Genomic DNA, 144,179 nt, shown 5'->3' with positions numbered 1-144,179 from the left:
AACAGCAGCATACCAAGGGCAGGGCCCAGGAGCAGTCTGCCCCAGTGGGGAGGAATATTTTATCACTGACATTGTTTAGAATTGCTGGTGTATGGCAAGCAGTCCTTTACATTGGTTTTATTCTTAACTTTTCATTCTCCACAGACAATGTACCCCCTTATTGCCTGCACCAGGGGGGACCGCGCCCACCACCCTGCTCTTTGTACAGCACTGTGACTAAGTCAGTGAGGACCAAACCGGAAGGGTTTTGGAAAATGCTTTTAAAAGCTTTTGTTTCCTTCTGCCTTCCTGACCCTAATTCAAATGTGCTTCTGGAAGGAGCCCCCAGTAAGCTAAGAATTCTCAAGAGGTCTGAAGAAGAAAGTTTTCCCTCTTGCTATCCTGGAGAGGGGCAGAGGACATCTCTGCCTCTGAGAATCAGCCCTGGACATCAGCAGTGCCAGAGCTTGAGTGTGAGGCCTGTCCCCAGCTCCAGTTAAGCACCTCTCCAGAGGCCTCATTAGTCACCAGATTATGGATTTTTTTTTTCTTCAGTCTTTACAGTTTTTGGCAGGGGCTGAGTTTGAACCTGCCACCTCTGGTATAAGAGGCCGCCACCCTACTCTCTTTTGAGCCACAGGCGCCGGCCTATGGAGTTTCGTCAAGGGGGAAATATGGCTGGTGTCATCGCCTCTCTTTCTCTGGGCATTCCCTTTTCTGCTTACTCAGTAGGATCCAGCTCTTAAAAGGAAATGAGGGTCAAAGATGGGAACCCAGAGGCTTGCTGGGGGAATAGAACTTCTAAGACTTCAAAACATAACTCAAGTATTACCTTTTCCAGAAACATTCCAAGAAGGCCGGCCTCATCTCAGGACTGTATGAACCTCCCAATGCTGGGCTGAGATCAAAGCTATCTCAGGGAAGCAACATTGCATAATGGGTAAGAATGCAGTCTCTAGACTCAGGCTGCCTGGATTTGAATTCTGACCTTACCACTCAACAGCCAGTCACTTCAGACAAATTATGCAATCTTTGCTTCAATTTTTAAAAAACAACTTTATCAGGGTATAATTTATGTATCATAAAATTTATTCATTTTAAGTATACAATAATAATTTTTAGTAGATTTACGGAGTTGTGCAACCGTCGCCATAATCCAGCTGAGAACATGTCTAACACCCCAGTAAGATCCCTGGTGCCCATTTACAGTTCATCCTCATTCCCACTCCCAGCCCCTGGCAACCACTAATCTCCTTTCTGTCTCTACAGATCTGCCCTTTCTGGGCATTCCATATAAATGGAATTATACAATAAGTGACCTTTTGTGTCAGGCTTCTTTCACTCAGCACGTTTTTGAGGTTTATCCACAATGTAGTGTATATCTGTACTTCATTATCCCGAGGCGCACAGTGCACGGGAACTGGGAGAGGCAGAGATCCTGCTGGGTGCGGTGGGTAGGGCTGCCCGGAGGAGATGGCTGGGCCTTGCAGGCTGCCTTGCGCAGGGACTCAGATTAATCCGTAACAAGATACTCTTCATACCGCAAGGTAAAGCACCCAACATAGCTCATCAAGGACTAAATCTTGAAGTTTGGCAACAAACTTCTTTTTGGCATCAAAGATGAATGACAGGGTACACTTTCTGCCAGTTTTCTCCACCTGACAAAAAGTTGAAAGTCTTCCAAGAACATCCAGCCTAAGAGCTCTGACCAGCATCAAAGACTTCTACCCCCACCTCACCTTACCCCTGACCTTGCCCTCTAGGGCTAGAAGCAGGAACTGGAGTGCCCTCCCTGGGGCTGGACCACAGGTCTTAAACCTCACTGTTCCCTCTCCTTAGGATAATCCTTCCCCCCTTGCCCTCGCATCCTCCAGGCCCCTGCCTCTGCCCCACTCTTTGTGTTCTGGTGAACTCCCCACCACTTCCACTTGTACACAGGATTCCCACTCCAGGCAGACCTGTGCATGGGACAGACAGCTGGGAGTTGTGCAGTGGTGGCGGCTGGGCAGCTCCCCCCACTTCCTCTTGTGCTGCTCAGGAAAGTGAAGCCTGATTTACAGGCTTTGGTTCCAGTACATGGGGCAGTAGGCACACCTGCAGCACACTTCCACCTCTGACATCTGCCCCCAGACCCACTCCCCACCAGCCCCACCAGCTGAAGAAAGTCTTTTCTGGCTGGAAGGAGGAAAGGGGAGAAATGGAACATTTCCCATCCAGGAGGGCAATTTAAAAATCAATGCCTCCCTCACTGTCCCAACAGCAAACTAACTACTTGTTTAAGGAGATCAGTGGAATGTATGCAATTAATTACAGGACAAATCTCAAGTCAAACTAAATACTGGAAATCAGGAACCAGAGTCCAAGTCCCTTCATGGTCGGAAGGGGAACTTCCCGATTTGATTGCAGAAAGCAATTTACTTCAATTAGCAGTGACATAAACAGAGTGATTGCTTAATAGGAGTACTGAATCTCTACAAAATAAACAGCTTGGATTGCATCCCTTTCCATTATATTGGCGGCGTGGGATTGCTTTTCCCAAGACAGGTTTGATTAACCCTGTAGGAGCCACCCCGGTCCCTGAGCAGACCTCTTCATCCCCCCGCAAGGTCTTCACACCGCGGCCCGGCATTTGTTGTGCACATTGGGCACATATGTTAATCAATTTGCTGGTTGCTTTTGCTGTCAAGTCTTTTAAATTCTCTCAATAATCCTGTGAGATATAGATTATTATGCCCATTTTAACAGATGGGGAAAACGAGGCTCAGAAATGTTAAGGGGATGATCTTCCCAAATACATATCCAATCATGTTATTCCTCTGCTTAAAAACTCTCCAAGCCTTCCGGACCTTTTAGCACGGCTTCCAAAGCCCTGTAGGATCTGCTTCCTGCTGACTTTTCACCGTGGCTCAAACTGCTTTCCCAGTTGCTCACCACATACGATGTTTGAGGCCACTGCCCGTTCCTCAAGCATGTCAAATCCCTTCCATCTCCAGGCTTTCATGCTTGCAGTTACGTCCACCTGGAACAGTCTTCGCCCTTCCTTTCCTTGTCTCAGTTCAAATGCCTGCTCCTCAGATGGGCCTTCTCCATCTGCTCGTCTCCCCCACTTCCCTTTTGGGTTTTGACCTAACATTTAGCATTATCCAAAACTATCTTGTTTGTGTACTGTTGATTTCTTGTTTCCCTCCCTCCTGGAATATCAGCTCCATGAGATCAGAGATCCTGTCTGTCTTGTTCATAGCACAGGGTCAAGCATCTGGTAGGCAGAGAGAAAGTACTTACTTAATAGAGGAGGAATTATTCCTGCTTTTATACAGATAAGAAATAGAGGTTCAGTGAAATTAGGGCACTTCACAAGGTCAACCAGCTGGGAAATGGCAGAGCTGGGATTCCGACCTAGCTTCTCCCTGTGTAGTTACACTACTTTTTTTGAGAAGCTTTTTTGGGGAGGCCTCCCTTCCTCTGTATCCCCCTCTCTTCCTCTGTATTCCCCCTCCTCCCCTACCTTCTCACCCCTACCTTACTACCTTACTCTCCCCCCCCCCCCTCAGACAGCTAGGAGAGCATAAAAATCCCAAACCCAGAGCAAAATCTCCTCTTCCTGCTTAAACTCCCTCCTTTGCTATTACTACTTTTCATTTGGACAGGGTCCTCCTCATTCCAAGAATGCAAATTTTAGAAGTTAAAGACCTTAAGCCCTCTCCCCCTCTGGTCTCCACCTGGAAGGATTTAGGTGTTGAATCAGACCTCCCTTAGGAGAAGCATTCTGGGCCCAGGACTGTGCAGCCGTGGAAAAGCTGTTTGGAGGAGCTTGCATTACCTTGTGACCAAACCCCACTCCACCCCCCAACAAACAAAGCCAAATCCCACCCTTAGCCCAAGCCCAACTCTGCTGAGTGGTTGGAGGCTGCCTGGGCCTCATCCAGGACGGGCTTTAAACTGGAAAAGAAAAGCTGGGCAAGCCTATGGCAGGAGAAGTGTTAGGGGAGGAGACCAGGGAGAGGATGAGAGTTGTGAGAAAAGGGGAGTCGGGCTCCCTTGAGCATTTCCCTGCAGCCAGGAGGCCAGGTGGCCAGGATGGGGCTGACCTGAAAGCAGAGGTCTGCCCGGACACGCTGGCTGCTCTGGGCCTTAGTGTCCTCATCTGGCCCCTTAGGAGTTCAAGTGTGGCTGTCATTGTGGTCCCAGTTTCACTGTGACATTGAGCAGGGCTTTTACCTGAGTCCACTTTCTGGCTGATAAGGAGATCACATTGGCCACCTTGCCTGATATGCAGATTTCAACAGCTTTTAATAAGATCACGAGTGGGAAAATGCCCTAGAAAATATAAAGTACACCGAGGAGGTGTTCTTGTTTCAGCGTAACCAGGAAAGAAACTCTAACATTCATTGAACATCTGTCAGAGGTGGGACTTCCTATGCCCACTGGACAGACAAGGAAACTGAGGCTCGCAGAGCAAACTGCCTCCAGCTACTGAGCACTGAAGCGAGGATTCTAATCACTGTCCATGCTGATTATATCCAGGTGGGACATGACATTTCACTGGACTGGATCCAATGAGACAAAATCCTGGGAAACGTGAAGGGCAATGGGTAAGGGCCGAGGCGTATAAGATGCAGATGGGAAAGGGCCAAGGAAAGGGGTTTTTGTGATATGGTTCTAAGGTACAGTAGGGGTGCACTGAGAGGTCAACATCTTTAAATGTGTCGCTGGCAGCATGTGGATGTGGCTGGTGAGGACAGCAAGCGGTGGGACAGGAAGGACTCAGGAGGTACTTGGGAGGTGGAACTGGCAGGGCTACTGGGTGAGGGTGGGGATGACTGAGATTGAGGACTAGTGGTGGAAAATGCTTTGCAAAGGGGTAAAGTGAAAGTCTAGAGCCGCCTCATTGCAGGGGACACTTAAAAAATTTAAGAAGACCCTAAATCAAGTGGACAAACATGAAAAACTGTTGAAAACAAGACTCATCCATGCCCTGACGGAAGAGGGATGTACAGGGCCCTAACCTGACTGGCCAGAGCCACTCCGCTATTTTCTTTCTTTTCTTTTCATTCTTTTTGTTTGTTTGTTTCAGGTTCATTGAGGGTATGACAAATTAGGTTACATTGCTTGCATTTGTTAAGTAAAGCCCCTCCTATAATTGTGTCCTGCCCCCAAGATGTGTGCCTTGCACCCTAACTCTGCTTCTTTCTTAAATTAGGCTCCTCGATTAAGCCAGTTTACTGTTAATTGTTCCCAGCCTCCTGGCTGGGACAGGACATTTACTCTGGAGATTCCAGCCCAGTGCTGTCTTCAGAAATCCTTCACGTGACTTTACTTAGGTTTTGGCATCAGCCTGGGTCTGAGGGCCCCAATTCTCCTGTGACTATCTGGAGAGAAAATTAAGTCCTACCACATATTTGAGATCCTACAATGTTTCCCAAGGAGCTGAAGCGGCACCTCCTCCGTGAGGCCTGCCCTGACTATCCCAAACCGCAATTCCACTTCTGTGTGGTTCTGGGTGGCCAGGACTTTTTTCATTCACCACAGTTACCACAATTTATAATCACCAACTACTCATCTGCTTACTCATTTGCTGTCTTTTCCCCAACAGACTGGGCACTCCCCAAGGGCAGGGAACCCATCTCTTTTGTTCACTGCTGTGCCTTCAGCCTCTAAGCATACTGCAGGCATCAAGTAGGTGCTTTACAGCTGCCCACTAAATTCAAGGTGCTTGACGGAGGCTTTAGAAATTCTAGTCTAGCCTTTCCTCTTCCTGTGTGTCTCTCTCTCAGGCCCCAGACCTATGACTGCCACTGGCCATCTCAGGCCCAGCACTCACTCCTCCTGTCCCTTCACCTGCCACAGGCCTCTTTCCCCCAGGGGGACATCAGCTCTAGTGGCTGCCACCTGCATTGTGTCACTGAGGTCAAAAAAGTTACTGAGCCTGGGCAAGAGCTAGACATCGTCTGTACTAAAAATAGAAAAAATCAGGGAGGTGTGGTGGTACACGCAGCTACTTGGGAAGCTGAGACAGGAGGCTCACTTAAATCCAGAGGTTTGAGGTTGCTGTGAGATCTGCCGGTGCTGTTGCATTCTAGTTGGAGTCTGGTTACTGATAGCAAAAAGTTACTGATGACAAAAAGTTATTGTTCAAACGATAATGCCCAAAGGGTCACTGCAATTACTATAGCTTGTTCAGTCAAGGACTGGGAACTCCAGGTACCATGCTCAGAGCTGGGACAGTGCTGAGCATGACCAGCATGGTTCCTGACACTTTTGACCTAGTGGGTCCCTCAGTCTTTTCTATGAGTCATTTGTTCCCCAGAGTAGACCTCCATGACCAGGGACTCCAGCTCTTTTCCTTTCCTACCCTTTCATGTGGCAGTTGCCAAGCTCCCCAAGGAACAAATCCCAACTCCAGGCCAACATACTAGGAATAAAGTTTCATATCCCAGGCCAGTGGCTCATTAACTACTTGACCATGAGCATGTGACCTCTCCAAGCCTCACTTCTTGGTTTTTTCTTTTTTTTTCTTTGAGACAGAGTCTCACTATGTCACCCTTGGTAGAGTGCCATGGTGTCATAGCTCACAGCAACCTCAAACTGTTGAGCTTAAGCGATTCTCTTGCCTCAGCCTCCCAAGTAGCTGAGACTACAGGTGCCCGCCACAACATCTGGCTATTTTTTGGTTGTACTTGTCATTGTTGTTTGGTAGGCCTGGGTCAGGTTCAAACCCACCAGCTCCAGTGTATGTGGCTGGCACCCTAGCCGCTGAGCTATAGGCACCGAGCCAGGGTTTTTTTGTTTATTCGTTTGTTTTGAGACAGAGTCTCACTTTGGCACCCTGAGTAGAGTGCTGTAATTTCATAGCTCATACCAACCTCAAACTCTTGGGTTCAAGAGATTTTCTTGCCTCAGTTTTTCTATTTTTAGCAGAGATGGGGGCTCATTCTTGCTCAGGCTGCTCTCACACTCCTGAGCTCAAGTAATCCACCCGCCTCAGCCTCCCAGAGTGCTAGGATTATAGGCATGAACCACTTGCCTGGCCCAAGCTTCATTTCTTTCCCCCTGCAAATGGAGATTAAGCAACCCCCAGAAGGGTTGCTATGAGGCTCCAGTTAGATGTGGATAATGATTGCTAACATTCCGTGAGCTCTTTATTAGTGCCAAATACTATGCTGAAGCTTTGTCGGCATCATCACATTTAATCTAACAGTCCCATAGGAGGGCTGTTATCACCCCTGCTTTTAGAGATGGGGACAGACAGGTTAAATCCTTGCCCAGTGTTATGTGGCCAGCAAGTGATAGAGCTGGAACACAGACCAGGGCTTCTATAAAATAGTGGCCTCCCCCGCTTACCACCTTACACAGCCTCTGCTGTGAATGCAGGCAGAGCGCTCAGCTTGGTGCCTGGAGGCTCCCAGTACAAGACTTCCCCAATTCTGATGGTTCCTCAGGATTGACCTTTGATAGCTCAGCAGTCAGGTCCTCACCAACTCATTCCTGTTCCAAATCCCGAATCTACAGCCTTTCAAAAGCTCAGTCAGAGCAGACAGTGGCTAGAAGGCTGGCCTCAGCCTTTCCCATAATCTCCCAGGCAGCCTAATCGTGGTGGCCACCCAGACCTCAGCTGTGGCTGAAGACCCAGATCTGAGCCTCCTTGGAGAAGCCGAGAGGCCAAGTTAGCACAAGACACTAGTTTAATTCTCCTTGTGCCCTTCACCTTACCCTCCAGTCCTGGTCAGAATCAAAACAGCAGGGGCCTGGGAGGTAGCTCCGGTACCACTGGGACAAGTACAACTTGGTTCCAAAGAAAATGATAGTATGAGATCATTCATTATAATATTTAGCTCCCAGAAGAAACTGCTGCAGGTCCCATCCAAACCACAGACAGCTTTGGCAGCCCCAGTATCCTCTTACGGTTACATAAGCTTTGCAGGGAAAGAAATACCAACTCATCTCGGAGGAATTTTAAGGGCTAATAAACCTTAACCAGTCTGTGTAGAGAGGACTCCCTTCTGAGGGAGGGACTGTGGTTTTAGAGAGGAAAGGCTGAGAGGGCTTGGAGGCAGGGTAGGGAGGGAGACCTTGCGATACTGACTGCCGGATGTTCCTCAGAGAGGATCCAGCCTGCAGCTGCACTTCCAGGGCCAGACATCTCCCAGGCCAGCTATGTCCTCTGCCTTAAAGACCATCAGAATCCAGTTTCTAGTTGCCTCTCATCAGTAGTGAGTTACCCATCACTGGAGGTATTCAAGCATATTGAAACCTAAACTGCAAGGCTTTAAGGGACCTTCCAGTTCTAAGACTTTATTTTACCTTATGGTTTTCAAACACATAATAGGAACATACCCTTGACATGAGCAAAAGGCAGGATAGCACAGTATTCCTCCCTTTTCACAGTTTTACTTTCCAAAGTTTCAATTACTCAAGGTGCAGGACAATGCAATATTTTGAGAGAGGTACAAAGACACCGTATTCACATAACTTTTCTTACATCCTATCATCATATGTATATATATATATATCGCATATCATCTTAATTATTCTATTTTATTATTAGTTATTGTTTTTTTGCGTGTTAGTTTGTTTTTTAGAGACAGTCTCACTTTATCACCCTCGGTAGAGTGCCATGGTGTCACAGCTCACAGCAACCTCCAGCTCTTGGGCTTAGATGATTCTCTTGCCTCAGCCTCCTGAGTAGCTGGGACCACAGGTGCCCACCACAACGCCCAGCTATTTTTTGTTGCAGTTTGGCTGGACAAACCACCCTCAGTATATGGGGTCAGCGCCCTACTCACTGAGCCACAGATGCCACCCTATTATTAGTTATTGTTGTTAATCTCTTACTGTGCCTAATTTATCATAGGTATGCATGCACATATATAAAAGGAAATGCAATTTCAGGTGTCCACTGGGTGTCTTAGAACATATTCCCCCACAGATAAGGGGATGGGGCCTATTATATAGGAGAAAGAATTTGCATTCAGAGCCCGAAGACTTGTTATTTTGTGCTACCTGGGTGACCTTGGCTAGGTTGCTTTACCTTTTTGAGCCTCAGCAAGATAGAGGTGCCTACCCTACCTGATGGCTAGAAGAGGCAGATAATTTCAGGTGAGGAAGAAATGTCCTGCAAATCATAAAACCTTTGCCAATGGTGAGATGCTACAGACATGCCAGGGAGGAAGGCTTTCAGCCTGCAGTGATGGGAAAAGGACCAGGAGCCCAGCCTGACCATCGCTCCATGGTCTGGTCCTTCCACTGCCCTGTGTTTTCTCAGGGAAGCAAATGAAGTGTCTCAAGATTAAGGGTGTAGATTCTGAGGCCAAACTCTCTGGGTCTGAATTCTGGATCAGCCACTCACTAGCTATTTATCCTCAAGCAACTCACTTGACCTCTCTGTGCCTTATTTTCCTCATTTTATATATCAAGTGTTTAGAATTGTGTCTAGCACAAAGGATTTGTGACTACTATTAAGATCTTTTAAAAACTGATTTTTTTTTAGAGATAGGACATTGCTATGTTGCCCAGGCTGGAGGTCTTGAACTCTTGGGCTCAAGCTATTCTCTTATCTCAGACTCCTGAGTCACTGGGATTATAGGTGTGAGCCATGTTATTAATATCTTAAACAGTTAATTGATATTTTACTAGCCACTATCAATGATCAGTTCCAAGGAACAGAACATAAGATCGTAAATTTTGTAAGAAATAACACAAACAATAACTACCACTTAATGAGCACTTACTACGTACCAGAAACCATGCAAACTTCTTACATATATTATCCCTTCTAACCCCCTTTCACAGTCCTTTGAGGAGGTAGTGTTATTGTTTCCATTTTAGATGTGAGAGGAGGTTATGTGACTTATCCAACAGCAGGTAAGTAATGGTGTCAGGGTTTGAACCCAACCAATCTGACTCTAAGGCCAATTCTCTCCAGCTTATTTGAAGCTTAGGGAATCACCTAGGCCTAGGGGATGTCCAGGCAGGGATGGGTCCCTGAAGTGAGGGATGAAAAGAAAATGGGCAGATGATGTGTCATGAACTTGATGAGTTCACAGGCATCCTGGTGCCTTTGGCTTCCAATAAGGAGCAGGGCTTGTTTCCAGTCAGTTAAGACAAGGAGGCATTAGGGAACAAATGTCAAGCGTAAAAACAGACTGACTCCATCCTGGCCAGGGTGGCCATAGACAAAAGTTGGGAAATAAACTCTCAGAGAGGTAAATAGGTGGGCAGACAAAATGCCTGGAGGGGTTGCTGCCTGCCTGTGTCAGGCCAACCTCAGGAGAGGTGGTGAATAACTGGACTCATGGAAATTCAGCCTCTGCACCCAAGGAAATCATAGAGTTAAACCATCCAGAGCCCATGGGGTTAGAATAGGATCCCTGGTCCCAGAGTGGACAGGCCACACTCCCACAGTGCCAGGACCAACGTGCTTGGACTCCACTGTTCTCTCCCCTCCAGCAACACAGACTCTGCCATTTCCTCCAGCAGAGATTTAATTGCCCCAGATGTCAAAAGCAACCACTTTGTCTCTGCCCAAAAGTTCTTACTGGCTAACAGCACCCATTAGAGAAAAAGAGCCTACTTGATTCTCACTCCCCAGACTTCTGCATTTCCCAAAACATATCTAGGCTGAGAGTGTCCTAGGCTGAGGCTTGCCATCAGCTCTCCCAGCTCCCAGGAAGGCACTCATCCCACAGAGAACAGCCCCCCACACACATACACACTCGCAGCAGGCAGGCAGGCAGGCCACTGGCAGCTTGTTTTGTGCTTGTTTTTACACATCCAAAATCCAAGGGGAACCACAAAACCCCACAGAGCTGTAGACAACCACTCACAAAGCAGACCAAGGCTGGGGACACCCACTGCACGCTCCTGCTAGACTGGGCTCCTGCTGGGCCCGCTCTGTCCTGTGCAGAGCAACAGTGAGAATCCACTTTCTGTCCGCCAGGTGCCACTGACTCCCACGTCTCATCCAGCTCTGTGGGCTGGAAGTACTTGCTTTTCCCCCAGGTAGACTAGAGAAGGGAATGGAAGAGGGGGTGTGGTGACGCAGCTCGTGGGTCAGTAACCCATGGAGACTAGTTGGAACCTCCCCAAATATCTGGAGCCTTTTCACTGCCCTTTACTAACTTCCAATGCAGGGGAAGACGTCAGGGGTTTGGGGAACTCTGGTGGTGAAAGGACAGTATGGGGGAGCGGAGGGAGAAAGACCACACCACTTTCTGAAACTGCCTGTTTCATCGGGCATTATGGGTGGATGTTTTTGTGTCAGGGTATAGTTGCACTGCATTCTTTTCCATGATGGTGGCTAAGGTTTCCATGTGTTTTTCTCAGTTATGAGATCTGGGGGGCACAGTGATGAACAGAGTTAGGGCTTCTCCTCATTCCTTTTTCTTTGTCAAGTTCATGGTATGACAGATGGTAAAGTCTTAGATTAGACCTTCTACACGTAGCTCCTTAACCAGTTGGTGGCCTCTCTCCCTGGTATTCTTTATTTTGTGAGGTTTTCATTTCTTTTAGAGTACAGGCAGTCCCTGGGTTACAAACAAGATGGGTTCTGCAAGTCCTTAAGTTGAATTTTTACATAAATTATCTGTTCATAATTGCATCATACATCAGTCAGATATTTGTAACTTGGGGAGCTGCCTGTACTTCATCACAATGTCAAATAGGTATTTTTTGCTTTTTTATTGTTATTATCCTCCCCTAGGTCATGAGCTTTAGGACAATAGATGTATTATAAATGCCTCACATAATTTCTGGTACATAATGAGTATTCAATTAATATTTGTTGAATGAATGAATAAATGGATAAATGAATGCCAAGTTCAGAGGCAAGAGGCATACATTATGGTTCCACTTTTTTTTTTTTTTTTTTGGTAGAGACACTGCTCACTTTGTCGCCCTTGGTAGAGTGCTGTAGTGTCACAGCTCACAGCAACCTCCAACTCCCGGGCATAGGCGATTCTCTTGCCTCAGCCTCCCGAGTAGTTGAAACTACAGGCACACACCACAACACCCGGCTATTTTTTTGTTGCAGTTTTGTGGGGGCCAGGTTTGAACCCGCCACCCTTGGTATACGGGGCCGGCGCCCTACCTACTGAGCCACAGATGCCGCCCTACATTATTTTTAGTCTTAGTATTTAGATAGTGAAAAGATAGGTGTTCAGAAAAGAGTGACCAGTGAAGAAGAGCATTCAACAAATGGTCCTGGAATAATGGTCTAAAGCAGGAGTGCCCAACCCACAGCCTGAGGGTAACATGAAGCCCAGGAGAGCTATGAATGTGGCTCAGCACAAAATCATAAAGTTACTTAAAACATTATGAGTATTCTGTGATTTTTTTGGTGGAACTCAATTGTGAAGTTCTGAAGTGTGAATTTTGCAGAGGACAATATCATGTTACAATGTCACATAAAATACATACATGTATGTTTTTGCTATCGGTACACATGTGTGGTGTCAATTCTACAGCAGTGTGTGGCTGCCATGTTCCAAGTGCAGATAGTTGAATTGACAATGTCAGATGTTGCATGTACATGTGGTGATTTGGCCAGGCAGTGATTATCAATAGTATTATTGATAGAAGTCAGGTAAGCATTCTTTTTTTTTTCTTTTTTGAGGATTCATTGAGGGTACAGAGAACCAGGTTACTTTGATTGCATTTGTTAGGTAAAGTCCCTCTTATAATTGTGTCCCACCTCCAACAGGTGTGTCACACATGGTGATCCCCTCATTCTCCTCCCTCCACCCCCCACCGCGTACTAGGTCATCAATTGTCCTCATATCAGAACTGAGTACATTGGATTCCTGCTTCTCCATTCTTGTGACGGTCACAAGCATTCTTATTTGATTATTGAGGTACTTCCACACCTCTGCAGCGCCTCACACATTGCTCATTGCACTTTATAATAAGCCTTCCACCTCACCTCGTCTTGACACTGAGATATGGAAGGCCCCCAATCTTGCTTTCTATTTTCCTATCAATTAATTTTCATAATAAAAGTAAACATTGGCTGGGCTTGGTGGTTCATGCCTATCATTCCAGCACTCTGCAAGGCTGAGGCGAGTGGTTTGCTTGAGCTCAGGAGTTTGAGACCAGCCTGAACAAGAGCAAGACCCTATCTCTACTAAAAATAGATAAACTAGCCAGGTGCTGTGATGGGCTCCTGTAATCCCAGCTACTCAGAAGGCCGAGGCAAAGGGATCGCTTGAGCCTAAGAGTTTGAGGTTGCTGTGAGCTATGATGCCAAGGCACTCAACTAACGGCGAGAAAGTAAGACTCTATCTCAAAAAAAAAAAGACTATGATTTGAAAAGACATTATGTGCAAAAACGTGCTGCCAAATTTGATGTATATTAAAGATTGTGTTGTAAGGACAAAATAGTAGAAGGGATAGAAAGTCTGTGTCTTCCCAACAAGTTTTTTTTTGCAGTTTTTGGCTGAGACTGGGTTTGAACCCGCCACCTCTGGCATATGGGGCTAGCGCCTTACTCTGTTGAGCCACAGCTGCTGCCTGCAACAAAAGTTTGTTTTTAAAACATTACAACTCAGCCGGGCGTTGTGGCGGGCGCCTGTAGTCCCAGCTGCTCGGGAGGCTGAGGCAAGAGAATCACCTAAGCCCAGGAGTTGGAGGTTGCTGTGAGCTGTGTGATGCCACGGCACTCTACCCAGGGCCATAAAGTGAGACTCTATCTCTACCAAAAAAAAAAAAAAAAAACATTACAACTCAGATGGGTTCCACTGTAAAACCTGGTTATGTTGGTAGCATATTGAATAGCAAAAAAAAAAAAAAAAAAATCAAAACCCTTTACTGATGATGAGTTTATTAAGTAAGCAATGATGTATGGAAAAGCATGACTGATACAATTTTCCCTACAAAAAGGGGAATATTTCTAAAATCAATTTGTCTCACCACACTATAGCTGGGCAAATTAAAGGAAATGGAAAATCTGTCCAAAGAAGTTTGGAGTGTTAATCTGCTAATTTAAAACTTCATGCTTTGGCGATGGATGACAGCACTGAGGCTATAAATATGGCTCAGCTTGCCATTTTTATTAAATGTATTGATGATGACTATAATGCCACTGAAGAAATTTTTTTTTTTTTTTGGAGACACAGTCTCACTTTGTTGCCCTCAGTAGAGTGCTGTAACGTCATAGGTCACAGCAACCTCAAACTCTTGGGCTCAAATTACCTCAGTCTCCTGAGTAGCTGGGATTATAGGCGCCCACCACATGCTCAGCTATTTTTAGAGACAAGGTCTTGCTCTGGCTCAGGCTGGTCTTGAACCTGTGAGCTCAGGCAATCCACCCGCCTCAGACTCCCAAGTGCTGGGATACAGGCATGAGCTACCTCACCCGGCCTCAGAAATGGCTTCTTGAGTGCTATTAAAAGACACAACTAAATCAAGAGATTTATACAAAGCAATAAAATGTATCTTAAAGTGATTTTTTTTGTTCATTGTCAATATACCTGTTATAGGTACTGATGGTGCCCCAGTGATGGTAGGTAAAAGAGAGGGACTTGCAAAATTAATAGAAGACGATGAGGTTGCTGCCCAAAGTTCAAGTTTGATTAAGTATTATTGCATTGTACATCAAGAAAACTTATGTGCAAAAGCTTTAAAAATAGATGTCATGCAAATTATCATCAAGAGTGAATTTCTTTTTTTTTTTTTTTTTTGGTTTTTGGCTGGGGCTAGGTTTGAACCCGCCACCTCCGGCATATGGGACCGGCGCCCTACTCCCTGAGCCACAGGCGCTGCCCAAGAGTGAATTTCATAAGGGCCAAGGGATTGAATCATCTCCAAATCCAGGAATTCCTTAAAAGTATTGATGCTGACTATGGTGACAACATTTGCTTTTCAGAAGATGGCTAAGTTGAGGCCAAATGTTGGAAAGATTTTATGATTTCCAACATGTTATCAAGTCATTTATGGTCTCAAAAACCAAATTTGTGCCAGAACTTGACAATGAAAACTGGCTTACAGATTTAGCATTTTTAGAGGATTTAATCCCTCATTTAAATGAGTCAAACATGCACATGCAGGGTGAAAACCAACTTATGGATACAATTTTCAAACCATAATAGCGGTCCAAATGAAACTGAATTGTGGCCAGCTCAAACTAAGGCAAACAATTTTATGCATTTTGACACATCAGCTAAACACAGTTCTGTGAACGGTGAAAAATACGCAGCCTTGCTTTTTGATTTGATACAAGAATTTGAAAACAGATTTCCAGGAAAATAATCAATATTTTGGTGCATTTGTGCCTCTATTTTCAGTCAACATAAATAGGTTACCTGCCAGTTTTCAAATGGAATGTATAATGCTACATTCCATTTGAAATGGAATATTCAACTTAAAGAAAATTTGACTGCATCTCTTTACTGGGCTTCTATAGGTCCTACCTTCCAGAGACAAATATCCCTCGCTTCTCAATCACACCTATTCATGTCATTGCTGTTTGGCAGCACCTACGTTTATAAGCAACTATTTTTTTTTTTTTTTGTAGAGACAGAGTTTCACTTTATGCCCCTTGGTAGAGTGCCGTGGCCTCACACAGCTCACAGCAACCTCCAGCTCCTGGGCTTAAGCGATTCTCCTGCCTCAGCCTCCCGAGCAGCTGGGACTACAGGCGCCCGCCACAGCACCCGGCTATTTTTTTGTTGCAGTTTGGCTGGGGCTGGGTTTGAACCCACCACCCTCGGCTTATGGGGCCGGTGCCCTACTCACTGAGCCACAGGTGCCGCCCATAAGCAACTATTTTTAAGAACAAAGTACACTATGAGTAAAAAAAAAATTTTTTTTGAGACAGAGTTCACATGGTTGCCCTCTGTACAGTGCTGTGTTGTCATAGCTCCCGACAACTTTAAACTCTTGGGCTCTAGTGATTCTCTTGCTGGGACTACAGGCGCCCGCCACAACACCCAGCTATTTTTTCGAGATGAGGTCTCACATTTGCTCAGGCTGGTCTCAAACCTGTGAGCTCAGGCAATCCACCTGCCTCAGCCTTCCAAAATGCTGAGATTACAGACGTGAGTCACCGCCACCTGGCCTAAGAGTAAAATTAGAACCAAAATATCTGATGAGCACCTTGACAACTTACTGAGAATTGCAACTACTTCCATTAAATCAGAAATGGATGTGTTTGTTTCTCAAATACTACATCCAATATTCCACTAGTTTTATGTTGCCCACTTTTCTTTTACTTTCATAATAAAAATTATCAAAAAAATGAAAGATGTTTTATCACTTAAACATGTACATTTCCTCTATGAGTAATCACAAACTTATGACCTGCTCCATAATTTTAAAAGACTCTCTGAACGGGCTGCTGCATAATTAGGATAATTTTGTGAGAACCTTTTTACTTATCTATTTGGAGGATATCATGAAGATTATATACCAACCTTTGTGTGTGTGTGTGTGTGTGTGTGTATTTAATGTGTGGCCCAAGACAACTCTTCTTTCTCCTATGTGGCCCAGAGAAGACAAAAGGTTGGACACCCTGGTCTAAATCATACATAGGCAGAAAGAACACACCTCAATCTAAACTTTACACTTAACATGAAAATTCACTCCACGTGGATTGTAGATCTAAATGTAAAATATAAAACTTTTGGAAGAGAACACAGCAGAAAGTGTTCATGAACTAGAGTTAGGTGAAGAGATCTTAGACCTGACACCAAAATTACAATCCATAAACTAGAACATTGATAAATTGGACTTTACCAAACTTTAAAATGTTTCATCCTTTTTAGGAGATGAAAAGACAAGCCAGAGGTGCAGAGAAAACATTTGCAAATCATATTTATGACAAAGGACTTGTATCCAGAATATGAAAAGAACTTTTTAAACTCAACAGGAAGAAGATAAATAATCCAATGGACAAAAGACTTCAACAGATTCGTTACGAAAGAAAATATACACAAGAAATATGAACAATAAAAGATGTTCATCATCATGAACCAAATGGGAAATGGTAGTTAAAACCACAAATATTAGAACAGCTAAAATATAACCACTGACTACACCAGGTGCTGAAGAAGATGCGGAGAAACTGGAGCCCTCACTTGTGGTGGTGGAATGGTATAGCCACTCCAGATAACAGCTTAGCAGTTTCTATAAAATTAACCACACTTATCCCATGATCCAGCATTTGCACTCCTGGCATTTATCCTAGAGAAATGAAAACATGTTCACACAAAAATCTGAATGTGAATGTTCAGACTAGCTTTATTTGTAATAGCCAAAAAGGGTCACGACCAAAATGTCCTTTAAGGGCTGACTAGATAAACTGTGGCACATCTACACAATGGAATACTACTCAGCAAGAAAAAGGAACGATGTAAGAATTTAGGTGGATCTCATGGGCTTTATACTGAGTTCAAAAGCTAAGCTCAAAAGATACAAGCTATATAACTTTATGTATGTAACATTCTCAAAATTACAGACATGGAGAACAGAGCAGTGGTTGCCAAGAGAAAGGATGGGGAGAGGATGTGACTACAAAGAGGGCAGAGGAGTCTTTTGTAGTGATGGCGCAATTTTCAATCTTGATGGTAGTGATGCTCACACAAATCTAGACAGGTGATAAAATTTCATAGAACTATACACATACTGGGTTGGGTGCCTGTGGCTTAGTGGTTAGAGTGCTGGCCACATGCTCTGGGGTGGTGGGATCGAACCTGGTCCCGGCCTGCTAAACAAAAAAAAAAACAGCTGGGCGTGTGGTGGGCGCCTGTAATCCCGGTACTAGGGAGGCTGAAGGAAGAGAATCGCTTGAGCCCAAAAGTTGGAGGTTGCTGTGAGCTATGATGCCATAGCACTCTACCGAGGGTAACATTATAAGACTCTGTCTCAATAAAAAATGAAAGAAAGAAAAAAAAGAAAGAAAGAGAAAGAAAGAAAGAACTATACACACACCAAAGTGCATGCAAAAACTGTTGAAATTCAACTAAGATCTGTAATCTAGTTAATAGCAGCATTCCCAGTCAATTTCCTGGCTTGTTAATATACTATAGTGAATTTTTTTTTTTTTTTTTTGCAGTTTTTGGCCAGGGCCAGGTTTGAACCCACCACCTCTGGTATATGGGGCCGGCGCCCTACTCCTTTGAGCCACAAGTGCCACCCTATACTACAGTGATTTTCAACCAATATGCCACAGTACACAGTTGTTCTGGGAGAGGATCTTAGGTGTCCCATGAGAACTTTTAAAGATAATTAATTAAATTATTTTTGAAAGAAGTTCAAAGTAAACATACTCTTTTTTTTTTTTTACTCTAAACAGTAAACATGCTCTTTTTTTTCTTTACTCTTTTTTTAATCAACATAATTTAAGTGTGTTGTGAGCATTTAACTATAGGTTCAAGTGTGCCATGAGATAAAAAAGGTTGAAAAACACTGCTATCGTTATATAAGATGTTACCATTGGAAAAGCTCAGTGAGGGTATGAAGGATGGATAGGACCTCTCTGGGCTACTTTGCAACTTCTTTTTTTTTTTTTTAGTAGAGACAGAGTCTCACTTTAAGGCCCTCGGTAGAGTGCTGTGGACTCACACAGCTCACAGCAACCTCCAACTCCTGGGCTTAAGCGATTCTCTTGCCTCAGCCTCCCAAGTAGCTGGGACTACAGCCGCCCACCACAACGCCCAGCTATTTTTTGGTTGCAGTTCAGCCGGGGCTGGGTTTGAACCCGCCACCCTCGGTATATGGGACTGGCGCCTTACTGACTGAGCCACAGGCGCCGCCCTACTTTGCAACTTCTTACCAGTCCATAATTATTTCAAAATAAGAATTGAAAAGAAAAATAAGTAAGGGCAGTATGTGTTAAAGCTCCAAATATGCAAAATAAATGTTAGAAACTATAAGCATCCAGGGGGAGGTATGGCTCACATCCAGTTGGGAACAGTCAAGAAAAGCTTCAGTTCAACTGGTATTAAGTGCCCACTCCATGCTGCATGCCAGGCATTGTGCCACCCACACACTCAAGGGAATTCAAAGATACTACTCCTATTCCCAAGAAACTTCCGGTAAGAGAGCATAGGGAGGTGGGGTGCGGATGGGGTGAAGTGCCCACTGATTGGGTCTGGGACACAGCTGATCACTCTAAGCTGGATTTTGTCAGGACTCCATTTATTACCTGAACTCCCACACCCCCACCTAACAGGGGAGCTATGGTGACACTTTAGGTCTTTGGGTAACAATGTCAACTCAGACCTTGTCCAATAGTCCTCAAACGTCTCGGTATTCTCAGTGCCCCAGTGCAGAGATGGGTTCCTTTGGGGGAAGCACAGAGGTGTTACAGGCCAAGAGTGGGGGTTCTACATGTCACAGTAATACAGGGTTCTTCCTTCTGGAGACCCAGCCACCTCGTTAGTCAGTGGCCTCAATCCTTTGTTTATCTCTCCTTGATTTCTCCTGCTGGCACAAGCTCAGCAACTGCCTTACTAACCATCTCTTGGTCCCTATATTAACCACCTCCAGAACTTTCCATGGGGCACCCTCAGCTACCACTTCCGTTATGGTCATTGTGGCCTCTGGCTTCTGGAGGTTAAAGAGCTGCCCCTTGACCTCTGTTATTTGGGGGTCCTAACCTCACCATTGCTATCAAGAAGCCAGATTCTGTAACAGCAGCTTCACATTCAGCCCTGGCCACAGTGGCAAAGCACCACTGAGCTCTTGAGGTCACTCCGAGCCTTTCTGTGGAATGTATCGTTAGAGGTGCTCTGGCAGGCCATAGGAAATCCGTTTTGCCATATTTACCTCCCCGAGCCTCTTGACCCCTTCCTTCACCATCTGCTATGGCATTCTGGCATTTCTACTTTGCTCAGCACGGGTCATCATTTTCTTCATGCCCCTGGGAACATCCGAGTTAATACCACCTCCCAGGATCCCGCATCTCAGGAACATCCACCAGAGTTGAACTCTGCCTACCCAGTGCTGTGATCTGGTCCTCAGATCCCAGCCCTGCATACTCCCCTGGCCCCAGTGGGTACTGCCTAGCTTGCGCCTACAGCCCCTGTTGAATCCCTTTCCCCCCATATCAGGCTCATCACATCCCCATCTGGATTATGCTGTGACTTAACCTTAATTTTAGGCCTAGTGGCCAAAGGTACTTCAGTAGAGAGGCCTTCACACTGTCCCCCAGCACAGGAGAATGTGGGCTCTCACTAGGGAGAGTGGTCACTTCTGCATGCCCAGAAGGGTCAGGCAAGTCTGGGAACTCACAGTCCTATGGGATATCCACAAAGTCTCCATCCCATATGTCAGAGTTCCAGGTTTTACCCACCAGTTCTTGACATAACAGAACTGCTTAGATAGGCATTTCACTGCTCAAGGAGGTCAGAACTTATTTGTATGCAAAGAAGAGGCCCTCTAGCTTCTGTGCACCTGCCGTGCCTGTTAGTAACTGGGCCCTTCTTCCCTCTATTGGGACTCTGATACCCTAGGCCAGGCTTCTTCTCCCCATGGACATTCTCCTGCCCACACAGGTTCTGTCTTTCCATAGGAGGGAGCTCCCCTGACCACTTGGACACCTTCCTCACCTTCAAAGGCTCTGACACCCCTCTCCTTGGACACCTTCTTCTCCCTTTGGGTTCTGTTCCACATGCCAAGCAGTCCGTCTGCATGGACACCCTCCTAACCCCATTCGGGCTCCAATACCTCATTCTGGACCACAAATGCTCCACCCCAGGGGTGCCAAGTGCCTACCTTGGTTTGCCCTCATGGTTTTAGAACCAATCTGTTCAGAAAGGGATGGGGAAACACAGGAAAAGAAGGAGGGAGTCGACAGAGACCTGGCAGCAGCGGGTGCTTAGAAGTGGCCTTATCCCACAGACAAAGTCAGTAAGACATGCTGATGAAATTCAACCCGGGGATGATTTATTTTTCACCTTGCTTAGTCAACTCTCTGCTTACAACTACAAACCCACTCAAACTAACTTAATCAAAGAAGATGAATGTATAAGGATACAGGTGTGTCTCTCAGAACCAAAGTAGAAAGGGTAGCCAGGCCTCAGGAGGAGAACCAGGACCTGGAGAGCCACCAGGAGCCGGGGCAGGCCTCCGTCTGATCACCCGGCCACTTGACAGTGCTGCTCCTGCACGTCCGCTACATTTTCCTCCCCTGGCGGATCTCCTGCCCTGTTCTCCACACACTGGCAGAAAGTAAACACTGTCACCCATAGCTCCTGTTTTATATATTCCCATTCGAGAGACAGGTAGGAACCAGCTTGCATCTGATTCCCAGGTCCCAGGAGAGAAAATCTCAGTGGCCAGGAGAGAAAATCTCAGTGGCCCAGTGTGGTCACTGGAGCACATCCTATAAGCCATAAAGTGGCATTACATAGTACAATCCTGGCTGCTGGGCCCATTCTTTATTTTTTTATTTAGACATAATATTTTACATATACATGGGTTATGTATGGTGTTTTGTTATCTGCATAAAATATGTAAAGATCAAGTGAGGGTATTTGGGGTATATATCACCTTGAATATTTATCATTTCTTTTTTTTTTTTCTTTGAAACAGAGTCTCACTATGTCACTCTCGGTAGAGTGCTGTGGTGTCACAGCAACTTCAAATTCTTGAGCTTAAGCAATTCTCTTGCCTCAGCCTCCCGAGTAGCTGGGACTACAGGCGCCTGCTACAACACCAGGCCATTTTTTGGTTGAAGTTATCATTGAGGTTTGGCAGGCCCAGGCTGGGTTCGAACCCACCAGCTTTGGTATATGGTGGCTGGCACTCTAGCCCCCAAGCTACAAGTGCCGAGCCTATTTATCATTTCTCTGTTAAGGACATTTGAAGTTCTCTCTTCTAGCTACTTTGAAATACACAACACATTGTTATTAGCAATGTGTTGATAAGATATACATTGCTATATTCCCCTGCATAGCTGTCTAACTGTAGATAGAGGTATAAGTTCTAATGTTGACTACCCTCCCATTTCTGGGCTCATTCCTAATCGGAGGGGGACACTCCTTAGGAACAAGGGATCAATAGCATGTCAGGCACACTGACTCCAAACACATCACCTATTAAATGCAAAGGATTTCATAGCCGCCATGAAGTCCACAGAAACAGACATCTAACAATCTCTGAAGGGAACTAAGCTATGAAACAGTAAGAAAAGGATTCAAGACGGCAAGGATTGTGTGGCAGGAGCTCCGAGAAGTGCTGGTGGCCTTCGGAAAAGGAATGAACTTCACCTATCACCAGGCTCTAATCAGCACATTTCAGTTCACAAGAGACAAGTTGGGGGTGGGCACGAGGGGAGAACGCTGGCTATTTTGCAGTGGAAAAGGCAGGCCCAGCACAGGCCCCATGAGCAACCCTGTCCTCTTATCCTGCAGGCAGTGGGCCTCTACAGGGCCTTAGATTCTCTCACCACTGATTTATGGCTTATGCAGTCAGGAAATGTATACCTTCTGTGGCTTTATTTTTATAGTATTCCTTCTCCAAGAGCTGGCTTTATACCTCAGACATATAAATCTGTTAGAGGGTGGTATATAGCCCAAGAAGTCTTTCCTAGGTAGGCAAGATTTAGTTCTCATCTATAGATTCTTTCAGAGTCCTCCCACCTTATGCATTCAGTCAGTCCTAATTCACTTGAAAAACTAACCCAACCTACATCTCCAGTGGCACTGGGAGACGGGGCCTTCCTGAAGCCCTGAAATAGTCACTGAGCCACCCAGTTCCCTACAGGCTGGGAGGGTCGATCTTGACCATCTGAAAGGCATTTTGCTCATGCTTACCTGCTCTAGTTAATTCTACCATCTCAAACACCTTGACCAAAGGAACTACGTAACAAGAAAACAGATGTGGAATCCTGTTACAACTAATCCCAGTTGTCATTTATATCTTACAGGGTTAGAATCATATTTGCAGTCAAAAGCAATATGGTGCTAGGACAAAGAAGGAAAGGTCATTCTTGAAATTCCTGGTCATTTCCCCCTCTCCCTTTCTGAGGAAAGCTGTGGTGTTTGATGTGGGGTGATGCAATGAAGGATATTTACTTCTTCTTGCTGAATAAGCAGAGCTTTGCATAGACATCTCCCATCTCCAAGCCAAGCAGCACAGCCTGACACCTTCCTGCAGGGGCAGGAGGGACCTGGGCTGGGCTGGCTGTGCGTGGAGAGGTTTTGATGGAGGAGAGCAATGGAGCACTGGCACCCTGGGCTCACCACAGACCACGGAAACTGTTCTGTCTCGCGGCCCCTTCTTTGATTCAGGGATTTCAGATTTTGGTCACAAGAAGATACTAAGATAATATGAATTCCTCTTTTTCCCCTACATGGTTCACTCCAAATCAGAGCTTCCCAGAGTGGGTTCCATACAACATTAGCCATGTGAAATGCTCATTGAAAAATAAGTTTGGGCAACACTATCTACAATAATTCTGCCCTGAGATTCACCTAACAGTTCGCCCTATGAAAGGCTTGAGAAGTCCAGCAGTTAACAAGCCTGGTTAACTTTGTTTAACCTGTTTCCCAAACCTATTGAGATAAGGAACACACAGCTCTGGCTGCTGCCTTTGCTCCAGTATTAAGTGGTTCTTTCTCCCTGGAACTACGTTCTAAGGGACTGTCGCGCCTGACTTGTCTAGGTGGTCCTGAATTTGGGATCACCACATGGGGCATCATACAATTTAACTCCAACCATGAACCAGGAATATTTTGCTCCTAAAAAATACAGCTGTCACATATATGTGTGGCCACTGCTTCTTAAAAAAGATAACTATATGAATATTTAAAGGAATTAAATAGAGAAATTTTCAATCAACATAAGCTTACCTAGGTAAGGAGAAGTTGAACTTGACAAGCAAACACTATCAAACAGGTATGTAATAAGCCTGTGAAAGAAAAAAAAAATTTTAATTGGAAGAATTCTCATTCAGCAATGTTGTCTACCATTAATTTTTTCTATTAGCCCAGCTCATTTTGATCTACTCAATAACTTAAGCTCTTTAAGCTTCAGTGTCTCTGTCCACTCTATAGGCGACTTATCAGAGGCTCAAAATGGTCTATGTATACACACACACACGTTTACATACACATACACACTCTTATATGTTTAGTGCACTGCAATAGTCACCAGATGCTAAAGATGACTCTTTATATGAGAGAAAAGGAGAGAGAGAGAATATGAGAATAAACGATGTTAAAGCCACACACACACACACAGAGAAAAAAGATGACTCTTTATGTCTTAATTTCTGCTGAGGTTCCAATGGCCAAGAACAAAACCATTGATGCCAAATAGAATTGTACACCAAGGCACCAGTGTGAGACTTGAAGAGGAAGCTGTCAAAAATGATTTCACAACTCTTGGCAAACATCTACTTTAAGGGCATAAAAGGTTAAGGTTGAAGAATTTAGAGATGATCATTTCTCCAAAGAAAATTATTCATACATATGCCATCTCTCACTGCTGTTGATGCCTAAGACTTAGCAATGGAGTTGGAGTTGGGGAAAAAGGAAACAAACAAACAAACAGGGTGTAGAGAAAAGAGAGGAGAAGCCCAGCCTTCCTGTCCAAGGACTGTGGGAAGAATCTAGAGGCAGACATGCAGGAGGGTAAGGCCCGACCTTCCCTCAGAGAGGGCTGGGGATAGCGCAGGTGAGAACTCAGCGAGATCCTCTCAACAGGGGATTCCTGGCCCAATTCTGGTGGCCTATGGAAGGTTGCTAACACAGCACAAGGTCAAGGAGGACAGCAGGCTGAGCAGTATCATCAGGTGGACAGGAACTGCTTGCCTTACCCAGTTTCCATGTGGTAGGCAAGCTGAATTAAGGTCGAAGTGGGACTTCTGCCCAGGCTCCACTTGTGACACCAGAACACTCACATCAAGGGCCTTTCCTCCAGACCATGAGTTCTCGCAAGACCCTCCCTGACACACCCACCCAGGCTGGGGAGAAGAGATGGACCTCCATAGACTGTGTAAAAGGGCAGACTCTGTTTTAAGTTGCACTGGGCTGTGTTAGCTTTTCTTCAACCCAGTAGAGTGGGGTGGGGGTTTCTACCAATTATAGCTTTAAATAAAGAATCTGTACTATCCAAGAGTGGTGTGGGCAAAACTTATGTCTCTATTGTGCATGAATGGAGGTGCTCCTTTTAAATTATGATGTTACCTGCTGATGGAACACGGTCAGCTAATCCAGGTAGGGCTCAGTCTGTTTACCTGTCTACTGGGAGTCAAGGACTTCTTGTCTAAATAGTTAACTGCTCACTTTAATAGAATACTCTAAATTCTGAACAAGTTACCAAAGGGTGGATTGGTGCTGGTGGCAGTGGCATTACATAGGGCTTATGGTGTGGGCACTGGAGTCAGAAGGCTCTGGATGTGAATCCCCACATAAATCCTCCAACTATTGACTTCTGTCCTCAGGCCAAGTGCTAACCTGTAAACAGGACAACACTCAGCCCAGCTCCCCTGGCTCTTAGGGGTCTCAGCCAGGCAAAGCTTAGGCAACACTGGGTACAGGGCTGGCACCTGTGCATGGTAAAAAGCATTTTTGCTTGTCAAGAAATGAGGATCATTCCTGCTCCTATTTCCAGATCCCTCTGTTGGCCACATTGTAAAACATGTGATTATTTTTTTTAAACAAACAGGACTCTCACTTCTATCAAAGTTAATATGGTTCACTCACAGCCATCGCCATGGGATTGAGCCCATATGTAAGAGTCAGTGAGTTGCTGCAGCAGTATCCCAGGGACCCGCACTCAGCTGGATGAGGAGGGGCGCAACGCACTCCCAATCACCTCATCCCCAGGGCCCAGCATGGGGCCTGAACACAGTGGTGGGTTGACATTAATGTCTTCCCAGTGGCACCTCGCCCTTGTTGGCAATGTTTGTTGGTCTCTTCTTTCAGAAGGGCCTTCATGTTCCGAGCCATTAGCTCCGGCCCAACCCAGTAGTGACAAGTCTTCAACTTTATTTTTGGAAACTGTAGGCCATTTGGAGCCCAGATGACAAATGAGGCGAGGAGGAGCTTGTCAGAGGATGCTGAGGGAGACCATTTTTGGTCAAAAGTGCTAGGAAGCCATTCAGTGTGCAGGCCCTGTGAATGGGGGAGCCCCTGGGGAAGGGACGTGCAAGTGTAATGTAACTTCTAGAACAAGTGAGAGCTCATCAGAGGGCAGCAGAGCAGCTGACTGCAGGCAAGGCCTGATTGGTTTAACTCAGAGGCTTTTAAGTCACTATGTGGAAAATTCTAATTGTTTTCTTTTAAAGGACAAAAGAATAAGTTATTACTAAGTGATGCGTACATGGTACAATTTTCTTTTTTTTTTCTTTGAGACAGAGTCTCACTCTGTTGCCTCTAGAGTGCTGTGGCGTCACAGCTCACAGCAACCTCAAACTTTTGAGCTCAAGAGATCCTCTTGCCTCAGCCTCTGGAGTAGCTGGGACTACAGGTACCTACCACTACACCTGGCAAACAAGTTTCTTTTTTTTTTTTTTTTTTTTTTTTAATTTGGCCGGGGCTGGGTTTGAACCTGCTACCTCCGGCATATGGGACCGGCGCTCTACCCGCTGAGCCACAGGCACCGCCCCAAACAAGTTTCTATTAAAAAATTTTCTATTAAAAATAAACACTATCTCAGGAAGGGTACAATCGGAACTGGTAATAGGGACTGCTCTGGGTTGGGGGTGGGGATGAAGGTTCTAGGGGTGGGTGACAGAGTTTCCCTCTGCAGCATTTTGCACGTTTCAGATTTTATGCTATTTGCATGCCATTACCTATTAAACAATTAATGCAACAAAGCAGGGGAAGCAGGAGGAAGCAGCAGCATTCCTTTCCTGTATAATAATATTTAACCTGAGTCTTTTCTTAAAGAAAAAAAAAAGCAAACTATAGAAGGATTAACAGGAAGCTAAGGATCCCACTGGGCCTATTAACACATCCTAGGGTTGTTCACCTAGCCTGGCAGAGAAGTACATTTCACTTCCCCAAACCATATGGGTCTGTTGCTGAACAAAATATATGCCCTTAACCTAACCCCCTGTGGATAATTTGCAATAATCAATTTTACTAAATAATAATCCTGTAGGTAGGTTAAATTTTGAAAGAAAGTGATTGCTCTTCACCTGCTCTTGGACTTTTCTTCCCTCCCTCCCTCCCTGATTCCCTACACAGATGCCTTCCCCTAAAGGGTAAGAGGGACAAAGCAGGGTTAGAATCTGGCCTTTCCTCACCTCTCAGGGGAAGGCTGATAAACCATGACCTGTGATCATAAGGAGGCTTTGGAATCATTTGTAATTGTTCTTGGGCTATCTGCAGTCTTTTGTTTGGTCATGTGGGTCCTGGATGAAATGAATAAGCTTTAACTAAGGATGGGTTAGATCCCCAAATTTCTCCCACTGCAAAATCCCTTCTAAATGAGTGACCATGTCAGTGACTTTTGCCCACAACAGCCCAGTGTCTTTTCCTCTGCCTTCAGGAAACTGCCCCTAGGGGTGGTTTGGGGTCCACCCTACCTCTACCCTCGGAGATGAGGCTCCAAAACAGCCCTGGGGTAGAACACGTGTCCCAGCCTAGGCCAACACTGTTACAGATTCCCAGGCCACAGGCCCTTGATCAGAGAAGGAAAAACGGTCCCAGGGAGTCAGTGGCCATGAGGCCTTTTGCTAGAAAAGCAGAGCCAGAGGCAGGCATCTTCTCTGGCTGGACTTGGCCCTGAGAACAAGGGGCTGCTGTCGCCATCATTGCCACCTTGCTTCCCAAGAAGTCTAAGGAGAGAGAAGGTCCAGGAGACAGAGGGTAGGATTGTTGAGTATCCTCTTTGAGCCCTGAGTCCATTCCATTCTCATCTCTACCCGTCTAGTGTATGATTTAATAAATTCTCTTTTTTTCCTACTTAAGCCATAGTGCATGCTGGATTTTCTGTGTCTTATAAACAAAATGGTCCCATCTAGGTAGGGCATGGTGACTCATTCCTATAATCCCTGCACTGTGGGAGGCTGAGGCAGGTGGATCACTCGAGTCTGGCAGTTCAAGGGCACCTTGGGAAATATAACAAGACCCATTCCCTACAAAAAATGTTTTTAAATTAGCCCAGTGTGGGGATGCATGCCTATAGTCCCAGCCACTCCAGAGGCTGAGGTAGGAGGATCACTTGAGCCCAGGAGTTGAAGGCTGTAGTGAGCTATAATCATACCACTGTACTCCAGCCTACGAGACAGAGTGAGACCCTGTCTGGCCAGTTAGTGTGCAAATCTCTTTTTTATTTTTATTTTTTGGCCAGGGCTGGGTTTGAACCTGCTACCTCCGGCATATGTGGCCAGCACCCCACCCCTTTGAGCCACAGGCACCACGCCCATTAGCGTGCAAATCTCTAGGAAACTGGAGCTTGGATCTAAAGCTGGAAAAACAGTGGGGCAGACCTTAACCAGTGAGTATCTTTGCATTAAACCCTGGACTATCACATCAAACCCATCATGGCCTATATTCTCTTCTCTTTCTTCTCTTGGAAAAGTGGAGGGAAAATCTTGAAAAGTATATTAATAGCAGGGTATTGAATGAAGATTTTACTCCTCTAATCTTACTACCAGTAGCCTAAATGGGCCTTTTGTTGTGTGTGTGTGTGTGTATGTTTTTCAGCCCAGCCACTAAGGGGCTCCGAGTTCAGAGCTTTCTCACAATTCCCCAGAAGGGAAGAACATTCTCTTATTGGAAATTACAGAGCCCTCTGGAAGCCCAGGCCTGTAATTAGTAATAAGACTGAAGGATAGCAAAGGGTTAATAATTTGTTCAACAACACTTTGAAACCCTCTCTCTGAGAGCAGGTCACAGGCAGCAGAGCTGTCTGAAGAGGCCCTCTGATGGGGTATTTGCTTCCCTCCAATCCCCCAAACCATCATCCTGTTCCTTTGAAATCTCTATATAACAAACAATGAAACACAAAAAGATGCTCGACACCTCTACTAGTGGAAACAAATTATAATTTTTCATCCACCAGACTGACAAAGATGAAAACAATTGGAGGGTGTGGAGAAATGAGAAGTCTTAGATCTTGTTAAGCAAAGTATGTATTGGTACAGTTTTGTAGAAGGCAACTTTGCAATAGCTACCCAGATCTAAATCGTGCCCATGACTCCCTCTCTAGGAATTAACCTACAAAAACACTTCCACCTACTCACAAAGATGTGAAGAACAAACACACACACACACACACACACACACACACTTATATGATAGCTAGTCTCAAAATGTTCCTCCCCACTTCCTGTGAGTGTTGCTCCTTATATCAAGAAGTAGAGGGCGGTGTCTGTGGCTCAAAGGAGTAGGGCACCGGCCCCATATACCGGAGGTGGGGTTCAAACCCGGCCCTGACCAAAAACTGCAAAAAAAAAAAAAAAAAAAGAAAGAAAAAGAAAAAAGAAATAGAGCTTGAGCCAGCATGCTGGCTCATGCCTGTAATCCTAGCACTCTGGGAGGCTAAGGAGGGTGAATTGCTTGAGCTCAGGAGTTCAAGGCTATCTGAGTAAGAGCAAGACTCTGTCACTACTAAAAGTAGAAAAATTAGCTGGGCACCATGACAGGCACCTGTAGTCCCAGCTACTTGAGAAAATGAGGCAAGAGGATCACTTGAGCAAAAGAGTTTAAGGTTGCTGTGAGCTGTGATGCTACAGCACTCTACCAAGGGAGACAAAAGTGAAACTCCATGTCAAAAAAAAGAAGAAGAAGAAGTGGAGCTTGTCTCCCACTGCCCTTGAATCTGGGCTTGCCTGTGACTAATTTGATCAATAAAATAAGGCAGAAGTGACCTTCTGGAACCTGGCCCCATGCTGTGAGAAACCCAAGCCACATGGAGAAACCACTGTGAGGAGAGCCCAGGTGCTCCTGAGGACAGCCCCGGCTGACAGCCACATGGGTGAGAGCATTTGGGACCCTCTGTCTACACCACTCAGTCAATCCACAAAAACATAAAGAATAAGAAATTACTGATTAAAGTAAATCAGTTTTGAGGGATTTGTTACTCAGGTATAGATAATAGAAACTATTCATGGTCATCTTTTATGCAATAGAGAAAAAAATAGAAACAATTAAAAAAGCAATCAATGGGAAGATGGTTGCATAAATTATAATCCAGCCATTGAATTGTATGGAGTACCTCCTCTGTGATAGCGCACAGCTCTGCAGCGCTTGGCATATAGTGCAGCCATTAAGAAGATAGAAGTAAATCTGAGTGTAGGGAATGCCCTCAAGTTAACGGAAAAAGCAAATTTCACAACAGTATGCCTAGTATGATTTTTTTTTATATAAAAACATATTATTTGGGTAAATGCATTTAAAATTTCCTGAAACATACACACCAAACTGTTAATAGTGTTTACTTCAGAGAAGAAAAATGAGATTTGGGGCAAAGAAGGATGTAAAAACTTCTACTTTTTGATTTCTTTCTTTCGCCATGAGCATGTACAAATCTTAGTTTGATGATCTCATAAAAGCAGATAAATGGATTTTAAGGCTTTTTATCCCAGTTTACTGACTGAGAAGCTAGAACGAGCCAGTTTCACAGAAGCAGTCCTATCCCTGAGCACCTGTCATAAACCAGGAACGCCATGAATTACTTTCAGTTCTCACAACCACCCAGGCAGGTGGGCATTGTTTTTTCTGTTTCAGAAATGTGGACATTCAGGTTTCGAATAGGTAGGTAGCTTTCCAAGGTCATCCAACTGGGTGATAGAGGCAGTGTCTGAGCCCAGGTGGGCGCTACTCCAAAGCCCGTGTGCCCTTTGAGGTGAGACTTGGGCCTGCCCAAAGGAGCTGATTGAGGAAAAGAAATTGAACATATGAGAAGGCTTGCAGGATGAAACTGCTACATGCAGCGGTTTGGGTCAAATCCCAGCTGCACTGCTGAGCAGGTGTGAGTCGTAGACCAGCGACAGCACGTGTGTCTTAGTGAACCCCTGAATGAACATCTGAGTACTTGGGAGGTGGCGGGGTATTGCTCATGCTAGGTCCTCAACAACTCAGGAGAGAAATCTCTGCCGTCATGCAGCTCATGATATAATACAGGAACCAGATGTGAAACATGTAAGCAAATAAACATATCAAGTGACCACAGGGGGCAATAAAAGTTTAAGAAAAAGAAACATAGAAATACCTTAATTTTCTTTTCTGTAAAACGGGATACCAATGGTGTCAACTTCACAGGACTCTTGCACTGAGTCAATAAAATATTTTATGTACTATGCCAACTCTGATGCACAGTGAATAAATGGGAATTCTCCAATGTATAACGAATAGGTGGGAATTATGATAATGTGCTAAACTGTGTATATACAGGCTGTGATAAAGAATTTTTTTTTAAGGTACATGACAAATACGTGTTAAATAAATGCAAGAGAGAGGTAAGCATCTGGGCTACAGATGTCACAAAAGACATTCCAGAGGAGGGCCCTAGAAGCCTGTGCTCAAAGGCTGGTGGTGCAGTGGCTCATGCCTGTAACCCTAGCACTCTGGGAGGCCGAGGCAGGAGGATTGCTTGAGTTTCAGACTAGCCTGAGCAAGAGCAAGACCCTATCTCTCCAAAAACTGGAAAAATTAGCCGGGCAGGTTAGCAGGCATCTGTAGTCTGAGCTACATGGGAGCTGAGGCAGGAGGACTGCTTCTGTCCAGGAGTTAGAGGTTGTTGTATGATGATGCCACTGTGCCCTAACCAGCATGAGAGAGCCAGACCCTGTCTCCAAGAAGAAAAAAAACAAACTAGAACATATATTGTTGGCAGGGCAAAAGTCTCCACCCTGCCCAGGAGGCTCTGGAGCATCCAAACACAAGACAGGGACAAGGCAAACCTGCCAAGCACTGTGCTAATGTGGTTAGTGGGAGCCTTATCTCAGAAAGGAGCTAGGTCTCAGACGTTTGTCGGCTGACTGCAGGGCCTGCCGAGAAATCAGACTGGGAACAGGCCTGCTGCTGCCCCCACTGAGGCGGTGGGGGTGGTGGTGCAGGAAGGCCTGGGGGAGCTCAGGTTATTTGTTATGGGGTGAAGAGGAAGCTATAAGTGGTCCTCTGTCCTCCATTAACAGCAGGATGGAGTCAGGCTGGAGCCGCTGGCTTCAGAGTCAGCCTTGTTTTTTAAACACACAAGGCTGGCCCAGGCCTTTTAACCCCCAAACACCCCAGGGTTCCTGCGGGAAGAAAACAGTAGCCTTTGGTCTAGAAATTCCACAGCTTGGGTGTAGCTTAGGGCATTTCTTTTCAGCTCAGAAACAAACAGAAGATAAGAATATTATGATAAAAAGAACTGTACTTTTATAATGGATTATTCAAAATCTGGGGGGTCTGGGCTGGCTATAATTCTTTATACTTGAGACTCCTTACCGTATATCCACAAAGTTAAGGGCAAATAATTAAGATGGATTACTCTTGTCTGCAAAGAAATACAAACTATTTCTATCCAATCCTCCCACACCTACTCTCATCACCAAAAGTTACCTGTAAGCCCAGGAGTCCTCCACCCCCTCTGAACATCCCACCGCTTCCATTGGGACCTTTTCTATGGCACCCTTCGGTGTGGGAGGGAGGAAGTGATTGCACCAGTGATTCTTAACTTTGCGGGAAAACTCCCACAACTTTTAAGAAGCTTGTGAAGGCGGGTGGCACCTGTGGCTCAAAGGAGTAGGGACCCAGCTCCATATGCCAGAAGCGGCGGGTTCAAACCCAGCCCCGGCCAAAAAGTGCAAAAAAAAAAAAAAAAAAGAAGCCGGTGAAGGCATGGGCCCTCTCCCCAGGAAGATTCACAGCACACAGAATTGTGCGCTATTTCAGGGCCTCCAAGACTTCAGGGGCTGTAACTCCCAGATGAAGCCAACTGGGGAGTTCCCTCCAGCTCTCATTCTACAACTGCCTTTATCCCATTCCTTACATGAAATAATCCTTAGCAATCAGTATCTGTTTACAATTCCAGTGGCTCAGAAATACCCAGGAAAGTGCTGAGGCTCAGCAGTTGGTAGGATAACTGTTGCTGCTGTGGGCACTCGGGCAGGTACCTGGAGAAGAGCTCTGAATCCCCACTCTGATCTGTGACATGAGCAGCGGGTCTCTAAGACCCTTAAGGTCTACAAGAATCCACCTACCTTATCATACCCACTGATAGCCTGAGAAGGTGCAGCTTCTCCAAACCCCAGCACCCTCCTTTTCTCACAGGGCCTTAGTTGGAGGCTGCACTCAGCCCCTGGGCTCTGCAAGACTGTGCTGCCAAGACTACCCAGCCCAGATGGGCTAGGTCCCCAGACTGCAGAGAAAGGCAGAAGTGAACATTTATTTACCATGTCCTCATCCAGCCTTGATGAAGATGACCCAAAGGCCCAGAGCTATACTTCACCCCAACCCAACCAACTGCTGATGGAGATGGGGGTAGGGACTGTCTCTTCCTGAGCCTTCAGTTCTCTGTCAACCAAATCAGAGTTCTGTGCACTGCCCCCCATACGAGAACCACCGCAGACCTTCCAGAAAGCAACATGCAAGACAAGATTGCTGTCCCAAGGCAGTCCCTTCAGAAACAAGGACTATTCAGACAAAGTAACTTATGTGAGGCAGGAAGGTTAGAATCCACAGCCTTTTGTCAGGCTCAGTGGGATCAAGCAAGCCCCCCAATGCAGGGATGATTACTAACAGACGATGGTCCCAACCTTACACGTGTTCCACATCCACAAACTGGAAAAAATGTCAAATTAACGATGAAGCAGGAAATAGAGATAAAGAGCCACGCACACACTGAACACAAACTCACACACGCTCTTCTAGTTAGCCGGATGAAAGCCAGTGGTGCTGTGGCCATTCTTAATTAGAAGGAAGAACTAATAGCTACCTCCCAAGGCCAAGGGAGGCCATCAGGCCAGCGTTAACCCTTGGAGCTCCAGAGGGAGTCCCTTGCTGGACATGGCTCCACTGCTAGGGAAAGCTCACCAGTGTTTCCTAAGCCTTCTTTGGTTAACTGAAGAATTGTTAGGAAATGGGGGTGTGGGAGTAGGGGTTGAGGGAGGGTAGGAACAAGAGGAAGAGAAGAAAAAAGAAAAGCTCAAGGGGACAAAAGATTCATGGCAGAATCGACCCCTGTACCAGGAGCTCCCCATGAAGCCTGAGAGATGAGTTCAACTCTAGCTCTTCCATCTACTTGCTGTGTGATTGTGGACTTGCTCTCTTGGTCTCTTGGTCTCAACTCTCTGTGTCTGTGAAATGGGGATAATATGAACTTGACAGAGTTGTCATTAGGATTAAAGGAGATGATGTATGAAAAGCTACCTGTTTGCTTGGAACATTACAAATTCTCAAAAATGTTGGCTACTAGCTGAGACCACTATATCAGTTTCTTCTTCTTCATTATCATCATTATCATCATCATTATTATCAAGACAGAATCTCTCTCTGTTGCCTTGGCTAGAGTGCAGTGGCATCATCACAGCTGTCTGCAGCCTCCAACTCCTGAGCTCAAGTAATCCTCCTGCCTCAGCCTGTCCAGTAGCTGGGACCATACGCCTATGCCCCATGGGTGGCTGAATTTTTTTTTTTTTTTGTAGAGACAGAGTCTCACTGTACCGCCCTCGGTAGAGTGTCGTGGCATCACACGGCTCACAGCAAACTCCAACTCCTGGGCTTACACGATTCTCTTGCCTCAGCCTCCCGGGCAGCTGGGACTACAGGCGCCCGCCACAACGCCCGGCTATTTTTTTGTTGCGGTTTGGCCGGGGCTGGGTTCGAACCCGCCACCCTCGGCATATGGGACCAGTGCCCTACTCACTGAGCCATAGGCGCCGCCCCAGGGTGGCTGAATTTTTAAAAATGTTTTTGGTAGAGGCTCGGTGCCTATAGCTTAGTGAATAAGGGCACCAGTCATGTACACTGAGGCTGGCAGGTTTAAACCCGGCCCGGGCTAGCTAAACAGCAATGACAACTGCAACAACAACAACAACAAATAGCCAGGCGTTGTGGCAGGCGCCTACAGTCCCAGCTACTTGGGAGGCTGAAGCAAGAGAATCGCTTAAGCTCAAGACTTTGAGGTTATGACGCCACGGCACTCTACTGAGGGCAACAAAAAGTGAGACTCTGTCTCAAAATAAAAAAAAAAGTTTGTGGTAGAGACAGGGTCTTGCTATAGCCCAGGCTGGTCTTGAACTCCTGGGCTCAAGTGATCCTTCTATCTTGGGCTCCTAAAATACTGGGATTATAGGCATGCACCGCCATGCCCAGCCTAGTTTCCTTATGAATCTTCAGTCTCCTCTTTAATATGTGTAAGGTAGCCCTTTCCTCTAATTAAACATAGCAGGATAAACTGCCTCCTGTAACGCCAATTTCAAAGTATGAGGGTGGAGTAAGTAGTTGTCCTTGCCTTAAAAAGATTGAAAATCCCTCATCACCATGTCAGCTGAGAGTGAGGTGAGCAGCTGTCCACTAGGGAAACGAGAGAGAGAGAGAGAGAGAGAGAGAGAGACACACACACACACACACCAGACACAGCCCCTCCCTGGCCTGGCCTCTTCCTGCACATCTCTCCTCCAAAAGTAGCAGCAACTCCACCTGAAGTCACTGCTTGGACAGTAATTTTCTGATCACAGCACAGGTACATGCATCCCACCCCCCCAACTTCCCACCCCCACCTTTCTCTTTCCCAGTTTATGTGAGAAGGAACAGGCAGGAAAAAGTGGGCTTGATTCTTTCTTTAAAAGAAAACAATCATTTTAAAGGTAATGGTTATAATCCTGGAAGAGCTCTGGATATCTCAGCTGCCACTTCAATAGCCTGTGAGGGATGGTGCTGAGCACACAGTAGGTGCACAGTAAACATCTGCTGAGCATCTGTATGGACAAATGTGATCTGGGCCCCCCTCCCTGTGGCTCCTCCTAGAGTATTCACACCCCAATGAAAGAAACATAGGTTGAATAATAATGATAATTAATTAAATAAAAATAGTAGGAAGAAATCATCCCCCACCCCCACCTCTACCAACATTCCAGGTACACGGTCACAAAATGCAGCTAAATTACGGTCCCCAGATACATTTCTGATTTATAAAATTTGTTTTGGAAAGGTTTGGGTGTTTTTTCCCTCTCCTCACCATCATCTTTACCCACATATTCTTTTTTTTGTTTGTTTTTTAGAGACAGAGTCTCACTTTATTGCCCTCAGTAGAGTGCCGTGGCATCACACAGCTCATAGCAACCTCCAACTCCTGGGCTTAGGCGATTCTCTTGCCTCAGCCTCCTAAGTAGCTGGGACTATAGGCGCCCGCCACAACACCTGGCTATTTTTTTGTTGTTTTTGTTGCGATTTGGCCAGGGCTGGGTTTGAACCCGCCACCCTCGGTATATGGGGCCGGGGCCCTACCCACGTATTCTTTTTTTTTGGCTGGGGCTGGGTTTGAACCCGCCACCTCCGGCATATGGGACCAGTGCCCCACTCCTTGAGCCACAGGTGCCGCCCTTACCCACATATTCTAACTAAGACATTAGACCCAGTACCTGACACAGTGGGTTTATAATAAATAGCTTTGGAATAAAAAGTAATTAATAAATGCATTTACTGATGCCAAGAGCCATACTGATGGCCTGATGTAATTGTCAGAAAAATACAACAGCAGACAGCAGAGCCTGGAGCAAGCCAGGCTGCTGCATATTCTTCCATTAGCAGCCTGTACCAGATCGTATCTTCCTAAATGGAATCACACGACCAGAGCTGGTTTACTGCAGTGTTGCTGGCTCACTCCAGTGACTCCAGCCATATGCTTTATGAAAGAATAGCCCAGCTTTCTGAGAAACAGTGTCAGCAATTTGCATTTTGTGAGCATTTACGTGCCCAATACCATCTGGCTGATTTATATCTGATAAGTCCCTTAATTCTCACAACCACTTTTTGAAGTAGGTTATATCAGATGAATAAGCTGGCCAGAAGAAATGAAATGACTTGACTAAGGCTGCACACTAGTCTATGTGACTCCAGGAGGTTTTCCTTTCTTCCTTCTGAGCTGACTCTCCAGCTTTATCCGGCTTTCCAGTCCCACCCAACTGCATCCATCTCTTCCTCCAACACCTCCAGAACTCTGCTTGAGCATTTCTTTGTCCAGAAAGTCCTTCCTACTTTTGCTTGCCATGGAGAGGCCCCCTCACCCTTCTCTGCTCAATGCTGGTCCTTCTCGAAGCCTTCCCCAGCTCTCTTCACAGCCCAAGGCAGAGCCCTCTTGTGCGTAGCCCAGAGCATCATGCATCAAACCACTGCATTTGCAGGGAAGGGTCAGAATCCAGTCCATCTTCGGACATCCAGCACCTAGCACGGTCACCTACCTGCCACTCAGCAGGAACTCAATAAATATCCTACAATTAAGTGAAATTAAGCATAACCAGAATAATAACATAGAGAAATAAAACTCCCAATCCAGGGACATGCCTATTCTGGTCCCATCTGTTCCTTACAAAGTAGCTGATCACTAGGGAGGGGACAGGAGCAGGAAGAAGATGAGAATGAGGCATAGAATCTCCCAAGCAGCCCTAGGCAGGAGTCCAGGGTCCTCTTCACAGCAGGCCTTGTGCTGGCAAGGCACTAGTCAACCTCAGGTGCTTCAAGGCCATTTGGCTCTGGGAAATCATGGCCTTCACCTCAAAGACCGGCCCTCAGCTCTAGCCCTGCACACCCTGCCATCCCTTTGGGCCACTCACATTCACGGTCCTTCTCACCAGTTCTCATGATTTCACCTCAGAGAGTTGTAACTAGGAGAATAAGCTTCTTCAAGCCCAAGGGCCTCCTCTGTTGGACAGGAGGCATTTCCCCAGCAGTCCTGGTGTTTCCTGTTGGCTCATCTCTCATTTCTCTCATCAGAGGAGTCCAAGCAGAGGGGCAAAGAGGTGGATGAGAACCACCACCACTGTGACACCTACAAAGGGCTGGACCTAGGGTCAGCCAGGGCAGGCAGGGGGATGGATCTTCTGGACAGCAGAGGTGGGGTTCTGTGTGTTGCCTTCCAGCCATAGAATGGATTGAAGACCTCTGGAAATCCCTTCCCCCACCCCAATTTCTATGATCTTTCTGGAAACTGGTCACGTGTCCCTGCAGGTAGACATAATATATTGTTCTAAGATACTTGTAAGCCACAGACACAAATGGGGCCTGCCCTAGGAAAATGGGGAAGTGTGGCCTTTCTGACTGTGGTGTAGTGTAGGATAGGGAAGCTTCCCCAAAGGTCAAGTTTTCATAGATCCACAATTCAAACCCGGAAAAGTTCAAACTTTTCTAAAAGAAATGGCCACTTCTCAAAGGGAGTGAACCTGCTTCTCTGAGTAACATAACAAGACAGACAGTGAATCATAGTGGCAGACATCCTGGGCCTAATGGCCTCTGGTTTCTCCCGTAGATGCTCTGCACAGAGGTGCATGCCCCAGGGCATTGCTGGGAGCAGCAGACACTCCCAAAGGAGAGACTGCAGATAACACTAAATGGCCTGTTGGACTGAGTGATTCCTGGCAGTGCCACTCCTGATGGGAAGGTGCTTTAAACAACTTTTCCCAGGTGGGAAAGGAGAGAGTCTGGCCACTGATGTCTGGGCAGAGTCCTCTAGGCTGACCCCACACACTCCCAGGGAGGCTGGAGTGGGGAGGAACTGGGCTTCTCCCAGACCAGAATGTGGGCACAGGGCTCCTGGCTCCCCTTTCTTCTTTCCCTCAGCCATGGGAGAGTATGTCAGCCCAGGGGTTGGTGTCAGGGCTCCGCTTCAGGGCTTTGCTTCTAGCTCCCTATGTGAGGTGAAGGAGTGGGTGGGGTGAGGCCTCAGGGATCTTCAGTTGCATTTCTACGTCCTACAGATAACTTGGGACATCAGGGACAAGAAGCCATTGGTGACCAAGAATCCTTGGCCTCCCAGGATAGAGAGAGGGGCAGGGAGAGAGAGGGAGGGGAGAGGGGAAGGACAGAGGAGGGAAGAGGGAGGAGGGAGAGGGGATGTGTGTGTATGTGTGTAAGCCTCATCAAAGCATCAGATGTGGGGAGTCTGTAGAGAGCACCGACTCTCCAACTCCACTTAGTTGTGCCAGACGTACATGCCATAGTCCATCACATTGTCCATTTTTTTTTTTTTTTTTTTTTGTAGAGATAGAGTTTCACTTTATGGCCCTCGGTAGAGTGCCATGGCCTCACACAGCTCACAGCAACCTCCAACTCCTGGGCTTAAGCGATTCTCTTGCCTCAGCCTCCCGAGCAGCTGGGACTACAGGCGCCCGCCACAACGCCCGGCTAGTTTTTGGTTGCAGTTCAGCCGGGGCTGGGTTTGAACCCGCCACCCTCAGTATATGAGGCCGGCGCCTTACCGACTGAGCCACAGGCGCCGCCCCAAATTGTCCATTTTTAACTTAAATACATAGTTCAGCCTTATGCCAAAAGTAAACACTTGTAAAATAATAGACTTTATATTTTATTACATAAAGAAGATAGAAACATTTAATATATTGGTGTGAGTATTTTAATATATGAATATTAACCTTGCAAAGTCTTTATCTGTTGGGGCCTACTCTTCCTGGCTCTTTCCACAGTCATCTAGGGCTGGCTGTGACCCTCTCTGAGAGCCCAGCCCTGCCAGGGACCCTCCCATGTCCCTTTGAGGGCCTGGCAGCTGCTCCCTTCTTGCTTCCTAAGGTGTCAGAGTGGTTGGGACAGCTGTTGCTATCCCAGAGGGCTGCTCTCCCTTGTTGCTTCCCTGAACGCTGCCCACACCTTTGTAAAGCATTCCTTTATTAAACTCTCTTTGAACTAGTATGGCATATACACAATTATCTCATATAAAACATAAAATGATAAGACTCCAAGAAATGAATGGACAAAACTTAGGAAAGACAAATCTTTTGTGATTTTTTTTTTTTTTTTTAGTCTCATCCAAGAGGTGTGCCATATACCCTTATGTTGGGTCCATTAGTTGGGAGTGCACCACGTTCTGCTCTTTGAAGCAGGTAACCAACCAACTCTAAAAAAATAATTCAGGGCAGCATCCATAGTTCAGTGGGTAGGGTGCCAGCCACATACACTGAGGCTGGTGGGTTCGAACCCAGCCCGGGCCAGCTAAACAACAATGACAACTGCAACAAAAAATAGCCAGGCTTTGTAGCGGGCGCCTGTAGTCCCAGCTACTTGGGAGGCTGAGGCAAGAGAATTGCTTAAGCTCAAGAGTTTGAGGTTGCTGTGAGCCATGACGCCATAGCACTCTACCAAGGGCGACAAAATAAGATTTTGTCTAAAAAAAAAAAAAAAAAAGAAAAAGAAAAAAAGAAAAGAATAATTCACAAGAGGATAAAAAGAAAATTGCATATAGAATTTCTCTTTCTTCCTTTCCTTTCCTTCCTCCCTTCTCTCCTCCTTTCCCACTTCCTTCCCTTCCTTCCTCTCCTTTTTTGAGACAGAGTCTCACTCTATCACCCTGGGTAGAGTGCCATCACAGCAACTTCTAACACCTGGGCTCAAGACAGCCTCTTGCCTCAGCCTCCCAATTAGCTGGGACTACAGGTGCCCATGACAATGCCTGGCTAGTTTTTCTATTTTTGGTAGAAACGTGTCTCAGTCTGGCTCAGGCTGGTTTCAAACTCCTGATTCACCATCCTCAGCTTCCCAGAGTGCTAGGATGATAGGCATGAGTCACTGCACTGGGCCTGCTTTCTTTTTATAGATAACAAAAACTAAAAACTGTTTAGAAAAAAAAAACAAAAGAGTAGACTGGTTAAGCAAAAAATTTTTTTCTACTCAATAGCATATTTTTCAGCCTTTGTAATTCCAAATATAAAGACGTTGTAAAAATATTTATAATGTATATAAAGTCAAACAAGAAACATGAAATAGCATATGTGCTGTTATTAACACTATGTAGGAATACCAATGCCCCTGGGCAAAGATTGGATGGAGATATTTAAAAATAAAAGCATTTATTAAATTAAGGTTATTGAGGGCCAGGCACAGCGCCTGTAATGCTAGGACTCAGGGAGACCAAAGAGCGTGGATTGTTTGAGCTCACGAGTTCCAGACCAAACTGAGCAAGAGTGAGACCCTGTCTCTACTAAAAATAGAGAAAAACTAGCTGTGCATGGTGGTGCATGCCTGTAGTCCTGGGTACTAGGGAGGCTGAGGCAAGAAGATTGCTTGACCCCAGCAGTTTGAGGTTGCTGTGAGCTATGACTCCATAGCACTCCACCCAGGGTAACAGGGTAAGACTTGGTCTCAAAAATGAAAAACAAATAAACAAAAAATGGTATTGGGGTTATAGCACATTTTTTTCTCGTGAAGATTTTTTTTTTTTTTTTGCAGTTTTTGGCCAGGGCTGGGTTTGAACCCACCACCTCTGGCGTGTGGGGCCGGCACCCTATTCCTTTGAGCCACAGACGCCACCCCTTGTGAAGATTTTATTTTTATTGCAGCAATATATTTAATACATTGCTCCCACAACACTATTTTGACAGTTACCTATAAAATGAGAAAATTTAAATTTCCAAAGACAGATACCCTGTAGATATTAACTATACTAGTCTCCCTCCTATTCTAAACCCCTGTTTCTTTTAACACGTGGTAACAGAACATCATGCTGTGAATGGAAAATAGACGTTGATACAAGCAGAGCCCAGTTTCTGAATTTAAGAGCTGTGTGGCCTTGGGTAAACTGCGTAACCTCTCGGAGCTTTAGTTTCCTCATCTGAAATACTTAAAGTGCCTGACATGTAATAAGTGACAGATAAAAAGATTGCTATCAGGCCAGACAATATATTGGCACTTATTGCCACAAGCCTCCTTACACTGATGTGGTTCTGCCTAGTGAGCAGTTCGGGTTCACCCGCTCTGGAGTTACCTGAGGATGCAGCCCACAGAGAATGCCCCACTGATATTAGGCGAGTGGTGCACTGATACCCATTTGGCCCATTATTAACCATGTGAAGGACTAAAAGAAATAAAAGACTAGAAACATTTGGCCATTCAGGGAGAAGCTGGTAAAACCAATGACATTCCCACAAGCGGAGTGCCAGGGCAAAATTCTGACAGACAATGACACCATCCCCTCCAAAGACCCTCCAAGTTCATTCCCAAACTGGAAAACAAGACAGGATCTGGGGATGAAGCTCACTTCTCCCCCTTCCCCTCCTCACTCCCCCCATCCGTGGCACCAGCCTGAAACACTCCAAGTAGAGGCTCCATTGCTGAGGGAGTGTGGCTGACTCCACGCAAGGCCTTCCGACCTGTTGCTAAAGAGTTTAGAGATCTCAGGAGAAAGTGGAGGAAGCAAAAGAAGAAAAAACGTTAACCTTTCAATCACATTTACTTTTCAGCCTCCTGAAGACCAAACACACTTCCCTGACTCCATACTCTGAAAGTTAGTAATTAAACAAATTGAGCATTAATCCCATCTTTGCAGGAGGAACTGTATTTTAGGGTAACCTAGGCAAAGAGGAAGAATTCTTCATTACAGAGTAATTCTAAATATAAAAATTAGTAAAGCCACATTTTAGCAACCCCAAGAAAATAACTGATTCAGGCAGTGATCACGCATGGATGCTAAAAGCTCTCGGGTAAATGGGGTCTTTGGGCATTACTCCCAAATTGCTTGCTGGTTGCAAGGTGGAGACTAGGAATGTAACTTGCCTGGAGGGATCAGGTGGGACCCCCTTACCCTAGACCAGCCTCTGCTGGGGCCCAGCAGGACCCACGTGGGACCACCAGCCACGAGGTCTCTCCTGATAAAGGCAATGGGAAAGGGCCACACCTGAATCTCATCAAGCCACTACCTCTAACTTCCAGCATTTAATTTTTATTTTTTAAAGTAAACCTCAAGGTCTAAACTCTCTCCTGGACCTCCAGTGCCTGGTTCAGAATAGAATGGAGAAAGCTGATTCAAGAAACAGCCAGAATCTGATGAAATAAGATAAAGGGGCTCAGACCACTCAGTCTCAAGTAGCCACACCTTACTCTGAGTGGCTTCCACAGCCAAGCCCAACGCGAGCTCTCAGCATCCACCTACTCTGACAGCTGGGAAACAGACCCCAAGAGAGCTTGAGTAACTTGCCCCTAAGTGACAGCTGAGGTGGAATAGATTTCAAACATGACCCTCTGAAAGCAGAGCCTGAGCTAATCAGCCCTCGTTTGCTGCTTTCTGTCTTAAAAATATTTGGGGGCTGTAACCTCCAACCAAACATAATCAGCCTGGCAATGGGGTTCGGGGCTGGTTGATCAATTGAAAAGCTCTGGCTACCACTTACCCTAAACTCTGAACAGGGTGAGGCTTGTGTGGGAATCAGGGGCAAAAGCCTGGTCTCTGGCCTAAAAGTGTGATTGTCCATTGATGAAGACCACACTAAGAAACATGGGATTAGGAGGAGGACTAACACGCGGATGCTGCGGCACCTCCCCAGGCTGTCTGCACTGGCTCCTCCTGCAGCTACTGAACTCGGCACGCCGCACCGCAATCACCTGTTTACAGAGGGCGCTCAGCCTCTGCAGCTTAGTGACAGTGGGCACCCGAAATTCAGGATCTTGTCTTGTATTTATCCACCCAACACCTACCACGCTGACAGGTACATAGAGGGGAATGGGGGGAGAGGGAGTTGGAAAAACACGTCACTAGGTGAGCAGAGGAGATCACCCTAATTCTCCACCTCCTCTGCTTGAGTGCTGGGACCAATCACGTTACCACCCTGCTCCCTTCTCTGCCCTCCCACAGCCCAGTCATTTCTGACCCCTCCAGGAGGCCTGGGCTCCCCTCACTTCCTCCCCAGCTGTTATTTCTGACAAAGCTAGGGGCTTTGCTTCAATATGCCCCAGCCAAAGGCCACCATCAGGTGGCTGGCCCTACCTGGCTGTTCTGTCCTTAGGCAGGTACCTTGTCAGGGCTATGTCCTGTCTTCCCATCCACTTTTCTCCAAGGGCTATGAGGAGTTGCTAGGCAGATGGGATCCACTGCCTCTGGGATCCTGCCCCAAAACCCAGACAAGGGGCAGAGGTAGCAGGAGAAACCAAAGCAGGAGAAAGTCTCGTTTGCACGCACGGCAGTGCTGCCAAGTCTATTTCTTGGGTCAAACCAGCTCCCTCCGCAAATCCTCTGGACTCCGGCATGACAAAAGTGTGACACGCAGCTAGGTTTCTTGGCACACACATCCCAAGGACAGGGGTTTTCCCTCAGTATCCTTAGCAGCCAAGTAACCCCTTACAGCCCTGGTGCAACTGTTATCCTGATAGCAGTGGGCGGATGGGCTAATTGAAGTTTTAGAGGCAGCACCTGTTCCCGAGGACATATTGCTCCCTAGTCAGTACTTCTGTGGGCCAGCACTTCATTTTCATGGAGGGCACATTTTCCTCCCTCCTTCCCAGGGATGGTGGCAAAAACACAGGATTTGCAGGCTCCCATGAGGCTGCGGTGATTCCATGTCTTTTTTCCCTGCACAGTCCTCATTGACATTACAGACGGTACCTAAAAATTTAAAGCTGGAAAAAAAAATTGAAAAGCATAAAACTTGAGTTCTATCCGTGTTTGTTTTTAAAACTGTACTCCAACTCTCTGGAATGTATACTTGGATTTTAGTTCGAACAATTCTGAGGTTACACATTTATACTGATGGGGTGCCGAAAATGCTACCCCTAAATAGGACACTTTGGCATTCTGAGTATTTTAAGCTGAAAGAAATTCAGAAAAATCTCAAAAGCAGAAAATTCTTTGTAACCTTCTTTCTTGAAGACATTGGTGGGACAAGTGTCCTTCCCTGTGTCCAGAGGAAAGGAATATTACACAAAGGGGCCGAGAAGAAGCTGAACAAACATGCCCTGCTAAGTTTCCCCCAGGACCCTTTCATCCTCCAATAATACTCCTGCATGACTCTTCATAAGAACACACAATTTGCCCTGGGCCACTGGGTCTTCATTTCTGAAGGCTCTTGTGTCACATAAAACTTTGGTTAAATACATTTGTTATGTTTTTCTCTTGTTGATCTGTCTTTTGTGATAGGGGTGTCAGCCATGAATTTTGAGATGGATGAGGAAAAAATATTCCTTTTCTTCCACGACAATATTCATTTAAGATATTCAAACTGAGAAAGTCAGTTCAAAATAATAAACACTGAAGCTGTGTCTTACCCCCAGACACAAACACAGAAGGCACCCCATTTGTCCTACTTCCTATTGTGAAAAGTCATACAAAACCACTCTGGATGACAAAGGTGCAAAACCAAGGATGCTTCTAGGACCTGCCCTCACACCCCATCCGCACACCCCCACCCTAGGTTTTTGCAAAGAAAGCTTTTATTTATTTTAGAGACAGGGTCTCACTCTGTCACCCAGGCTGGAGTGCAGTGATCACAGCTCACTGTAGCCTCAAGCTCCTGGGCTCAAGAAATCCTCCTGCCTCGGCTTCCTAAAACTCTGGGATTACAGGCAGGAGCCACTGCACCCAGCCTAGAAGACCTCCATAAATATTTCCTAGTGAGGGAGGCAGTGTTGTACAATGGTTTGGGGCAGACTCTGAAGTGAAACCTGAGATGAAATCCCCAGCTCTACTTTCTCAGCCATGTGGTCTTGGGCAAGTGACTCAACATTTCTATGCATGGGGGACCACCCCTGGAAAAGGCAGATGGTAACAGGTCCCAGCCTGACACAGAGGAGGTCCTCACCTCTTGCTCGCTGCTAGGTTTGTTCTGCTTATCCTGACTTTGTAGTTTTTTCTCTCCACAATTCTCTGCTTCAAGTGTCACAGAAGGAAGACACGAAGGGAACAAACGTGTAGGTGGCCTGCTTAGTCTTGGGGGGCCAAGTTTACCTATGATCCAACTAGCTGTCAGGATCACCCCTCCTAGTCTGGTATGCTCCACCTCTAGAGCCCAGGGAACCTCAGACACCCAGGAAGGGGAGGAAGCCTTCTGTTCCCTAAAGCTCTCCTTGACTGCCCTCAGCAAACCACTCCACAAGCCATCTCATCCTAGATTAATCATCTCGGCTTCCGCAGCCAACATCTCCTCAGCACCCAGGTTGTTTTCCATGTTGCCCTCGAGGTGACTAGGGCTGGATCCAACTGTCACCAAGAAATTCAAAGTCTTCTCCCCCTCAAAAGTGGTTGTAGGTGTTGCTAAGCTCACCTGAGCAGGCGCACACCTGCTTTCTCAACTAAAAATCCATTTGCCCCAATAATCAGGGTGTTCCCACAACATAACTTAATTAGGGGGGATGGGAATTGGGATGTAGCCTAGATATACAATAATAGATTATTAACGTAAATTATGGGACAGAGAGGTGATGGACTACCACTTAGCCACTTAAAATGTGACACAAGACTATGAAAAAAAGTTTGAGACAAACTGAGTGAAATAGCAAGTTAACACTGGTTTGCACAGCTGCTTGGGACTGAATTGTACTCCCTATCACCACCCCAAAATTCAGATGTTGAAGCCCAAAGCCCCCAATATGGCTGTAATTGGAAATAGGGCCTGTGGGGAGGTGATATAGGGTAAGTGAGGTCATGGTGGTGGTGGGGAGATCCTTTATAATAAAAGGGAAAGACAAGAGAATTCTCCCTTTGCCATGTAAGGACACAGTGAGAAGGTGGCCAGCTGCAAGCCAACAAAAGAGTCCCCCCCAGGAACCAGATCAGCCAGCACCTTGATCCTGGACATCCCACCCTCCAGAACTATTAGAAAATAACCTTCTGTTGTTCACGCCTGTTTTTTCTGTAATGGCAGCCCAAACTGAGGAAGAAAGCCACGTAACGCAGTTTGAAAGCTTTGAAAAAGCTTTCCCTTGCATATGAGGGTATATAGTTTATACCTAGGCATGTGCTAAAAAAAGCCTGGAAGCAGACAGCCCCCAAATGTTTGTAGGGAAGTCACTGCATGGTGGAATTAGGGGTGATTATTTAATTTTTCACTTTGTTTATTATTATTTTCAATAATGGTGACACGCTACTTTTGGCAAGAGTGGGGATTAACTCTAGAAGAGTGTTAAGCATCACCTCACTGTCAGCGTCCTCTCTGGCTTGAGTCACATCTCACAGAGGGAAAGGCAGACCTCGCGGTATCGATCAGCTCCCCAAAGCCCTTCTCCCCCTTCCATACCTGCTGGCAGGCATTTCTTCTCCAAGGTAGAGGAGGAGTTTCTTAGCAGCAGAGCTGAGACGGTCCTGGCAGGAGTCGCTTTCTAACACGTCCCAACATGTGTTTCCAGTAACGCTGTTTGTGGCCGCCGCTTTCTTCTCTTATCGCGCCTCCTGTGACCTTTGCTGGTTACAGACTTACTGACTGGAGCCAGGTGGATTTGTTTGATTTTTGTTGATGGTTATTAGGAAGAGGAAGTGCCAGAAGGGATTACCTCAAGTTTAAACCTATTTCCAGCAGAGTCCTGGGGCCTTTAATTACACATCTTGGGTCTGTTTGGTAAAGAAGTGGTCAAAGATGTGCTTTTTATCTCCCTAGGAATCTCCTGCGACTGGCAGCATTCCATCTGTGCCTGGTGTTCCTGTGAAGGCGAGCTCCTGCGGGAGGAGGGGCAGCTGTGGAGAACGGGGTATGATGTTGAAAGCTGGTGAGAGACATTTTTTAAAGCACTGAATCTGGAAGTCCTTTGCCAGCCGGTGTCATTTTGGGGTACAGAAATGGAGAAAGACTAAGAACTGCACCCACAGAAAGGTGGAATTTTGTTTTCAGGACCAGCACTGTCACAGTCTCCAGAAGAGTATCACAGGTCAGCTACTGCTGAACCACAAGGATGAGGACAGTCAGAACACTAAATGTCCAGCCCAGCAAGCCCCACCCAAAAACAGACTTTCCTTCCTTCCTTCCTTCCTTTTCTTCCTTCCTTCCCTTCCCTTCCTCCCTCCCTCCCTTCCTTCCTTTCCTTTCTTTCTTTCTTCTTTTTTTTGGCAAAATTTCCCCCCCATCTTAGTAGTGAAAGACTGACTGACAGTCTAATCACCTCACTATGGGCAGGTGGGCAGGTGGGCAGGTGATCTCTCAGGGATTATTGAGAGATTTTTCAGCTGTGCAGCAGAAAAATATTAATTTTCTGCTACAGGTGGGCCTAATCAGGGATTCAACTATAACTGGTCCTCAAAGTAACCTTTCCCACTTTTGATTTCTCTAAGCAGGTGAAGAAGACAGACTCCAGGAATCCATTCCTCGGAACAGGAGTATGTTGCTATCCCTTATCTAACTGGCTAATTAGAGGGATTGTCAAATTATAAAGTTGCTTAAGGTTGTGACTGGAACACTTAATATGTAAATGCTACTTTATTGGAAGGAAATGAAGGTGTTTGGTTACTGAGGGTCTTAGCATATTTTGGAATAAGAGTGAAATCAGGAAATTAGGAACTATTCTTTAGCTGCTATATTCAAAACACAGCAATGTAGGTCAAGTGCACACACAGTTGAGATAATAAGACTCCAAATTTTCCTTTAATTTTTGCCCCACATAGTATGGGATTAGGGAGGAATATTTTGTTAAAATGAAAATGGGAACCAATACAGTTCAGTTAGAGGCCTCTTTCCTCCTAGGCTGGGACCCTTTACTGCACAAATCCTTCCCCTGGCAAGGCTATTCCTTCCACACTGAAGCCCTCCCCCATTCCTCCCATATCCCAACTTTATCTCTTCAGCAAGAGCACACAGCTATAGAACACAGATTCTTACCCCAGTCACTGAGATCCTTCAACCCCCTCAAGGGAAGCGAAGTAATATTCTTTTTCTTGGCACTGCTGCCTCATTAGAGCAATTAAAACCGGTCCTGGAAGATACAGGGAGGGGTCTCCACCAGAAGAGCACCTTCCCTAGAGTCAACCCAGCCTCTTCTCCGAGGCAGTTAGTACCATTGCCAGAAAGGCTGCCTGGGGTGGGTGGTAGGAGGGTTATTTGAATTTACCCACAATTCTGGTGTAATATAGACACACAGCCTTTAAATCTTACATCAGTGTTTCTAAAAAACATCATTCCAAAAGACCGATGGCATGTTAAATGGTGTTAGGTGGTATATGCCATTTTTCATTTTAATGGTTATGTATTTTAGTGTGAACTTGAGAAAAATGAAATTAGCACTCCAATGGTTATTTCAAAAATATACTAAGTAATAACATTAATTAAACATTTTAAATAGTAGTGATAGTATAGGTGAGTCCTATACTATTCGGTATAGGTGAGGTATGGGTGAGCTGTAGGTGTGTCCCTAATAGTACAGGTGACACAAAAATTGGGCAAAATTCATGAAACCGGTTTTTAAATGGCTCAAAGTTCAGGAAAAAGAGACATCTATCCTACTGTGCACCAGTTAGACAAATTAACCAATGTACATGAAACGCTTAAACAGTATATTAAAATATTAGAGGTAGCCTAGCCTTCCATAGTGCTAGGAGCTATGGAATCAGAAAGCCCAAGTACAGATCCTAGCTTTATCATTGACTTAGCTCTATGATCTTGGACAAATCTTTATCTGTGAAATAGAAATAAAAATTTCTATCTCATAAGATTGTTCTAGAATTAAATGTGATGCTTTGAGACTATTTAGCATAGTACCTAACATATAGCACGTGCTTAGAAACTAAGAGTAATTATAAATGTCAAGGACTCATTTCTACCTGTCCTGAAGATTACCTTCCACGAAGATATAGTCTAAATAGTACATTTAGCTCTAGGTTGTAAATCTTAAATCTGCACCCAGAGAAATATGCATGCAGACACAAATCCAAACACCAAAAATTACATACAATATATTTTATTTTGAGACAAAGTCTCCTTCTGTCACCCTGGGTAGAGTGCTATGGCATCATAGCTCATAGCAACCTCCAAGTCTTGGACTAAAGAGAGCCTCTTGCCTCAGCCTCCTGAGTAGCTGGGCCTACAGGCAACTGCCACCACACCTGGCTAGTTTTTCTATTTTTAGTAGAGACAGAGGTCTTGCTCTTGCTCAGGCTAGTTTCGATCTCCTGAGCTCATGGCCTCCCAGAGTGGGAGGATTACAGGCATGAGCCCCCGCTTAAGATTTTTAAGGTATTCACAGGCGTGGAGGTGATGTCCCCTTTAAACACATCCTACACTCCCCATAAATCTGGTAAACTAAAATGGAGAACGGAGATATCGCCATCTACTTCCACCATGGGGAGGCCCAGAGGCGCCCACCTTCTGGGTACATTCCTAAACCAGACGGATTCTCTCTGGGTGCCTCTTAATACACAGGCCATCACAACTTCATTCTCTATGTGGGCAGAAAGCAAATAAGGTCTTAAGGGCCCACCCACACCCCCATACTGAGTGACTGGCTTGTTCTCCCTGCCCTATCTCTGCACCGGACAGGCTGGCCTTGCAATTTTAACCCAGTGCTGATGGAGCTAGGTAAACTCAAGTGCCTAGCAAATGTACATGGAAAACCGGGGGCCCCCGAGAAGCTGCTGATACTGTGTGCCTGCACTGCCGCCAGTTCTATTTAAACACCCATAGACCCGGGGCAAACAAGAAACCCTTTGTGCTCTCAGCATCCACAACTGCCATCTGCAGTCCAATCTGGACATGGCCAAGCCTCACGGTGGGTGGAAGGGAAGGTGAGGGAGAGGGGAACTTTTCCTGCTTCATCAGGTAAACGCACACAGAATCAAGGCTCATCTTCAAGCCTGGGGCTCTGAACCCTCCCCCCCCAACACACATACACACACCACTTCCCAGGGATCTCTTAACAATTGAGATTTAGAAAAAAATTTCTAGAAGTTTCACTGCAGATCATTCAAGCAGGACACGTGGGCTAGCTCAAACCATGACACAAACATATCATACTGTAAGAGATAAATGACTCACGTAGAAGAAGGGGAAAGCTAGTGAGTTTAAGTGGGTGCACTCTCATAATCCAGAAGAAAGTCAAGATCAAGTCCAAAGAAACTCCAAGAAAATCAGATTGCTTTGGGCCTGAGGACAGGGTTGTTTTGTTTGTTTGTTTTTCATTATCATTTGAGTTTGGCATATTTATTAAATAGCTTTTATAAAGTTATACTTTTGAATTCGAACTTTTTTCTTTAATAGGTGGATTAGAGCCTTGCTCATCAAAAGCTGGTTATCTTGGCCAGGCAGTTTGGGCATCACCTGGGTGCTTGTTATAAGCCCCAGCCTAGACTTCCTAAACCAGAATTTGCATTTGAACAAGATCCTAGGTAATTCCTATGCATGTTAAAAGTTGAGAAGCCCTGGATCGAAGCATTTATTTATAAAGCTACTGAAAAGGCATATTAAAGGACAGTAAAAGATTATAAATATTTTTCTTTTGGGTTTGCAATAGATATCTTGACTAAACATTTAATATGAAAAAGTTCAATTTAAAGGATGAGACTAATAACAATATTCATAAATTCTCAAATCTAAACAAAGAAATATTTCCTTCAGATAATGCAGTATATTTGTCATCAAATGGGCAACCTCAACTCTCTTCTCTGACATGAAGACATGCTTGTCCCATGAAGTCTTGCATCGCTACATATTAGAAGGCTGGCATTTTAAGAGGTTAAAAAAAAGTACTCCATTTAGCACTATTTTTTTTTTTTTTTTTTTTTTTTTTCATTTAGCACTATTGACAGAAAGCAGATTTTTTTTTTTTTTTTGCAGTTTTTGGCCAGGCCTGGGTTTGAACCCACCACCTCTGGCATATGGGGCCCGTGCCTACTCCTTCAAGCCACAGGCACTGCCACAGAAGGCAGATTTTTAAAAATCAGAGTTAAAATGTCTCTATAGTGAACATGGATTTTTAAATTTAAAAATCCAGGGGCTGGGGAAGTGTTGGTTAGTGGTTAAGAGTGCCCAGGTTTGTCTGGGCATGGTGGGCCCATGCCTGTAATCCTAGCACTCTGGAGTAATCCTTGAGCTCAGCAGTTTGAGTCTAGCCTGAGCAAGAGCGAGACCCCATCTCTAAAAATATCTAGGCGTTGTGGTGGGAGCCTGTAGTCCCAGCTACTCGGGAGGCTGAGGCAAGAGGATTGCTTGAGCCCAAGAGTTTGAGGTTGCTGTGAGCTATGATGTCTCGGCACTCTACCGAGGGTGATAAAATGAGACTCTGTCTCAAAAAACAAACAAAAAAAAAATAGTGCCTGGGTTTGGATTCCTGGTCTATATACTGTGTGACATTACCTAACTTGCTATACCTCTCTGGAAGCCAGCTTCCTTAGTGTAAAATGGGGATAATTAGCACTGCTGCTGTTAGAATTTTAGAGGATTAAGAAATTCTGTATGAAAAGCACTTTAGCAGCATTTGAACACATAAATGCTGAATAAATGTAAGCTATTAATAGAAAGTTAGAATTGTGATCCCGTCTCAAGATGTCGCTTTCCTTAACTGAGAGAGTAAAGACACCGCACCTTGTCCTATCTCTGTCCAGCACTAACTCAAAGAGCCTTCCGAGTCACTTCATCTGTGCCTCATTGAGCCTTTGCTGGAAACAGAATTCAGATTATCAACTGTGCCTGCCTCATGGGCTTGGAGGGAGGATAAAACCCAAAAAACCCAGTGGTACAAGCTTTGAGGGGAGCATGGAACTGAAGTCAAGCTGTAGGTGAGATGGCCGAGGCACACTAATGAAGGAGAACACGCCTCATGTCTGTCTTGTGCCTGCAGACCAGAATCCCCCCATTTCTACTCTCAATAAAGGGGGAAGAGAAAGGAATAAGTGTTAAAGATGGGCGGGAGAGTAAAAGAAGGGGCGGGAGAGTAAAAAGAAGAAACAAAAGGTGTTCTCACTGGAAATCTGAGTGCTGCGTTGTTCAGTATACCTCTCTGAACCTATGTTTTTGAAATTATAAAATAAAGGTAATAGTAGTACTTACCTCAAAGGGTTAGGAAGATGATTGAATGAGGTAATGCCTGCAAAGAATGAAGCAGAAAGGCTGGGTGCAGTGGCTCAAGCCTGTAATCCCAGCACTTTGGGAAGCTGAGGCGGGAGGTTGACTTGAGGCCAGGAGATGAAGACCAGCCTGGGCAACATAGCAAGACCCTGTCTCTATAAGAAAAAGTTGAAAAAGTTAGCTGAGTGTGTTGGCACATGCCTATAGTCCTAGTACTTGGGAGGCTAAGGTGGAAGGATCCCTTGAGCCCAGGAGTTTGAGGTTACGGTGAGCTATGATTGTGCAACTACACTCCAGCCCAGGTGATGAAGTGAGAACTTGTCTCTTTAAAAAAAAAGAAAAAACCAGGCTGGGCATAGCAGCTCATGCCTGTAATCCTAGCATTCTGGGAGGCCAAGGCAGGAGGATCACTTGAGCTCAGGAGTTCAACACCAGCCTGAGCAAGAGTGAGACCCCATCTTTCTAAAAACAGAAAAATTAGCCAGGTCTTGTTGTAGGTGCCTGTAGTCCCAGCTACTCAGGAAGCTGAGGCAGAATGATGCTTGAGCCCAAGGGTTTGAGGTTGCTGTGAGCTAGGCTGATGCCACAGCATTCTAGCCTGGGGCAAGAGTGAGGCTCTGTTTCTAATAAATAAATAAATTAATTAATAAAAAGGAAGGTACTTAGTACATGGTAAATGCTCAAATTACTATCTATGATAATCATCTGTATCATAACAATATATTTACTGTAGGTTTAATCCCTGGGGTCAAGGAATTTTTTTTTTTTTTTGAGACAGCATCTCACTGTGTCACCCTCAGTAGAGTTCCTTGGCATTATAGCTCACGGCAACCTCAAACTCTTGGGCTCAAAGCGATTCTCTTGCCTCAGCCTTCTAAGCAACTGGGACTACAGGTGCTTGGCTATTTTTAGAGACGGGGTCCCATTCTTGCTCAGGCTGGTCTCAAACTCGTGAGCTCAGGTGATCCACCTGCCTTGGCTTCCCAGAGTGTTAGGATTACAGGCATGAGCCACCACGCCCAGCTGGTTGGGGTCAAGAAATTTGATGTGCATTTTCCTTTTTTTTTTTTTTCTTTGTTATTTTCTTTTCTTTTTATTTATTTATTTATTTATATTAAATCATAGCTGTGTACATTAATGTGATCATGGAGCACCATACATCAAACAGTCTATGATGTGTGTTTTCTTTTTTTTTTTTTTTTGTGGTTTTTGGCCGGGGCTGGGTTTGAACCCGCCACCTCCAGCATATGGGGCCGGCGCCCTACTACTTGAGCCACAGGCGCCGCCCATGGTGTGCGTTTTCAATCAGAGAAACCAGGTCTCTTTTGGACGCTCTATGGATGAAAGAAGACTAAAGATACAGGAAGCCTTTGTCATAGTTCTTAGAAAAGTCTAATCATTCTTCTAGACTAAAGAATAATAATAAATAAATAAAATAAATTTTATTTTCTGTTTTTTTTTGGTTTTTGACGGGGGCGGGGTTTGAACCTGCCACCTCTGGCATATGGGACCAGCGCCCTACCCCTTTGAGCCACAGGCGCCGCCCTATTTTCTGTTTTCTAATAAAACAGTAGAAAAAAGAGGTATGCCTAAAAAACACCATCACTTAGCATTCATCAGAGCTAGTTGAAAAGTGGTAAAAAATCTTCCATTACAGTAAAAAGAGTATAAAAAAATTTAATGTCTTATGCCAACAACAGCCAAGATGAGAGATTAAGGACTCAACTCCCTTCATCATAGCCCCAAAGAAAATAAAATACTTAGGAATATACCTAACAAAAGAGGTGAAGGACCTCTATAAAGAAAATTATGAAACCCTAAGAAAGGAAATAGCAGAGGACATTAACAAATGGAAGAATATACCAGGCTCATGGCTGGGAAGAACCAACATTGTCTTTTTTTTTTTTTTTTTGGCTGGGGCCGGGTTTGAACCCGCCACCTCCGGCATATGGGACTGGCGCCCTACTCCTTGAGCCACAAGCACCGCCCAGAACCAACATTGTTAAACGTCTATACTTCCCAGAGCAATTTACCGGTTCAACGCCATCTCTATTAAAATACCAACATCCTACTTTTAAGTCTTGGAAAAATGATTCTGCATTTTGTATGGAACCATAAAAAACCCCATATAGCTAAGGCAGCTCTTAGTAATAAAAACAAAGCCGGGGGTATCACCATACCAGATTTTAGGCTGTATTACAAGGCCATAGTGGTCAAGACAGCATGGTACTGGCACAAAAATAGAGACATAGACATTTGGAATCAAATAGAAAACCAGGAAATGAAACCAACAAGTTACAGTCACCTAATCGTGGATAAACCAAACAAGAGCGTCCACTGGGGGAAAAACTCCCTATTCAATAAATGGTGCTGGGAGAACTGGATATCCACATGTAAAAGACTGAAACTGGACCTGTACCTTTCTCCACTCACAAAAATTGACTCAAGATGGATAAAGGACTTAAATTTAAGGCACGAAATGATAAAAATCCTCAAAGAAAGAATAGAAAAAACACTGGAAGATATCGGCCTGAGGAAAGACTTTATGAGGAAGACTGCCATGGCAATAGCAACAACAGCAATAATAAACAAATGGGATTTAATTAAACTGAAAAGCTTCTGTACAGCTAAGGAGACAATCAAAGCAAAGAGACAACCTACCCAATGGGAAAGGATATTTGTATATTTTGAATCAGACAAATACTTAATAACCAGATCTATACAGAACTTCAATTAATTCACAAGAAAAAAACCAACAATCCCATACATCAATGGGGAAGACACATGAATAGGATCTTTTCTAAAGACGACAGACGAATGGCTAGAAAACATATGAAAAAATGCTCATCATTCTTAATTATTAGAGAAATGCAAATTAAAACCATCCTGAGATACCACCTAACCCCAGTGAGAATGGCCTATATCACAAAATCTCAAAACTGCAGATGCTGGCGCTAATGTGGAGAGAAAGGAACACTTTTACGCTGCTGGTGGGACTGCAAACTAATCAACCTTTTTTTTCTTTTTTTTTTTGAGACAGAGCCTCAAGCTGTCGCCCTGGGTAGGGTGCCCGGGCATCACAGCTCACAGCAACCCCCAACTCCTGGGCTTAAGTGAGTCTCTTGCCTCAGCCTCCCAAGAAGCTGGGACTACCGGTGCCCGCCACAACACCCAGCCATTTTTTGGTTGTAGTTGTCATGGCTGTTTGGCAGGCCCAGGCTGGATTCGAACCTGCCAGCTCTGGTGTATGTGGTCAGAGCCTTAGCCGCTTGAGCTACAGGCACCACGCCTACTCAACCTTTTTATTTGAAGGAAGTATGGAGAAACCTCAAAGAACTCAACCTAGAGCTCCCGTTTGATCCTGCAATCCCATTACTGGGGATCTATCCAGAAGGGATAAAAGCCCTTTTATTATAAGGACACTTGTACTAGGCTGTTTATTGCAGCCCAATTTACAATTGCCAAAATGTGGAAACAACCTAAATGTCCTTCAACCCAGGAATGGATTGGTAAGCTGTGGTATATGTATACCATGGAATATTATTCAGGAGATTTTGCAGCATTTGTACTAACCTGGATGGAGGTAGAACACATTATTCTTAGTGAAGCATCACAGGAATGGAGAAGCATGAATCCTATGTATTCAATTTTGATATGAAGACAATTAATGACAATTAATGACATGGTGGGGCATGGGGGAAGGGGAGACCAGACAGAGAAGGAGGAAGGGAGTGAGGGAAAGGAAAAGAAAAAAAAAGAAAATAGTGACTAATTCTCACATAAATTGGATTTAATTTTGACCAAAGTATATTACTTAAACATTAATTTTTAATTGAACTTGTTAATATGTTGTTTAGGATATTGCATCCTCATTTATAAGTGACATATGTTTGTAATTTCCCCTTTATAATAATATATTTTCTCCAATTTTAATATCAGGTGTACCCAGATCAAGTAGAATGATTTTGAAGTATTTCTTCTTTTTCTATTGTCTATAAGATTTGGTATGATCTGTTTTTTGAAATTATCTTTTACTTTTACTTATAAATACCAGTTGTCTATTTTTGGAGACTTAAAAAGAAATAATAAGAAGTTAACTGATGACTCCATACTGAATCTCAGAGTCAAAGCATTCTATAATAGACATGCTCTTATTTGACAACGTGAATGTTACTTTCTTTGTATTATTATTATTATTACTGCTTAATAGTTTGATGCAGCAATCATCTGATTTCTTTTCTGAATGTATTTATGTTTGTTCATTCTTTTTTTTTGTTTGTTTTTTGGCCAGGGCTAGGTTTGAACCTGCCACCTCCGGCATATGGGACTGGCACCCTACTCCTTGAGCCACAGGTGCCGCCCTGTTTGTTCATTCTTTACAAGGTTTTTGTTTCTAGTCCTTATCTTAAACATTGTTATTAAATTTTAAGCCTTTTTAATTTAGTGAAGGCAAAAAATGGAAACCAAATAAAGACATGTATATGTAAAAATTAAAAAAAAAAAGAAAAAGGAAAATCAAGCTGGGGAGGGGGAAGAGGGAGACGGGCAAATTCACACACGCAGACATTAATGTCTGACAGAATCAGATTGACTTAATAGAGAATTCATCTCACTCTACTGTACTACTATTTATACCAGTACCACACTATATAAAAACAATAAATTCGCCGGGCGTGGTGGCTCACGCCTGTAATCCCAGCACTGTGGGAGGCTGAGGAGGGAGGATCGCTTGAGCTCAGGAGTTCGAGACTCGCCTGAGCGACAGTGAGACCCCGACTCGTGAAAAAAATGGAAAAACCCAGCCGGGCACCGTGGCGAGCGCCTATAATCCCAGCGGCTTCCGGAGACTGAGGCAGCGGGGTGCCCGCAGCCAGAGTCTGAGGTTGTGGTGAGCTACCACGCCCACTGCACTCTGCTCAGGGGCATAGGGTGGGACCCTGTCTCAACAACAAAAAACAAAAAACAATAAATTCATACAAACAAGACTGACATAAGAATAAATAGTTGATATTTGGAGGTAGTGGGATCGGAAGTGACTTTTTGGGTTTATTGGTATTTTTTGCAAAACAGGGTATTTTTGAAGCCTATGTAAGATCGGGGCGGGGAAAGATGTAATGATCTAACAGGTTTAGGCAAAGGCAGACATGAGTTGGAGTGTCACTGAAGGTGATGATTTTCAAACCAGTTTTTTAGCTGCAGGACCTCTTTTATAAACAAAATCTTACTACAACCACAATATAGTAACTTAAAGCAATAAATACTTTTTTTTTTTTAGAAATAGAGTCTCACTTTATCGTCCTTGGTAGAGTACTGTGGCGTCACAGTTCACAGCAACCTCCAACTCCTGGGCTTGGGCGATTCTCTTGCCTCAGCCTCCCAAGTAGCTGGGACTACAGGCGCCCGCCACAACGCCTGGCTATTTTTTTGTTGCAGTTTGGCCGGGGCCGGGTTCAAACCAGCCATCTTCCATATATGGGGCCGGCACCCTACCCACTGAGCCACAGACGCCGCCTGCAAATAAATACTTTCAACAAGTAAATCAACATGTATGTTCCAGTTTAGTATTTTTTCTTCTTGGATCTGTGAATGAGAGAACAAATTACCACACAGGTCGAATATACGTTTTTTTTTTTTTACATAAATGGTTCGAGATGCACTTAAAAGATAAAATTCCAGTTAAAACTTTACAGAATCTTAGTGTTTGGTGGAAGATAGTTCAACACCACCAAGGGAATTATAAAACTCAGGCCTAGCCCCTGTCTGGTGCATTTTCATACAGGCCGGAGGGTGGCCGCACATCCTCACACAAGCCCTTTGAGGTCAGCTACGGTGAGGAGGAACAGTGTGTAGAGGACACCGCACTGTCTTCTGTTCAGTGACCCAGTGACAGTAACACAGAAAGAGCATGAAGGGATGAGTCTATGAACACTGCAACAAAGGCCACTGTGAAAAGCTCCCCAGATCCCCACTACAGGGAAAACAGCGGGTTTTACCTGGGTGGGCTTGGATTGCGGGGGTAGGGTGGGGACACAGACACACAGGCCGGACACCTACTAGCTGCACTCAGGAAAGTTACCTGCAGGACTTCAGGAAGAGAGATAAAACACGTGGTCCTCCTGTTGGGTGGCGCTAAGAGGGCTGAGAAGAGAGGCAGATAGTAACTAGGGTTCAAATGGCCCAGGCCCTCAGAGTAGAGCGCTGGCCCCATATACCAGAGGTGGCGGGTTCAAACCCAGTCCCGGCCAAAAAAAAAAAAAAAAAAAGGGAAGAGAAAGTGGTCACTGGGAAAATGGCTAAAGCTAGGTAGGCATTTCAGGACAGAAAAGGCAAAGAGAAGTAAGAATGATCTGCGAAGTACCGCAAACATTGTTGGGGGAGGAGGACAGAGGCAGATGATGGAGGTATGTGAAGAGCAGGGAACAGAGCGGAGAATGTCAGCACATGCAGAAAGAAACCAAGCACAGGATAGTAAGTTCAAAGGATGCTTTGAAGACCTAAATCCACACAAAGATAGAATATGGCAAGTCTGGTAATATAATACAAGAAAAAAGAGAGGCCAGAGTTTCAGCCTATAGAACCCAGGGAAGGAAATGAGAACACGGTTTATTGGATTTTTGGAGTGTTTTGATGTGACTAAGTGTTGAAAAATTATTTGCCAGGGGGAGGGAGGCTTTGGTTGCCTGGTGGTAAAGAATGTGATATAATCCCTTTTATAGTGATCTGTGAGGATCAAATGAACATGTATATAAGTTCCTCCCTAAATATGTGATAGTATTACAGGAAAAGTGAGAGTAAATCATATTCATTCTCATCTGGGCTGCAGGAATCTGGGAGGAAACTAGTGGTCTGATCTATCAGGGCTGGTGGGATGATAGCCTTTAGGAAAGAAGGAGAAGAAAGGCAGAGTTTACCAACACTGCATGGTTCTGAGAAGGAAACGAATGCTCTTGTTTTGAATGATAGGTTTGGACTTTTAGTCCTGTCCTTGGACTCAATGCTGAACCTGGTCAGAGCTCTGCTCAGAGAGCAGCCAAATGACCTGAGATTACGAAACTGCCCTTTATAAAGTTAATAAAAGGCCCTAAAGTGGGAACTGTTGCAGGGACCTGAATTCTGTGCAGCTATAGGCATAGTTAAAATATGCATATATATGTGTGTGTATATATATATATATATATACACACAGCTATTGTTCCCTAGCTTGCTTTATTGTAATCGCTTTCTACTCAGGAGTCACATAGCTGATGGTTATGAAGAATCTTAGTTCTACTCATTGCTCCCATACATAGCATCACCCTTGTAATACATAAAGCTGATTGTTGAGATATTTTCCAGACCCTGCATTCTGGTGGACCAACTGACCCAACCAGACCATACCAAGGAACCAATTGAACTGGTCTTGTGACCTGGGAACTGACTCAGCACAAGAAGACAATTTCTTCTTCCCAATCCTATGAGTTCATCCTCAGCCAATGAGCAGACATAATTCCCTAGCCCTTTACCTACAAAACTACCTTTAAAGCTCTTTCTTGGCTGGTGGCACCCATAGCTCAGTGGGTAGGGCGCCGGCCACATACACCAGGGTGGGGGGCTCGAACCCAGCCCGGCCATCTAAACAACAATGATGACTGCAACGAAAAAATAGCCGGGCATTGTGGCAGGTGCCTATAGTCCCAGCTACTTGGGAGGCTGAGGCAAGAGAATCACTTAAGCCCAAAAGTTTGAGATTGCTGTGAGCTGTGACACCGAAGCACTCTACTGAGGGTGACATAGTGAGACTCTGTCTCAAAAACAAAAAACAAAAAACAAAAAAAAATTCTTTCTTGGCTGGGCTTGGTGGCTCACATCTGTAATTCTAGCATTCTGGGAAGCTGAGGCAGTATATTGCTTGAGCTCAGGAGTTTGAGACTAGCCTGAGCAAGAGTAAGACCCTATTTTTACTAAAAATAGAAAAACAAACAAACAAAAAACAGAAACTAGCCAGCCATTGTGGCAAGTGCCTGTAGTCCTAGGTACTCAGGAGGCTGAGGCAGGAGGATCACTTGAGCCCAGGAGTTTGAGGTTGTTGTGACCTAGGTTGATGCCATGTGACAACAGAGTGAGACTCCGCCTCCCCCCAAATAAATAAAATAAAAATCCTTTCTCCCAAATTCTCAGGGAGACAGATTTAAGAAATTCTTCCTGTCCCCTTACAGGGCACCTGTGATATCAAACTCTTTTGCTGCTGTCTCACTTATGGCTTCCTCTTGAAGAAGGTGAACCTGGTTGGGCCATAACAATTACACAGCTAGTAAGTGGAAAGCGAGAGCTCAAGCTCTGGCCCAGCAGACTACTCCTTGCCTTTTGCTCAGCAGCTGGTTTTCCAGGTCCTGGCCTCACAACACCCTGAGATATTCTGAGATGTTCTCCCTCCATCTTTCAAGGCTATTTGGGGATAACCTCTCCAGGTGGCAGTAATCTGTCCTTTGAGAGTATTTGATTTTATAAAGATCTTTAAAAGTGCCTTTCTGGGAAAATTAAATTGGCAGCAAGTAATCATAGCTTGAAAAGTAAAAAGCCTCTTTCATCACTATGCACATAAAGCAGGGAAACATTCTTACACACTAAGATGTCCAAGGCAGGAAAGCACTTTGTCTTATGTCCTACCCCAGCCCACCCCACGGCTGGAACTTCCCTGTGGTCAGAGGCTGTCTTGTATAAACCTTTGTATACACTGTATATGACCTTAGCACAAGGTCATATACATTATAATGGGCTAATAAAAAATAATATTTATCAAATGAAGGCTCAAAACAACTGTATGCAAGAAGCCAGGGTACAATTATTTATTTTTTTTTATTTATTTTTTTTAATTTGGCCGGGGCTGGGTTTGAACCCGCCACCTCCGGCATATGGGACCGGTGCCGTACCCACTGAGCCCCAGGCGCCGCCCCAGGGTACAATTATTATAAAATATAAAAACTATCATTTTCCATTGTATTATAATAATATAATTTATTATTACTCCTGACACAGTTGATTATCCAAATTTCATCTGTGATTCTTACTTAGAGGAATAAAATGCCGTGGATAGAGGTGAAGCAAGGCCATGTGGAATCTGAAGATGTAGTGAACATTTCTTGCTTCCCTTCAGCTGTCTGATGTCACCAAAGAAATACTCTAGAGGGCTGGTTTGGATAAACTTATGACCTCTGTTTGGCCGTGTGTTCCTAACAATTTTATGGGAAGGTCACTAATAAACTAAGTGTGTAAATGCCCCACCATCTAGTTAAAAAATAACTTAACTGCTACTGGGGCTGACTTATACTACACATTTTCTGCAAAACACATTTATTTACCTTTCCTTCTAATAAAATACACCCAGCAATAAATAAAAGGCAGTAAAAGTATCCATGGCTTGCCATTAAACTTGATATATTTTTAATGACAAGTTTTAGTATCCTGTTTTTGGAAGGATCGGGTATTTGAAAATAAGCACCCAATAAAGACATGATTGAGATTGGCACCAAGGTACAAATATAATTATTTGTCCTAAGTACAGTGTCTGTACTCAGAGAATTTAAATGTCTCCCTCTGAAAGATCAGATTGCACTTAAAATGGTCAATATACTTCTAGCAATGAGTCACTTGTATAAAAATACCACAATAAAACATATTATAGTCTTTTGGGGTTGTTTTGTTTTTGTTTTTTTTAAGTTGAAACTACAGTCTGGTGAATTCAGCTCATCTAGATTCTCTTATATAACTGGTACAGGGGCAGGGAGAGAGCCCTTGGAATTTCAGGGATTTCTTTCTTTCTTTTTTGTAAAGAAAACCTCTCAAGAGGGTACCTATAACCACTTCTTGCAGACATAACCATATGTAAAGCAAAGTGACCCAAATAAAGGAGGAATTCTTTTAAAAATCCTTAGTCACTCTTAAGTTTATTCTTCAGTTTAGGCCCATCCTCGTTAATTGGGGGTTCCTAGTAATTAGGTGACAACTTTATTCTGTGGGTCTTAAGGGTTAAAGCAAGAGAATAGAACAAAAGGAACTGATTTGCTGATCAGACTTCATCCCCACCCCTCCTCCTCAGGCACCTCATCTTTTTTCCTTCTACCTAGTCTCTTAGACTTCAAGGAAGAATTGTTAAAGGTAACATGGGGAATGCCACCTAAACAAAATCGCTCTTTGGAGTCAATAAAGGTTTGAAAACGGTTCCAGAAACTTAGGAGCATGGTTTTTTGTTTTCTCATTCTGGAATTCTGGGCTAAGCACAATTTTTTTTGGATCATTGGATCTTCAAAAAAAAGCAATAGCAGTACATGAATAAGCCACCCGAATTAGCTTTCCCTCTTGCAATTTAGGCCAATGCTCCCCAAAAGTCACCCACTAAAGGAAGCATAGCCTGGGAATGGCAGACGTGACATCTGTTGAACTTACTGTTCCATCTGTTACTGATGGGGCCATAGACAAAACTCCAGAGCTCTAGGGAGCCTCCTACCTCATTCCTTTTCTTTTACCCTTAAGCCATTCCAAACAGTGGAGGAGCTGCCCTGTGTTTAAAGACCTCCAAGGGAGTCCCCAGTAACTCTTAGCCAAATATTTAGAAATTAATTTCCCTGTACCCCTTTTTCTGGATACACATCCCTACCCTCAGCCCTGCCATAAAGAAGAGGAAAATATTGTAGCCTTGAGCTTCAAGAACGGTGTCACAGCTCACAGCAACTGCAAACTCTTGGGCTCAAGAGATCCTCTTGCCTCAGTCTTCCAAATAGCTGGGACTACAGGTGCCCGACCCAACACCTGGCTAGTTTTTCTCTAGAGAGGGGGTCTTGCTCTTGCTCAGGCTGGTCTCGAACTCCTGAGTTCAGGCAATTCACCCATGTCGGTCTCCCAGAGTGCTAGGGTTAGAGGCGTGAGCCACAGGGCCCTGCCTGACAAAATAATTCTTAATCTTTTTTTTTTGAGACAGAGTCTCAATTTGTTGCCCCCAGTAGAGTGCCATGGAGTCATAGCTCACAGCAACCTCAGACACCTGGGCTCAAGCAATTCTTTTGCCTCAGCCTCCCAAGTAGCTGGGATTACAGGTGCTTGCCACAATGTCTAGCTATTTTTAGATGCAGGGGTCTCTAGCTCAGGCTGGTCTCAAACTTGTGAGCTTAGGCAATCCACCCACCTTGGCCTCCCAGAGTGCTAGGATTATAGGCTTGGTCCACCATGCCTTGCCCCTAATAATTTTTAATCTTACCCAATGATTAATGCCATGAAAATATGTATTTTAATGAAAAACTCACTATGCTAACTTATAAAGTATAGATACACATATTCTGCTTATTCTATTCAACCTTCCTCTATGGAAAGTGAAGATTAAAGATGAGTACTTTAGCCATTATCCTTATCCTTACTTGGAAGCTTTGTGGAAATGTAGGAACCAAGCCTGACTATAATTCAATGGGATGGACATTGGAAAAACAAAAAAAATTAATTTCAACCTAGAGAACTGCTAAAGCACAAAAGAGCTTCAGGCCGAAAATAGGTTGTACAGATTAAACCCCATTTCACACATATAGCTTCCCAGACAAAATACATAGTTACCCAAGAAGAGCAAAAATGATTTTTGTTACACACAGATCTATGGCTGGAGAGCCACTGAGTTAAATCTAGAAAAATAAACGGACTGCTAACTTTGCTTCTTCAGGCCACCAATACCCACTACTTTTAATGGCTATGTGTTACCAAACCATGCTAATAATACAAGGGTTGGCAGAAATGTTGACCCATCCAGTGGCTCACTGACTAATTGACCTGCAATTTGAGTTAAAATATAAACTGGAAATAAATTATATATGTAAAAATACTGGCTTGGTGCCTATAGCTCAGCAGTTAGAGCTCCAGCCACATACACCAGGGCTGGAGGGTTCGAACCCATCCTGGGCCTGCCAAACAACAATGATAACTGTTAACAACAACAAAAAAATAGGTGTTTGGGTGTTATGGCGGGCGCCTGTAGTCCCAGCTACTTGGGAGGCTGAGGCAAGAGAATCACTTAAGCCCTAGAGTTCTGAGGTTGCTATGACGCCACCGCACTCTACTGAGGTTAACATAGTGAGACTCTGTCTAAAAAAAGAAAGAAAAAGAAATACTCAATGTTGATAATCAGAGAAAAAAAGTAACATACTAAAATGACCACAAGGACATGTAAGCAGACCAACTGCTAAATACACCCAGTGAAATGTCTGTCAAAATGAAGACCAGGAATCCAGAAGCAGATGGTAACATTCTTTCTAAAACCTCACTTAAGGAACATTTCAGGCACTTCTGACTGCTTGGCAAATGAAAAGAGGGGTTTTTCATCTGGAGTAACTCTAGCCTTGCCATGATAATAGGTTGGTGGGATCCTCTCCACTTGGCTCAGGAAGTAACCTGGCTTAAACTGAGGTGCAGTTGGGGAGGGGCAGCTCTCAGCAGAAGCATGAATCCAAACTAATCATGCAAGGTGACGATCACTGCAGCCCTGGCATTTTGGATGAATTTCAGAAAAGAGGCTGGGTTTCAGAATCAGAAGGCATCACTTCCTTAGCTCTATACTTTTTCTAATCATGCTTTGGGAGTCACCTTCTCTATTTGAGAAATTTGTTTTCGGTTTTGTTTTTGAGACAGCTTCACTGTTGCCCTGGGTAGAGTACCGTGCTATCATAGCTCACAGAAACCTCCAACTCCTGGACTCAAGCGATCCTCTTGTCTCAAGAGCTCACAGCAACCTCTAACTCTGGGCTCAAGCAATCCTCTTGCCTCAGCCTCCCAAGTAGCTGGGACTTCAGGCAACCGCCACAAGGCCCATCTAGTTTTAAAGACGGGGCCTCATTCTTGCTCAGGCTGATCTCGAACTCTTGCACCCAAGCAACCCACCCATCTCAGCCTCAGAGTGTTGGGATTACAGGTGTGAGCTACTGCACCCAGCTTTATTTTAGGTTTTGACCTATTTTGTTTCCAAGGCTTCTATACTACTCGAACCTTCCAACCAACCAACGAACAACAACCAATATTTTGTACTTCTAGAGCTCCAGCACTAATCTTCATAAGACTTATAGGAAACTACTTTACCCAAGTTTTGGTGTCTACAAACACTAATGGGTAGAGAATAGTCTGAGAAATAATTCATTTCCCACATGATGGGTGGCACCTGTGGCTCAAAGGAGTAGGCCCCATATATGGGAGGTGGCGGGTTCAGACCCAGACCCAGCCAAGAAAGAAAAATACTTGTGCTCATTTCCCACATGATTAAAATTAATTATTTTGGAGCAGAATCATTCTAAGCAGTTAGGGCAATGTCTATTTTACACACCAGCACCTGTTTCTGACCTGGGTGAAATGCTGCATAAATGCGAGAGAATCCTTTATATTTCATATGTTCTGCATTCAGGTTTAAGAGATTTACATTTCATTAACAAGCTGTGGTATGTATACCATGGAATACTATTCAGCCATTAAAAAAAATGGAGACTTTACATCCTTCGTATTAACCTGGATGGAAGTGGAAGACATTATTCTTAGTAAAGCATCACAAGAATGGAGAAGCATGAATCCTATGTACTCAATTTCGATATGAGGACAATTAATGACAATTAAGGTTATGGGGGGGGAAGCAGAAAGCGGGAAAGAGGGAGGGGGGTGGGGCCTTGGTGTGTGTCACACTTTAAGGGGGCAAGACATGATTGCAAGAGGGACTTTACCTAACAATTGCAATCAGTGTAACCTGGCTTATTGTACCCTCAATGAATCCCCAACAATAAAAAAAAAAAGAGAGAGAGATTTACATTTCAATTTACATTTTACTGATTTTTCAATTGATACACACTTAAAAATTAAAACTCTCAAAGTCATTAGACAATGCTTTTTGGTAAAGGAAAAACGCTCTTAACTAAAAACAGGTATCAAGTTAAACCAAAACTTTTGAGTATTATATTCTACAAACGGCCAATTCTGAGAATAACTGGAGGCCTGAGAGGATTAAAATACCATAGTGACGGACTACTTGACATTTTAAAGACTGGGAAACCAGCCATAGAAGGACAGCTTTCCATTCATATATTCTGCATAAGAGCAGTTCTCTCTATAGGCCATGAAGCTGGGAATAAAATAAACTGGGTTATAAAATACCCTCCTTTTAGAAAGGGGATGATATAAAATCAATTTCTGTAACCAACTTTCCCCCCTCTGAAAACCTTTTTTATTCTCAACCTAAACTTAACACTCCCCTTCAGGAATTCCCAGAGTATTTCTTTGAGAAGACTTCCACTTTATTTCTTATTCTTTTGAGACAGCGTCTCACTTGGTCTCACCCTCGTGCCTCGTGCTCTCCTCAAACTCTTGGGCTCAAGTGATTCTCTTGCCTCAGCCTCCCAAGTAGCTGGGACTACAGGCACCTGCCACAACGCCCGGCTAGAAATTTCATCTGTGCTGTATTAATGACTCATATTTAACAAGAAAGAAAAAAAAATAGGTTATTTCCTTCACTAAAAATGTCACTTCTTTAAAACAAAACTGATCCTATCAGTAAAGATATTCATTCTTATTTTTTGCAAACAAATTTTCATAATGCCTCTTAATTCTACAACAAGCAATCTAAATTTCTGAAACAACAAAATGGGTACACAGAACCCTTTAAAGCCAAGAGTACACATCCAAATGGCAAAGAGCAAGTAAAGAGACTTAGGGATCTTTGTCATCATGGGTAAGTCCTAGTTTGTACTTGTAGCTCAGGGGCCAAGCCAGTTTATTCCGTAACTTTACACAAGTAACTTAAGCGGTGCCCCTTTATCCTCTTTCAAAATAATCTGTTATGAAGAACCACAGTTTATCTGTTATGATTAATATTAGTTCATAGGTTAATAATGAACCTATCAAGGTAAAGAGAAAAATGAGAAGTAAAAGTGCAGCATAAACATTTTCCCCTATTGGTAAAACTCCAGATGACATATGATAAACTTCATATACCTCAAAGGATTTTAATGTTCAGAACATTTTAAAAGAATAAAGTCAAGTCATCCTCTTGACTTAAGTGTTTTAAAGCACATCATACTGTAAGTTTATGTTTGACAAAGTCTTACAGGCCACCAAATACATAGAAATAGGAAATCCAAATATTTCAGTTCACTGAATATACAAAACCAAATAAGGCACAAGGACCTAAAGAATAAACACAAAGTTAGTCTACAGTGTTGGAGTTGATGTGATTTATTTTTTTCTGCAAGATAATTTATATAGTTCTCTCTGCTGTATGTGTCCACATTTATTCAGATTGTTAATCTTTTCATTTTGGAACTTAGAACATTAGATGCCACAAAAACTTCCAAACTTTATTGTTGGTATCATCTGATTCAAAATGAAAAACAAAAAACCCTTCAAAGAGACTCTCTTCTCCTCTATTACAAAACATAACTTTTGAACAAGAACATACTATACTATTACTCATAATAAACAATAAACTGGTAAAAGAATGATCATTGACATATTTTAATCCACAAGGTTCTTCATTTTCTGTTTGACTTTCTTTTTTTTTTTGCTGTTTCTGGCCGGGGCTGGGCTTGAACCTGCCACCTCCGGCATATGGGGCCGGCGCCCTACCTCTTTGAGCCACAGGCGCCGCCCTCTTTTTTTTTTAAGAGACAGTCTCATTTTCAGTAGACGTCACAGCTCACAGCAATCTCCAGCTCTTGGGCTTAGGCGATTCTCTTTCCTCAGCCTCTCAAGTAGCTGGGACTACAGGGGCTCGCCACAATGCCCAGCTATTTTTTGTTGTTTGTTGTTGCAATTTGACCAGGGCCGGGTTTGAACCTGCCACACTCGGTATATGGGGCTGGCGCCCTACTCACTGAGGAGCTGCCCTTCTGTTTGACTTTCAGTCGACACTTCTGTGCATTATATACTGACACCCCTAAACAGACTTCTTATACAATTGCAGATATTCACGAAAGAACATTTGTAGCTAGTGCTAGTTTGTATTGTATTTTAGCCATCTTGCTTCATTTTTTTCTGTATATTTCTTAAGTAGAAAATGGAAAAAAAATCAAATGGCAGACATTACAAGAAACCCTGGGGAGGCGCCTATGGCTCAAAGGAGTAGGGCGCTGGCCCCTTATGCCAGCGGTGGCAGGTTCAAACCCAGTCCTGGCCAAAAACTGCAAAAAAAAGAAACCCGGGCGGCGCCTGTGGCTCAGTCAGTAAGGCGGCGGCCCCATATACCGAGGGTGGCGGGTTCAAACCCGGCCCCGGCCAAACTGCAACCAAAAAATAGCTGGGCGTTGTGGCGGGTGCCTGTAGTCCCAGCTACTCGGGAGGCTGAGGCAAGAGAATCGCTTAAGCCCAGGAGTTGGAGGTTGCTGTGAACTGTGTGAGGCCACGGCACTCTACCAGGGGCCATAAACTGAGACTCTGTCTGTACAAAAAAAAAAAAAAACAAAACAAAAACCCTGGTCTCTAAATTTATGACCAAGCAAGAATAGAAATCAGGAAGAATGAGAAATCTGGTGCTCACAGGACTTAAACCAATTGGCCATGTTGGACTGAGAAAAAACAGGAGAAGCAGATAACATGCAGAAAACACTGGAAATAAATTGTCTAAAATTATATCTAAAAATTGGAACATAATTCCAAAATGATTTAAGATTTTTACTACTACTATTTCTTTTTATCTATTATGTTTTGCAGAGCCAATGTTCACATACATTTTTAGGAATGTATTAAGTAGAATATGAAAGAAGGGGACTTTCTGTTGGAAAATGAAGAAAAAAATTGACCCAAGACCAGTTATTAATTTATTTATTTACTGAATGATTTTGTAATATTAGAAAAAATGCCTTAGCAGTCAAATGCAAACTGAGAAATTAAAGACTAATCTACGTAAAAGGTGCTACACAAGAGACATTTATTAATGTTCTGTTGTATTTACAGTTTTAACATAGCAAACCAAGGTGAGTTACCATTTGGGCAGAAAGCACATCATTCTACATTTATAACCCAATGGTTTTTGCTAACACATTGTAAAAGCAACTAGTACAGTATGTTAGGGATCATCTCAAAAGTTCCAAGCTAATTCTTTCTTTGTTCCTAGTATCTAATTCTCTCCCTACTTCCAGCCTTTGGCCTAATCATCAGGAGACAAAAGGAAAAAAAGAGGTAGGGACTCTAATCATACAGAGTGACTTTTTAGTAATTAAGCTGCATTTGTTCTAGTCCTATTTTACATAGTGACAAAGCCTTTAGAATCCCTTGGATACACACCACAGACTACGTAACAATAAGGTACTGCAAAATTTCAAATACAGACTATAAAAAAATTAATGCTTATTATTCACCAATTAAGGACATATTTCTTTGACCACACCTTAAATGTATTTTGCACTATGATTTTGCTTCCAGGTGTTCACACAGTACAAATGAATAAATTTCTAGATTAGTTTTTAACAGCAAATATGGATTATGTGCAGAAATGCAGTCATAAAAGTTTTAACTTTTGAGAAAATCCCTTTAAAATGGCCAGCATTATACATATCTTACAGTAAAATATTTAATTCCAAATTCATTCAGAGATGGAAGATGAATAAAGCAAGATTGCCCCCTACTGACTACAGGGACATAGCTCATGCTATTTAAAATGACTACAAACAATATATAAGGCATTATTAATACATCACAGACTTGATTGCAAGAGCTTTTTCAAACATTAACTACTAATGGTTCAATGATTACAGAATTCTGCATTAACTATTAAAATTTTACACCTAGGAACAAATAGAGAGAAATGATCTTTTTCAACAGTACTTTTATTTTTTTAAAGCAGGTGATTATTCCTCTGTGTTCTGCATCTTGATTCACTTCCTGCAGGTGTTCTCTTGCTTCTTGAGAGAGAATTCATAAACGCAGGAAGGCCTTCACCAGAAAACATCTGTCAGAGAAGGATATTGAATATTGAAACTCTAGTCAGCTTGTTATTTTGGCTAAGAGAAGGATGTAGTCACAAAAGAAGGCAGGATGTTTGGAGACACAAGAAGTGCATTTTAACATAGTTTTAAGATTACTATATACTGACATCATAGTATTCAATAAACATTAACATTTCGGTTAGCAAACTTATCAAGGCCTCCAGAACTAGAAAAACCTAACAGCCCCTTAGGCCAAAAGTCTCCCTCTCTCTCTCTAAACCTCCTAACAAAAGAACAGAATGGAAGCAGCACTTCTTCATTCCATACTTACTCCTGTCAGCCCAATTGAAAACTTGTGACAAAGAAGAATTCAAGTACATAGGCAGTTTTCCTAAGACACCTGAGGCTACTGTTAACCACATCTCACACACGAAAGATTTCTAATATTGATGCCAATGATGTTATGCTATACTTAAAAACAGATCATGGCAAAGTTAAAACAAACAAACAATGACCAAAAAAAAAACCGCTGTAAACTCAGAGGTATCACAAATACTTTTTTCAGATAAATTTGCTTAAAAGGCCAATGTATTCTGAGGGCATGTTTCTCTGAAAATAGAAAGTTTATGTAGCCTCAAACTAATTTTAAGAAAGAAATACATGAGAAATGCTCTCAAAATAATGTCTACGGGCTCGGTGCTCATAGCACAGTGGTTATGGTGCCAGCCACATGTACCAAGGCTGGCAGGTTCGAATCTGGCCTGGGCCAGGTAAACAACAATGACAACTGTAACAAAAAATAGCTGGGTATTGTGGCAGGTGCCTGTAGTCCCAGCTACTCGGGAGGCTGAGGCAAGAGAACTGCTTGAGCCCAGGAGTTGGAGGTTGCTGTGAGCTGACGCCATAGCAGTCTGCCGAGGACAACATAAGACTGTCTCAAAAAAAAAAAAAAAAAAAGAAGAAGTCTGCACATTTCATTAAATATAGTTTCATCTAATACTTTGAGGCATTTCTATACTGACATAGTATGTGGTTTTGGTTCTCATGGAAACCATGACCGTAACTTGGTAAAAACTACACATACCTCCCTATTTTAAGCTAAAAAAAGAAACACTAAAGAGGTACATTACCTACTTAATGAACATTGGCTAAAAAATGACTTTGTGGTTCACCAAGTGAGAGTTAGATGTGTACAAGTATATAGGCCCTTAGCTTACTTTTTTGTCTCTCCAAATTACATAAGAGCCACAAGAAGCACTTCTGTTTTTTTTTTTTCTGATTAAACTACTATATACATTTTTTTTTTTTTTTTTGAGATAAGAGTTTTACTATGTTACCCTTGGTAGAGTGCCATGGTGTCAAAGCTCACAGCAACTTCAAAGCTCTTGGGCTTAAGCAATTCTCTTGCTTCAGTCTCCCATGTAGCTGGGACTACAGGTGCTTGCCACAATGCCCAGCTATTTTGTTGTGTTGTTGTCATTGTTGTTTAGCAGGCCCGGGCCAGGTTTGAACCGGTTGCATGTGGCCTCCGTCCTAACCACTGAGCTGCGGGTGCCCAGCCAACTACATACATCTTTAAAAGGCTACCAAAATGCAGAGAAACTCCAACACTGGAGGAAACTATAATGTATTGTTTTAGAACTGTCAATATTTTTCCAAACTCCAAATTCAATTCTGTTTTCATTTGAAGTAAACAAATGAAATTAATATAAGGCCAACTGTTCTTTAGATGGAGAGACGTATGAGAGATGTCTCAGAATGTGCAGAGACACCAGAGACACAAGAATATAAAGAACTCTAAAAGCCAAGCAGAAACAAAAAGAAAATTGGCGGACCGAATGGAGGTGAATGGAGGTTTTTGCAATGAGGCCAGACTCATTACAAACTTAAATAATTTCAGTTTTATCTGTTTCTGTTTAACACTAGTGCCTGCAACAATATGTGACATGGGACAATTACTTACCTGGCCACTTCTTCAGTTTATGCTGCGCTAGCATATGTAAACAGCTTTAATAGGTCCCTCAAAGTCAAAGCCTGCCACCTAACATAGTAAAAGTCCCTTACGAGGACATAGACGAGTTATCAGTGAATAATCTGAATTACCATACAAACTCTCAGGCTTAAGTGATTCTCATGCCTCAGCCTCAAGTAGGTGGGACTACAGGCGCCCGCCACAACGCCCGGCTATTTTTTTTTTTTTTTCTTGGTTGTAGTTGTCATCATTGTTGTTTGGCAGGCCTGGGCTAGATTCGAACCCACCATCTCCGGTGCATGTGGCTGGCACCCTAGCCACTTGAGCTACAGATGCCAAGCCTACTCAAGCCTACTGGTCTTGAACTTGTGAACTTAAGCAATCTATCCATCTTGGACTCCCAGAGTGCTAGGATTACAGGTGTGAGTCACTGCGCCCGGTGCCAAATGGATTCTGATAGGAAACCTGACTGCAGCTTCTATGACACTAGCACACAAGCTTTCATGTTCAGCTTTTGTTAAAATCTACTTTGTGAGGGTGGCGCCTGTGGCTCAAGGAGTAGGGCGCCGGTCCCATATGCCAGAGGTGGTGGGTTCAAACCCAGCCCCGGCCAAAAAAAAAAATCTACTTTGTGAGTGGAGAAAGGTGTGGGTCCAGTTTCAGTCTTTTACATATATATATCCAGTTCTCCCAACACCATTTATTGAATAGGGAGTCTTTCCCCCAAGGTATGTTCTTGTTTGGTTTATCGAAGATTAGGTGGTTGTAAGATGTTAGTTTCATTTCTTGGTTTTCTATTCGATTCCAAGTGTCTATGTCTCTATTTTTGTGCCCGTACCATGCTGTCTTGACCACTATGGCTTTGTAGTACAGCCTAAAATCTGGTATGGTGATGCCCCCAGCTTTAGTTTTAGTATTAAGAAATGTCTTAGTGGGCGGCACCTGTGGCTCAGTTGGTAAGGCGCCGGCCCCATATACCGAGGGTGACGGGTTCAAACCCAGCCCCGGCCAAAATGCAACCAAAAAATAGCCGGGCGTTGTGGCGGGCGCCTGTAGTCCCAGCTACTTGGGAGGCTGAGGCGGGAGAATCGCTTAAGCCCAGGAGTTGGAGGTTGCTGTGAGCTGTGTGAGGCCACGGCACTCTACCGAGGGCCATAAAGTGAGACTCTGTCTCTACAAAAAAAAAAAGAAATGTCTTAGCTATACGGGGTTTTTCCGGTTCCATACAAAACGCAGAATCATTTTTGCAAATCTTGAAAGTACGATGTTGGTATTTTGATAGGAATGGCATTGAATAGATAGATTGCTTTGGGAAGTATAGACATTTTAACAATGTTGATTCTTCCCATCCATGAGCATGGTGTGTTCTTCCATTTGTTAAAATCCTCTGCTATTTCCTTTCTGAGGATTTCATAATTTTCTTTATAGAGGTCCTTCACCTCCTTCGTTAGGTATATTCCTAGGTATTTCATTTTCTTTGAAACTATGGTGAAGGGAGTTGTGTCCTTAATTAGCTTCTCATCTTCACTATTATTGGCGTATACAAAGGCAACTGACTTGTGGACATTGATTTTATATCCTGAGACATTACTGTATATTTTGATGACTTCTAGGAGTCTTGTGGTGGAGTCTTTGGGATTCTCTAAGTATAAAATCATGTCATCAGCAAAGAGGGAGAGTTTGATCTCCTCTGCTCCCATTTGGATTCCCTTTATTTCCTTGTCTTGCCTAATTGTATTGGCTAGAACTTCCAGCACTATGTTGAATATTAAAGGTGACAGAGCACAACCTTGTCTGGTTCCAGTTTTAAGAGGAAAAGCTTTCAGTTTTACTCCATTCAGTAAAATATTAGCTGTGGGTTTGTCATAGATAGCTTCAATCGGTTTTAGAAATGTGTCACCTATGCCTATACTCTTCAGTGTTCTAATTAGAAAAGGATGCTGGATTTTATCAAATGCTTTTTCCAGATGGATAAAGGACTTAAATTTAAGGCATGAAACAATAAAAATCCTCAAAGAAAGCATAGGAAAAACACTGGAAGATACTGGCCTGGGGAAAGACTTCATGAAGAAGACTGCCATGGCCATTGCAACAACAACAAAAATAAACAAATGGGACTTCATTAAACTGAAAAGCTTCTGTACAGCTAAGGAGACAATAACCAAAGCAAAGAGACAACCTACACAATGGGAAAGGATATTTGCATATTTTGAATCAGACAAAAGCTTGATAACTAGGATCTATAGAGAACTCAAATTAACCCACATGAAAAAAGCCAACAATCCCATATATCAATGGGCAAGAGACATGAATAGAACCTTCTCTAAAGAAGACAGACGAATGGCTAACAAACATGGAAAAATTTTCATCATCCCTATATATTAGAGAAATGCAAATCAAAACCACCCTGAGATACCATCTAACCCCAGTGAGAATGGCCCACATCACAAAATCGCAAAACTGCAGATGCTGGCGTGGATGTGGAGAGAAGGGAACACTTTTACACTGGTGGGACTGCAAACTAGTACAACCTTTCTGGAAGGAAGTATGGAGAAACCTCAAAGCACTCAAGCTAGACCTCCCATTTGATCCTGCAATCCCATTACTGGGCATCTACCCAGAAGGAAAAAAATCCTTTTATCGTAAGGACACTTGTACTAGACTGTTTATTGCAGCTCAATTTAAAATCGCCAAAATGTGGAAACAGCCTAAATGCCACCAACCCAGGAATGGATTAATAAGCTGTGGTATAGGTACACCATGGAATACTATTCAGCCATTAAAAAAATGGAGACTTTATATCCTTCGTATTAACTTGGATGGAAGACATTATTCTTAGTAAAGCATCACAAGAATGGAGAAGCATGAATCCTATGTACTCAATTTTGATATGAGGACAATTAATAACAATTAAGGTCGGGGGGGCGGGGAGGAAAAGCAGAGAGAGGGAAGGAGGGAGAGGGGTGGGGCCTTGGTGTGTGCCACACCTTCTGGGGGCAAGACATGATTGCAAGAGGGACTTTACCTAACAAATGCATCAGTGTAACCTGGCTTATTGTACCCTCAATGAATCCCCAACAATAAAATAAATAAATAAATCTACTTTGGCCCATCAGAAGGTCCTCTGGGATCATTTCGAGACTGGTTTGTTTGTCCTGCATACTATACTTTGAGTAGCTGGAATAGAAAAGTCACTATTCTTACCCTATTCTAGTAAAATACCCATTCTTATTATAGCATGGGAAGTATGTTATTTTTCTATTATGGCTAAGTTACTTTTTGAAATTCCCTACTTGTATAATTCTGGCAAAGAGTAAGCTTACAGCTAACTTTTAACTAATGACATTGCCATCAAAGAAAAAAGTCAACTAAAAAAAAAAAAAAGGTTCCATACTTCACATGATGGTTTTTGAGCATATCTTACAACTAAAGTAAACTAAATTTGCTCTGAACTGAAAAAAAGCATTCTGCATTTGGATCTTGATGGAGAGTTCGTACCCCTTTCAGTGGACAAAGGGAACTTAGTCCCACAGGATATTACAGCTTCTCAGATTCCCTCTAAGAATCCCCTGACAACAGTGAAGTCATCATTAGAATTCTAAATGCTGCTCTAAGGGGGCCAGGCACAGTGGCTCATGCCTGTAATCCCAGTACTCTGGGAGGCCAAGGTGGGTGGATTGCCTGAGCTCAGGAGTAGCAAGAACGAGACCTCATCTCTAAAAAATAGCCAGGCACTGTGGCAAGCACCTGTAGTCCCAGCTACTTGGGAGGCTAAGGACTATCTTACTTTAAATCACAAACCTAAAGATGCACTGTTCTAAATTTAGAACACTTTCATAATATATTTCAGAAATTTTAGTAAACAGAATAGTAACATTTTCATTAATTCTCCAACAATACAGAAAAACTGAGATGTTCAGGCTTTCTGTGAACCCAGCTGCATGTGTTATACACTAGAAGAAAGGTATGCAATCCTCTAATATTCCTTCTAACTGAAGAATGAATAGACAGAGGTGTGATCTCAGTCCATTTAGAAATTCTGAGCTACCACTGAACTAGACCTACAAAAAATATATATTTATTATTATTATTACTATTTTATTATATATTTCTTTTCTTTTTTTTTTTTTTTGCAGTTTTTTTTTTTTGACCGGGACCAGGTTTGAACCCACCACCCCCAGTATATGGGGCAGGCGCCATACTTCTTTGAGCCACAGGCGCCATCCACTATTATTATTTTTTAAGACAAGAGTCTTACTATGTCACCCTCGGTAGAGTGCAGTGGCATTACAGCTCACAGCAACCTCCAACTCTTGGGCATAAGTGATTCTCTCGCCTCAGCCTCCCAAGTAGCTGGGACTACAGGTGCCCACCACAACGCCCGGCTATTTTTTTGTTGTTGTCGTCATTGTTGTTTAGCAGGCCCAGGCTGAGTTTGAACACACAACCCTTGGTGTATGTGGCTGGTGCCCTAACCACTGTCCTACAGGCGCTGAGCCTTTTTTTGTTTGTTTGTTTGAGACAGAGTCTCACTATGTCACCCTCAGTAAAGTGCAGTGGCGTCACAGCTCACAGCAATATCAAACTCTTGGGCTCATGTGATTCTCTTGCCTCAGCCTCCCAAGTAGCTGGGACTATAGGCGCCTGCCACAATGCCTGGCTATCTTTTTTTGCAGTTGTCACTGTTGTTTAGCAGGTCCAGGCCAGGTTCAAACCTACCACAGTAACCACTGTGCTATGGGTGCCGCTGAGCCTATTATATTTTAAAATAAGAAAAATATCCACCCCTCAGGATATTTTAGACATCAATGGATGCAGAAGTGTCCAATCTTTTTTCTTTTCTGCACATATTGGAAAAATAAGAGGTGTAATGGGTCACGCATCAAATACACAAACATTAACAAAAGCTGATGAGCAAAAGAAAAGTCTGTGCAGACTTTTCCAGGTATCAGACAACACAGATAAGCAAAACAGTGTTCAAATAATCTGTATGTGAAAAAAATAAAAAAATAAAAAAATAATCTGTATGTGCCCTATGGGCTGCAAGTTGGAAACCCCTGGATCTTTAGGTGATTTTACCCTTTGTAAGGAGGGCTTCTAGAAACCCAAAAGCATCAACTTTTGAGTCTGTGATAGGTAAGAGTCAACCCTAACGCTAACTATAGATTATAATCAAGTACGTAGGTGAAAGATGACAACAGTAATTAAACTGCAGAGAACATTTGAGGAGCCTCTTAAAGTTAGACTGTCTGAGACACAAAGACGTACCATAGCTGTTAAGGCCCCGGCCAGGGGTGTCAATGTTCATCTGTGCCCAGACTTTGTGACTGAATTCAAATTCATAACATACCACACATTTAAAAAAATCATAAACACAAGTATACATTGCCTTAAAGAAACTCACTTTAACACAGGCTTAAAGCCATCTTTACTCAAGTACATTTAATTACCATACAAAATTCTTAACACAGTATCTGATATGTGGAAAACTCCATGAATGTTAATGTTAGTTATATTCCTTATACCATGCTGGCAGAAATTTTTGTTAAATTGAAGAAGGTCTCATATTACTCTGTTATTTAAAGGCTTTCAATATTGTCCCATCACCTGGCAAAATTAAATATGGTAGATGTCTTATTTTCTTGAAGAAGACCTTCTGAGACAACAGTCTTCAAAACTGAGAATGCTACTCTTAGCATGGGATTATATAAACTATGATATCCAACAGCAAATACAGCACAAACTGATGTTCACATGGGCTTAGTCTTGCATTGAGCCAACATACCGCTAGATTTAAAGGGCAGCTCTATGAATTTGATGGTTCCACTGCAAATGGGCTTAGTCCTCCATATATTTGAGAATATCGTTTCTGACTTTCCAGCCTTGACCCTTAATACTCCTTTATTTCTCCCCAAGAGAGGTGCAGCCCTTGAACAAGCTCCATAGTTCCCTGTCTCCATTTCCTTCTTCATTCTGCCTCAAGAAATTCTGAAATTTCTCCCCTACTATCCAATGTCCACTAGCTGAAATTCTATCATTTAAGGTTTGTCACAACTGCTATACACACCCTATACAAAGCTTTGCCTGAGGTCTTCAAGTGGAAAAGCCTCTAGGTGGTGCTCGAGGCTCCACTCCATGATCACCCAGTCCCAAAAGCCCCAAGGAACAGAGCCAAGTCCAAGAAGTCCTATGAGAACTTGTTAACAGAGAAGCCCCCACCCCTTTTTCTGGCATACTCTTTCTCAAGATTCCCTCTCTCTTCCTTTTAGGTAGTTGCTGATGTAAGATGGAGCCAGAGTCTGAGGAAAACCTTATGTCAATCAAAGAAGAGCCTGTGCAGGGCTTAGTCCTCCTGCTCTAGGTTAGAGAAAATGTCCTTTCTCCTCTTCCCTTCCTGGAGTTTGACCTCTCTCTCTCCAACAGAGTGATAATATCAGGGTGTGAGCCTAAGAAAGGCACCAGGAAAGGTTCAATGACTAATTTTAAGAAATGAAAGTCTTGGTGCGCTTGTTGGTAACTCAGGCAGGAGTTCCTAAAGTACCCTACAGCCTCTCCTTGCTCTGGGGTTTAGGGGGCAGGAAGGGTAATTAGATCTTGGAGGTTCCTTCTGAATATTGTCCTCTGTCACTGGTGCAATAGCAAGCAGTGGCCTCAGGATACCTCAAGGATTCAAGCAAGCAGCCAGCCAGCCTACCTCCCTGCTGACTACTACGACCCCTGCCTCTTCCCTCCTATGGAAGTTTTTCTAACTAGCCTTATCTACAGCTTTTTGTAGAACTCTCCTCTCGCTAACCTAGAAGCTGCTACAAGGCAGGGCTGTGCCTTCCTTACCTGTCTGCATCCCCTCTTCCAGCCACTTCCTCTAAAACCGAAGAGAAATTTGCAATGTCGTCCCATGATTACACCAAGAATATAACCTTTTTAAAAAAATACCTTTAATAAATAAAGAGAACTCTGGTCCTGGGTAGATTTGAGAAAGTTTCTGGCATCTTCCGAACTTTAGCATAATTGATAAATCCTCTGAGAAACAGGAGAAAGCCTAATTTAAAAAAGAAAAGTCAAGAATGAATTTATAATATCCATGTTAAGTCCCCTCCCCAGAAATATACCTCCTGATAATACATTTTTCTGCTAAAGGCTATCAAAATATGAGCAATTTCTTCCAGAATCTCCAAAGGACTTTCATACCAAATTATCCATCCTTCAAGGAAAAGGTATAACCACAAGTCTCTTTAGCATGAGCAGAATCTAATTGGTCTAAAAAGGAAATAAAAAATAAGATGGGCCAAACTTTTACATTTGAAAGCCGCAATGAGAATTATCGAAATATTCCTACTGAATTTCAAAAAAGTATTTCAAGACACTTTTTTTTAAGTTATAACTTTGCTTTTCTGAAATTAAACAACTATTTTTCATCTTTCTTGTCATGAGACATTTTTCTGTCAACAGTATATAATGTTGTCCACTAGATGTCAGGATCCCCTTACCTATGACAGAAATTCTCATAGTCTCAACATTAAACCACCTATAGTAGAACCTCTGTAAGTTGACCACCAAGGAATGGTAACTAACTGGTCAACATATGGATGTGGTCAACATAAGGTACTAGGCCTACAGTACTGATACCTATATGTGGTACATGCCTGATCTATGAAAATTAGGTCAATTTAAGGAGGTAGTCAGTGAACTTGGGAGGTTCAGTCAACTATGGAGGTTCTATTGTATTTCTCCTTTATTAGTAAGACTGATCTTGTGCCAGGCATGGTGACTCATGCCTGTAATCCTAGCCCTATGGGAGGCTGAGACAGGTGGATTGCTTGAGCTCAGAAGTTTGAGACCAGCCTGAGCAAACAAGAAATTCTGTCTCTACCCTCCCCCTCACCCCCTCCCAAAAGTAGAAAAACTAGCCAGGTGTCATGGCACATGCCTGTAAGTTCCAGCTACTCGGAAGACTAAGGCAAGAGGGTCACTTGAGCCCAAGAGCTTGAGGTTGCTGTGAGCTATGATGCCACAGCATTCTACTCAGGGAAACAAGAGTAAGACTCTGTTTCCAAAAAAAAAAAAGAAGACGACTGCTCTTGTATGACTGTATCAGAATCTATATACTGACAGAAGTTTGCAGCTCTTGAAAGAGTTTGTGGGAGGTGATGTGCCCCCTCTAACAGGAACTCAGACACTACTGACCCTCCTTCTTCAGAAATGCTCCCTGAGTCTTCAGCACATTTTTTAAAAAACGTTTTTTGTTTTGTTTTTAGAGACAGACTCTGTCACCTCAGGTGCAGTGGCATCATCCATAGCCTCAAACCTCAAACTCCTGGGCTCAGCTGCCAAGTAGCTGGGAATACAGGCACATGCCACGATGCCCAGCCTAGAGACAGCATCTCACTCTTGCTCACACTGGTCTCAAACTCCTGAGGCTCAAGTGATCCTCCTGTCTTGGCCTTTTAGAGTGCTAGGATTATAGGCGTAAACTACCATACCCAACCTAAAAACATTTTTATTGAGATAAGAGTTTACATACCCCAAGTTCACCTATAGACAATTCACTGGGTTTTAGCATATTTATAGTAGTCAAACAACCATGACTATAATCTAATTTTAGAACATTTGCATCACCCCCACTCCCAAATCCTGTCTCCATTAGTAGTCACCTCCCATTCACCTGCCCCCTCCTTCCCTTTCCCCAGCCCCAGGCAAACATTATTAATCAATTTACTTTCTCTTGAACACATTTTAAAATATACTCAGTAGGGAGTATTAGCATTATCTATATTCTCTTATTCAACAGAATTTATTTTTAATAGTAACCAAGAGTCATCAGTGCTGAGCTTGGTAAACACCATTATGTTGGACACTAAAAGCAACAAATAACTACAGACGAGGGGTCACCCCCTCAAATGTTGGGCATGTATGTATGGGGGCAGGGCTCTTGTGAACATGTATGTATGGGGGCAGGGCTCTTGTGAACTGGACAGCACATAATGTGCATGAAGGGGCAATTCCTACTCGGCTCCAGCTTAAGTGTGCCAAGTGGGGGATTTAGGCCAATTTCGCCAGATAGAGGGTGGACATAACTTTCATGTGTAATTTACTATGTGAAACTATTTTAAATTACACACCAACTTTATGTCTACCCTGTATTTCAACTTTTGAGAAAAGTTAAAAAAAAAAATGAGATGTTTTATCTGAAAAATGTTTATTTTTAGATGCTGGCAACTAATAAAAAACCTTTTCTTTTTAGAGTCAGAGTCTTACTTTGTCACCCTTGGTAGAGTGCCATGGCATCACAGCTCATAGCAACCTCTAACTCCTGGGCTTAGGCAATTCTCTTGCCTCAACCTCCCCAGTAGCTGGCACTACAGCCTCCCGCCAAAACGCCCAGCTATTTTTTGTTGCAGTTTGGCTAGGGATGGGTTCGAACGCGCCACCCTTGGTATATGGGGTGGGGGCCCTACTTACTGAGCCACAGGCTTTGTCCATAGTTGTCATTGTTGTTTGGCAGGCCTGGGCTGGATTCAAACCCACCAGCTGCTGTGTATGTGGCTGGTACCCTAGTTGCTTGAGCTACAGGCGCAGAACCAATAAAAAAACCTTTTCAAATAAGTGTAGAGGCTCGCCTATAGCTTAAGCAGCTAAGGCACCATCCACATACAGCGGAGCTTGCAGGTTTGAATCCAGCCTGGGCCTGCCAAACAACAATGACAACTACAACCAAAAATTAGCCGGGCATTGTGGTGGGCACCTGTAGTCCCAGCTACTTTGAAGGCTGAGGCAAGAGAATCACTTAAGCCCAGGAGTTGGAGGTTGCTGTGAGCTGTGATGCCACAGCACTCTACCCAGGGTGATAGCTTGAGGCTCTGTCTCAAAATAAATAAATAAATATAAATAACTGTAGAACCAACAAACCACAACCCCAGGCTACCTGTGGCTCATGAGCAGACAGCCTGAGAGCTCTGCATAGACCCCTTACAGGCATGAGCCACCATGACTGGGCTGCATTTTCTAAGTAAAATTTAGGGTCAGCAAGGCAGGGCTCTAACAGCCTTGGCAAGACAGGTCTTAAATCTACTAAGCACCGATTGGGCATGGGTGCCAGGATGTGCTAGCCAGACCTATGATCAGGCCCCACAAGGCTCTTAACTAAGAAAGCAACAAGAAGACCCAAAATAAGTTAGAAGAAAGTGATATCACGCCACCTTTACTAGCCACAAAATGGCCTGCTGTTGTTCTATGGAAAGGAACAGCAGCGATGGTGGGCTCTTTTACTGCAATACGTGCATTTTTCTTTACAAATAATGAAGCCAAACATTAAAATAATTCACCCAAATGTCTTCGTTCTAATGTCTAGGACAGTGTTTTTCAACCTTTTCTTTTTTTTTTTTTGTAGAGACAGAGTCTCACTTTATGGCCCTCGGTAGAGTGCCGTGGCCTCACACAGCTCACAGCAACCTCCAACTCCTGAGGTTAAGCGATTCTCTTGCCTCAGCCTCCCGAGTAGCTGGGACTACAGACGCCTGCCACAACACCCAGCTATTTTTTGGTTGCAGTTTGGCCGGGGCCGGGTTTGAACCCGCCACCCTCGATATATGGGGCCGGCACCCTACCGACTGAGCCACACGCACCGCCCGTTTTTCAACCTTTTTTACTTACTAGCACACTTGAACCTATAGTTAAACTTCCACAATTCATTTTCATTATGTTGATCAACAAAAGAGTAAAACAAAGAATATACTTACTATGCTTTGAACTTCTTTTGAAAATAATTTAATTAATTATTTTTACAAATTTTTGAGGCACACCTAAGATCCTCTCACAGCACACTGGCTGAAAATCACTGGTCTAGGACATTAGATTTTTTTTTTTTTAGAGACAGAGTTTCACTTTATTGCCCTCAGTAGAGTGCCGTGGCCTCACACAGCTCACAGCAACCTCCAACTCCTGGGCCTAGGCGATTCTCCTGCCTCAGCCTCCCAAGTAGCTGGGACTACAGGCGCCCGCCACAGTGCCTGGCTATTTTTTTGTTGCAGTTTGGCCGGGGCCGGGTTTGAACCTGCCACCCTCGGTATATGGGGCCGGCGCCCTGCTCACTGAGCCACAGGTGCCGCCCTAGGACATTAGATTTTTAAAGAGCATTATCTAGGTCAGGACATTGAAAAGATTTTAAAATAAATATTTAGAGTAAAAAATACAGTCTGAAAAGCAACTGAAATATGTGTATATGTATACTTTTTTTTTTTTTTTTTTTTTGAGACAGAGCCTCAAGCTCTCACCCTGGGTGGAGTGCCGTGGCATCACAGTTCACAGCAACCTCCCGGGCTCAAACGATTCTCCTGCCTCCGCCTCCCAAGTAGCTGGGACTATAGGTGCCCGCCACAACGCCCAGCCATTTTTTGGTTGCAGCCGTCATTGTTTGGTGGGCCTGGGCTGGATTTGAACCCGCCAGGTTAGGTGTATGTGGCTGGTGCCTTAGCCACTTGAGCCACAGGCGCCGAGCCAGTATATGTATACTTTAAAAGCCTCCTCCCCACTGTAAATTATTATTATAATGGTGAACTGAAGAATTCTGGAAACCTAGTAGTGGTTCTTTCAGAAGTTATACCTAGCAAAGCTATACATTTTCTGTTTTCCACTGACAGATTCAATGAAAGACAGGCCACATAAACTTATGAGTTAGTCCAGTTGGGCACAGTATGCTTATAATACGCAATTTGGAGTTGAGTTTGTAAATGCTTGGTGGCAATAACTCACAAGAAGAAAAAAATCCACAGACTACAGTCATCTCATCAGTATACCCCATTGATCACATGGGGTGAAGTTAGGGAAAACCTCCTACCACGAAGAGATCTTTTAAAAAATGAATATGTAATTTACTTTGACGGATGAATAATATAATCTTTAAGAAAGAACTATTTTTTTGGCTCAGCGCCCATATCACAGTGCTTAAAGCACCAGCTACATACACTGAGGGTGGAGGAGCCCAGCCCGGGCCAGCTAAACAAAAATGACAACTACAATAAAAAAAATAGCTGGGTGTTGTGGTGGAAGCCTGTAGTCCCAGCTCCTTAGAAGGCTGAGGCTTGAAAACTGCTTAAGCCCAAGAGTTTGAAGTTGCTGTGAGCTGTGACGCCATGGCACTCTACCAAGGGTGACCTAGTAAGACTCTGTCTAAAAAAAAAGAACCAGTTTTAAAATTACACTTATTCATCATTAACATAAGTACTATATAGTATAATAATTGAAATGAGAGCTTACTAAAAGTAAATTTATCTACTTTTCTTATGTTAAAAGCACTTACCTAAAACCAAGAACACCCACCAGAGCCAGTACTGACCATCAAAGTATCCAGGGAAATAGGTGGAAAACTAAAAAATAAGGCAAAACATTTTATAGCAGTTTAGCAGACATAATTTCACATTTTAATGTAAGAGTGCACAAAACATAGCACTTTTATTATTTGTTATACCAATGTTATTATTTAGCCCTTATAATAATTTAAAAAAATATAAGTGAAAGTATTTTACATATAACTGATTGGAAATTATTAGGACAAATGGAAATCTATTTCCTTTTATGGAAAAAGTAATTGTTGAATATGCTATCAAGAAAGTGTACAAAGTTTGTTTTTTCAAAAACCTTTTTGCCCGCATAATATTTGCCTTTCTAGAAAGATGTTTCAATGATAATTTTGCTTATTCAGTGCCAAATCAATTATTTGGCTGTTATCATTGCCTCCTTTCCAGAGGCCTCGTTTTATTCCTATTCCTCCAGACTTGCCTTGACTTTGGAAACTTTATCATGTATATCACAGTAATCTCATTCCCTTGCCAATAACTGGTTTAGGAATGGGCAACAAGATGTCATCCTGGCCAGTGGGAATTGAGGGTTTATGAGAAGGGTTCCTTGTTCTTACAGAAAAAAAAAAAAAAAAAAAACTAACTAAGCTCGAGGGCTTGTTTTTATGGGAAATCAACTTTCCTTGCTGTTTTATTTTCTAAGCCACTTTGAGCCGAGTTTTCTGTTATTTATGTCAAAAGTATCCTGACACAAGTTGATTCATTCAATTCAGCTAAAAAATTTAGTTAAAAAAAATAAAAGACAAGTAACTAATTTTATATTTGTTTTCTTTGGAGGCTTTTGTGTCCCGGAGTTTAACTGAGCTTGAGAATTAAAATATAGTATTTCATTTCTTAGTAAGGTATACTAACAATTTTAAGATTTAGAGAAGAAATGAAAACCTCTTTAGGGCTTGCGTTCTTAACCCAAAGTCTATGTTTCAGAAAAGTACTTACTAGCTGCATGGGAAAAAAAGCTTATAACGTTCATCAGATTCTCAAATGTTTCTAAAACCCTACACATAGTTTTATTTTGTTTTGAGACAGCGTCTCCCTCTGTCATTCAGGCTGGAGTGCTATAGCATCAGCCTAGTTCACAGAAACCTCAAACTCCTGGGTCCAAGCAATCCTCCTGCCTCAATCTCCCAAGTAGCTGGGATTACAGGCACATACACCCCAATTTTTTTTTTCTATTGTTAGTAGAGATGAGATCTAGCTCTTGCTTAGGCTGGTCTTGAACTCCTGAGCTCAAGGGATCCACTCTCCTTGGCCTCTTAGAGTGCTAGTATTATAAGTGTGAATCACCCCACCTGGCTGGAACCCTAAAACGTTAACAACATTTAGAATAAAAACAGAGGAACTACTTTGAAACACTACAGTGGTCAATCAATACCCATTAATCAGTTAAGTAAGCCAATTTATAATGAATAGATTGGTTTAGTCTTTAAGGTTGAAAATAGTAATAAACTTATCTCAAATCAGAGGATACGTTAAAGGCCTAGATCCTTTATAACTTCAAATGACTTCATCCATTTTTAACAGGTAACCCCCCCAATCACTAAATACATCTCTTTAATTTAGCTCAGAGACAGACCCCTAATAGGATTAATACTCATCAAATATGTTGCCTCCTCAAACATTTTGGCATAACTAATTCTGGAAGGGAGAAAGAGAAGGAGGAAAGGAACAAGAAAATTAGATTAAAATTTCAATACAATTAATAAAAGGAATGCCTGCTTTGGATGAGATACCAAAGAGATAATATCCTTCCTTTTACTATTTTTATTTATTTATTTAGAGACAGAATTTCACTGTGTCACCCTCAGTAAAGTGCCATGGTGTCACAGCTCACAGCAACCTCTTGGGCTTAAGCTATTCTCTTGCCTCGGCCTCCCAAGCAGCTGGGACGCCTGCACAAGGTGCCTACCACCAAAACCCGGCTATTTTTTTGGTTGCAGTTGTCATTGTTATTTAGCAGGCCTGGTCCGAGTTCAAACCCACCAGCCCTGGTGTATGCGGCCGGCACCCTAACCACTGAGCTATAGGTGCTGAGCCCCTTCCTTTTATTATTATTACTATTATTATTTTTTTTTTATTTTCAGAGTCTCACTTTATGACCCTCGGTAGAGTGCAGTGGCATCACAGCTCACAGCAACCTCCAACTCCTGGGCTTAGGCGAGTCTCTTACCTCAGCTTCCTGAGTAGCTCAGACTACAGACGCCTGCCACAACGCCCGGCTATTGTTCTCTTGCAGTTTGGCCGGGGCCGGGTTCGAATCTGCCACCCACGGTATATGGGGCCGGCACCCTACCCACTGAGCCACAGGCGCCACCCCCTTCCTTTTATTATTAAAGCAACTAATTTTATAACATGCACATATATTTCATATCATAAACATTAGAAACAAAGAAAGCAGCTGGTGAACAATATTGTTATAGACCAATATTCAATAGATTTGACTGCAAAACTTGTACACATAACCCACTTGCAATTGGTTTTGACTCAACTTCATCATGAAACCAGAACAAAGACAAATCAAAAATCATTTAAAATGTTTAAATAACTCAAAAAATGCAAATGAAAAAATCAAACATTCAAAATTATTCTAATTATTGTCTCACTGCAGAGTCTATCTTTTCTGCTGTACAACTCACCCTGACAATCAAGATCCACTTAATTAGAGAGAGACCAAATCCTGAAATAGCCCCGTATCTTCCTGCAGCTGAGGTGGTCAGGCAAAAAGACAGGAAAAACCCAATCCAGTTAAAGAGGAATGCCACTGTAAAAGCAGAGGAAGTAAAAAGATGTCATACATGTCCTGTTATCCAAGGAACCAGAGTACAAGCCTTTACAAGTGCCTTTGCTTGAATGATTTTCCCAAGGATAAAAGGCGGTCCGACCTCTACAAACTTCACCTCGCCTGTCTAAAAACATCCATCCTTCCATCTTTTCCCCAAAAAGCAAACAAGAAAACATCCTCTCTGAATATCAGATCAGGTTTTACACTACTGTGTCTACTGCTATTCACTTCCAAAAATGTCTTAAGACTCAGTATGCTCTATACTGGATGTTATATATTTCAGTAAATAAAACAAATGTCTTTAACATTAAATTAGGACCCCCAAATAATCTGTCACTCATCCTCCCATTCTATGCATTTTGACAGTTTATCTAACATCAACTTTCTTCGTTTAACACAGCAAACAAAAGATACAGTGGCTCACTTCTAAGTGAGGCACATGAAAAAATATAAGCAAAATAATATTGGCGGGGGGTGGGAAACTCAGGTTGATTTTGCTCTATCTGAAAATAGAGGTTTGTAGAACAAAATTCAGACAGTCAATCACTTTTCTAAAGGTTAGGTATGAGCAGGAAGATTGCAAAGGGACCCCATAAACCTGGAAGATGAAGCTTCGCTCATGTGAAACTGCAGCATCCCCATGAAGGTTTTAATTAATTATATTATACATGAAAATATATAGAGATTAATGTTCTGGATATTAATCTCAGAACATCCCAGTAAAGGTATAGTAGCTCAACCAGTTATTTCAATTCGGTCATATTCATCCATAATCCAAAGAACTCTGGTTTGTGGGAAGTGGTTCTGCTATGCATATATACTTACTGAAAAAAGTTAACATGAAAATCCCATCGTTTCCTATCCTCAGCTGGTCAGCATCATCAAAATCATCCCGACCCACAAAATCCTCATCCTAGATGAAAAGAAAAAATAATTTCTACACAAAGGGAAGACATCAAGAAAAATAAAGGAGCAAACATATTTAATAAAGGAGCAAACATAAATAAAACTTTATTGCTTTGCCTCAATTCAAAACTAAGAATTAAAAGCTTTGTTAAGTGTTCATTTTGCATTATTATAAGTAAAAAAAAATTATATGTGTAGTATATATATATATATATATATATATACACATACACACATACATACATATATGTTTTGAGACAGAGTCTCACTATGTTGCCCTTGGTAGAGTGTCATGGCATCACAGCTCACAGCAACCTCAAACTCTTGGGCTTAAGTGATTCTCTTGCCTCAGTCTCCTGAGCAGCTGGGACTACAGTGCCCACCACAACGCCCGGCTATTTTTGGTTGCAGTTGTCACTGTTGTTTAGTAGGTCTGGGCCAGACTCAAACCGCCGCCAGCCTCATTGTATGTGGCTGGCGCCCTACTCTCTGAGCTATGGGCGCTAACAAATCTTCCTTCCTTCATGGTTTTCCTAATGAATTTTTCATTTTATAACCCAAATTCCTTAACAATAAACTTCAAAAATTTAAAAAGTTCACAAAGAACTATTTACCTTTCCTTTTTTTTGTGTGTGTGGTTTTCTTTTGGCCGGGGCTGGGTTTGAACCCGCCACCTCTGGCATATGGGACCGGCGCCCTACTCCTTGAGCCACAGGCGCCGCCCTACCTTTCCTTTTTAAAAATATATCTCAAGAAAAGAAAAAAGATAAAATTTACTTACACCATTTGTCTTAAATTCTAGAGTATCAGTAATCTGGGGCCTGTTTTATGGTTTAGAATACTAGTACTCCAGGTCTAACAAGGAGATAAAATGGACCAGCTAAAGTGGTTTATGAGAGTGACACAGTGGAAAAAGGACACATACTCATACATGAAGAGTCTACAAAGCTGCCTGTTGCTCAGCTCCATAAGCACTTCTTTGCATTGGCATATAGGTCTGAAACTATCTCATGCCTAACCTTACCAACAGAAAGATCTCTTTATTATAACTGGAAAACATGATATTACAGATCTAGAAGGAAAATGAGATCCTGACCAACACCAACATATACTGTCTTTCTTTTCAAGGTAGTCCTGAGATACTAAAATATAAATGAATATACACTAAAAAATGTAAAAGTGATAGACTTCAATGAAGCCTCCCCAACTGGGGAAAAAAAAAAAAATTAGGGACAAACAGAAAGGGGCTAGAAGATTCACACCAAACGGTTAACAGTGGTTCCCCTGGGGAGTGAGAACTAGAGAAAGGGGCCTCACGCAAAACTTATTGCCTGTCCCCTATCCACTGCAAAATACAGGTGTCCATAAAGTTTGTGTGCAACTTAAAATTTAAAATTGCACGCGAACTTTATGGACACCTTGTATATAGCACCTTATATATTAAAAAGTGCTCTATGTATGTTTGCTGAATATTAGAGCCCTTTAGAAGGTTTGCAAATAAAAATATTCTGGGGAGTTCTGCAATTAATCAGAGCTGATTTCTATACTGGTCCATTTATGATATTTATGATATATTCCAACAAGTCTGCAGAATACAATGAGACCTAAAAGTATATCTGGGTTTGACCCTACTTCTGCTACTCATCAGCCATATGTGACTGGGCAAATTAAAATTACTTAATCTCTTGGGGCCTCAATATTTGCATCTGTTAAATGGACGTAACACATGGTATAAGCTCTACCTTGTGAAGATGTTGTGAAGACTGGAAACAATACATAAAACATATAAAAGCATCAAACACAGGACCAAGCAAATTATTTGCTTCTAATATGTGGCAATTATTTTGTGACTGTTTTGTCCTCAGATAATAAGCTCCATGAGGGTTTTTAGTTTCTCCCTAGCACTTATTAAGAGCTAGATCAGCCAAGACTGGCTTCATAAACTTTCTGTAGTCAGTGTTTTAGTAGCCCCACTACTCATAGCAGATGTGGTCCAAAGCCAGGCAAGGGGGAACCTCTGGGGCCTATGAGACTGCACTGCCCAGACTGGGCTTCTTTTTTTTTTTTTTTTGAGACAGAGTTTCACTATGTCCCCTTCAGTAGAGTGCCATAGCGTCACAGCTCACAGCAACCTCTCCTCTTGGGCTTAAGTGATTCTCTTTCCTCAGCCTCCCAAGTAGCTGGGACTACAAGCGCCTGCCACAATGCCTGGCTATTTGTTGTTAATTGCTGTAGTTGTCATTGTTTAGCAGGCCCAGACCAGGCTCTAACCTGCCAGCCTTAGTGTATGGGGCTGGCGTCCTAACCACTGAGCTATGGGCACCGACCTTGGGCTTCTCTTCTTATTTCTTTTTTTTCCTTTTCTGAGACCAGAGTCTCACTTTCTCACCCTCAGTAGAGTGCCATAATGTCATAGCTCACAGCAACCTCAAACTCTTGGGCTCAAGTAATGCTCTTGTCTCAGCCTCCTGAGTAGCTCAGACTACAGGTGCCTGCCACCACGCCTCGGTATTTTTAGAGATGGGGTCTTGCCCTTGCTCAGACTGGTCTTGAACCTGTGAGCTCAGGCAATCCATCCACCTCAGCCTCCCAGAGTGCTAGGATTACAGGAGTGAGCCACCACACCCGCTACTCTCTTCTTATTCTTATCATTCGCTCCAGTCCAGTTTCTTACCAGGACTAGAGCCTGGGGCCCTGACGGCCCTCACATTGCTAGAGTCTTACCCTGCTCCCATTCACCTAATATGTGGCCCTATCTGCATCAACTCGAGCTTGGATGAATATTTACAAAATCACACTTAGTATTTATAGATCTGACATCAAGAACCAAGAATGTGGGCAGGTGTGGTGGCTTATACTTGTAATCCTGGCACTCTAGGAGGCTAAGGCACCTGAGCTCAAGAGTTCAAAACCAGCCTGAGCAAGAACTCATCTCAACTACAAAGAGGAAAAAAATAGCTGGGTGTTATGGCGGGTGCCTGTAGCCCCAGGTACTTGGAAGGCTGAGGAAAGAGTATTGCTTGAGCCCAAGAGTTTGAGGTTGCTGTGAGCTACGACGCCACAGCACCCTACCCAGAGTGCCAGAGTGAGACTATGTCCCCAAATAAATAAAGAACCAAGACTGCCCAATAATCTCCACTAGTTTTTTTTTTCTTTTTGCAGTTTTTGGCCAGGGCTGGGTTTGCATCTACCATCTCCAGTATATGGGGCCAGCGCCCTACTCCTTGAGCCACAGGTGCTGCCCAATCTCCACTAGCTTTGGCAGATAACTATAGAAACTAAAAAAATGGCTGGGCATCCATAGCTCAGTGGTTAGGGCGTCAGCCACATGCTCCAGGGCTGGTGGGTTTGAACCTGGTCCAAGCCTGCTAAACAACAATAAAAACAAACAAAAAAATAGCCAGGCATTGTGGCAGGCGCCCATAGTCACGGCTACTAGGGAGGCTGAGACAGGAGAATCACTTGAGCCCAGGAATTGAGGTTGCTATGAGCTATGACGTCACGGCACTCTACTGAGGGTGACAAAGTGAGACTCTGTCTCAATAAAAAAAATAAAAATAAAAAACACAATAAAATAAAATATTAAAAAATAAAAATTAACCTATAGTGGCTTATACGTATCACATCCCAACCCCACAAATCAACATCAGGCTACATGTTCCCATGGCATAATTTAGAGTGCTAGAGGCACAGAATTCATCTATGTTAAGGTCCCCTTTATGAGTTTAATTCTATGAAGTTGCAGATACTTAGTCTCTCTATAGATCTCCCCAGCAGCTATCTTTCTAATACCAAAATATTAAGTGTGCAGAACCAAGGCAAAATCAGTGTATTTCCTAAATGTTTTGTTCCAAAATGTTTCAGCTATCCCAGAAGACTTGAGAAAGTAGAGGTAGGAGGAGACAGAAAAAAATTAGCTGGCTTAACTAGTGATTTTCCGTTCATTTCTTTCTCTTTGCCTCATCACTTCCAGGAAGAGCTGAGTTTATTATCCCCTTAAAAAACATACTTTAAAAAATAATTAGCTATACTTTTACTACTTAAAATAATCATAAGAAATTAATCAAAATCAGATAATGAAAATAACTTAATCGCCATATAATGGCCATCAGGTAGCACAGCAAATTGGACTTACTCTTCCGGGAACCAAAGGAATAGTAGCTTCAGCCTTGGTTCTCTCAGCTTCATCATAACTCGGCAGTGTTGTAGCCACGTTGTAAGACGGAGGCTTTGGAAACCCAGACTCATCCTTGTAGTCAAAATATGCTGCAGAATAAAAAGAGCCACGATTATCAGATGATTAACTGAATTCAAAAAATAAAAAAAGTTCCACTAACTCTGGCAAATAAAATCCAGCCATTCCCAAGAGTACATATATAATAATTAAGCCAAAAGGCAGTTAATAGATGAATGTAAGAGACTGAGGTGATTTTTAAATTTATCCATTTCTTAATTATTTAAAATTCACACTCACCTTGTTACCCTTCCTTCCAACTGCTTTTGAACTACTTTTTGACTGTCATATAAAAGCACAGGGTGGGCAGTGCCCGTAGCTCAGTCAGTAGGGCACCAGCCACATACACCGAGGCTGGCGGGTTCGAACCCAGCCCAGGCCAACTAAAGCAACAATGACAACTGCAACAAAAAAATAGCCGGTGTTGTGGTGGGCGCCTGTAGTCCCAGCTACCTGGGAAGCTGAGGCAAGAGAATCGTTCTTAAGCCCAAGAGTTGGAGGTTGCTGTGAGCTGTGATGCCACCACACTCTACCCACGGCAACAGCTTGAGACTCTGTCTCAAAAAAAAAAAACGTAGAGTATTTTCAAGGAGGTCAGTAATCACCTCACCTTGTTACCTACCTGTACCCTCCGCAGAGATGCTGCTATAAGGTGGAGGAGCATCACCTACAGCCTGTTCAGGTTCTCCAGACTCTTCTTCATTCTGCAACTAAATAAAAATGTCATATTTTAAGGCCAGGTCTCTCGGCAACCTGGCAATGTTAAAGTAATCACTTAGCATAACCGATAAGGTAACCGATAACAAAGCAAAAAAATTCCAGCCTCAGAAACCTCAATCTTCTCTTTGGTGAGGAAAAAGAACTATTTCCTGGAGAAGATTTTTGCTCCATCAAAATTTACTACTTTAGTGGTTCCTGTATGAAATCCCAGTGTTTTAGAAGGCAGAGGCAAGGATGGCTTGAGGTCAGGATTTCAATACTGGCCTGGGGAACACAGCAAGACTGCATTATTTGAATGAATGAATGAATGAATGAATAAATAAATAAATAAATAAATATTAGCCAGGCATGGTGGCAGGTGCCTGTAGTCCCAGATACTCTGGAGGCTGAGGTGGGGTATCCCTCGAACCCAAGAGTTTTAGGCTGCTGTGAGCTATGACTGAGCCACTGCATTCCAGACTGGGTGACAGAGTAAAACACTATCTCAAAAAATATATAGGTAAAATCCATACTTTATAACTATGTCAAAACAACAATTACAAATGCTCATTATGACTATGACATGATCCTAAAATCTCACTGTACGATCCTCCCCCTCTGGTTTATTTCTATAACGCCAATGGTAAGATTAAGCTATTTAAAAATAAAACATTGCAATGTGGGGAGGCAGAAGAGGCAATCACCCTCAAAAAGAGGTACTCAGTGACCCGTGTCTATGTGAACAACTTGCTGAGGCTGGGTATGATGGCTCATGCCTGTATTCCTAGCACTCTGGGAGCCCAAGGTGGGTGGATAGCATGAGCTCAGGAGTTCAAGACCAGCCTGAGCAAGAGTGAGAACTGTTATCTCTACTAAAAATAGTAAAACTAGCCCAGTGTTGTGGCGCAGGCCCAGCGACTTGGAGGCTGAGACAAGAGGATTGCTTGAGTCCAAAGGTTTGAGGTTTGCTGTGAGCTGTGATGCCACAATACTATGCCCAGGCAACAGAGAAGACTCTGTCTCACAAAAACAAAACAAAGTTTGCCAAACAACAGAATTCTTAAACATACATCTTTTTACATTTTGGGGGGCAAAAGTCAGACATTCACTAGCAAGGGGGTTGGAGGGAACATATGGACTAGAACTAAAGTCGGTTGCTTAGCTCCAAAACATATTTTTAAAATTCTCCTTTTCTGTTCCTGTAATCCATTCTCGTGTAGCCTCTCTGCCATGTCCCTGGAACTGAGATCCAGGAAAGATCTTTAGATTCTTTCCTAACCCTTTCTCAGAGAACAGGTGTCACTGCCACTTTGAAATTAAGAGTTGGAAAGATGCCCAGTTTTCTATCAATCTTGTCTGTGGGAGCCTGAGTCAAAACTTTAACTGTCGCAGAATCTGGGTTGCAGGGATGCTCTGAAAGGCAGGCCTGAAAAGCGATGGAAGCCTCTGCTCTCTCAGCAGGCAGTGCTATTTGGCTAGGGTCAGAGGGAGCTGCCGTCCTTCATTTGACTGCATAACTGTGACACACAATAAATAGCTGTCAGAGACTGGATTCTTTTTTGTCGTATATTTTTTGTTAAAATTCAGATCAATTTTGCTTACTTCCAAATCTGATTTAAATAGCATTTTTACCAAATAACTATTCAATTACCTACACATGCCATATATGAAGGACTGAGTTTAATACAGAGCTACCTGTAACTATCCTGGCCTCCATCACTGAGACAGGAGTAACAGAATCAACTGAAAATTCAGATGGCCTTTCACTTTACCACACCCCAGATTGTGCCCTTCCTTTTCTTTCTGATTACCCGTTTCCTTCCATGCTCCCCCCTATACTTTGAGCAGACTGTAATTGTTCCCCATAAGAAGCTTAAAACTCTCCCATGGTACTTCTTGGCCTTCATCATCCCAATTTTTTTTTTTTTTTTTTGAGACAGAGCCTCAAGCTGTCGCCCTGGGTAGAGCCATGGCATCACAGCTCCCAGCAACCTCCAATTCCTGGGCTCAAGCGATTCTCCTGCCTCCACCTCCCAAGTAGCTGGGACTACAGGCGCCTGCCACAAGGCCAGGCTATTTTTTGGTTGCAGCCGTCATTGTTGTTTGGCGGGCCCGGGCTGGATTCGAACCCGCCAGCTTAGATGTATGTGGCTGGTGCCTTAGCTGCTTGAGCCACAGGCACCGACCCATCATCCCAATTTTTAAAAATACTTACCTACCAATAGGTGCTACTAAGGTTATGTTTTCAAGATTTTTTTTTTTTTTTTTTGAGACAAAGTCTCACTTTGTCACCCTCAGTAGAGTGCCATAGCATCATAGCTCATGGCAACCTCAAAATCTTGGGCTCTAGCGATTCTCTTGCCTTAGCCTCTCAAGTAGCTGTGACTATAGGTGCCTGCCACAACACCCGGATACTTTTAGAGATGGGGTCTCCTCTTACTTAGGCTGATCTTGAACTTCTGAGTTCAAGCAATCCACCCACCTCGGCCTCCCAGAGTCCTAGGATTACAGGCATGAGCCACCACGCCCAGCCTTGTTCTCAATATTAAGCCTAGAAAATACTGTACGGCACCTCTAAAATAAAGGGTATGCTCCCTTCCTAACAACCCTTCTCTGTTCCTAAGTACTGTTGCTGTTAGAAATAAATAGATGGGGCTGAGCACGGTGACTCATACCTGTAATCCTAGCACTCTGGGAGGCCAAGGCAGGCAGATTGCTTGAGCTCAGGAGTTTGGAGACCAGCCTGAGCAACAGCAAGACCACATCTCATAAAATAGCCGGGAGTTGTGGCGGGCACCTATAGTCCCGGCTACCTGGGAGGCTGAGGCAAGAGATCACTTGAGCCCAAGGGTTTGAGGTTTCTGTGAGCTGTGATACCATGGCACTCTACCCAGGGCAATGGAGTGAGACTCTGTCTCAAAACAAAAAAAAAAAGAAAGAAAGAAATATATAACATTTTTAAAGAATCTCCACCATAGGGCCAGGTGCAGTGGCTGTCACCCTAGCACTCTGGGAGGCCGATGTGAGTGGATAGCTTGAGCTCAGGAGTTTGAAACCAGTCTGACCAAGAGCAAGATCTTGTCTCTACTAAAAGAAGAAAAAAGGTCACACGCAGTGGCTCACGCCTGTAATCCCAGTGCTTTGGGAGGCTGAGGTGGGTGAACTGCCTGAGCTCACAAGTTCGAGACCAGCCTGAGCTAGAGTGAGACCTCTCCTCTAATAATAGTTGGGTGTTGTGGCGGCTGCCTGTAGTCCTAGCTACTCAGGAGGCTGAGGCAAGAGGATTGCTTGAGCCCAAGAATTAGAGGTTGTTGTGAGCTATGATGCCAATGCACTGTACCAGGGGCGACAAAGTAAGACTCTATCTCGAAAAAATAAATAAATAAATAAATAACAAAAGTAGAAAAAATTAGCTGGGTGTTAAGGCGGGCGCCTGTAGTACCAGCTACTTGGAAAACTGAGGTAAGGGGATCTCTTGAACCCAGGAGTTTGAGGTTGCTGTGAGCTATGATGATGCCATGGCACTCTACTGCAGCGCAACAGAGTAAGACTTTGTTTAAAAAAAAAAAAAAAAAAAAGGGCTCAGTGCCTGTAGTTCAGTGTTTAGGGCGCCAGCAGGCAGGTTCAAAACTGGCCTGGGCCTTCTAAGAACAACGACAATTACAACAAAAAAATAGCCAGCCTTTATGGCAGGCACCTGTAGTCCCAGCTACTTGGGAGGCTGAGACAAGAGAATCGCTTAAGCCCAAGAGTTTGAGATTGCTGTGAGCTATGACACCATGGCACTCTGAGGGCAACATAGTGAAACTCTGTCTCAAAAAAAGAAAAAAAAAAAAGAATCTCCAATACAGAAATCACATATAGTCCTAATATAGAACATTAATCCACGTATAGTATGTTAGTTCTCATAGAAGCAAACATGAATTTAACAGGTTTAAAGACAATACACCCTACAGGTTTAAATTCTTCTCTGAGTTTCCACCCCAGCAAGAAATCTTCATCATTACCCTCCCCTAAGTAGTTCTAAAGATGATCTTCAATTTAGAAATGAGCTAGGATTAGGGCTAAGGGGCAACACATATTGTAGAAAATGGCAGGAATTTAAACTTCAGTCTTGGATTCTCTATATTTATAAAGAATGGGAAGATATCTTCTGTAAAGTCCCCAGTTTGAGGGAGAAAAAAAGAATGGGAAGACAACAAAAAACCCTACTACTAAACAAAATCGATAAACCTTTACACATGAGAAGTTTCGACATATAGCTCATAATTCATACAAATAAAAAAAGCATGTGAAAAATAATGCTGATCTACTAAGTCTACAAAGCTCAAAGTATTTGTACCACTCACTATTATTTTTCATGGGGTCCTACTTAAACAGCAGGAAATTTTGTATAAGGTTTAAGTTCTTTCTTTAAGTTATTAACAATAAATATCAGAAAATCCTGAGTCCCCACCTAACCGCTAGCTTTAAATGTTATTTACCACTTGTAATCTTAAGAGTTAATTTCTAAAACTTTTACCTTAAAATGAAATTGCTTAAACCCCTCATTACCAACCCACTATTACTTCTACATATTCCTTTAAAACCTACCAAACGAGACACTGTAATTACAGAAAGTAAACAAGCACATTTCTTTAGGTAAATAAGTGAGTATGCCATTTTACTGTTGTTCAGAAACAGCTAGAAAGTTTGTAAGAACTGTACATTTTTAATTTTATATAGTGTAACTGTAAACTGTACATTCAAGAACAGCTCTCTATTAAACTGCTATTAATTAGGGGATAAAATTTTGAGTAATTCTGATGAGAGAGACTAAAAAATAAAAAAGCAACTCAAGTTAAACACAAGCAAATGATGTGAATAGACAGTTCTCCAAAAAAGCTATACAAAAGACTGGAAGACACAAATGCTCAACACCATTAAGTCATCAGGGAAATGCAAATCAAAACTACAGGCTACCACTTCATGTCTACTAGAATGGTTATAATCCAAAAAGACAATACGCAATATTGTAGAAATTAAAACTCTAATACACTGCCGATCAGAATGTAAAATGGTGAAGTCACTCTGAAAACAATTTGTCAGTTCCTCAAAAAAGTTAACAGAATTATTGTAAGAACCAGCAATTCTGGGGGGTGACGGTGTATGGCACACCTCTTGGGGGTGGGACACAATTATAAGAAGAACTTTCATCTAACAAATACAATCAGTATAACCTAATTCTGTGTACCCTCAATGAATCTCAAACAATTAAAAAAAATCCAGTAATTCCACTCTAAGGCATATACCCAAGAGAACCGGAAACATTCACACAAAAACTTGTATGTGAATTTTTCTTGAGACACAGTCTCCCTTTCTTGCCCTCAGTAGAGTGTCATGGCGTCATAGCTCACAGTAACTTCAAATTCTTGGGCTCAAGTAATTCTCTTGCCTCAGTCTCCCAAGTAGCTGGGACTATAAGGGCCCACCACAATGCCTGGCTATGTTTTAGAGGTGGGGTCTCATTCTTGCTCAGGCTGGTCTTGAACCCATAAGCTTAGGCAATCCACCTCCCTTGGCCTCCCAGAGCGCTAGGATTACAGATGTGAGCCTCTGTGCCCAGCCTTTGTACGTGAATGTTGACAGCAGCATTATTAATAGCCAAAATATCCATCAATTTACAAATGGTTAAACAAAATATAGTATATTGATACAATATAGCCAGAAAAAAGGATGAAATACTGATATAAATCTTAACATCAGTGAAACTCAAAAATATTATTAAGTAGCCAGGCACAAAAAGACCATATGTTATATAGTTCCATGATATATGAATGTCCAGAAAAGGCAAATCCATAGACAGAAAGTGGAAGGGGAAAGAAGGAGCGACTGACTGCTAATGAGTCCAAGCGTCTTTGTGGCGTGATAAAAAAATGTTTTGTAAGCAGACCGTGGTAATGGTTGTACAACCTTATGAATATAAAGAACATCACTGAATCATACAGTTTAAAAGAGTAAATTTTATGATATGTGAATTTTATCTAAAAAAAGATAAAAATATTTTCTTTTCTTTTTCTTTTTTATTTTAAGAGAAAGGGTCTCACTATATTGTTCAGACTGGCCTTGAACTCCTGGTCTCTAACAATCCCATCAGTCTCCAACAATGGAGACTGTATCTGGGGCTACAACCATGTGCCTAGCTATTTTCTAATTTTGTAAAAGCAAATCTATATAAACTTTATTTAAAACAAAACCAAAAATTATTCCCAACCATTATTCTCTTGCTAACTCAATGTCTATCCTTTCAACAAAAAAGAAGAGGTCCCGGGCAGCGCCTGTGGCTCAGTCGGTAGGGCGCCGGCCCCATATACCGAGGGTGGCAGGTTCAAGCCCGGCCCCGGCCAAACTGCAACCAAACAATAGCCGGGTGTTGTGGCGGGTGCCTGTAGTCCCAGCTACTCGGGAGGCTGAGGCAAGAGAATCGCTTGGGCCCAGGAGTTGGAGGTTGCTGTGAGCTGTGTGAGGCCACGGCACTCTACTGAGGGCCATAAAGTGAGACTCTGTCTCTACAAAAAAAAAAAAAAAGAAGAGGTCCCAATCCCCTCAGCATCCCCAGGACTGAACACAGAACACATACCCATGAATGGATGAAAATGACAAAGAAAAAGAACATACTAAACTACAAATTAATCATACTAAAAAAACAAATCCTTAATATTCTCCTTTCCTAAAGAGAAAAATTAGAATCAAAAGATCAAAAAGTAGTTTGGCTAACACCCTAATTTTAAGAGCTGAAGATCTTTTTTTTCCCCTATCAAGAGTTTAAATATTACTTTAAAAACAAACTTCCAATTTAGACTCTACCTAACAATATATCTCTTGTCAAAAAGAAAACTGCAAGTCCTCTTAATACCAAAATGAAAACAAAATTAAAAATAAAAATTCACTAAAGGAAAAGCAAAGTAATCAGAATAATGGTTTAAAAAGCCAATATAATAACAGATGAAAGGAATACTCTAATACTGCAGTAAACCTCCTTTAAAAGACCATCAATTTATAAGGTTTTCCATTTAAAGATTTTTGTGGTTATCACCATTAACATATGAATACAACCTGGTTTAGGAGGGAAAATACTCTAACATATTTATATTAGTTCTTAGAAATGAGAGAGCAAATACTGCAAATCATGATAACCAATGTAACGGGTTTTCTTCTTATCTTTCTATTCTTCAAGTCCTTGTAACAAGTGAAGGCACCCAGAGGAAAAAAAGAGAAGAGCAACACAGTAGCCACTCTTTTCCAGCTTCAACTTTCCTGAGACACTAAGGGGCTAGGAAAAATCACAACTCATCCAGAAAGGCACTAAATTAGCCAACTATGACTATGGTACTAACATTTTGAGATTTTGGATGGCATCAGAAAATTGTCATCAACCTGTTGACCTGTAGGATCCATGTTCTAGATCCTATAGCCAAACATTTCTAGCACCAAAGACACTGTCAATTACGTGGCAAATGGTCCCCAGTGTTTTCTGGCACCCCCAGCATCAGCAAAATCTACAGCCAAGAGCCTTCCAAGTTAATCCTCAGTCCCACATGGGTCATTATTTTATAAAGATTCGGTTAGCTGAGGCAGGAGGATCACTTGAGCCCAGGAGTCCGACGTTGAAGTAAACAATGACAGCTCCATTGCACTCCAGCCTGGGGCAACAGAGCAAGACCCTGTCTCCAAAACAAACGGATATAAACATTGAGAGAAATTATTATTAATCACGAGTCTCTCTGCCCATGAACTTAGTGTCATTTAAGAAGTAACATCTTTGGGCGGCACCTGTGGCTCAAGGAGTAGGGCGCCGGTCCTATATGCCAGAGGTGCCAGAGGTGGTGGGTTCAAACCCAGCCCTGGCCAAAAATCACACACACACACACACACACACAAATAAAAAGAAGTAACATCTTCCTTGGCTTGGCGCCCGTATCTCAGTGAGTAGGGTGCGAGCCACATACACCAAGGCTGGCGGGTTTGAGCCCAGTTTGGGCCTACTAAACGACAACTATACCAACAACAAAAAAAATAGCCGGGTGTTGTGGAGGGTGCTGGTAGTCCCAGCTACTCGGGAGGCTAGGGCAAGAAAATCGCTTAAGCCCAAAAGAGTTTGAGGTTGCTGTGAGCTGTGACGCCGCAGCACTCTATCCAGGGCAACATACTGAGACTCTGTCTCAAAAAAAAAGAACAAAAACAAAGGTAGCATCTTCCTTTCAGGTTAATGGTGTCAGGTTTAAAGGGAAAGAGATAAGTATAAATAAAACAAGAAGTAGTATCTAAATTATTTATAACCAGTCCATCCACTCAGTAATGTGAGTCCTACCTCTTCTCCCATTCTTGGTTCCATACACAAATTCAGACTTAGTTCAAAGCTTCAGACCTACTTTGAGAAGAAATTAAAAGTCCTAGGGAAAGATAAGTTGAAAGGGTAACTAAGTATCTGATTTATTCTCCCTGATTCTGATAGGATGGCAGAGTAAACAATATTAAAAATAGACTAGATTCATTTTAAAATAATTAACATAAAATCTCACCCATAATTAAAATGTGAAGGTAGTAAATACATTTTTAATCACTATATATAATTTTTCATCTTTTAAAGCTTTAAAATAGAAACATGAAAGCAAAAACAAGCTCCTAATTATTTGCCTTTTAGACTGAAATATTAAGCAACCCTTTTTGGGAAAAAAAACAACAATCACAACAGAGCATGACTACAACTGGCATCTATTCAAGAACTCTTTTAGATTTCAAGAATAATTTAAAAAATCATTTGTTCCTATTTATAAACTCATAATAAAGCTGAAAGGTTTCTAGATTTGGTGTATAAAACATCCCCAGCCTCCATTAAGATTTCATACATACACATATATGTACATATACACATTAAGATCTGCATATATTTAGAATATGCACAGCATATATACAATCCTAACTTATAAAATAAATTACATAACGTAAAATTAAAATCACAAAAGTCAACTTTCTAAAATTGTAAAAGTTACTATTTTTTTTTAGACAGTCTCACTATGTATCCTCGGGAGAGTGCCGCGGTATTACAGCTCACAGCAACCTCAAACTCTTGGGCTTGAGGGATTCTCTTGCCTCAGCTTCCCAAGTAGCTGGAACAACAGGCACCCACCACAACACCCGGCTATTTTTTTATTGCAGTTGTCATTGTTGTTTAGCAGGCCTGGGTCAGGTTCAAACACACCAGCCCCACTGTATGTGGCCGACACCCTAACCACTGAGCTATGGACGCCAAGCTCGTAAAAGTTATTTTGTTGAGAAAAAAAAGTTATTTTAGGCTGGGCACGGTGGCTCACGCCTGTAATCCTAGCACTCTGGGAGGCCGAGGTAGGTGGAGTGCCTGAGCTCATGAGTTTGAGACCAGCCTGAGCCAGAATGAGACTTCATCTCTAAAAATAGCCAAGCGTTGTGGCAGGCCCCTGGAGTCCCAGCACTTGGGAGGCTGAGACAAGAGAATCGCTTGAGCTCAAGAATTTGAGGTTGCTGTGACACCACAGAACTCTACTAGAGTCAACAAAGTGAGAGACTCTGTCTCAAAAAATAAATAAATAAATAAAAAGGGCCTGTCAAGGTGGCTCACGACTATAATCCTAGTACTCTGGGAAGCCGAGGTGGGTGGACTGTAGGAGTTCAAGACCAGCCAGAGCAACAGCAAGACCCCATCTCTAAAAATATCTGGGCATTGTGGCAGGTGCCTGTACTCCCAGCTACTTGGGAAGCTGAGAAAAGAGGATTGCCTGAGCCCAAGAGTCTGAGGTTGCTGTGAGCTATGATGCCATAGTACTCTACCAAGGATGACAAAGCAAGACTCTGTCTCAAAAATAAAAAAAAAAAAAGAAAAGAAAATTATTTTGTGAAACTACACACCTATCCAGCAATATTTAAATTAGATTTGTACAACTTTTCTGAAAAGCAGCTGCATTGCACAGACTACTAAAAATGTAAATGCTGGCTCAGTGCCTGTGGCTCAAGTTGCTAAGGCACCAGCCACATACAACGGAGCTGGTAGGTTCAAATACAACCCAGGCCCACCAAACAACAATGACAGCTGCAATAAAAAAAAAAAGCCAGGCGTTGTGGCAGGTGCCTGTAGTCCCAGCTGCTTGGGAGGCAGAGGCGGGAGAATTGCTTGAGCCCAGGAGGGTTGCTGTGAGCTGTGATGCCACAGCACTCTACCCAGGGCAACAGCTTGAGGCTCTGTCTCAAAAAAAAAAAAAAAATGTAGATGCTATTAATGTAGATATCTAACCTACAGGAATGGAATCAATATGACTAAGTTCTTATTCAAGTTTTCTATTTTTCCCATTGCCTGTTCTTCTGCCACAGCCTAAAATGACTACATCATGGATGGTCAGAAGTTTAAATATTTCATTCAATGAAATTTTACCAGGTACTACTACATGCCAGAATCATACCAATTTCTTACTATTTTGCCATTTTTCCTCTTAATGTTCCTGAATCCAGAGTGATTCCATTTTTTTCATTAATTTACTAGAATGTCTGATTGTTATTTTAAGCTATAATAATACTATTTAGACTGACAAAATTTGGAGGTTAAAAGTTAATTCAATAACATTTTTGCTAAGTAATGCTTTATGTGTATTAGGATCAACATTTGTCAACAAGGATAAAATTCTTTTTTCATTATTTCTATAACAGAATGCTGTTATGCTAAAATACCAAAGAAAGTAGTTGTTGAGCACAGTAACTGGTTCCTTCTGACTCTACTAGCTTTTTATATGTCGAGGTTGTCTACTCTGAGATCAGCTTAGTTATTAGGTCATCACAGAGGATGGCAGTTTTTATTAGTAATTTCTTGCAAAATGAATACGTGTCTATCTTACTGTTCCTCAAAAGTGGACTATCAGTTTCTCCATGGTTAGCTTTTTTGTGTCCAGGAACATGAAGATGTTTATCCATGTTTGCTTCTCAAATTAAGATCTCTACTGTTCATTCAAAAGACGTCATTAAGAAAATAGTGGAAAGATAACTCGAAGAGTGGGAGAAGATATTTTTTTCAGACAAAGAAATATATAAAGACCTATAAAAATCAGTAAGAAACAGGAAACCACCCAATGAAATATGAGCAAAAGACTTGACTAGATACTTCATAGAGAAGACAGTCAACTAGACAATAAACTTGAAAAAAGGTGCTCCACTTCATTAGTCATTACAGTAATAAAAAATTACAATCAAAAAGCAGAAAATGGGGGCGGCGCCTGTGGCTCAGTCGGTAAGGAGCCGGCCCCATATACCGAGGGTGGCGGGTTCAAACCCGGCCCCGGCTGAACTGCAAACCAAAAAATAGCTGGGCGTTGTGGCGGGCGCCTGTAGTCCCAGCTACTCGGGAGGCTGAGGCAAGAGAATCGCTTCAGCCCAGGAGTTGGAGGTTGCTGTGAGCCGTGTGAGGCCACGGCACTCTACCGAGGGCAATAAAGTGAGACTCTGTCTCTACAAAAAAAAAAAAAAGCAGAAAATGGTATTTTGAGAGTATTTAAACAACTGGAATTCCTAAACTGCCGATGGCAATATAAATTTGTACAACTACTTTAGAAAAATGTTTGGCTGTATCTACAAAAGATGAATTTACACATATCCAAGTCCACTCCTAGTTATATATGCAAGAGAAACATTTACATATAATCATCAAAAGATACACAAGGATGTTCAAAGCAACACTATTCATAAAACTGGAAATTACCCAAATGGCCTATGAATGGTAGAATGGGTAATTAAATCGTAGTATCCTCACACGATGGAATACTATGCAATGTGCGTGAATAAACTGCAGCATACAAGGGTTGAGCAAAAAAAGCCAGACACAAGGATATTTACTATATGATCATATTATGTATTCCTTTTCATGTGTCTAAAATTTCATAATAAAAATGAAAAGAACATTAAGGTTCTATAGTTACTATATATATATTTTTTAAATAGAGTCTCAATTCTGTTACATCAGGCTAGAGTGCTGTGGCTTCAGAGCTCACAGCTACTTCAAACTCCTGGATTCAAGTGCTCCTGCTGCCTTAGTACCTCAAGTAGCTGGGACTATAGGTGCCGACCACAATGCCTGACTTTTTTTTTTTTGCAGTTTTTGGCCGTGGCCAGGTTTGAACCCGCCACCTCCAGTATATAGTACCAGCACCCTACTCCTTGAGCCATAGGCGCCGCCTGCCTGCCTATTTTTTAATAGAGGTGTCTCTTGCTCTTGCTCAGGCTGGTCTCCAAACTGCTGAGCTCAAGCAATCAACCTGCCTCAGCCCCCCAGAGTGCTAGGATTACAGACATGGGCCACGATGCATGGCTCTATAGTTATTCATTTTAAATAGAAATAGCAGAACAGGCACAGTTGCTCATGTCTATAATCTTAGCACTTTGGGAGCCAAAGGCCGGAGGACCACCTGAGGCCAGGAACTTGAAACCAGCCTGAGCAAGAGTAAGATACTCTCTCTACAAAAAATTTTTTTAAAAATTACCTAAGTGTGTGGGCGGCGCCTATGGCTCAAGGAGTAGGGTGCTGGTACTATATGCCGGAGGTGGCGGGTTCAAACCTAGCCCCGGCCAAAAACCACAAAAAAAAAAAATTACCTAAGTGTGGTGCCACTTGCCTGTAGTCCAACCTTCTCAGGAGGCTGATGCTGGAGGACTGCTTGAGTCCAGGAGTTTAAGGCTGCAGTAAGCGCTATAATGATCTCACTACACTCTAGCTCAGGTGTCTCAAACAAACAAACTCTAACTCTTGTCTCAAACAAACAAACAAACAAAAAAGAAAATGGTAATAAAAGAGGAAGAACCACAAACGAGAAATAGACATCTCCAACCTTTATTTCTAACACTTATCCATAGCATATTGGGTATAAATGGGGATTCAATAAATGCATGTGTGAAAGAAAATTGCAATTTTGTAATTTCTAGAACATTTTTTTCTACTAAAAATAATTCACTAGCATACTAAAAAAAATGGAACATTGTACATTGACAAGACAGTGAAATCAAATGTACAGACACTGAAATACAGTGGCAGAGTCATTCCTACAACCCAGTTAGCACGTTAACAACAGTTTCACAAATTATGCTATGAGCCAATAGAACATTCTCAGGCAGAGATTATAGATATAAAAAGGTATTCTATTCCAGAGAGTCCACCTTGACTCAATCTTACTCTTGAGGTCCCCTCCTCCTACAAGAACAAAGCCAAGAATTGAATAGATCAAGCACTTTAACACCCCTCCTGCTACCCTATCAACACAAAATGTTTCATTGTACAAGTATTTAACTGCTGAATTAATTTAATACCACTCAATAAATGTGTCAGACCACAGGTGATGTGAGATCTGAGGATGCACATGTGACATAGTCATGTTTCTGACCTCATTAAGTTTGCAGTTTAGCAAATAAAAGACAATTACAGGGCAGGCATGGTCGCTCACACCTGTAATCCTTGCACTCTGGGAAGCCAAGGTGAGCAGACTGCACAAGTTTGAGACCAGCCTAAGTTAGACCAAGAACCCCAACTCTAAAAAATAGCCAGGTGTTGTGGCAGGTGCCTGTAGTCCCAGCTACTCTGAAGGCTGAGGCAAGAGTCCAAGAGTCTGAGGTTGTGAGCTGTGATGTGCCACAGCACACTACAGGGGTAGACAAAGTGAAATTCTGTCTCAAAAAAAAGACAATTACAAAAAGTGATAACAATTACCATATAATGTTTCATTGAAGATTAAACACACACATTTGCCTCTTCTCCCTTCCACAACCCTCTTAAATATAACTATTAGTAAAATTTTGTATTTTTAAAAGCAAAACATCCACAAAGACCAGCAACAGTAACAGAAGCAGTAATATAAAATCCTAACAACTGGGCGGCGCCTGTGGCTTAGTCGGTAAGGCACCAGCCCCATATACCGAAGGTGGCGAGTTCAAACCCGGCCCTGGCTGAACTGCAACCAAAAAAATAGCCGGGCGTTGTGGCGGGCGCCTGTAGTCCCAGCTACTCGGGAGGCTGAGGCAAGAGAATCGCTTAAGCCCAGGAGTTGGAGGTTGCTGTGAGCTGTGTGAGGCCACGGCACTCTACCGAGGGCCATAAAGTAAGACTCTGTCTCTACAAAAATATAAATAAATAAATAAAATCCTAACAACTAGAAGCAAGATCACAAGTGGTAAGTGATTTAGCAGACCCAAAAAAGATGAAACCTAAATCAGAAAGCAACCTCTTTTGTATCCCCCCAAAGCTCAGAATTGGTGGCATGAGATAGTGGTAGAGGTAGGAGTGAAAATTAAATTAAAAACAGAAAGTTTGCAGAAGCAGTTGAAAAAAGCAGTTCCCAGGATCCCTACCAGAAGAACAAAGGTTTCCCCTCCAGAGAAAGTAAAGCAGAAAGCTCTGGGCTTGAAACACAAGAGTTTAAAGCAAAGAGGAACACACAGAAAGCATAATCAATCAAGTGAGACACTTATAAACTCTATGTGGAAATCTCCTAGCCATCTCCCCCCTGTCAGTTCCCAGAATACTAGCAGCTAGACTTACTTATTCTCTGGGGAAACTGACCCACCCATGAGAAAAGACCCAAAGCCAATAATAACACTCAAAGAAACAGCCGAATAGCCGGGCGTTGTGGCGGGCGCCTGTAGTCCCAGCTGCTCGGGAGGCTGAGGCAAGAGAATCGCTTAAGCCCAGGAGTTGGAGGTTGCTGTGAGCTGTGTGAGGCCACGGCACTCTACCGAGGGCCATGAAGTGAGACTCTGTCTCTACAAAAAAAAAAAAAAAAAGAAACAGCCGAGTCAGGTCAACTATGGTAGAGGGCCCAGAAAGAAGCTCTATCAAACATACTGCTTTGATAGCACATCCTTCTGAAGTTTCTAAACTGCTTTACTGATAGCAAATCTATCTTTCTTTCTTCTTCTCTTTCTCTCTTTCTTTCTTTTCTTCCTTCCTTTCTTATTTATTTATTTATTTATTTTTTGAGACAGAGCCTCCAAGCTGTCACCCTGGGTAGAGTACTGTGGAGTCACAGCTCACAGCAACCTCAAACTCTTGGGCTTCCAACATTCTCTTGCCTCAGCCTCCCAAGTAGCTGGGACTACAGGCATCTGCCACAACACCAGGCTATTTTTGTTGTTGCAGTCGTCATTGTTGTTTTAGCTGGCCCAGGGCCGGGTTCTAACCACCAGCCTCAGTGCATGTGTCCGGCACCCTACCCACTGAGCTATGGGCGCCGCCCTTCTTTAAACTTTTTTAAGACAGGGTCTCACTCTGGGACCCAGGCTAGAGTGTAGTGGCACAACTACAGATCACTGCAACCTCTAACTGCCCAGCTGAAGCAATCCTCCTGCCTCAGCCTCCCAAGTAGCCGGGACTACAAGTGCATACCGCCACACCTAGCTGACTTTTCTATTTTTTGTAGAGGCAAAGTCTCGCTATATTGCCCAAGCTGGTCCTGAACTTCTGAGCTCAAGTGATCCTTCTACCTTCATCTCATATATAAGATCCCCAAGGCTGCAGATAGTACAGTCCTAATGAACAGGAGAAAAATCTGTCAAATACTGAAAAACATAGAGAAGAAAATAAAATCACCATAACTCCATCTTTAAGATACCTTTCCAACCTTTTAGGGAAGAATAAATTATCTTTTGTACCTTTTCCACTTAATACACTGTGAAATTTTCCTTGAGAAAAAAAGTTAAGGGTGGTGCCTGTGGCTCAAGGAGTAGGGTGCTAACCACATATGCCAGAGGTGGTGGGTTCAAACCCAGCCCTGGCCAAAAACTGCAAAAAAAAAAAAAAGAAAAAGAAAAACATTAATTTCTTACAAATAGATTTAAAATCTAAACTACAGTATTAAATAGAGATAGATAAATAATTACACCAACCTGCTAAGAGCAATATGAAATCAATGTTAGAAGGTATACTCTAACAGTTGAGATCCTTTCCAACACAATTGCAGATTCTCATCTAAACATTCTCACTGAAATGTGGAGTCTTAAACCTAAATAACATTTTGATTACATTAAACCTTTCTGAAAAACAACATAAAAGATAATTTAATCTTCTTCTAAACAAAAGGAGATGCTAACAAATAACCCATAATCAATATCTCATGATTACCTTTCTAATTCATCTCTTCTCTCCCTCTACTTAGTTAATCACTTTGGCCAGAGCTGGTGACAAGAAGGCTGTAAAGTTCACAAAATTCAATGCCTAACTGTGGCCACCTCTGATAACTTAGCCACCTTAAAAGAAACTAGACCAGGGCGGCGCCTGTGGCTCAGTCGGTAAGGTGCCGGCCCCATATACCAAGGGTGGCGGGTTCAAACCCGACCCCGGCCAAACTGCAACTAAAAAATAGCCGGGCGTTGTGGCGGGCGCCTGTAGTCCCAGCTACTCAGGAGGCTGAGGCAAGAGAATCGCTTAAGCCCAGGAGTTGGAGGTTGCTGTGAGCTGGGTGAGGCCACGGTACTCTACCGAGGGCCATAAAGTGAGACTCTGTCTCTACAAAAAAAAAAAAAAAAAAAAAAGAAAGAAACTAGACCAATGCGTTTAAGAACACTAATGCTGCATGATTGAGTAGAACTGATTTTAAGCCCACTTTAAAATTTCTTATCTGAGGCCAGGTTCTCACACTTGTAATCCTAGCACTCTAGGAGGCCAACGTGGGTGGACTGCCTAAACTCACGAGTTGAAGACCAGCCTGAGCCAGAGTGAGACCTCGTCTCTAAAAATAGTGTTGTGGTGGGAGCCTGTACTCCCAGCTACTTGGGAGGCTGCAGCAACACAATTGCTTGAGCCCAAGAGGATGAGGTTGCTATGGGCTGTTACACCATGGCACTCTGCCAAGGGCGACAAAGTAAAACTCTGTCTCCAACAAAATATATATAATAAATAAGTAAAGTTCCTTATCTGAAAATGCAATTCAACCACACACAAGGATTAAAAACAATCTTCTATCAACCATCAATCATATATAAGATCCCTAAGGCTACAGATAACCTTACAATCATTCAGTTTGTATAGTAACATGGGATTTTTTTCTTTTAAATTTCAGATTAATATAAGGGTACATAGGATTGGGTTATATTGTTTACCATATACCACTACATTATACTAGTTAGATAGGAGTTTACTAAGCCCCCTATAACATGAAATTTTTTTAGCCCTAAAAATTTAAATATTAATAATACTAGAAAGCAAAGAGCCAGCTTCCTTTAAAAAGGGTTAAAAAACTTTAAAAACAAGTCTTTTCTTGCTTTTTAAAGATTGTTGTTTTACTGTAAACTCAAAATTGCTCTTAGAAAGTCTATTTTTTAAATGTAAAAAATGGATTAATTTTCCTGATTTCTAAAATAGTGTTAATTTTTTGCAAAGATATACATTTGTTTGAAGATGACTAGAATGTAAAGACTTACAAACAGAATGTTTTAACTACTCTAAAATTATAAAACAGGCTCAGCACCTGTGGCTCAAGGGCAAAGGCGCCAGCCACATACACCTGAGCTGGCGGATTCGCATCTAGCCTGAGCCCACCAAACAACGACAGGTGCAACCAAAACATAGCCGGGTGTTGTGGCAGGCGCCTATAGTCCCAGCTACTTGGGAGGTGGAGGCAGGAGAATCACTTGAGCCCAGGAGTTGGAGGTTGCTGTGAGCTGTGATGCCACAGCACTCTACCCAGGGTGACAGCTTGAGGCTCCATCTCAAAAAAATAAATAAATAAATGAAAATAAAATAATATTATAAAACAAGTCGGGTGAGGTGGTTCACCTCACTCTTGGGGGCCGAGGCAGGTAGACTACTTGAGGTCTGGAGTTAGAGACCAACCTGAGGAGAGCGAGACTCTGTCCCTACTAAAAATAGAAAAACAAGCCAGGTGTACTGGTATACACCTACAGTCCCAGCTACTTGGGAGGGTGAGGCAAGAGGATCTCTTGAGCCCAAGAGTCTGAGGTTGCTGAGAGCTATGACCACATAGCACTCCACCCAGGGTAACAGTGAGACTCTGACTAAAATAAATAAATAAATAAATAAATAAATACATGAATAAAATAAATATTTACTTATCTACATAAATAAGATTATAAAATAGGCTCAATGCCCATAGCACAGTGGTTACAGCACCAGCCACATGCACCGAGGCTGGCAGGTTCGAACCCGGCCTGAGCCTGTTAAACAACAATGAAGACTGCAACAAAAAAAAGCTGGGCACTATGGAGGGCGCCTATAGTTCGAGCTACTTCGGAGGCTGAGGCAAGAGAATCACTTAAGCCCAAGAGTTTGAGGTTGGTGTGAACTGTGATGCCATGGCACTCTACCCAGGGTGACATAGTAAGATTCTGTCTCAAAAAAAAAAATTATGAAATAGAATTTTGTATTTACCATTGATTCAATCTTTTAAAATATACTATTAACATGTCTGTGTTTTACACTATGCATTAATTTTTTAAATCTTTTATCATAAAGTTACCTGTGTATGCCTTAGTGAGACCAGTTTAAAAATTATTATTCATCAAGAAAGAAATTTGATAAATCACCATTATAATGCTTTCTTTCTGGATCAAAGCTACCAGCTTCTATACATAAAAACAATCTATTATAAAGCTGGAAACCATCAAAATGAATCCAACCATCCCATTTAACAAAAGAAGGAAATAAGGCTAGAAAGAGGTCAAAGTTCTTGCCCAATCACATACTTATTTTAGGACAGAAATTGGACTGCTACTAAAGAACTTTAGTGAAGTTCTTTTATGTTCTCCTCAATTAGTCCCTACTTAGGGCCCAAGATAAACCCACATACTAAAGCCTACGTCTTCAAAAACTGTTTATCAATGCAAAGTTATATGAAAATATGGATACTATTTAATATAAAGCTCCTAAAATGAAAGCTCCAGAATACTAAGAACACTATTTCTGATTCCCTAGTACACAAAATTTCATCTAAATTTTATAAGAGCAAAGTAAGTAGAAGATAATTTAATAACAAATCACAAAATAGGCATGAATTCTATAAAGTACTTACAGTACTTACAGTTTTACCTACAGTACTTACAGTTTTTATAGGATTATATTCATTTTTAATAAAAACAATGTTTAAAGTGAATCTGGTGGCTTGGTGCCCAGTGAGCAGGGTGCCAGTAACATACACTGAGGCTGGCAGGCCCGAGCCCAGCCTGGACCTGTTAAAACAATAATGGCAACTGCAACAACAAAATAGCCAGGCGTTGTGGTATAGTCCCAGCTACTTAGGAGGCTGGGCAAGAGAATCTTGTAAGCCTAAGAGTTTGAGGTTGCTGTGAGCTGTGACCCTACAGCACTCTACACAGGGTGACATAGTTGAGACTCTGTCTCAAAATAAATAAATAAAAAAATAAAATAAAAAAATAAAGTGAATCCGGTATAGACATATTAAAATTACCTCTAAGTTTTTTTAAGGTACTTTACCAAAAAATGATCATTAACAGAAAATTTAGAAAATAAAAAGAAATCATTCTTACTATTTTTTAAAAAATGTATTTTTAAAAAGGAAAAAGCAAAAACAAACAAACAAAAAGGACACTATTCATTTGCCAAAACCTATAGAACTTTACAGCACAAAGAGTGAATCTTAATAGACACAAATTTAAAAAATCCATGACAGTGGCATGGGGACCCCAGGATGGTATTCAGAATGTGACAAAACAGTAAAACTTTATTATAAATACATGAAAGAAGTAGAATATGTAAGACTAAAGGCATAAGAAACTACCCACATACCCTTTCCTCCAGCAGTTAAGCCAGTTTTCCATGAGAGTAGGGATTAATGATTCTGATACCATTAACATGGATACTGGAACTGAAGGATTATGTAAAGGGTGGCAGTTGGTGGAAGCCAGGTTTCTGTTGGAGCGAGATAGTGCAGAGTTTCTATATACCGTACATCTGATTTTTATTAACATCTTATATTAATATGTTACATTTTTCACAATTAATGAACTCTATTGATACATTACATGACAGCCAAGAGGAGTCTAAGGAGAGACATGATGACTAAATATATTGCAGTATCCTGAAATAGAAAAAGAACATTAAGTAAAAACCTGGAAAATAAGAATGAAGTATAGATGTTAGTTAATAAAGTATCAATATTGGTTCATTAATTGTAAAAAATTTAACATACTAATGTAAGATGTTAATAAGAGAAGTCAGGTATAGATATATAGAAACTCTCCACTATCTTCTCAATGTTTCCATAAATTTTAAAATGTTCCAAGAAGTAGGGGAGAGGAGGGGGAAGATGGGCAGAGGGAGGGTAATTGGCGGGACCACACCTACAGTGCACCTTACAAGGGTACATGTAAAACTTACTAAATGTAGAATATAAATGTTTTAACACAATATGTGGCTCAGCGAGTAGGGCGCCAGCCCCATATGCCGAGGGTGGCAGGTTCGGGCTCAGCCCCGGCCAAACTGCAACCAAAAAAAAGTAGCCGGGCGTTGTGGCGGGCGCCTGTGGTCCCAGCTGCTCGGGAGGCTGAGGCAGGAGAATCGCGTAAGCCCAAGAGTTGAGAGGTTGCTGTGAGCCGTGTGACGCCACGGCACTCTACCCGAGGGCGGTACAGTGAGACTCTGTCTCTACAAAAAAAAAAAAAAAAACAGAAAGGCTATGTTAACCAGTGTGATGAAAATATTTCCAATTGTATATAAAACCAGCGCATGGTAACCCATGATTGCATTAATGTACACAGCTGTGATTTAATAAAAAAAAAAAAAAATAGCTGGGAGGGAAAAAAAAGTTCCAAGAAGTAAAGCTGAAATATATTACATGTGTGAAAGGATCTGCTTCAGTCAATGAGAAAATACTTCACTGGAAGTGTTCTTTATTTTTTTTCTTTTATGAAAAGGCATTTTATTATTACTATTTTACTACATAACATATTAATGAATATACCACATTGCATTTTCTCAAATGCCATATGAGGCACATTTCTCTCTAATTCCCCAGAAAACCTCATCTGTCCCTTGCAGGATTCAGTTTCTTACGACGAGTGTGATACTGTCCATGAGGATACCAACGGTGCTTAGTAGTAAAGAACATTTTGCTAAGTTGTTCTATCATGGGTCCTGGTTCAAGGTGTTCACTTTTTTCTGCTAATTTGGTTTTCAGCACTTGATCATGTGTTTCTTCATTATTACGCACAGGATCTGGTAGAGAAATAGGTTTTGTGTGTTCATATGGAATGTCCACAAAAGGATGGTAGCATACTATTGTCCTGCCTTCAGATGTCAAAGCAAGCTCTACTTTGCAATTACAGTCATCTGGTAGAGAAGAATATGTAGATTTATGACAAACACAATATAGAGCTCCATTTTGGAAAGGAAATAAACGTTTCAAGACACTTCTCTTTGATATCACCATTTTACTGCTGCTCCAGCCATGGTGCATCAAGATACTTGTGAAAAAAGATGTTTTGAAGAAACACTGCTTTTAAAATCTGCTTCTAGGAAAAATCAGTTTTCATCCCATGACACTGCCTCTCCGTGAGCCCGCCATCTTGTTTCTGGAAGTGTTCTTAAACTTCATCAGTGAAGCTAATATTTGGAACATTTTTGAGATAAGGTCTGGCTTTGTTACCCAGGCTGGAGTGCAGCGGTGCCATCACAGCTCACTGTAACCTCAAATTCTTGGGCTCAAGGGATCCCATCTCAGCCTCCTAAGTAGCTGAGACTAAAGGGGTGCACCACTGTGCTTAGCTAACTTACTCTATTTTTATAAAAGTGGGGCCTCTTACTTGTTGAGAAGGCCAGCCCAAACTCCTGACCTCGAGCAATCCTCCTTCCTTGGCCTCGCACAGTGTTTAGATTAAAAATGTGAGCCACTGCACTTGGCCTATCTTGGGGATTTTAAATATAAATTACATTATTTAGAAAAATAACTCATACTTGTAACAGTAGGCTATGCCAAGTGGTATCTGATTACATTTGCTTTTATTACTACATTTGATGAAGTCAGCAACACATATCATATAAATCACCCTTGGTATCCACAGGGGATGGTTCCAGGACACCCCCCCAAATACCAAAATCCATGGATGCGCAAGTCTCTGATATCAAAGGATATAGTTTTGAATATAACCTACACACATTATCCCATATACTTTATTATCTCTGGATTACTTATAATGCATAATATAATATAAATGCTATATAAAGTTATCTTTTTTTTTTTTGAGACAGAGTCTATGTTGCCCTCAGTAGAGTGCTGTGATATCACAGCAACCTCAAACTCTTGGGCTTAAAGGATTCTCTTGCCTCTGCCTCCCAAGTAGCTGGGACTACAAGCACCTGCCACAACGCCCAGCTGTTTTTTTGTTGCAGTTGTCTTTGTTGTTTAGCTGGCCCAGGCTGGGTTTGAATTGGCCAGCCTGGGTTTATGTGGCTGGTGCCATACCCACTGAGCTATGGGCACTGCCCTGTTATACCATATGATGTTACATTTTATTATTTTTATTATTTTACTATTTCCCCTAAAACATTTTCTATCTGGAGTTGGTTCAATCCGTGGATGCAGAACCTGTGGATACAGAGGGCCAACTGGTATTTACACCTAGGCAGCCACTAGAAGCAATTACACCTGGAAAGTATGTAAAGCCCAACACATTTGATATTATCAATTGCTTAGCCTATGGCAACAACCCTTTGAGAAAACCATCATGCCAATTTTTAGTATTTAGTGTTAAAGTGTTAAAAGTTGCTTTGCCTGGGCGGCATCTGTGGCTCAACGGAGTAGGTTGCCAGCCCCATATGCCGGAGGTGTCGGGTTCAAACCCAGCCCCAGCCAAAAACTGCAAAAAAAACCAAGAAGTTGCTTCACCTAAATAAGTATCACCCATTACTGCCAAAGTATGGTTGCTGCAATTATTCAAAGATAACATAAGAATAAATTAAGAAACCAAAGCATTTATTTTAAAGCCCTAAGAACAAATAAATCAGAGGCTGTCACTTGAATCTCTTCAAGCCTTTCTTTTTTCCTCTTAATAAAAATACAAAGTTATTCTCATGGTAGGATTTTTTCATTTTTATATATTTTATATATTTATTAGGTTTCCATTTTTTTGCCTTCACAAAATTAAAAAGGCTTAAAATTTAATAACAATAACAATGTTTACGATAAGGAATAGAAACAAAAACTTCGTAAAGAACGAGGATTTATTTTTTAATATAATTTAACAAAATGTAATATAATTGATGTCTAGGATAAAGTATTAAAGTTATGTATAGGCAAACCAGTAGGTGGCATGCTGTGAGCTAGGCATCTGCTTAGAGCATGATTCCCTAGAGCAGCTCAACTGGGCCTTCTTGGTTTCTGCCCAGTTTCCAAGGTACAGATAAAATGATTAAGCCAAGGGCGGCGCCTGTGGCTCAGCGGGTAGGGCGCCGGTCCCATATGCCGGAGGTGGTGGGTTCAAACCCAGCCCCGGCCAAAAAAAAGATTAAGCCAAATGACTCTCCCCTAACAAGTTGGTCACCAATGGGATCAGGCAAAGAAATAAGAATAAATCAACAGAAATCCACTGCTAGAAAAACAACACAAAGCATGAGGCATGGAAAGAATGAGTCAAATCAAACATAAGTTCTAGGCCCCTGCAGATAAATCCTGTTTCCACAGTCCTAACATACTACAAAAGAGCTCCCTCATGATATATTCCTCATGTGATCACGCCTGCTTAAAATATCATACCATCTGTTATCTTCTAGAGTTATATACAGAAATACCTACAGATAAAATGATATGATTTCCAGGATTTGCTTCAAAATAAAGGTAAGTAGTATAAATGAAACAAGATTGGCCATTCATTGATAACTGCTGGAGGTGGGCAATAAGTGCATAAGGCTTACTGTACCATATTTTTGTTATGTGTTTCAAATTTCCATAGCAAAAAACCAAAAATATAAATATCATTAAGAAATAACTCTAGGCTAGCCATGGTGGCTCACGCCTATAATTTCAGCACTCTAGAAAGATGAAATGGGAGGATCCCTGAACTCAGGAGTTCAAGATCAGCCTGAGCAAGAGCTAGGAAGGACACAGAAACACAAATACACACACCCCCATGCCTCCATAGACTGAGGCAAAAGGATCCCTTGAATCCAGAGTTTGAGGTTGCTGTAAGCTAGGTTAACACCACAATAGCACTCTAGTCCAGGCCATAGAGCAAGACTCCGTCTCAAAAAAAAAAAAAAGAAAGAAAGAAAGAACTGTACTCCTACAATCTACAATTCAACAAGAAAACAAAAATCCAATTCAAAAATGGGTAAAGGCAGTAATCCTAGCACTCTGGGAGGCTGAGGCAGGTGGACTGCCTTGAGTTCACAGGTTTGAGACCAGTCAGAGCCAGAGCGAGACCCTGCCTCTAAAAATAGCTGGATGTTGTGGGGGGCACCTGTAGTCCCAGCTACTTGGGAGGCTGCAGCAAGAGAATATAGCTTGAGCCCAAGAGTTTGAGGTTGCTGTGAGCTATGACACCACAGCACTCTACCAGCACTCTACCAAGGGTGACAAAGTAAAACTCTGTCTCCAAAAAAAAAAAGAAAAAAATAGGCAAAGGACTTGAATAGACGTTCCTCAAAAAAATAGACATATAAACGGTCAAGTAAGTACATGTAAAGATGCTCAACATCATTATTAGGGAAATGTGGGTTTTTTGTGTGTGTGTGTGATTTTTGGCCGGGGCTGGATTTGAACTCGCCACCTCCGACATATGGGACCGGCGCCCTACTCCTTGAGCCACAGGCGCCACCCTATTAGGGAAATGTGAATCAGTACTGCTATAGATTCCATTTCATACCCCATTAGAAGGCAACTATCAAAAAAAAACGGAACATAACCGAGTTGTTGCAGATATGGAAAAATTGGAACCCATCTGCACTGTTGGTGGAAATACATGAATAAAATGGTGCATCTGCTATGGAGAACAGTATGGTGGTTCCTTGGAAACTTTAAAGTAGAATTACCGTATCACCTAGCAGCTCAATTTCTGGGTATAGCCAAAAAATTGAAAGCAGGGACTCAAAGAGGTACATACTTATACAATGGTCAAAAGGTGGAAGCGAAGCAAGGTAGGTAGGTAGTATAATGAAACCAGATTGGCCATTCATTGATAATTGCTGAAGGTGGGCAATAGGTGCATAAGCAGGAACAAAAAGTCCCACCGAGATAAAAAGTAGAATGATGGGCTCGGCGCCTGTGGCTCAAGCAGCGAAGGTGTCAGCCACATACACCTGAGCTGCCAGGTTCGAATTCAGCCTCAGCCCGCCAAACAACAATGATGGCTGCAACCAAAAAATAGCCGGGCATTGTGTCAGGTGTCTGTAATCCCAGCTACTTGGGAGGCAGAGGCAGGAGAATCTCCTGGGCCCAGGAGTTGGCGGTTGCTGTGAGCTGTGACGCCACTGCACTCTACCCAGAGTGACAGCTTAAGGCTCTGTCTCAAAAAAAAAAAAAAAAGAAAAAGAATGATGGCTGCCAGAAGCTGGAGGAGGGGGCAATGCAGGGTTGCTCAGTGGGTACTGTTTCAGTTTTGCAAGATGAAAAAAGTTCCATAGAGTGGTTGCACAACTCTGTCACTGAACTATATGTGGATACTTAAAAATAGTTAACATGGTAAGTTTTATGTGTATTTTGCCACAATTAAGTAAAAAGTTTTGAAAGGAGTAATTTACCCATGTTCTCAGTATTTTTATGTGTTTTCTTTGATTACAGTCCACAAAGGCTACAAACAAAGCAAATAACCTAAAAAAAAATCTTGAGGTAAAATTCTAAGGGACATTCTGTAATATAATTATTTCTAAAAATAAAAAATATAACAAGCCACATGGGCACGATCCACTCTTTCCTCCATGATCATGAATTCATCTAATACATACACTTTTAACACGAATATGTTTTCATCTGTCAGAGATGAAATTCTCTCCTTGATCTATTAAAATGTTCCTCCACAATCCTGAGAGAACTTCTCCAAAAATCCATCATTCTCAAAGCTGCTCTAAGATATCATCAGAATACAAGATAAACCTTTTCTTCTTTTATTTATTTATTTATTTAGACAAGAGTCTCAGTCTGTGCCCTGGGTAGAGTGCTGTTGCATCACAGCTCACAGCAACCTCAAAACTCTTGGGTTTAAGCAATCCTTTTGCCGCATCCTCCTAAGAAGCTCAGACTACAGGCGTCCGTCACAATGCCAGGCTAGTTTTTCTAATTTTTAGTAGAGACACAGTCTCATTTTTGCTCCTGAACTCAAGCAATCTACCTCAGAGTAGACTGGCCTCCTCTCAGAGTGCTAGGATTTCAGGTGTGAGCGACTGCACCCGGCCTACAATATAAACTTATTGGTAATACTCACAAATAGGTAACTTGTTTAAAAGGCAACGTGTTAAACTCCAAAACTTGGCAGTGTCATCATCACCCACCTGTATCAAATTCAAATCCAAACATCTCAAAATACTTGGCATAAATTAGCAAACTTTATGATATAGACAAAGATCTGCTGCAGTGAGGCAAGGAGGATTTAGAACCAATGAACAGGAATACATATCCTAGGATCCATACGTAACAAGTTTCTCAATACCGGGTATGGGCCTATCTAGACCCTACCAAAATAGGGCTTCCACATGTTTGGATACACAATCTTAAGTTTCAAAATGCAAAAAAAAAAATTAAATAATGCCACAGCAGAGCCCAAGCTTTCTGCATAGTCTGTCACTATGCTAAAATCAAGTTGTACACATATTGCACTACCAATAAAACGACCATAGAGACAAAACTGTGTTTTGCATTTATGAATGAATCATACAGTTTTCTATCACATTTACTCGGCCAGAGGACTAGCTCAATTTGATTAACCAGATCAAATAGAAGTCAGAACAGACTTTTGTGACGGAGTATCATGCTGCTATCAAGTTGCCTGGACAATTCACCAACATTCTATAATTCAAAAGCCTTTTAAATATGTATATTCTCTGACCAAGCATTTCTATACATAGAAACTTAATACTATAGAAATAGTTGAAGATATATGTAAAAGGAACTTCAGTGAATGAAAAAAATTACAAACATTCTTAGTGACCAACAATAGGCAATTAATTAAGTTATGGTTTGGCCATACAATTATATGCCACACAGACATTAAGAATATTTGATATAGGGCGGCGCCTGTGGCTCAAGGAGTAGGGCACCGGTCCCACATGCCAGAGGTGGCGGGTTCAAACCTAGCCCCAGCCAAAAAAAAAAAAAAAAAAAGAATATTTGATATAGGGAGATATTCATAACATGTTACATGACATAAGAGTATCAAAATATGAACCCATTTTTTTTTTTTTTTGAGGCATAGTCTCACTACGTCGCCCTCAGTAGAGTGCCGTAGAGTCACAGCTCATAGCAACCTCAAACTCTTGGGCTTAAGTGATATTCTTGCCTCAGCCTCCCAAGTAGCTGGGACTACAGGCACCCATCACAACATGCACCACAACATCCAGCTATTTTTTTACTGCAGTTGTCACTGTTGTTTAGCAGGCTGGGGTCAGGTTCAAACCCACCTGCCTCGGTGTATGTGGCCGGCATCCCTCCCACTGAGCTACGGGCGCCGAGCCTGAACCCATTTTATTACAGATCTAGATTTGTGTGCCTTTGTACATACATGTACACAAGAATACACACAGGTGCCTGAGAATACAATACACTGGACATATGTGCAAAAGTGTATGCAAACACGATCAGGGGCTCAGGGAATTACATTAGTGTACAAAGATATATCTGATGTATCTGCGTATGTGTATATATGGGTGTATAATACATATGCATCTATATATCTGCTAATGCATATGCCTATATTTGGACTGTGAGCCTGTGTTTTAAGTAGGTGAGTGTGTGTATATCCTTGTAATCACTACTTAGCAGCTTGGTGACCTTGGGCAAGTTACTGAGCCTCTTTTCAGTCTTGACTGTGTCATCTATACAAATGAGAACAAACTTGACTCATAAAGGTTTTGCAAATATTAATTAAGTGAAAAAAATGAATGTAAACTACTTAGCACTGTGATTGGTGAATAGTAAATCAATATTAGCTTTCCTCATCTGTACACATGTACACTGATCTATACCCGTGTATATTTACATAGCTATAAACCCATCAAGAATGCACATGAAATTTTTAACTTTAATTATCTATGTGTGCTATGCTTTTTAAATAGGTTTTTTGTTTGGAAAGGCTTTTTTTTTTTTTACATATTTTTACAATTTTTTTTCATTTTCTTGAAGATTATTTCTCCAAAATAGTTATATGAAAAACAAGGGAATAAAGATGGCCCATCCCTGATATACTTCAATTCTGCATAATTAAAAGCTATTAAATAGTACACCAAAGAATACACAATTTTTGTACTCCAGCTAATTTTTTTGTATTCTAGCAGTATTATCAGCATTACCTAACAGCTCAAGAAGATGGCAGTACAAAGAAAACCACAGCTCTTTTGCTTGTTTGCCTTATCCAAGCCAAGATAAAAAGAATGAATCAGAGGATAGTATACAATACAGGTGATTTGCAAACACTGTGATGACTTTTAAATGACATCTGTCATTCAAATTTTATTAAAGCAGGGAAAAACCACGACTTTTACCAAAGGTCACAGGAAAAAAAAAAGCATATACTAGACCCCAAGCTATGAAGAGCTCTAATGATTAACTGCATTGCCACAATTTTGGGCGTGTTTATGAAAGCAAGAAGCTGAACTCTCAACTAGTCATTTTGGGAGTCGGAGCCGGAAGGATGGATTACAACACACAGGATGACAGCAAAACAAACCAGTTAACTGGCCGCACCAGGGTTAATCTACATATTTTAATCCTATTGGCTTTCCTTACTTCTAAAATATAAAAATGTAGATCATCTAAGATAGGACATTTAATTTCATAAAAACAGGACTGACATTCGTATGCAAGTCATACCCTAGAATCTGAAACACGACAGGACACAAGAAGTTATTTGCGGTTCTAATCAACATCAATTACTATCTGGCTCAATTCCCACAATTATTATGTGTTAGATTAATACCTCTAAAAAAAACCTGCAAAAGGTCTCTCGAAATTTCCGGGAAAAACTCAGCTACAGACGGGGAGTAAAACAAGCAGCTCTTTTCCTGGGGCCTGCATTTATCAATCACACCCGAGATAATAATCCAATCTCCCTCTATACATTCAATCTCTTAAAAACGTCACTTCTAAGCCTTGAAAATACACATAGGCACACGCCCTGCAGCCTACCCTGTAGCTCGATTTGGGGGCATCGCCACAGCGAAACATCGCCTTTTCCAAATATACTGCAAACTGCGGGCTTGTCTCTCGCTTCATTTTTGACTTTTATCTTAAAACTGAGGCGAGGGGGGATGGGTTTTGACAAACAGACTTAGCTCTGAAACCCCGAGTAATCGCAGCTCGCTGCGGGGAGCTCCAGCAGAGATTTTAATCTTTTCTCTCCACCCAGTTTCCCTTTCCATTTGATGCTTTTGTTTCTTTCTCTTTTTTCCAATGACATCAAACCAAAGGTGGAAAAAGGAAAAATGAATGCCTTCCTCAGGTCGAAGCCTCCAGAGGGTCGCGGGCTCTGACTTCGGGGACCCGCCCGCCCTGGGAAACGCTAGAAACAAGGCCGGGAGGAGGTTTTTCCACCGCCCGGGGTCGCGAGGGGCGGGCCCGGCCCGCGGCGTCCTCGAATCCCAGCCCGGGCCCGCCCGGCCCGCCCAGGCCCAGCGCGGCCTGCCAAGCCCCAGCGTCGAGTTGGCCACGGGCCTGCGCCGAGAGGACTGAAGCGGCCGGCCCGCTGGGCACGGCCGGGCCGGCTTCGGGGTCTGGAGCCGGACTCGGGCGCTGCTTACCTGCTGGTACCGGCTGCCACAGGCCGGCTCCACCGCCGCCAGCGCCGCCAACGCCAACGCCATGGCGCAGCTGGCCGCAGGGAAAGACAGCAAGCGAGCGAGCTGAAGGGGCGCGGCGCTGCGAGCTGGGAGCGCTGCGAGGCCGAGGGCGACGAGCTTCTGGCGGGTCTCGATGGCCGCCGCCGCTCCGGGCGAGACGCACTGGTCGGCTTGTAAGCGCGGCCGCCGCCGAGGCTCCGACGCTGGCCCTGGAGAGGAGGTGGGGACCACGACGACGACGTCGCTGCGCCGCCGCCCCGCCCCCGACTCGCGCCGCCCGGCCCGGCCCGGCCCGGCCTCGCCCTGCGCCGCGGCTGCCCTGCCCCAGCCGTGTGGCTGTGCACCCAGCCCTGCACCTCCGGGGCTGACGGGTCGGATTCGGTTCCACTAAAAACTAATTACTAACAGGCCATCTCATGGGGCGGCGCCGGGGACCAGCACTAGTGTCAAGCCCTGAGCTTCACCCGAGTGTTAATAAGTCTCCATCACAGCCCCATGCTAGAGCCCCATTCTAGAGACCTGGGAAGTTGACGATCTTATTAAATTAATAACAGCGGTCTGATTCCTGATGTCTGGCAGAAGAATCTCAGTTCTTAAAGATCAGGGGAAGACCAACCACAGGGTGAGGGCCAAATTCCGTCCTTCATCGTGACTGTAAAAAGTATATGAAATTAAAATGGCAGTGTCCATAAATAAAGTTTTATTGGAACACAGCCACTTCCATTTGTTTTAAGATGACCTGCAAAGCCTAAAATACTTGCTATCTGACGCTTTACAGAAAAAGCATGCTCACTCTGATAAATCCTTGAGCACTCCTTAAACCTCAAGTCCTACTTAGGGTGGACGATTAGAATCGCATCCTTGGGTTATGCGGTCCTTTGGTATTTTAACAGCCTCAGAAACCGCATTTTCTGAAATTAAGCTCTCTGAGGAGGTGACATGAAAGTCAAAACTTGAAGGATTGAGCCATGCTAAGAGCTTTCCAGGCAGCAGCAACATGTGCAAAGGCAGTGACAAAGAGAGCTTGCCTTGAGGAGGAACTGAAAGGAGGCTGGCAAAGTGCCACGTAGGAGATAGACATCAGTGTTTCTAGAGGAGGAAGTTATCCCTGAAGAGATTAAATATCTCATCTAAGGACACAGACAGGAAGGGGTAAAGCTGGAATGCCAGCATATTATGCCAGCTTTCTGAACCACTACCACAAAACTAAATTATGAAAATACAAGAATATTTGTGTTTTAAATCTTTTGATTATTATCCACAGCATCTAGCACAGTATAGCAGGCAAGCAAGGTCCATTTCTTTCTGTTACACGCAGCCATCTGCAATTGCTTCTACCTACATGTTCAGCATAGGGAAAAAACCCTCCATCTACAACAACTACAACAACAACAAAAAATAGCCGGGCCTTTAGGCGGGCACCTGTAGTCCCAGCTACTTGGGCAGCTGAGGCAAGAGAATCACTTAAGCCCAAGAGTTTGAGGTTGCTGTGAGCTGTGAGTCCACGGTGATACCAGAATTTCGCTGTTCAGTAGGTTCTCAGTCTGGGTGATTCGAAGAATGAATCCGTGGACCACAGATCAGTGGTAAGATAGGATTTATTTACAGAAAAGAATACAGAAGCACCAGAGCTCCTGGCAGAGAGAGAAAACCCAAGTCAGGAGAGAAAAACTCTCTCTCTCTCTCTGTCTGTGTGTCTGTCTCCAGGCTCTGTGTAGGGGTATATATAGTCACATGGGGGCCCTCTGTAGTTACATTTAGCCTGGCTAGGACCTTCTGTAGTTACATTCAGGGTCTCTGGGACTCTCTGTGACATATTTAGTATTCACATTTAGTGTGTCTGGGACAACATGTCTGGGACATGTCCGGGACATGTCTGGGACGTGAATGAATGGCTACAATGCCTTTCATTCCCAGGCCTAAGAAATGGGGCTGCCTTCCCAGCTGCTCGGGAGGCTGAGGCAAGAGAATCACATAAGCCCAAGAGCTGGAGGTTGCTGTGAGCCGTGTGAGGCCATGGCACTCTACCGAGAGCAGTAAAGTGAGACTCTGTCTCTACAAAAAAAAAAAAAAAAACAGAAATGGGGCTGCTTGCTGCCACTGCACCAACATCCATAAGGCAGAAGCAGCCAGTCTGCACCCTCCAGCTCCACGACCTGGCTGGGATGCCACGAATCAACGGCACTCTACCCAGGACGATATAGTGAGACTCAAAAAAAACAAAAACGAAAACAAAATACCCTCCATCTTTGAAGCTTGTTGCAATTCCCATTCCTTCTTTATTGCCTTTCCAAGTTGGTAGTGTAGAGGTGGTATGAATGTTTATTGTTCTAGCTTCTAACTTTCTAACTATACACCAGGGATGCCCCCCAAAATGTATGGACATTATAAAAGATGTTATCTGTGTATTATATTATACAGAGATGTCATCTATGCATTATATATATACTTTGAGTACCTCTTGTAATCGTAGAGGTCAAATGTTACTTGTATTCATCTTTTGTTATCTGTATATATTGAGTATTACAATTTTAATACAGTTTTTTTCTTTCTTAAAATGTGCATGCATTTTTTGGCACCCTCTATATTTTAAAACATAGCTGTGTTTTGAACCCACCCCGAAGTGTTCATATACAGTAGCAAATTGTAACCCATAAAAATTCTAGATATTGGGGCGGCGCCTGTGGCTCAGTGAGTAGGGCGCCAGCTCCATATGCCGAGGGTGGCGGGTTCAGGCCCAGCCCCGGCCAAACTGCAACAAAAAAATAGCCGGGCGTTGTGGCGGGCGCCTGTAGTCCCAGCTGCTCGGGAGGCTGAGGCAAGAGAATCGCGTAAGCCCAAGAGTTAGAGGTTGCTGTGAGCCGTGTGACGGCACGGCACTCTACCCAAGGGCGGGACAGTGAGACACTGTCTCTACAAAAAAAAAAAAAAAAAAAAAAAAATTCTAGATATTTATCATCCTCACTTTGAGTTCTCTCTCGGTATCCACTCTCCTATATATCTGTCACTATTTCCAAGTGTTAGCCTTACAAATTTCATGGAAAGTGAACAAATCCAGCAACATGTCAAGTTGAAAGGTCTCCTTACGCAGAAAAACTCCTTATTCTGTCTTTCAGTTGTTTTTAATCCAGAAAAACAACCTTTAAATGTAATAAATGTAATAAGGTACAGTGAATCAAACAAACATAATGTCCAGCCATGTGGTCTTATATAAGGGCCAGAGGGTGGGGGTGGGAAAAGTCTAATTTGAAATTTTAAAAAAATCTCAGCAGTAGAAAGTAGAAATCCAGATTTCTTTGTCCAGATTGTCTAAACTTACGTGTAAGAAAGAATAAAAAATAATATGTCTGGCCACATATGGATATTGGAGCAACAGCTGCCATCTTTATGCATGTCTGCAGCACTGTGGCTTTTGTGTAAAAGCGGTTCCTACCCTTTCCATCTACTTTTCCTAAACTACTTTCTCCCTCGATATCAGTACACTCCCTGAATGTGAGCACAAATATTTATCATAATACAAATAATGAACTTTCTCACAGAAATATTTTCTATCAAAAGAAAAAGAAAGTTGATCAGCTTCTAATCTCTTTCCTACTCCTTTTCTGATGTCTTCAAACAAAATGCTTTGTCATCTGGAGCTAGAGTTGTACCAGCTTCGGAAGCAAGAGGGAAAGCAGGCCTAGCAGAGGTACCCATTCCCTTCCCATCTTGTTTGGTAGCTGGCGACTGGAAGGCACTCTGCAACAAGTGTTCAAGCTCTGGGCAGGAAAGACTCCTTCCAGGATTCTTCTTTAACTGCGTCTGCTTCATTCTTTCTTTCTTTCTTTTTCTTTTTGAGACAGAGTCTCACTATGTTGCCCTTGGTAGAGTGCTGTGGCATCATAGCTTAGAGCAACCGCAAACTCTTGGGTTTAAGCCATTTTCTTGCCTCAACCTCCCTAGTAACCAGAACTACAGGTGCCTGCCACAACACTCTGCCATTTTTTTGTTATAGTTGTCATTGTTGTTTTAGCAGGCCAAGGCTTGGTTTGAACCCACCAGCCCCAATGTATGTGGCCAGTGCCCTAACCACTGCGCAAAGGACGCCAAGCCTTCTTCTTTCTTTCTTCCCCCCCCCCCCCCCCGAGACAGAGTCTCACTTTGTCGCCCTGGGTAGAGTGCCGTAGCATTACAGCTCGCAGCAACCTCCAGCTCTTGGGCTTAGGTGATTCTCTTGCCTCAGCCTCCTGAGTAGCTGGGATTACAGGCGCCCGCCACAACACCTGGCTATTTTTTTGTTGTTGTTGCAGTTTGGCTGGGGCCGGATTTGAACCCGCCACCCTCGGTATATGGGACCAGTGCCCTACTCACTGAGCCACAGGCGCCGCCCCAGCCTACTTCTTTCTTAAAAAATAAAAAATAAGGGCAGTACCTGTGGCTCAAAGGAGTAGGGTGCTGGCCCCATATGCCAGACGTGGTGGGTTCAAACCCAGCCCCAGCCAAAAAACTGCAAATAAATAAATAAAATAAAAAATAAAAATAAAATGCTTTGTAATGACGGCAAAAACTTCAGTCTTCTTTTTCTTGAGCTCCCCCAAACTTTCAATAAGTAAGTTGAGATATGCCTTGATTTAATGAGTGGATAAATTGGAGAATTGAGAAACTGAGTCACCACTATCTAAGGCCTCCAGTTGGCAAGCAAATTATACAATGAAGGGGAAAACTGAAGGAGTTCTGGCTCACAAAACCATGTCTGGTGCAAGCCAAGCAGACAGAGAAGATAATCCAAGGCCGTAAAAACTGTGCTCTTTGGCTTCATCTTGAAATGTTGTCAAGAGAGTTTCCACAGAGAAAGTTATTAATTTCAGATTGCTGCACTTAGAAACTTATTTCCCCAGAGAATAACAGTAACACTTTTCATGTGTAATACTTTTTATGTGAATTGCTGACTCTGAATCATCCATCTTGAGAGAAGAAAAACATTATGATCAAGTAAGAGCCTAGCTCACATCTCTATTCCTCTCCCTCCACCTCTAATTTAGATAGACATCTCCAGAATGAATGTGGTCTTCTATCTTTCACATCCACATGAGGCTTGACCTAGGTAGTGCTGAGCTCAGTAAGTAACCAAGAAACGTTCATTACATTTTCTTAACTCCTCATTAGTCTAATCTCTCATTTGAGGCCTTGAATTTCTCCAGCTAATCTTCAGAGGACTCCAGCTGAACCATGAAGTTTCATTTCTACTGACTAACCACTTTTATTTTTTATTTATTTTTAAAATATTTTATTGTAAGAAAAGCATTTAATCTGAAATGTTTCTTTTTTTATTGTTGAGGATTCATTGAGGGTACAAGAAACCAGGTTACACTGATTGCATTTTTTAGGTAAAGTCCCTCTTACAATTGTGTCTTACCCCCAAGAGGTGTGCCACACACTGAGACCCCTCCCTCCTCCCTCCTTTCCTCTCTGTTCTTCCTTTCCCCCACCTGACTAATCACTTTTAATTCTCATTACATTATCATGAGTTTCATTAAGGGCAAGAGGTGATATATATATATATATTTTTTTTTTGAGACAGAGTCTCACTATGTCACTCTCAGTAGAGTGCTGTGGCATCACAGCTCACAGCAACCTCCAACTCGGGCATAATCAGTGGTTCTCAACTTGTGGGTCACAACCCCTTTGGACTGTATTAAAGGTTCACAGCATTACAAAGGTTGAGAATCACTGGCTTAAGTGATTCTCTTGCCTCAGCCTCCCAAGTAGCTGGAACTACAGGCGCCCACCACAGCTATTTTTTGGTTGTAGTTGTCATTGTTGTTTGGCAGGCCCAGGCTGGATTCAAACCCTAGCTGCTGAGCTACAAGAACTGATATCTTCATATGACAAATAAATTATCCAGTGGTGGCCAGACATGTTGATTCATGCCTGTAATTGAGCACTTTGGGAGGCCAAGGCAGGAGGATCACCTGAAACCAAGAGTTCAAGACCAGCCTGGACAACACAGGAGAACAGCACAAAGAAATTATTCACTGAGAATTACTCCCGATGTAGGGCACTTCCTGGATCTTGAACCCTATCATACCTCATCTGTTAATCCTCATAACAAACCCATTCTAGGGTGGCGCCTGTGGCTCAAAGGGGTAGGGCGCCGGCGGGCCAGAAGTGGCGGGTTCAAACCCAGCGCTGGCCAGAAACAGCAAAAAAAAAAAAAAAAAAATTAAAAAAAACAAACCCATTCTACCCATTCAAATAGAGATTCAGAAAATTTACATCATTTGCTCATCTAGTGAGTGGTGGAGTTAAAATAAAAACTAAGATTTGGGGCAGCGCCTGTGGCTCAGTGGGTAGGGCGCCGGCCCCATCTACCAAGGGTGGTGGGTTCAAACCCAGCCCCGGCCAAACTGCAACAAAAAAATAGCCAGGAGTGTGGCAGGTGCCTGTAGTACCAGCTACTCGGGTGGCTGAGGCAAGAGAATCACCTAAACCCAGTAGCTGGAGGATGCTGTGGCATCACAGCACTCTACGGGGGGTGATAAAGTGAGACTCTGTCTCTAAAAAACAAAACAAACAAAAAAACCACTAAGATTTGTCTGACTCGCAAATGTGAATACTACTCTGTGCATGAAGAAAAATATAGGACACAGAAGGACCAGCCCTTACTTTCGTGGTGTTCATGATGATATAGGGAAGATAGTAGACATTTATTCAAGATTTTTTTTTTTTCTTTTTCTTTTTGTAGAGACAGAGTCTCACTGTAGTGCCCTCGGGCAGAGTGCCGTGGTGTCACATGGCTCACAGCAACCTCTAACTCTTGGGCTTATGCAATTCTCTTGCCTCAGCCTCCTGAGCAGCTGCGACTACAGGCGCCCGCCACAACGCCCGGCTATTTTTTGGTTGCAGTTTGGCCGGGGCTGGGTTTGAACCCGCCACCCTTGGCATATGGGGCCGGCGCCCTACTCACTGAGCCACAGGCGCCGCCCTATTCAAGATATTTTTAACATGTAAAAATTGGGTAGTGCCCATAGCTCAGTTGGCAGGGCACCAGCCACATACACTGAGGGTGGTGGGTTCAAACCTGGCCCCGGCCAGCCAACTAAAAAAAACAATGCAACTGCAACAAAAAAATAACCAGGCATTGTGGTAGGCACCTGTAGTCCCAGCTACTTGGGAGGCTGAGGCAAGAGAATTGCTTAAGCCCAGGAGTTTGAGGTTGCTGTGAGCTGTGATGCCACAGCACTCTACCAAGGGCGAAATAGTGAGACTCTGTCTCAAAATAAATAAATAAAAAAAAATAAAATATAAAAATTGCATGTTAGTTACAGCTGTGTTATATTAACTAATGCTAAGAGAGAGAATTAAGAGAATTATGTGGTCAGATGGGATAATCAGATAAGGATTAAGAAGAAAGGGTTTTGAATGAGAAAAAGGCTTCACTATCCTGGGAAGAGGGAAAGGTGTCAACCTAAAATAATAAAGACAACGTGTTTACTTTTGCGTGGAAGTAAGCAGAAGGACAGCAGTCTGGGAACCTGAATGCCATGGCACTTCATGGGGGATCATGGATATACCCAGAGAGGCAAGGGAAAAGGAAAGCAAGGGAGTTTTGTTTTTTTTTTTTTTAGATAGCGTCTCACTTTGTCATCCTTGGTAGAGTGTTGTGGCCTCATAGCTCACAGAAACCTCAAACTCTTGGGCTCAGGTGATCCTCTTGCCTCAGCCTCTGGAGTAGCTGGAACTAAAAGCATCCGCCACAACACCTGGCTATTTTTAGAAACGGGTTTGGGCTCTGGCTCAGGCTGGTCTCCAACTCCTGAGCTCAAGCAATCTGCCAGCCTAGGCCCCCCAGAGTGCTAGGATTACAGGCATAAGCCACCATGCCTGGCCAAAAGCAAGGGTTTTTAAAGACAAAATGAGAGAGGTTTCATAAGTTGTTCTAAAACTATCATCATTGGCTGCAAAGATTAGTAATAAGGATGGTGGGTGGCACCTGTAGCTCAGTGGGTAGGGCGCCGGCCACATATACCAGGGCTGGCAGGTTTGAACCCTGCCCGGGCCAGCTAAACAACAATGACAACTGCAATAAAAAAAAAAAAAAATAGCCAGGCATTGTGGCAGGCTCCTGTACTCCCAGCCACTCAGGAGGATGAGACAAGAGAATCGCTTGAGCCCAAGAATTTGAGGTTGCTGTGCACTATGACACCATGGACATTCTACCAAGGGTGAGAAAGTGAGACTTCGTCTCCAAAAAAAAAAAAAAAATAATAATAATTATAAGGATGGCATCAGTCCAAGGTTGAACAGATAGTTGCTGGGTGGACATCCTCTTAAAAATATTCTTTGTGTAGGTTGTGGTAGCCTTTTTGATTTTCAGAGAGTCTTGTGGTAGGTGCAGGAGAGCCCCTACTTTATGACCTCCTGACTCCTCTGTTGGGGTATGGCATAAGTGACTCTATTTTGATTCTGACATCTTTCACAAAGGCATATCAAGTCACAAGTATGTTTGTACAAAAGCTTAGAACTGGGTTTAGTGAAGTTTTATGTTAAGGGATAGATAAAAATATTTTGTGGACTTTGTGGACTGTAAGCTCTCTGTTGCAACTACTGCACTTTGTGGTTGTATCACAAAGACAGTCATAGAGAATAACAGACAAATTGGCATGCTGTGTTCCAAATAAATTTTATTTATGGGCATTGGAAAGCTAATTTCATATGATTTTCATGTGTGGTAAAATATCATTTTTCTTTTGATTTTCTTTTAACTACTTAAAAATGTAAAAACTTTTCTTAACTCTCAGGCCATACAAAAACAGTCAGTGGGCAGATTTGACCCCTAAGCAGTAGCTTGCCAACCGGTTACTTTGTAGCAAGACAAAAGAAGTTATCTGTAAAGAGTTTGATCAGGAGGCTCAAGCCAGACACTCATGCAAAAGACCTATTGCAAAGGAAAAGGAATGAGAAAGGAGAATAAGAAAATGTAAAAGATCTTAAAACACAGGCAGGAAAGTGGCTTTCACAAAAAAGTGATGCAAGGGGCGGCGCGTATAGCTCAAAGGAGTAGGGCGCTGGCCCTATGTACCAGAGGTGATGGGTTTAAACCCGGCCCCAGCCAAAAACTGCAAAATAATAATAATAATAAATTAATTAAATTAAATAAAGCATTAAAAAAAGTGAGCAAGAATAAAAGGATTAGTCAAATAGGAATCCAACATGGACTCCTGATTCCTTGGTTTACCTTCTTGCTGCTGCAATGTAGCTGATTCATTCATTCAAGGAATATTATTTAGCACCACTACGGATATGCACTGTAGCTTTCTGTCTAGAACCTGAAACTATTTAAAAAGAAGGAGGAGGAGGAGGAGGAGAGTGTTCTCATTTATTCTACAAAATGAAATTAAGAAATGCCAAGGGTGGTTACTTACCTATTTTAGATGCATATGTATAAGTTATGGTATGTTGTATCTTTATCTTAATTCATCTCAAAGTATTTTCTAATTTCCCTTGTGATTTCTTCTTTGATCCCTTGGTTATTTAGGACTGTGTGGTTTAATTTCTATACATCTGCAAATTCACCAAATTTCTTTCTGTTGTTGATGTCTAATTTAATTCCATTATGTTTGGAGAACATTTGTATTATTTGAATCTTTTTAAATTTACTGAGGTTTGTTTTATGGCCTAATGTATGGTTTTCCCTGAAGAATGTGCCACATACACCACAGAAAAATATATATTCTGCTGTTCTTGGGTAGAATGTTGTGTAAGGAAGTTTAAACTTTCCCTCTGAAGGTGTGATAATTGAGCCTGCTAAAGTAAGCTGACAAAAGACAAATTATTAGAAGAAGAAGCATACTAATTTATTAACATGCAAGCACACAGGCATCACACAAAGTATGAAACTCAAAGAAGAGTCAGATGGGTGAAGCTTAAATACGCTCTTCAAAGGAGAGAAGTAGGTAATTTTAGAGGAAGATAAATTCTCTTTAGGGGAGATGAATGGGCCTGAAGAACAGAGAATAGCCTTGAACCAAGTTCCTCTGGGCTCTGGCAAAGGGGGTAACAACTTATAGGAAGGTGAGGGACAGAATCTCACTGCAGACAAATGTTTTATTACACCAATAAAGTCTTTCAAGCAACAACCCTCAGAAGAATTGATTTTAAAATTCTGTTTGGGTGCGTGTGATGACAATCTTTAGTTTCTTCTTTGTGATTGATCTTCCCTAGGTAACTTTGAGATTTCAGAGAGTGGATTGAAAGCAAATGTGTTTCTTTTGGAAGAACTTCCCTCAGTCAGACAAGGAAACTTCAGAGAGAGCCCCTCCAAGCACTTGGGGGAGAAAAAAGGGAATGTCAGAGGGACCTTGAATCTGAGGCAGCTTCTAAGACCTTCCAATTTCCTTTAATTCAAAGTGCTCAGCCAGCCAAAGCACCATACTTTAGAGTATTGTTTTCTGAGCTCCAACAGTTCTATAGGAGTCTATAAGGTCCAGTTGGTTTATAGTGTACTTCAAGACTTCTGTTTCCTTATCAATATTCTCTCTAGTCATCCCAGTCATTAGAGGGACTAGTTGAAGTCTCCAACTATTACTGTTGAATTGTCTATTTGTCCCTTTAATTGTATCAGTTTCACTTCATGTATTTGGGTGCTGTATTGTCAGGTACATATATGTCCATAATACTTATTTATTTCATGCACTGTCTTGATCCAAACTGGATTTAAGTGGTTAGAGTATAGCAAGAAATCATAAACTGGAAGTAGATGAGAAAGAAAAGACAAAACAGGAAGAGCAACATAAAATAGACTTTGTCTTCTCATTCACTGTTGTTGCCCTGTGAACAGACCATGTCACATTGTAGGTCCTCATGGAATTAAAATAACACCAGGAATAAGGTTAACACAAAAAAGAAGTTATGGCTGGATGCAGTAGTTCATACCTGTAATCCTACCACTATGGAAAGCCAAGTCTGGAGGGTCTTTTCAGGTCAGGAGTTCAAGACCAGCCTGAGCAAGAATATGACTCTGTCTCTACTAAAAATAGAAAAAATTAACTGCCAGGGTGGTGCCTACTTGTAGTCCCAGCTACTCACAAGGCTGAGGCAGGAGGGTTGATTGAGCCCAGCAGTTTGAGGTTCAGTGAGTTGTGATGACACCACTGCACTCTAACCAGTTAGTTGACAGAGCAAGAATCCATCTCAAAAAAAAAAAAAAAAAGAAGTTATATATGTTACAAGTGCACCATAAATTTGGCATCTGATTAAGGTAGGAACCTGAATGGTTATACAATTGGTAGTGATCCCCAAGCTAAATAAAACAAGAAATGATATCAAGAATAACAGAGAAATTTCTTCCAAGGGCCATCACTAACACCTAATTATAAATATGCTAAAATTAAGTCCTCCATCCTCATCAGAATATGTGCTTTAAGTTTGGGATTCTTCTCCCCCAGGAGCAATACTAGGGTTGGTCCATGTGGGCTGCCACATTTGCAAATTGTGTACTGCCCAACTCCAGGAGCCATAACATGGTGGTTTATGCAAATAACACCTGCTCCCACTCTGCATCTGGGCAATATACAACTTATGCAGGCATAGGTAACTCCAGAAAACCTGTGAGTGATCCCTCTTCTGCTTCTGTGCACTATATATTTAGGAATTGTAGGAGAACAGAATATGCCACCCCCTAAATATGCCCCTTTTGCATAAGAATTATTTTAAGCTGATTATTTTGAGAAACAGCAGACACAGGAGAAGCTCTGAAAACAGAATAGAAGTTACGCTTTTGTAAGGGAAATTTACATTTATAAAGGAAATCTCCATGTGTAGGGATCTCTCTCTCTCTCTCTCTCTCTCTTTCTCTCTACCAGGAAGAAAAGGACATTCTAAATCACAGGAAACTCTTTTTTTTTTTTTTGTAGAGACAGAGTCTACTTTATGGCCCTCGGTAGAGTGCCGTGGCATCACACAGCTCACAGGAACCTCCAGCTCCTGGGCTTAAGCGATTCTCTTGCCTCAGCCTCCCAAGTAGCTGGGACTACAGGTGCCCGCCACAGCACCCGGCTATTTTTTTGTTGCAGTTTGGCCGGGGTTGGGTTTGAACCCGCCACCCTCGGCATATGGGGCCGGTGCCCTACTCACTGAGCCACAGGCTCCGCCCATCACAGGAAACTCTTAATCAATGGAGAAGGCACTGACTTAAATCTGCATTACAAACCTTACCCTATGTACTTGACATTTTCTGGTCACCTCAGGATTTACTTCCCTCAAACTTTTCTTACTTTGATTTAGCCAAAGACGGTATTTAAAACCTGGATTCTCAAAATATATAAAATAAAATAAATAAAACCTGGATTCTAAGCTACTTCTTGGAGAGTTACTCATTTCCCTGGGTGCCTCCCATATATATAGGAGACATAAACATCTTAGTAAACTTCCGGGCTTCTCTTTTCATCTGTCTTTTGTTACAGGGGCCCCAGCAAAGAACTTAGAAGTGTGAGGGGAAAGTTATTCTTCTTCCCCTATAAGGTGTTGTGGGTGGTCAAGAAATAAAGCACAGCAAAGGGTCTGTCCAAAATGAAATCAAGCCTTTGGACACAATATTCCAACCAGTCAGGTTAACCGAGCAGCTGGAAAAAAGAGGAAGGTGAGTAAGGAAGGTGCTTAACTCCTCCAAGCTCCCAGGCTGATTCAAAAGGTAAAGCAAGGGTTTCTCACATTTCCCAGGATGATAGTTTTGTCACTGTGTTTAGGGAGTATCATAAGAAACATGATTACGCAAGGGAAATGCTAACGCTGGGAACTCTGCACTGCCTGTGGTGTGTCAGGGGAGAAGCAATATGTGTTAATTATGACACAGAAGAGAAGGGACCCGCAGGGGCCCTCACTGGAAGAAGCTAATGCTGGCTTACACTCAGCAGCAGCTGGTGGGCGTGCCTGCTGATTCCTACAGGTCTTCAGGAAGCTCTGCCCAGGTGACTTAGAGCAGGCCTCAGCCAAAGTACAAGAGACTATCTCCAGTTCTAAATAAGAGTACATGAGGACCAGAAAATAATACCTTAGTTTTTTAAGTCATATAGACATCCTGGCCAAATTATTCAAGAACTCCTCTTTAACATTTTTCCTGAGTTGGGACTATCCTTCATAATGTCTTCAGTAACTAAGGCCTATAAATGGGGCAAAGACCAACTCCTTTCTAAGCCAAACTTCTCCCCTGGAGTGAGCATGAGCACTGTTATGATAGAATGGTAGGATAGCACCTTGGAAATGAGGCCTTGGCAGAGTTGATTATGACAAAACAGGTCAAAAAAGCTTAGATTTCAATTTTAAATGGTATAATAGGCCACCTGCTTACTGGCTAAAGGGAGACTGTGTTTTTGGCTCTTACAACACCAAACACCCTCTTGCCTTGTCTTTCCTTTACTTGTTAGGTCAGCAGTACTCCATAAGCTGACATGGTCCATACACCAGTTCAGAGTTCATCCAGAACACCAGCTTACATTCTCATTGATGTGTTTCATCATAAAAAATGTTAAGGCTTGGCTCGGTGCCTGTGGCTCAAGCGGCTAAGGCACCAGCCACATACACCTAAACTGGCGGGTTCGAATCCAGCCCAGCCCGCCAAACAACAATGATGGCTGCAACCAAAAAATAGCCAGGTGTTGTGGCAGGCACCTGTGGTCCCAGCTACTTGGGAGGTGGAGGCAGGAGAATCGCTTGAGCCCAGGAATTGGAGGTTGCTGTGAGCTGTGATGCCATGGCACTCTACCCAGGGCGACAGCTTGAGGCTCTGTCTCAAAAAAAAGAAAGAAAAAAATGTTAAGGCTCATTTTTTATTGTCCAGTGCCCTAACAAAGGGACTTCTGATGTCATTGGCTCCAAGAACATGTCTTTGATAATATAACATTTGAGCACTTACTTTATGCCAGGGACTGTGCCAAGCAATTTACATTTATTATCTTTTTCACTATTCACAATAAATACATGAGATAGAGTCTATTTCTACTCTATGCTAGGGATGAGAGAACAGGTCACACAGAGGTTAATTCTTGTGTGTATATGTTAGAAGTTCTGGGCGAACAGGACTATAAAAGTCATTTGCTTTGAACCTTCATTTTACAGATGAGGAGACTGAGCTCAAAGAAGTTAAGTCACTTGCCTGTGATCACATACCCAGGAAGTGGCTTTGGCCACACATCACCCTGGCCTTCATTTCTGTGCGAGTCTGTGTCTTAGCCTTTCCTGATTTGAGGGTTTGTGCCATCTTAGGGTACGCTGTTGACCTGCAACCAAACTAGGATTCAAAAAACAAAAACCAAAGGCACCATACTCTCTCGACATCAGATTGATAAAAGTCAAACTTGGTGACACAGACCTGGGAGAAACTCCGTGGCCCTTAGCAACTTTCCCCTCAGAAAATCTGCCAAGTGTTTGGTTACCTTTTGAGTTCTTCGTGGGTGTCAGAGAACACATCTAAAAATAGGTCTGTCCCCAGCTCTCCCAGAAGAGGCTTGTAATCTAAAAGTGTCACTCCCTTCTCCCTTCTAAAACACAGACTTCACAAGGCTCTTTCCTTCACAGCCTAGCAGCTACCTATGAATAGGCCTTCCTCCCACCAGAAGGCTGGGCTTCCTTCATGACGAAGGGACAAAAGTCTCTCTTGCCGGGCAGGAAAGATCTTTCATGTGAACTTTGGCTAAAATTTCTTTCTCTACTGCAGAATGACTTTAAGGAAAAAGGTGTGGGCGTTGGCCTAGTATTTTACTTCCTGAAGATCGCTGCATGGGATCATGTGTGTAAAAATATTTTGTAAATTGCAAATACCAGGAACCATCACACGCCTCTGCATATGTTCCCTACATTTCAAAATCACAGGGAACGGAAGGAAGGCATCTCTAGTGATGCCTCTAGTGACACAGATTTTCTAGCCACAGAAACCCAGGGAGTTTTGCTGGCTTGCGCTTTCTGTGGGTAACTCCTAGCGTCCTGAGATGAGATTAGAACCACCACAGAGAGCAGGCCTGAGACGGTGCTCACACTAGCTACAATTGATTTGTAAGCAAGCAAACAGAATTTGGAGAAAGGGAAAGAGCCTTGTTCAACCAGGACTTCCCAGTTGACTCTGTAGCCATGTTAACCTAGAGTTGGTCTTTTTTTTTTTTTTTTTTGTAGAGACAGAGTTTCACTTTATGGCCCTCGGTAGAGTGCCGTGGCCTCACACAGCTCACAGCAACCTCCAACTCCTGGGCTTAAGCGATTCTCTTGCCTCAGCCTCCCAAGTAGCTGGGACTACAGGCGCCCACCACAACGCCCGGCTATTTTTTTTTTTGGTTGCAGTTTGGCCGGGGCTGGGTTTGAACCTGCCACCCTCGGTATATGGGGCCGGCACCTTACCGACTGAGCCACAGGCGCCACCCTAGAGTTGGTCTTAGAATAAAGACATGTTAGCTAGCTTCCTGCCAGTACCATGCCAAGCTTGAGCGCCATTGAACACTTTATCATGTTAGGGGTGTTTTCACATACACCCCAGTTCTTTTGTTTTACTCATGCATTCACACATTTAAAAAATAGATGCTTAGGATGGCGCCTGTGGCTCAAGGAGTAGGGTGTCAGTCCCATATGCCAGAGGTGGCGGGTTCAAACCCAGCCCCAGCCAAAAACCACAAAAAAAAAAAAAAAAAATAGATGCTTAATTATGACTCCATAGGTAGCTTTCTCTATTAAAAAAACAAAACAAAAACTATTTTCTGCCCTTATATAGTGAGTATAGCTTGAAGGGAGGCAGGTTTTGTTTAAATACAAAAAGTGAAGAAGGTTCTGTTTCCATTATGTTGACTCCCTGCCACCTTCCTTGCTCCCAACCATAAACTAGAGGTCACTTTTAACATATTTTTCTGTTTCTGGGAACCACTGTGCTCTGGAAATTACTATTTTTAAAAGGCCACAGTACTCTGTTTACAATTTTTTTTTTACAATATTATTGCAGCATTCACTGGGCACTCTTGTGCATAGCTCCCTGGTAGATTCTAAGGGATACAAAAGCGGTAACAACAGAGACACGGAGGATTGAGAAGTGTAAGATGTGCTACTTGTACTTTCGGGCCCTTATAACTGCACTGGCAAGTGAAGATGAATACAGGAAGCCTCCACGTCCACACCAGGCAGGAAAAGAACATCTTCACTTTGTGTCCCCATCCCGCGCCCCATGCCCCAAGCATGTGGTAGTGATCAGTCAGAACACTGCACCTGGGCTCAGATGCCGCAAAGACTCCCCCTCAGTGCAGCGGTCTGAGTCCTCACTGCCAGGTGTCTGGAGTTAAATATAATTAACCCAGTCACCTCCTCTTTCCATCTGTGTATTTTAGACCACATTCGACAGAAGCTCAGGAAAGGAAGACATGGCCATGTGTGCAGAACTGGTGGGAAAGATGCCCCACGGGGTGGGCAGTTTTAGCTGGATCCTGAAGGATGATCACTGCTAGGGACAGAGAAGAAGAGGGAAAGAGAGTGAGCTCAGTGGCCTGCCGTGGCCTGTCATGGTCAAGAAAGGAGAGTGGCCAGATCAGAGTAGTTGCTTGAAAAGGCCATATTAGGGCGGCACCTGTGGCTCAGTGAGTAGGGCGCCGGCCCCATATACCGAGGGTGGAGGGTTCAAACACGGCCTGGCCAAATTGCAACCAAAAAATAGCCGGGCGTTGTGGCAGGTGCCTGTAGTCCCAGCTACTCGGGAGGCTGAGGCAAGAGAATCGCTTAAGCCCAGGAGCTGGAGGTTGCTGTGAGCTGTGTGATGCCACGGCACTCTGCCGAGGGCCATAAAGTGAGACTCTGTCTCTACAAAAAAAAAAAAAAGAAAAGGCCATATTACTTTTACTCTCTCATTTTAAACATCTTATTACTTGAGTTTTAGGGCCATCGTGAAGAGTTGTGCATGCTGTTCATGTGCAAAGGTGTCTACCTAAGGGGGGAAGTGGGAGACCAAATCCAGCTTGCACACCAGTGGCCAACGCTTCACCCTAGTGGGGTGCTACTCCCCCAGGAAGAAGGGACACCTTTTCCTAATCTGCAACCAGTCTTCATATGAATTAGCACTGGTCCTGCAAATAATCAATTATCTATTGCAGAAAATTTAGAAAACATGGTTGGTTGCGATGAAAAAAATAAAATTGACCTAAATTCCACCATTAAAATATAAATACCTTTAATATTTATAAGTGTTTTACTTTAGATATTTTATATTGCATGCATATTATGCACAATTTTTCTTAAAAATGGAATCATGCAGCTGGGCACTGTGGCTCACACCTGTCATCCTAGCACTCTGGGAGGCTGAGGCAGGTAAATTGCCTAAGCCCAAGGGTTCAAGACAAGCCTAGGCAAGAACAGCCCCCACCTCTAAAAACAGCCAGGCATTGTGGTGGGCACCTGTAGTCCCAGCTACTTGGGAAGCTAAGGCAAGAGAATCACTTGAGCCCAAGCGTTTGAGGTTGCTGAGAGCTATGACGCCAGGACACTCTATCAAGGTTGACAAAGGGAGACTCTGTTTCAAATAAACAAACAAATAAATAAATAAATAAAAATGGGATCATACTTTGATTTATATCATTGTTTAATTGTTTTTACTTCTTCTTTTTTTTGAGACAGAGCCTCAGGCTGTTACCCTGGGTAGGGTGCTGTGGCATCACAGCTCACAGCAACCTCCAACTCCTGGGTTAAGTGATTCTCCTATCTCTGCCTCCCAAGTAGCTGGGACTACAGGTGTTTTTTACTTCTTAACAATATATTATGCACACTTTTCATTGGTTGATAAATATAGTTCTGCATGACACTTAAATATTTATATAATATTCTACACGTGGATGTTCAATAATGCAACATATCCCTCATTGTTAGATATTTAATTTTTTTCTTTCCTTTCTTCTGTCCTTTCTTTTTCTGTTTTTAGAGACAAGTCTTGCTGTGTTGCCCTGGCTGGAATGTAGTGGCTATTCACTGGAGGATCATAATACATCGCAGTCTGGAACTCCTGAGCTAGGGTGATCCTCTTGCCTCAGCCTCCTGAGTAGCTGGAACCACAGCTGCCCACCACAGCACCCAACTGTATAGTTAATTTTTTTCTGATTTCTTAGTATAAATAAAGCTGAGATACACATCTGCACGTATAACATTTTTGTCCATCTCTGATTGATTATTTCCTTAACATGGATATCTATTATAAATAAGATAACTTTGTTTCAAGAAGAGTACATTTTTAGATTTTTGGTAACATTGCTAAAATGTTAGCAAGGGAGAGACTGTGTTGATTAATATTCCCACCAAAAGGGTATAACAACACTCATTTTCCCACACCCTTGACAATATTGGTTACTGGCAATTTTTTTTTTTTTTTGTGGAGACAGTCTCACTGTACCGCCCTCGGTAGAGTGCCGTGGCGTCACACGGCTCACAGCAACCTCTAACTCTTGGGCTTACGCGATTCTCTTGCCTCAGCCTCCCGAGCAGCTGGGACTACAGGCGCCTGCCACAACGCCCGGCTATTTTTTTTTTTGTTGTTGTTGTTGCAGTTTGGCCGGGGCTAGGTTCAAACTTGCCACCCTCAGTATATGGGGCTGTTGCCCTACCATCGAGCCACAGGCGCTGCCCAAGAGATGTTTTCTTTTTTGAGACAGGGTCTCTCCATCTGTTGCCCAGGCTAGAGTGCAGTGGCATAATCATACAAGATCGGACAATTAAGTTCGAGAACTCATCCTAGAAAAAGTGCTATATGCCTCATTACTGAATATCACTATGGTCACCTCCAAAACATTCCCTTTGGCCATCTGGTGACTGTAGTTATATTCAGCAATGAGGTCTGTAGCACTTTTTCTAAGATGAGTTCTCACACTTAATTGCCCAATCTCATAGGTCACTGCAACCTCAATTTCTTGGCTCAAGTAATCCTCCTGCCTCACCCTCCCAAGTAGCTAGAAATACAAGCATGGGATTTTGTGATGTAGGCTAATCTTGCTGAAGTTAGATGATATCTCAAAGTGGTTTTGATTCATTTGTTATCTTTGTGAATTGCCACCACACTGACTAAGTTTTCTATTTTTTTAGAGATGGGGTCTTGCTATGTTGCCCAGGGTGGTCTGCAACTCCTAGCCTCAAGTGATCTTCCTGCCTTGCCTCCCAAAGCACTAGGATTATAGATGTGAGCCACTGCCAGGCCTCAGCTTTTTAAAAATTGTTAGCTAGATTTCATACAAATTGTTAAATAAGTATTTTAAAAGTATCCTTTATCATTTACAAAATCTCCTTATACATATATTCTTGTGCTTATTTCCAGATCTTTGATTCTTTTTTACTCATCTGTTCATGTTTATTTGAAGTCCTATTTTTTATTTTTTATTTTTTTATTTTTATTTTATTTTATTTTATTTTTTGAGACAGAGCCTTAAGCTGTCACCCTGGATAGAGTGCTGTGGTGTCACAGCTCACAGCAACCTCAAACTCTTGGGCTTAAGCAATCCTCTTGCCTCAGCCCCCAACGAGCTGGGACCACAGGGACCCACCACAACGCCTGGCTATTTTTTGGTTGCAGCCATCATTGTTGTTTGGAGGGCCCAGGCTGGATTCGAACCCGCCAGCTCAGGTGTATGTGGCTGGTGCCTTAACTGCTTGAGCCACAGGCGCAAGATTTTTTTAGAAAACTCAATTTGCAAAGATCTTAACATACGATTTATGTAAAAAGGAAATAGGATTGTTCAGGCTATGAATAGCAAGTTGCCCTAATTATGCTCAAAATTATTCAGTTTTTTTAAAGCTTAAAGTTTTACATATTTTTATAACAGCTTTATTGACATATATTCACATGCCATACAATTCATTCATTTAAAATGTACAACTTAGTGGCTTTAAGTATGTTTTCAGTTGTACAACATTCACCACAATCAATTTCAGAACTGCTAAAGAAAAGATAGCAGGTCTAAAGTGGAGTCACTCATGTTGAAGTTCCATATCACCGAACTGAAACCTAAGATGTTTACTGATTAGATCTGAGCTTCCAGGAAATCAGGAGAGAGATGATGGTCAAATCCCATAAAGCCAACAAGATTTCCTTTATGTATCTATGAGATAAGTAATCTTGAAATGACCAATGTGCTATTTATTCATCATTCCTGTTCTCCTCTACTTTTTTCTGCCTAACACTCACCCACTCTGTCTAAACCCATTGGAGCTCCTTTCTATGTTTTAGACAGATGCTCAGTTCACGAATTGCTAATAGATGGTAAAAACCAGTTAGATGTTTGAAGCTAAATTTGTTGAAATTTTGTTCTTTAACAGAACATTTTCATCACTTCACAAACAAAGCCTGTACCCACTAGCAGTCATTCTTCATTTCTTCCCAACCCTTCCAACCCTGAGCAACCATTAATCCAATTTCTGTCTATAGAGATTTGCCTATTCGGGACATTTCATATAAATGGAATCACACCCTTTGTGGCCTTCTGTATCTGGCTTCTTTTACTTAGTGTGTTTTAAAGTTCATCCATAGCATAGGATATATCTATACTTTCTTTTTTTTCATATTTAGGTAAGAGTGCCTGGGCACAGTGGCTCATCTCTGT

The 144,179-nt window shown here is 42.8% G+C and overlaps 1 protein-coding gene across 1 annotated transcript; it reads right to left on the bottom strand.

Annotated features, from left to right (window-relative positions):
* Window positions 1–69,657: 69,657 nt before the first annotated feature.
* On the bottom strand, window positions 69,658–123,860 carry NDFIP1 (Nedd4 family interacting protein 1). Its single transcript, XM_053566284.1, has 8 exons — window positions 123,565–123,860; window positions 93,538–93,625; window positions 92,817–92,947; window positions 88,601–88,688; window positions 87,630–87,754; window positions 84,939–85,005; window positions 79,577–79,682; window positions 69,658–70,694 (listed from the first exon to the last, which is right to left on the bottom strand). The coding sequence occupies exons 1-7, from the start codon at window positions 123,625–123,627 to the stop codon at window positions 79,579–79,581; spliced, it is 666 nt and encodes a 221-aa protein (XP_053422259.1). The 5' UTR covers window positions 123,628–123,860; the 3' UTR covers window positions 69,658–70,694; window positions 79,577–79,578.
* Window positions 123,861–144,179: the final 20,319 nt, after the last annotated feature.

This window comes from Nycticebus coucang, chromosome 17, assembly GCF_027406575.1.
Source record: "Nycticebus coucang isolate mNycCou1 chromosome 17, mNycCou1.pri, whole genome shotgun sequence".
Lineage (NCBI taxonomy): Eukaryota > Metazoa > Chordata > Mammalia > Primates > Lorisidae > Nycticebus > Nycticebus coucang.
This window is presented reverse-complemented; position numbering and strand designations above follow the sequence as displayed.

Bases quoted from the DNA above. Each gene is read 5' to 3' on its own strand.
- NDFIP1 (XM_053566284.1), bottom strand. From the start codon at position 123,627: ATGGCGTTGGCGTTGGCGGCGCTGGCGGCGGTGGAGCCGGCCTGTGGC. The intron at 87,755-88,600 runs GTAAGTATATAT...CTGCTTTTACAG, and splicing joins TTTCATGTTAACTTTTTTCA to TGGCATTCCTCTTTAACTGG. The intron at 85,006-87,629 runs GTGAGTTGTACA...CTTATTTTTTAG, and splicing joins AGTGGATCTTGATTGTCAGG to TTTTCCACCTATTTCCCTGG.